Raw genomic sequence first — 129,527 nt, 5'->3', positions numbered from 1 at the left:
TTTTAAACATCCTTTTCAATTCATTATATATCATTTCCCAGTAGGCTTTAACCTTACTACAAGACCACCATATATTATAAAAAGAACCTTGTTTCTCTTTACATTTCCAACACTTATTTGATTTAGATTTATGCATTTTACATATTTTCCCCATGAGGAGAAAGAAGCCCTGATATAAAGTAACAGGGTGGGAGGCTGAAGAAGGAGGTTGAGGAGCAAATTGCTAAAGATAGCATTTACTACTACTACTACTATTACTACTACTACTACTACTACTATAATGCTATCATTAATAGCAGCAGCAAACAGTATTTTTGTGTGCAATAGTATTTGCTGCTGCTATTATTGAGAATTTAGTGAGAATGCCTCAAAAAGGGGCAGAAAATGGCAACTACAGTACAGCAGTGATGCTCTTCTGCCTTCAGAAGGCATGGATGACTGAGCAGCACCTGACCTCAGCCGTTTTAATTTAAGGCAGAAGTGGAATAGCAGGCTGCTTCTGGGATCCAAATAACGTTCTGTAGCTGACTGGACAGTCCCAAATATTGAGGGAGAGGGGTTTTAATTGCCACCGGTGCATATAGGGGGGGGGGAGATGCTCCTCCCACACTTGATCAGGGGATCCCTTGCTGCAATAGATATAAAGTACAGTGGTACCTCTGGTTACGTACTTAATTCGTTCCAGAGGTCCGTTCTTAACCTGAAACTGTCCTTAACCTGAAGCACTACTTTAGCTAATGGGGCCTCCCGCTGCTGCCGCACCGCCATCACACGATTTCTGTTCTCATCCTGAAACAAAGTTCTTAACCCGAGGTATTATTTCTGGGCTAGCGGAGTCTGTAACCTGAAGCGTATGTAACCTGAAGCATATGTAACCCGAGGTACCACTGTACTGTTAAAGCAACTCTACAGTATTTGCAAAGGGAAGGGGTTAAAATGATAGAGCTGATGCCTAGAAAGAGGGGATTATGCTCAAAACCCAGTGAATGTTGCTGCTACCACCGACTTACCATTTCTGAAGGTGATATAGATCTTTCCAGAAATCACAGGTGGACGGGATGCTGCTGCCTAACACAGAATCCATCTAGCTCAGTATTGTCCACCCTGACTGGCAGTGCCTGCTGCCCTCTGCCTGGCAAGGCAGCTGCCCTTCTCCTGTACCCAGCCCAGGGGGCTTCTCAGGAGGGCTGAGGAGGAGGAAGGGAAGAGTCATTCCGTAGTCTGACAAACAGGATTGCCATGGGCACCGCCAGCCCCTTTAACTAGTCTAACACTAGAGTCAGGGGTGGGTCAGTGGTCAATGTGTTGAACTAAAAAACCACAGAGTTCAAAACCCCCATTCAGCCATGAAGCTCATTGGGCAACCTTGGGCCATGCACTGCCTTTCAGCCCAACCTTCCTCACAAGATTGCTTTGGAAGGCGGGAGAACCATGCATGCCACTTTAAGCTCCTTAAAGAAAAAAGGTGGGATTTAAACGCAATAAATAAATAGCTACCCACCCACGCCTGGTTCTGCCTGCACGCCTCGTCCCTTCTGCACATGCGGGGTGGGGGGAAGCCACAGGGCCCCAATTCTATGGGGAGAAACCCCCAAGCAGGAGCAGGAGGGTCTTGGGAGCGGGGCGTCCAGAAGACACCAGGAGGTTCCTTCGCCTCCCCGCGATCTCGCTATTTCGGACTCCGACTCCCAGCAGCCCTCGCCGCCCAGCGGCCGCCTCCTCGTCTCTTTCTCCCTGCCTGAAACGTGATCGCCCGGCCCGCCGACGGCGCCCTTCGCCAGCTTAGAGCGGAGGGAAGAGCCTCTCTATTAATAGAGAACTGTTGGCAGGCTCCGGTCTCCGTCTTGGGACTCGCCGCGGGCTTGTGTGGAAGGAGGCTGGTGGCCTCGGCGGGTGCGGGGACGGCGCGCTCTTGCTGCGCCTCCGCCATGGCCAGCCCTGCGCTGAGAGGCCGGTGGCGGCGTCGGCTGCACGCCGGGGCTGCTCCGAGGCGCCTGCTCTGAACAAGACCTGCCCCGAAGTAAGCCTTCTCCCCACCCCAAGGCCAGCCGCGAGGCGGGGACGGGGCTGCGTGCGGCCCTGGGGACTCCAGCTCGGGAGGCGCAGGGCCGGGAGGGGCCGAGCAGTGCCCGGCGACGATGCGCCTCCAGCTGGCTGGAGCGCTGGCCCTTCCCTCTCTCTCGGAGCGCCCGAGCAACCTGCAGCGCTGCCCGCTCGGGCACAGGCGAGGAAAAGCGGGTCGTGCAGCTCCCGAGCCGCTGTGAGCGCCCCACGCCCGGGCCCGGCTCCGCGGCTCCTCCTCCTTTTCCAGGCCCGGCAGCTGCTAAGAATATCGCGGCCGCTGCGGTCGGCGCTCGCTCGGCCTGCGGGAGCCGCGCCTGCTGCAGGCAGCGCTCGGGCGCCGAGGGAGAGGCCGCGGCTTCCCCTCCAGCGCCAGGCCAGGTGAGTGGGCGCCGGTGCCTTCCCAGCTGGACAGCGCAGGCCTGGCGGCTTCGGCTTCTGGCGCCTCTGGGTTCCCTCCTCGGCTGGTGGGGCAGCGAGCTGAAAGGCCCGGCGGCCCCACCAAGTCCTGCTGTGGAGGAGCAGGGGCTGGGCAATGCCAGGCAGGCTTCTTTGCCTGGGCAAGGCCTCCCCTGGTACAGGGGAGATCTCGGGGGAGATGGGGGTACCCCTTGTCCTGGTGGGGTGGGAGGGGTTTGCGCTGTTGCAAAAGGAAGCCCAAAGGGGTAGTGCCTGGAGAAGGGGCCCCGCCTGGACTGATGCCTACACCTGTGTCCTGTCCTGGCTTGGTTGCAGATGTTCCCTCTGGCACCCCCGGGATGAAGCTGAAGAAGCAGGTGACGGTGTGTGGGGCAGCCATCTTCTGCGTGGCTGTCTTCTCCCTCTATCTGATGCTTGACAGGGTCCAGCATGATCCTGCTCGGCACCAGAATGGGGGCAATTTCCCTAGGGTAAGTGTGTTGCGGGCAAGACCTTCCTCCAGCTGCTGCTTTGCCCTCTTTGTGCCCTTTGCAGAGACACAGGAGCCACTGCCAAGAGCTTCCAAGAGTGACTTGGTGGCTTGGGGTCCCTGACTGTGTCCGCAGCAGTGGCTAAATCTCTGGTCCAAAGTGGCAGGGTCAGAGAAGAGCGGCAGCCTCCCTGCCACACTCTAAAGAGCTCCCCCCCAGTCCTAGTCCCTTGGCTGCACTTGCACAACTGCTGGCAAGGGTGGGAAGGTGGCCGTGCCACGCTGGACATCCCTTTTTGCTCAGCCGAGCAGTGTTTGGCACAGGGAGGCAAGGAAGAAGGTGGGCAGGCTTGAGTGTTGGCAGGCTGCTCACAACTTCCTCCTGCTTGTGCCACCTCTTCTGCTCCTCGTCCTCTCCCCCGCCCCCGCACAGAGCCAGATTTCGGTGTTGCAGAACCGGATTGAACAGCTGGAGCAGCTCCTGGAGGAGAACCACGAAATCATCAGCCACATCAAGGACTCCGTGCTGGAGCTGACGGCCAACGCGGAGGGCCAGCCGGTGGTGCTGCCTTTCCACATGCCCAATGGCTCCTGGGTCCTGCCTCCCGAGAGCCGGCCCAGCTTCTACTCCATCTCCTCTCAGGATTGTCAGTTTGCACTGAAGAGCAACAGCCAGAAGGAAGACCTGCAGGTCAGCTGGGTTGGGGGTTGGTGGACAGGACTGTGTAAACGGTGCTGCCTGAAAGAGTTGGAGGAGGAAAGAGGAAGAGCATGAGAAGCACCTAGTTGCTGCTGGATCAGCCCAAAGGGGGGCCCATCCAGCCAAGCACCCTGTTCTTGCAGTGTCCTCCAGATGCCCCAGTAGGAAAACCCTGGGGCTGAACCTGAGCAAAGAGCACTCTCTCCCCTCCTGCCATTTCCCGCAACTGGTGTTATTTGGTGGAGGGAGAGGGAGAACATAGCACTTGTGATTGGAAGCAGGACCCCTGTGCCTTTGGTGTTCACATGACAGCACAGCGGTTCCCAAAATTATGCTACCCTAAACTCCTTCCCAGTGACACTTCTCCTGTATGAAAAGGATTATTCAGAACAGTTGTTTTCACAACACATTAAGGAAGTCAATGCTTTTTTCTGGGGGGACGCAGGGGTATGCATACCCCTAAACATTTTGTGAATCTAAGTTTGGCCTCATTGAGGGGCTGTATTTCAATATGAGTAGGAAAATAAGAGTACCCCTAAATATTATTTTTTTAGAAAAAAAGCGCTGAAGATAATAATACAAATAAATTCAGGACAGTAACAATTAATTGCACGTTTATTCAAAGTCCAATTAAAACTATTAATTCAACAAAATGGATGAACTTGATCCATTGAGCTTTTCAAAGTATGATAGTCATTTACACCTCCAGTGATCCATCTTGTCCTGCATCTATTTCTCACGGTGGCTACCCAGATGCCCCGGTGGGAAGCCCACAAGCAGGACCCAGGGCCTCCTAAGGCAAGGGGAGTAGCTGGTGCCCTGAGCTGCGAGGCTGCTAAGGGCAGACTGGCTTGGGGTGGGTGGAAAGGAGACTCTTCCATTGCTATGCCTTGGTTTGACTCTCTTGTCCTTTCCCAGATGTTGGCTGTGTCTGCATTGCTCCCCTATGACAACCAGGATGGCGGGGTGTGGAAGCAAGGCTTTGATATCACTTATGAGCCACACGAATGGGACGCTGAACCACTGCAAGTGTTTGTGGTGCCACATTCACACAACGACCCAGGTAAGCAAGCTGGGGGTTGCAGACAGCATTCCCCCATTGCTTGGCGAGAGGCTCATTTGTAGCCAGGAGCATCTGCAGGAAAGGCAGGGAGTTCAGTCGCAACCTCCTCACCCCAGTGAGCCACAATCTCCAGAGTCTCTAGCACTTGTAGAACCCAAGATAGGAAGCAAAATGTGTGTGCAGGCAGAGGTACGTTGACATTCTTCCAATCTGGCGGCCATTGGCTGTGCCGTCAAGGGGTTGATGGGAGTTGTAGTCCAGAGTGCCTGGAGGGCAATTTGTTGAGGAAGGCTGCTGTAAACAGGCCCACAGTGATGTTCCCTTTTCTGCTTCCCCAAGGCTGGATCAAGACATTTGACAAGTATTACTTCGACCAGACGCAGCACATCCTCAACAGCATGGTGGTGAAGCTGCAGGAGGATCCTCGACGACGCTTCATCTGGTCCGAAATCTCCTTCTTCTCTAAATGGTGGGACAACATCAGCACCCAGAAACGGGCTGCTGTCCGCAGGTAATAAGAGGGGAGGAAGGGGTTAACTCTCATCATTTTCCTTCTCTTAGGATGGTTGGTAGGAAGATGTTTAGAACAATATTTCTTTCATTTTTTAAAAAAGGCATTTATATTCCACCTTTCCTCCAAAGAGCTTAAGGTGTGGCGTACACAGTACTTGTATTTTTATCTTGTATTTTTATGTTGTGAACCACCCTGACATCCACGGACGGAGGGTGCTATAGAAATTTAATAAATAATAATAACAACAACATAAATGTTTATGGAAAGAACATACTTCATGCAAATGAGAAGTCTGAAGTACCGTATTTTTCGCCCTATAGGACACACTTTTCCCCCTCCAAAAATGAAGGGGAAATGTGTGTGCATCCTATGGGGCGAATACAGGCTTTCGGTGAAGCCTGGAGAGTGAGCGGGGTCGGTGCACACCGACCCCTCTTGCTCTTCAGGCTTCGCGGACCTCTCCGCAAGCAGCGGGACGCTCCCGCTGCTTGCGGAGAGTGGCCTGCATGCTGAAGCCTGCGTGTGCTGAGCTCAGCGCGTCCAGGCTTCGCGGACCTCTCCACAAGCAGCGGGAGCCAGCACTGGGCTCCCACGGCTTGCAGAGAGCTGCCTGTTTGGGGGCTCGGGTCGGGGGAAGCTCGGGCGGGCCTCCCCCGCCCCAGCCCCGCGCCTGGGGGGGAAATAATTTTTTCCCCGTTATTTCCCCCCAAAAAAACTAGGTGCGCTTTATGGGACGGTGCGTCCTATAGGGCGAAAAATACGGTAAGTTTTTTTTTAAAAGGAAGATAATTTTTATTAAAGATTTTCTCCATTTACAAAAGTACGTGCATTGTCTCTTTTTTCACATTGTAAAGTCTTTTCTACAGATCAGTTACATTTGATATGAGATATAGTGTTGTATTCTGAAGTAGGCTTTATATTCATGTGGCACACTTGATTGATTGCCTCCTCTGTGGGAAGGTCCACTCTTGGGCGGCTGCTGCTGTTGGTGGTGGTTGCCTCTAACCTTGACCTCTCCTTCACAGGCTTGTGGGCAATGGGCAGCTAGAAATGGCAACTGGCGGGTGGGTGATGCCAGATGAAGCCAATTCCCACTACTTTGCCATGATCGACCAACTCATTGAGGGTCACCAGTGGCTGGAGAAGAACATTGGTGAGTGCTGTGCGCAGACTGGGCCAAGTTTGGGGGGCAGGCAGATCAGGGGTGGCGGGGTGGCACCAGCCACATTTATGATGACAGCCAGTGCTTGAGCCGGGCAGAAGCGCTGAGAGTGGTGGGAGGTATAGAAGAAAACACCATGGAGGTCTGCAGACTGGATGGGGATAGTGAACCCCTCTGCTGTGTGTAGTTCTGCAGAGCTTCTGTTGCTTTGCCAGACCCAAAGGATACAAGATACAGTGGTACCTTGGGTTAAGAACTTAATTTGTTCTGGAGGTCCATTCTTAACCTGAAACTGTTTTTAACCTGAGGTACCGCTTTAGCTAATGGGGCCTCCCGCTACTGTTGTGCCGCCACCGCATGATTTCTGTTCTCATCCTTAAGCAAAGTTATTAACCTGAGGTTCAATTTCTGGGTTAGTGGAGTCTGTAACCTGAAGCGTCTGTAACCTGAAATGTCTGTAACCCGAGGTACCACTGTACAAGGCATGCCACATTATAACTCGGGTCTGCATAGGTGCATTCAAGTCTCCTGTTTCACATGGCTCTTCAGAATCTCGAGTGTGTTTGAAGTGGGGCAGGTTACAGCGACTGAAACACAGGCCCTTGCCTTTTCTGCTGCTGACGCCTGCCTTTTCTCCTTGCTCTTCAGGGGTGACACCACGCTCTGGCTGGGCAGTGGACCCCTTTGGCCACAGCTCCACCATGCCTTACCTGCTGCGTCGTGCAAATCTGACCAGCATGCTCATCCAGCGGGTACACTACGCCATCAAGAAGCATTTTGCAGCAACCCAGAATCTGGAGTTCATGTGGCGGCAGAGTTGGGGTGAGGGGTGTGTGAGTGGAGGCCCCTGTATTGTTTATGCCCCAACCTCCCTTTTTGGCTCTGCAGAGTCTTGCCTGCGAAACCCTCACAGCTGGAGCAGCTGGCTGCCAGTGTCCTCCACCCCCTCATTAGAGGCCAATGCGTCCTTTGTCCCTCGTCCCCCACAGTTGGGGCTTCCTCCCACTGCAGTCAGCACTGGCCACTGGGAGTTGTTTGCTCCACACACACCTTCTGTGGGGCTTTGGACTCCTCCCTTGCCTGGTGTGTGCTGTTGCGTGTTGCTGGTGTGTCTGCATTGTGGGTGGCCAGCGAAAGTTCTTCCTGACAGTTCCTGAGTCTCCGTTTGCCCGGGGCCTTTCCTGAGCAGCACAAAGTGACCCTGGCATTGACCCCCTCAGATCCTGACTCCAGCACCGACATCCTGTGCCACATGATGCCCTTCTACAGCTATGACGTGCCCCACACCTGCGGCCCCGACCCCAAGATCTGCTGCCAGTTCGACTTCAAACGTTTGCCGGGGGGGCGCATCAACTGCCCCTGGAAAGTGCCCCCCAAGGCCATCACCAGCGCCAATGTGGCTGAGCGGTGAGTGGCTTCTCATGGTCATCCTTGGTTCCTTGGGGTGGTGGTCCTGCTTGCTTCTTCCATCGACCACCTGCCCTCTGCTCTCCTAGCTGGGTTCTGTGCCTCCAGGGATGATGCAGCCCCCACAGAGCCCAGAGTGCTTGGGGACCGTTTGACCAACTGCCTCCTCCTCCTGATTCCAGCATCTCCTAAGAAGAGCCTGGCTGCTGGAACAGGCCCATCTAGTCCTGCATCCTGTTCCCACAGTGGCCAACCAGGTGCTCTATGGAAGCCTCCAAGCAGGGCCAGAGTGCAACAGCGTTCTCCCCGCTTGTGCTTTCTAGCAGCTGGTATTCGGAGGCAGAACATAGCCATTGTGGCCAGCACTCATTGATAGACCCTTCTCCCCTGTTGAGTTTCTCCGACCCTCTTTTAGAGCCGTCCAAGTTGGTGGCCATCACTGCCCCATGTGGCAGCAAGTGCCATAGTTTAGATGCCTCCTCCTGTGTCTCTGTCTCTGGCCATGAAGATCAGACATTGTCAGCCAGGCCTCCAGGCATGTCCTGGTCCTGCTTGTTGACCCCCCCGTCCTCTCTGCAGGGCACAGCTCCTGCTTGACCAGTACCGCAAGAAGTCCAAGCTGTACCGCAGCAAAGTGCTCCTGGTGCCGCTGGGGGACGACTTCCGCTACGACAAGCCCCAGGAGTGGGATGCCCAGTTCCTCAACTATCAGCGCCTCTTTGACTTCCTCAATGCCCACCCGGATCTCCATGTGCAGGTACAGCCACCTTGGCTTGAGTGGGGCGCTTCCTGGGAAAGGGTGGGGTGGTTTGCCCCCTTGGGAGAAAGAGGTGGCTGCTGCAGAGCGCCCCACTCCAGATCCTTGGGGCGGAGTCTCCTTCTGGGGCTCTGGGGGGCAGTTTCTTCTCCTGTCATGCATGGGGCCTCCCCACCATCCCAAGGTACTGGGTTTCTCCCCCCCCCCCAAGGTTTATGATGCAGTTTCAGCTTATGCCTCCCTCATAGGCACAGTTTGGGACCCTCTCGGATTACTTTGACGCCTTGTACAAGCAAGTGGGCATCGTCCCTGGAATGCGCCCACCCGGCTTCCCTGTGGTCAGCGGGGACTTCTTCTCCTACGCGGACCGAGAGGACCACTACTGGACCGGCTACTACACCTCCCGGCCCTTCTACAAGAGCATGGGCAGGGTGCTGGAGGCTCATCTCCGGTGAGGGGTCTGTGGGGGGGAGGTCAGAGGGGAGGGAGGAGCCTCCCTGCCTGGCATCTTCTCCTGGGAAAACAAGGTTTACTCACAGCCTCTTTCTCCCCCTGCCCCGTCTTTTCCACCAGCGGTGCCGAGATCTTGTACAGCCTGGCTCTCAGCCATGCCCGCCACGCCGGCATGGACAGCAAGTACCCGCTCTCTGACTACGCCATGCTGACGGACGCACGGCGCAACCTGGGCCTCTTCCAGCACCATGATGCCATCACTGGCACTGCCAAGGAGGCAGTGGTAGTGGACTATGGAGTCAGGTGTGTGTAAGACCTGGCCTGCGTTGATAAGGCCTGGCATGGGTTCCCTGCAACCAGGGTGTGGCAGTGGGGCTCTGTGCCCCATGGCCTCATGGTCCTCTTTCTCTCCCCTCCCGCATCCTCTTCTAGGCTGCTCCACTCGCTAATGAACCTCAAGCGGGTCATCATCAACGCTGCCCATTACCTGGTCTTGGCAGATAAGGAGGCCTACCATTATGACCTGGCGGTGCCCTTCCTTGGCGCAGTGAGTCGCAGCCCGCCCCCTGCTCCTCTGTGCCCAGAGGGAGCGATCTAGAAGATATGGGGTTGGGAGGCCTGGCTCTGCTGCCCCCAGGGAGAGGGGACCATGGCAAGGGGGCTGCAGCTCGTGAGCTTGCCCCAGCCAGGTGCTACCCTGTGCTTCTATACCCCATGGTCACTCAGCCTGACCCATTCTCTCTCTTCCAGGATGAGGCCCGCCTCAATCAGGACTCCCTGCCGGAGAAAACCATCATCAAGCTGGATGCAACACCCAGGTGGGTGAGTGGGGCGGGGCCGGGGGGCTGCCCTTGAGAAAAGAGGGTGGGGAGCAGGCAGGAGACACAGCAGGGAAGCGGGTATCCCGGGCCCTGGGCTGGGACATCATGGGGTTACGGACTTGAGCCTGGGAGGGACGGACCAAACTAGCCAATCTTGCAACCTCCCTGTTCTCTGTTGCAGGTTTGTGGTAGTGTTTAACCCCCTGGAACAGGAGCGGTTGAGCATTGTGTCTCTGCTGGTGAACACGCCTCGTATCCGGGTCCTCAACGAGGAGGGGCAGCCCCTAGCGGTGCAGCTCAGCGCCCAGTGGACCTCTGCCACAGACATGGCACCTGATGTCTACCAGGTAGAGCCTGGAGGGAAGGAAGGCGGAAGTGGGGACAACAGTGTTCAGCCACCTGGGGCTTGGGAGCGCCATAGCTTGATAATCTTCTAGATGCCACCAGGCTCTTTGTTGTCGGAGGTGGAAATTGGCTAGAGAAAGTGCCCAGGTGCCCTTCCATGCTGACGGGCTCCCATCTTCCCATTGGGCTGCTCCTGTGAGTTTACCATTGGGGCGCACTAAGTCTTACCGGCATGCCTCTTCCCCAAGGATTTGTACAGGGAATTCTGCTGCTCACCTGGTGGCTGGAGGTTGCTGCTGGGCCCCTTGTAGTGCATTGAATGTGTGTGCTTGCGGGGAGCAATGGGAACTGCTGCTGCCCTTGCCTGTGCTCCGATTGACAGGTGTCCATCAACATGCGCCTGCCGGCCCTGGGCCTCAGCATCCTGCAGCTGAGCAAGTCCTTTGACAGCCACAACACGCTGAAGTCCTCGGTGCGCCTCTTCCTGCACGGGCGCGACCTCCCTGTGCACAAGCATGAGGCCTTCCCGGTGCGGGTCATCCCTACGGCCATGGAGGACTTCTGCCTGGAGAACCAGCACATGCGAGCCTGCTTCTCTGGGGGCAGCGGGTCCCTCAAGGTGAGGACAGGCCCACCAGGTGGACAGGTGCAGCTTAGCTTGACGGCCACGGGGAGGGCCCCTTGTGGGCCCCTGTGCTCACCAGGACTCCACTTGTTCCCTGGCAGAGTGTGCACCGGGCAGGCGACACCCAGGAGCAGAAGCTGAGCAGACAGTTCCTCATCTATGGGACCCGGAGCACCAAAGACAAAAGCGGTGCCTACCTCTTCCTGCCTGACGGAGAAGCCAAGGTCTGGGCAGGGCTAACCCCCATGGGGGCTGGGGTTGGTAGGACATCTCCTGGGTAGGTGGGCTGGTTGGGGGGAAATGATTCCCAGCTTAGACCAGGTGTTGGTGTCTCACTTTCTGTGGTTGGCATTATCGTCCTGGTTGGCACAGGAGACTATAAACACAGTTCAAGACAAGCCAGGCCACACATTTTGAACCACAGTTCCCATCAGCCCCAGCCACACTTCCATATGGTACCCTGTGGCTAGTGAGAGATGTAGTTCAGAACATCTGGAGGGCGCCAGGTTAGGGCAGGCTGGACTCCTGCCTTTAAGGGAGCTGGAGTCCTCCATGCCAGAGATTCCACCCCTGAAAATCTCCCAAGTGGACCAACGTTCCTCTCTGTCCGCTTTATTCTTGGGCTTCCAGGCAACCTGTGCCGTGTTTGGTAAAGGGGTATATTTGTCTCTTCCTGGCAAATTCCCACCTTGGCAGCCCCACCTCCCTTCACCCCAGGCAGTCCAGGCCATGAAGAGCAGGTCCCCACCCCCTGCACTTGTCACACCCTTCTGGGTTACGTAGGGAGGCAAGAAAAATCAGCTTAGAAGTGGTGGGAAATGAAATCCACACTGTCCCCCTGGTAAGAACTCCTGCCTGTTCTGGTTATTTATTTATTTAGAATGTTAGTATGCCACTATTTCATTAAAAAAATCTAAGTCAAAGTGGTTTTCAACAAAAATACATAATGCCATACAGTGAAAGCGGAGCAAAAGCTAAAAAGAGACAATCAGATAATCATTATGGGAGGAATTGCTCTGAATTGCTTGCATAGGCCTGGCAGAATGATTTTTTAAGAAAACCAGCAGGTGTTTAAACAGTTCGCATGGGAGGCATCTGCTGAATCTAGTGGCAGAGAGTTCCTTGACGCTCCTCTCCCTTGCAGCCCTATGTCCCCAAGGACCCCCCTGTGGTGCGGGTGACGGAGGGACCCTTTTTCTCGGAGGTGGCTGTTTACTACCAGCACATCCAGGAGGTGGTCCGGCTGTACAACGTGGCAGGTAAGGGGCTTTGGGGACTGGGAGAGAGCAGCAATGGAGAGCTTGTCCCATCCCTGCCTTAGGGGCGATGCATCCTGTTTTGCCGCCTGAAGCGACAAGGGAAGGTGCCACCCCATCCCACTGTGCTGCCCCTGCCAAAGCCTCCCTTACCAGGGTGGCAGCCATAGAGTAGCAACAACAATGGCAGAAGCCACTGACAGCACCACTTCTCTGCCAGCGACAGTGGCGGTGGGGCAGCTGAGGATCCCATGGGGGCACCTCCTCTTGGACTTCAGTCACCCAAGGCGGCTGCCTCCGCCTGCCTCATGGGCAGGCAAGCCCTACTTCCCATCATTGCTTGATTTGAGCTCCTCCCTGCAGGGGTCGACGGCCTGTCCCTAGAGATCTCCTGCCTGGTGGACATCCGAGACCACATCAACAAGGAGCTGGCCCTGCGATTTAGCACAGATATTGAGAGCAAAGGCACTTTCTTCACTGACCTGAACGGCTTTCAGGTAATGGGCAGGGAGGGAGGCTGAAAACACACACACACACCCTGCTGCCCTTGCGAAGAGGCTGGGGAGGGACTGCCTGCCCCCTTGGCTTCTCAGCACTCTCCTCTCTTGGCAGATCCAGCCCCGCCAGTACCTGAAGAAGCTGCCTCTGCAGGCCAACTTCTACCCCATGCCGGTCATGGCCTACATCCAAGATGCACGGAGCCGCCTGACGCTGCACACGGCCCAAGCCTTGGGCGTCTCCAGCCTCAGCAGTGGTAAGTGGGTTGGGACAGTGGGCAAAGCTGTCTCCTGGGGTAGCTGTAGATGGGAAGCACCAGGCCTGGGACTTCTCCTTCTCCGAAGACACTAGGATGCAGACATCCTGTGAAGCTGAAAACTGGATGATGCAGAACAGAGGAAAGAAAGTCCTTCTTCCTGCAAGGCAGATTCAACTGTGAAACTTGCTCCCACAAGGAGACAGGGATGGCCACCAACCTAGATGTCTTTAAAAGAGAATTGGAGAAATTCATGGAAGAGAGGGCTGTTGATGGCTACTAGTAGACAGTTGGCTGTGCTCTGCCTCCACAATTGGAGGCAGGAATGCTTCTGAATTGCAGTTGCTGGAGACTATAGGAGGGGAGAAAGTCCCCTTGTGCTCAGATCCTGCTTGCAGACTTCCCACAGAGGCATCTGACTGGCCACTGTGAGAACAGCATGCTGGACTAGAAGGGCTGCGGGCCTGATTCAGCAGACTCTTATGTTCTTCTGATTTCTAGGGATAGTAGGATCTCCTGGGACTGAGCCAGAAGCCTGAGTGGGGAGGAGGAGCAGTTTGTGGGATGGGAGGTCAGCCGCAGGGGGTCTGTGTTGGGGCTTCAGCAGCTGCTGCTGTGCTGGCAGGATCCCCCTGTGTGTCAGAAGTGGGCTACCTGTCTAGGTTGGAGCTCCTCTTACTTCCCCCCTTTTCCTTCCTCTCCTTTCCCCGGTTCAACTTCCAGGCCAGCTGGAGGTGATTCTGGACCGGCGCCTCATGCAGGATGACAACCGTGGCCTCGGGCAAGGCCTGAAGGACAACAAGCGGACCTGCAACCGCTTCCGCCTCCTCCTGGAGCGACACAGCGCGGCAAGCAAGGTACAAGGACTGGGTGCTCAGCACCCCTTGCATCTGGCCACTCTGCCCAGGCACCTGTCTCTCCCTTGCTAGTTGGCTTAGGTTTTTCAGAGTGCCAACAAATGTGTGCAGAGTTTGATCCAGACTTCTTTGCCACATTCAGGACACGAAATCTGAGGCTCCTTTGGCGCCCAGGCCAGCCCTACAGCTCAAGAGTGGCACTGGCTGCTTCTGCCTGCCAATCTCCTGGGCACCAGCACCTCTTGCAAGCACCCCTAAGGAAGGATTTTCCTTTGTGTTTGGGAAGCCACAGCAGTTCCTACATGGATGATCCCATAGCTGCGAGTTCATCTTGCATGATAAAAGTCTTACGTTCTACCACCTGATGGAACCTTGAGCTAGCTCAAAATCCCCACATTTGCCCTACTGTATGAATTATTCCTCCGTGCCAGGTTGTTCAGCATATTGCCCTTTCCCTCACTCTTCCTTGGAACTCCTGCCTGCAACACACTGCAGAGCACCCATTTGTTCATTCCACATTTTAGTTAGATCAAACAGGCTAGACACAAAACGTTTCCAATCTTTGTCTGCTATGTTTGGGAAAAGAAAGGAGAAGTGAGTCTCTTCATCCTGGGGACAGGATTCCTTTGTTGTGTTTCAGCCAAAAGGCTCCCGAGAATAAACAGATGCATGCAAGTACAAAATAATGCCTAATGATACAAATTCAAAACATTCCAACAGTGTTTGCAATAGTGATTTTGGCTCTCAGAGGGCAAACCACAGGGTCTCCTTCAGAACAATTGCAGTAGAGATGTAAAGGTGGTTTCACCCGTCAGCCACTGGTGAAAAGGCAGAAGACTGAGTGTGGAGAGAGTGGGGTAGTCAGTCTTTCCTAGGGAGAAGCATGAATGCCCCCAGAGATCAGCCCTGGGGTGGGTGAAATGGAGCAGCCGAAGAAAGTTGCTGAGCAGTGAGAGGAAGAAACACCATGCAGAGTCAGCAGAAGGAAGTCCCTGGCAGGCTGGCTTCAAAACAAGAGAAGTGGGAAGCAGACTGTTGCCTTGAGTAGCATGTAAAAGAGAGGGGTTTTTTGGGGGGTGGAACCTACCCCCACATGCGCCAGGAGCCCCTCCAGCCCAGGCGAGACGGCCTGTTCCTGGCCTCCTTGCTCTGCAAGGGCTGTGCACCTTCGGATCGTGTTGTAACCTGGCTGTTCTCACCGCCCCTCTCCCTGCCCCCATTTCCACCCAGAGCTCCAGCTTCTTTTCCAAACTGGCCTCCATGCTTAGAGACTTGGTCTTTCCCATCCACAAGGCCAACAGCCAAGAGGTAAAGCCCGGCCCTGTCTGGTGTGCTAGCTGGTGGTGACGTAGCTGCTGGGCCCACCTCTGTGCCCGTGTGTGCGTGGTAGCCCGGCTCCTAGCTCAGTGGCCATTATAGCTTAGAAGGCGGGAGGGCGGGCTTCCTGTGGGTGACCTCCTGGCCCCCAGAGCATCTTTGGCGCCTGGGGGTGGGACACACACCTGCCTGTCATTGCTGGGCTTTCCTTCCTTCCCAGGCGGAGGCTGTCCAGGCAACGAGTTTCCCATCTCTGCTCAGCCACTTGACCTCCATGCAGCTGAATGCTGAGGTGCTGGTGATGCCTGTTGCCCAGGAGAAGCCACCACCCCCCACCCTGAGGCCCTTCTTGCCCCTCTCGGGCCTCCTGCCTTGTGACTTCCATCTTCTCAACCTGCGCACCCTGCAAGGAGAGGTGAGTTGCCCCCTGGGTGGGAGGGCACTGGTGGGGATCAATCACAGCTTTCTATAAGCGCAACAACAACAACAACAACAACAACAGCAACAACAACAATAATAATATACCCCACCCATTTGGCTGGGTTGCCCCAGCCACTCTGGGCAGCTTCTATAACATAATAAAACATCAAACATTAAAAAGCTCCCGATGCAGGGCTGCCTTCTTAAAGTTTTCAATATCTTCTAAAAGCTGTATAGTTATTTATCTTCTTGACATCTGATGGGAGGGCATTCCACAGGGCAGGTGCCACTATGAAAAAGGCCCAGGTATACTGGGCTGAGGCAATTTAGGGCATTAAAGGTCAGCACCAACACTTTGAATTGTGCTCAGAAATGTACCAGGAGACAGTTAATATTAGAAGGAACAAAAAGAGTCATTTGCCCAGTGTGGGAATCACAGCTCACCCTGACCGAGCCTCTGCCTGCTTCTCCCCTGCACTGGGCCCTGCTTTCTCTCCCCGCCCCCTTCTATGACCAACACCCATGCCTTTCTCTCCAGGACGATTCACTGCCCTCCACTGAGACGGCTCTGATCCTGCACCGAAAGGGCTTTGACTGTGGCCTGGAGGCCAGGAACTTGGGATTCAACTGCACCACCACCCATGGCACAGTAAGTGGGGAGATGCCATGGGGCCTCTGAGGGAGAGAGGGGCAGGAATGGGCAACCCATGGGAGAGGGAGCAAGAACTATGTGCTCTAGGGAGGGTGGAAGGATGGGTTCCTTGGGCTACTGCAAGTGGCGGCCAACGATGCTGGGTTTTGCTGTCTTGGAGCTTTGCTTTCTTGACTGAATGGTAGGCTGCTTCCCTCTGGCTTGCATGGACTGGAGCTGACCCCCCTCTCTTAACCTCTTGTGTCCCCAACAGCTATCCCTGGGTGGCCTTTTCCAGGGCCTTGAACTGGCCTCCCTGCAGCCCTCCTCCTTGACACTTATGTACCCGCTGGCCACGACCTCCCCCAACAGCACCTCTGTCCACCTGGACCCCATGGAGATTGCCACTTTCCGCCTCCGTCTCGGATAAGACACCTCGCTGGCCCAGACTGGATTTCATTGGCCTGTCAGGCATTGGACTGGACGTTAGCACTTCCCCCACTGGTGTCCAGGCCAGACAGGATGTGGCCCAGCACCAGGAGGCTGCCAGGATCCAGAGACTCATTATTTATTTGTCTGCTCCTAAAAGACAGTATGGCACCAAAGGCCGGGGCAGACCAGGCTGGCCTGGCATGGTGACGCCTCCTGTGCAAAGGCTTCACGACACCCCTTGCAGTTGGGTGCTGGATGCTGGAGGTGCCTGGCTGTGCTGTCAGGATGGGAAGCTGTGGCAACAGGTGCAGTAGCAAAGATCTTGGCTCAGTCCCGCCCTCTCAGCTTTCAGGAAAGGAGATCTCTACGTTCGCACCCAGGAGGCTCCGTTTCACAGCTCCTTCAAGAGGGAGGCAGACTCGATGTAGCAAACACTGGAAGGATGTTACAACTTGTGAGCTTCCTGGAGTTCACAACAAGTTTTTAGAGACAAAAACAAAATAAAATGTTTTTTAAAGTGTTTGGCTCCATCTCAGGAAGGGAACGTGGGGGCGGGGTTAGTTCTGTGTGGGTGTGAAGAATCCTCTAGATCTGCAAAGCCTGAGCTGAAAGGTCATGGAGGACGTGTGACCAGAGGGAGCCACTTGACCCCTCTCAAATCGTTGAGATTTGCCCCTTCTCTATGGGCATAGCCAGGGGGGGGGCAATCAATACAATTCAATAAAAATACATAGGAAAGGTTCTGCCCACCCCCCCAAAAAAAATTCTGGCTACGCCCATGCCCCTTTCCCTGCTTAATTTCCAAAATTAAAAGTGCATGAGTAGCATTGCCTTATCAGGAAGATCTCCTCCTTGAGTGTCAGTGTCTGGATCCAGAGCAACTTTGGCTGGCAATTTCCCTTCCCACCTCCCGATTCAAGTTTGCAGTGGAAGAATTCAGAATGCAAAGGCATGCTGGACACTTGATGCTTTTTCCAGGGCAAAATGCTAGTGTTCAGCCCAGAACAGCCATTTCAAACTGGATGGGGAAGGGGAATCCCCTCTGCTTCTTTTTGCTCCCATTCTCTCTGTCCCAAGAAAATGATGGCCAGGTGGGGGTAGGGATTGGCGGAGTGGGGTGGGAGAACAAGCAAGACAGTGACAGAGCGCGTCTACTGCTGTCTGTACAGCCAGGTGGTTTAACCTTCTCGGCTGGTTTTTAACAATTTGTCAAGCGGGTGCCGGAATTCCCACTTTACAGGTGGAAAAACTTACCGTACTGCAATTTGCCCAAGCCATTCATTCTGCCCAGTGTGGGGGTTCAGCACTGCCACTCCCTTGCCGCCTCTAGCCATTATGGCTCAATATGAGGGAATCCCAAATGACACCCTGTAACCCCAAGCAGTGCATGGGATGTTATTATTAATCAAATTTATATATTGCTCCATACCTGGAGGTCTCAGGGCAGTTCACTTGAGTAACAGGCTAATTACTCCAACAAAGGTTAGGTTTACTTGGGGTTAGGGGAGAGAGGTGTGGGAAGGCTATCTCCCTGGCTGCTTTCCTTCCCCCCAGGTACAGCTGTTAAGGAGGGCCTTGCTCTGGCTGCAGGCACAGAGGGCATCTGCCAGGACTGCAGCCCTTGCTGGGTATTTCAGGCACCAGTTCCCTCCCCTCTTGGCAGCGCCTGCCTCTAGGGCACCTCTGGTTGTCATGGGGACCAGCATCACCAAAGCTCAGGCAACTCCCCAGGAAGGGACAGAGGCAGCGCCCGAGAGCTGCTCTCTCTGTCCGGTGGGCATGCTGGTCACTGCAGAGCCATGTTCCACCTGCAGCACTGATCGGGCACCAGGAAAAGTCTTCCTGGGGATGCTTTGAACAAGCTGGATGGTCTCTAGTGGCTCCTGGGTGGTTGCTTCTTGCTGCACAACGGGACAGTGGATAGAACAGCTGCACTGACACCAGGATAGGAACCAGAAAAGGCGGCTTCCCTTTGTGAGGGGAAGCGATCCGTGTCTCATGGGGCAGGCACCAAGGCGGCCAGAACCAGATTGTACCTGGGTTTGTAGAGACCCTGGCCAGGAGAAGAGCAAACTGATGTGGACATCAGCTGCGGAGAGGCTTGGGCTGTGATAGGTAGGCTGGTTCCATGTGCTGTGGCTGATTTCTGATTATTAAGAGGGGAATGGCAACTCTGAACTCAGGCATTGTGGGGTGGGTGGCAGCCCCTGGAGGATGGGTGAATGAGCAAGCGGTCACACGTGTTGTTTCCCAGGCCCTGTCCTTACCTGTGGTGCAGAGTCTCAAGTGGGGATCAGGAGGGGTGGCAGGGCAAAGGTAGGGCTTCCTAGGTCGACTGGAGCACCTGTCAAGCAGCCAGTCTCTCATTGCAAGGAGCAGTGCCTGGCAAGCTAGCAGCTTCTTGGCCTCAAGCCTGCCTGCCCCTGCCCCACAGTCAGTAGACAGGCAAGAGGACTCATCTCAAAAGGTGAGAGAAACAGCACCCATCCCATGCTTTATTCCCTAAACTCCTAGTATAAACAGAAGGCAGGCGCTCTCTCAGTGAAGGGCCAATCCTGCAGGAAGTGTGGAGGGGCGTCCCTTACAAAAAATCATGCTGAGAGCCCTGAGGGGTTAGGCCACTGGCAGGGAAAGCAGTAAGGGAGTTCTCAGGATGTGCCTCGTGGGGTTTTATGCACCTCCAAAATGAAGGAATGGAAACTGGGGGCAGAGCAACCGCCTTCGCACATTGAAAGGTCCCAGATTCAATCCCTGGGAGCAGCTCAAGCTTAGGGAAAAAACAAAAAGGTCAGGTAACAGACAGTGGAAAGGTAGAACTGCAAAGTCATTTGAATCATTAACTGGAAGTATGACAGGACATAGGCAAGCATGCACAGATCCCACCCTTAAAAGAAATACAGCCAATTAAGAGAAAAAACGAAGCCCTAATTACAAACCATTCTGAAAGGACATGTGCCAGCTTTATGAATGATTAATGCAATCTAATTCTGATTGCGGTCAATGAGAAATGAGGATCTGAGCAGAACTCCTGGAAATGAAGTATGGCGTGGTTATGGCCCAAAACCTTTCGGGGGAGATACCACCAGGGATCGAGCCTGGGACCTTCTGTGTGCAAAGCCTGAGCAGTGGTCCTCCACTGCCTTCCTTCTCAGTCAGCTTATTCAGAGCAGAGGAGGTCCCTCTGCAACCCACATCTGTGATAGACAACAGGTAGATAATTCACACTTAAATGCAGTCTTCAGTTTGGCAGCTCCCTCCACAACTTTCAAATAACATAACCAGGAATGAGTCTAAAGCGATTCTATATCCAGTTACTTCTTCAGTTTGACCCAATGTTTCATGTCCCAAAATTTAACAATAATGGATTTTTTTTTAAATGGACACAATCAATGTTTTGATTCTATAGGGCAGCATCCAGCAAAGTAGGTTCATTAGTGTGAGAATCTCTGGTTGTATCACAGAGCTCCCTCCTCCCTCCCTAAATCTGTTCCAGAATCCCTGCCCCACTCTGAACGGCATTAGGGGACAACACAGGCAGAGGGAGGGGAAGTTCCATTGCACAAACAGAACAATGGAACCACACATAATCTCTCCTGAAAAGTCAAACCGCTGCATTGGTAGCTCTGAAGTGACCTTCCATGGAGCCCAAGCCTGGGCAGTGCATACAATGGTCCTTATCTCCCAGGTGACAAGACCACCCTCTTAGCCTTGCTGATGTGGTCCAAAGGAAAGCAAAACAATACATTTGGCATCAGCTTGGCTGCAAGTGTTGCCAGAAGGAAGTGTACGAGGTGCCATTCATTCTTTGTGGGGTTTACTCCTTGCCCTGAAGATATCCCACAAGACAGTGGAGGTTTAGGATCAGTGTCTTCCTTCTCCTAGGTAGGCTACCTTCCCAGGTTGACGAGTTGCATCTGACCCTCACTCCCTCTACTACAGCATGTGCAGAAACCGCCTCCTGACTGGTGGACCCACTACTGGTCTCGTCTGCTCAATCCGCTGGAGCCTGTCTTCGCATGCAGAGAAAGTCCCTAACTCATGGAGGGTTTGAGACCCATCAGTTACCCTCATCAAAAGGTGTAGATCCAGACAATGACAAAACCCTGAGTGTTACAAATGCAACCAAGAACACCAGTGACACTATTAGGAAGCCAAATGCAAACTTTTGTTGCCTACAGCTTGGGGGTTTCCCACAGGGTTAGGGTTCGGTATCTGGCTGGCCACTGTGAAAACAGGATGCTGGCTAGATCCAGTAGGCTCTTCTTACATTCTTACAGTAGATGAATATTATCTAGCCCAGTAAAACCCATACCCAAGAGAAGTGCTCCTGGATTCTTGGCTGTTTGTTCTGTAGAAGCCTGCCCCCCGCCCCCGCCAATATGGGAGCGCTTGTCTGTCTCTCCTGATGTTGAACACAGCAGGTGCCTGGATTCTGAGGCCTGCCTTGGTGTAAAAAGCCCCCTGGGCCTTTCTCCTGAGCTGAAGACCCCGCTGGGGAGGCTCCTGACCACATCGTTTCCCCCCTACTACTAGGCCAAACTCTGGCCCCTCCCATTAGCCAGGTCGCTTCCCTAATGGATCTTCCCTGCCCCCAGCTTGGCAAGGTCCCTGCAGAGGCAAGCCGTTAAGTGCAGCCTGGCCTAATGGTGCAGGGAGGTGCTTGATGGTACCCGGTAATGGATGCGGGAGCCAGGCAGCTCTGTGTGGTTTCTCTGCTTTCCCTCCCTAGGAGGAAACAGTCAGAGCTGCCTCAGCCTTCAACACTGCTGCCGCTGCCGGGAAGATGCTGCTCTTGCCCTGCCTGCTGCTGCTGGCCTTTCTCAGGACAGGTACCTGCATCTGGTCTCCCTTCTCCACCAGCCCAGTAGCCCCCCAGTAGCCCCAACTTGCCGTGCCAAACCCTCACTTTGAAATTGCAGTCTCTATAGCCTCCCAGGGGCTTCTCAGCCCATGTGCAGATCTGCTTCGAGCAAGACTCTCACTCTTAGGGGCTTCAGGGTCATCCTAGAGCTAAGTAAAAGCCCTGTTTGCAGGGTGCCACTTGATCTGGGGTGTCCCATCAGCTGCAGGAAGGAATCAAGCCAGGATCCAAGCATGTTGACAAGGAATGATGGGCCTGTGTTTGTGTGCATGACAATTGGGAGTGCGTGTGTGAATGTGTTTGAGACAGAGAGTTAAGCTTGTGTTCATAGGCCAGTTTGCCTGCAAGTGCTCTGCTCAGTTTCCCAGTCAGTAGGAGGAAAACCTTTCCCAGCTCCTTGCATCTTCCAACCCAAGGACAACTTCACCAGACAGACTTTTGTGCCTTCCCAATGCAGATCTGTCTGATCAGAACTGGGTACCCTCAAATCCCTTAGCACAGAACCAGTCACCTTCAGTCTTTACTGGGTTTGGCTTTACTGTTTATGGGAAACAAATGTCCCTGGACCCTGGGTGCTGGTTGTTTGATCTGGCTCAGGGCAGGAAGTGGTTCTCCTCTAGCAGAAGTGGCCGCGACTTTGCAGCCTTAATTATTAAGATACTTTCCCTCGCTGTTCAGCCCGCTTCTACAGGACTGCCAACCACTCTATTGCCATGCGACGGAAGAGACGCTGAAACGGCAGTCCCTGGGCTCGCCTGCCCCCTCCCCGGGGTCCTTCTGTGTGGGCTTTCAGCAGGGCTGAAGCGGCAGTATCCTCCCCCCTCCCCGCAATTCTCCCGCGAGCCCCGGCAGGGAGGGCAGCCCACCGAGCACCCAGCTTGTTCCAATCGCTTCCACTTTCCAGCTGGTACCCAAAACGTGCACCTTTGCGAGGGCTACCTGGACCCCGCCGGGCTCCACCACGCCGGCTTCTACTGCCCACGCCTCACCGACCCCCCGACCCACGCCTACTGTTGCCTGCCTGCCGCATCTCGCCGCTTCAAGTCCTGCTGCCCACGGCCCGAATTTGAGAGGCTCCGCGGCAATGCCTCGGCTTCTGCTCCGCCAGCCGCGCCCCGGTGAGATGCCCTTGTGGGGGGACGGACGGAAGGGGCGGCGAGGGGGTTTGGGGGTTCCCCTCTGCCCCTCTTCCTCCCTCCCTTCCGTCTGAGCCCGCTTTCCCTCCACAGGAGCCCGCTGGGGCCGCTGCTGGGCGTGGGGCTCTACGGCTGCCTCGTCCTGGCCCTCATGACCGTCGACTTCCTTCACTTCTACCGCCTCCACCAGCGCAGCTTCCACCGCCTCCTCCACCGACGAATCCTCGGGAGGTGCCCCTGCAAGAAACAGGAAACCGGCAAGAAGGCACGCGGGGCGGGCGGGGCAGGAGGTGGAGCAGCTCCGCTCGCGAGCCGCCGGGTCTCTTCTCCGCTGGGCGCTCCAAGGGAGGCGCTGCCAGCACGTGGGTCGGCTAGGGAGCGGCTGTCGCGCTCGCGTGGCGTCACTAGAGCGCGCCATGGAGGAGACGTCGGTGAGTGGGGTGGGCGGTGGGAGCCCAGCTGACCCCCAAACCGAATCGCTCATCCACCCCGCCCCTCTTATCTCCGCAGGTCCCGGAGCTCCGCCGGGAGGGCAACGAGCTCTTCCAGACAGGCCGCTATGAAGAGGCGCTGGCCGCCTACACCCGGGCCCTCAGCCTCTGCCCTGGGGATGGCGTGGAGCCCGACCCGCACCGCGCTGTCCTCCACCGCAACCGCGCCGCCTGCCACCTCAAGCTGGTGAGTGGGGAAGTGAGGAAAGCGGGAGGGTTGCCCGAGTTATGGGAGCCCCCCAAGGGGCATTGCCAGCCTGCCTACCTGCCGCTAACTTCTGCAGGAGGAGAAAAGCTGGACACTCTTGGGGAAAATTTAAGGGATTATTCCCACGTGTCTTTTCTTCTTAAAATTCTCAAGTGACGTAGCACGCATCAGAAGGTAGCAGGCATTGTGTGTGTGAGAGTTTTCCCCTAAATGGCCACAGAGCTTCCCTGTGCCCCCAGTGTCAACGTTTCTGTGCATCTCTCATTTTAACTGTGCTGAGCCCCTTTAGGTGGACTTCTTTTCACCCTGCTGCTCCTTAGAAGGTGAGGTGCCTTTATGCACAGTCAAGGGGAGCCCTCGGGCATGGCTGTCTGGCTATGAGGTACTGAGAAGACAATGGCCATATAGTGAGAGGCCAGCCTGATGCCTTTTCTCCTCCTGTAACCTGTAGAGAATTTAGGATTTGACAGATGTCCCCCAGAAAGGTGGTTAGGGCTGTCATTTTCAGCCTGAGCTCCTCTTGAGTATTTTCTTCTCCCCTCACTCCCCCCCCCTTACATCTCCTTTCACCAATGCCTCTCTGGCATTCTGCTTCTTTTGCAGGAGGACTATGTCCAGGCAGAACTGGATGCTTCTAAAGGTGAGCTGCAAGGGGTGGGGTGGGGGATTACGCTCCTTCCAGAAGTCTCTTTCTCTGCAGAAGCCTCTTTGCTGCCTCTTAATACTTTCTTGCCTGTTCACAGCCATAGAAGCTGATGGGCACGACGTGAAGAGCCTCTTCCGGCGCAGCCAAGCCCGGCAGAAACTGGGCCGCCTCGACCAGGCCCTCCTGGACCTGCAGAGGTGTGTGAGCCTGGAGCCCAAGAACAAGGCCTTCCAGGAGGCTCTGCGCAACCTTGGCAGCAGCATGCATGAGAAGGTAGGAGAAGCATTGGGGGGAGTAGGGCATTTCCAGGGTAGGCACCTCCCTTGTGGGACAGCCTAGCTCTCCACCCAGGAAGGATTCTGGGCTTCAGGTGTGTACTGGGCTTCTGAAGTATGACTGTGGGTTTTCTCATCAACTGCCTGTTTGCCTCAGATGACAGCCATGTCCCGCACAGACTCCAAAGTGGAGCAGATGTTTAAGTTGCTGCTGGACCCTGAAGAAAAAGATCTGGACAAGAAACAAAAGGTACTCTTCTAACCAGTAAGCGAGTGGGATGTGTGATGTGCTCTGATGAAAAACAACTTTGCGTGTGCTGCAACTGTACATATATGGGATGCAGTTGTAGAATTAGGCAGTCTCCAATTCTGTTTTCTATTTCAAAATGCAAGTTTTGTATTTCCAAAGTTGCCTGTAGGCAAAAGCCAGAGGGGGGGTTTCTGATGCCTAGATCAGGATACCTGAGGGAGGAAGGGAGGAGGACTTTGAGTCATTATACCGTAACTTCCTTTTCTGTGACTGACAAAACCAGAATATATTAGGGTGGTGCTTATTTTAATATGATCAGTCTCAGTCAAGAGTGATTCATTCTGTCTCATGGGATTTGTATACCGCCCTTCATCCAACAATCACAGGGCGGTTCATAGCATAAAGTCATGCTAATGTTGATGGGAGTTACAGTGCAGCAGCACCTGGGGGGACTCTGCAGGCTTCCCAGCTCTGCCCAATGAGGAGATCCCCACCACCATGGCTCTTAGAGAAGCAAGGACAATGGAGTTATTACGGGCCAGAATCTCCAAACCTCTCCAGCTCTAAATTCTGGCTGTGCCCCTCCAACAGCTGTGTGGCCTGATGGGGAGCGGTTAAAGCGAGCCCCTTTGTCCAGCTAACTGGCTCTTCTCCTGTCCAGGCAGCTCAGAATTTGATTGTTTTGGCTCGCGAGGAGCCTGGTGCTGAGAAGATTTTCCAGAACGACGGGGTGCGCCTACTGCTACAGCTGCTGGATACGGGTCGGGCGGACACGGTGCTAGCAGCTGTGCGAACCCTCACTGGCCTTTGCAGTGGGCATCGTTCTCGGGTATGTCCACTTTTTAAGATGAAAGCTTCTTCACTTTTTTTTTTGGGGGGGGTAACAGGTTCAGTCCGTTTGCTGACAGGTTATGCATAAAACACTCTCCAAAACCTGTTGCTTCAAGGGCATGCCACTTCTCCGAGGGTGTGTGTGCCTGGAACTTGTCCCTGACCTTGTATTGCATCTTTGAAATGCCTCAGGAGGTCAGGGGCAAACCAAGTGATCTCTTCTGTCCCCCTACAGTACAGAGCCAGGGAGGGGCTGCAGATGCACTTGGGCTTTCTCTGCCTCTGCACCTGCTTATAGGTTGCCACCCCATTCTCCTGGCAGGCACAGAGTTGAGTTTTCGCCCATGTTTCAGGCTGGGGAAGGGGATGGAATCACCCCTCTCTCTCTGCTCCTCCAGTGTTGAGAGGAAACCTTGGGCTTCCTATTTGCTGGAGTCTGGCTAACCACTAGTGATTCACAAAGAGTGCTCTCCAACAGTTCCTTGTCCAGTGACACGTAGGGTACTGCAGGCTTCTGTCCTGGGCCTGGTGTTGTTCAACCTCTTGGAATGGACACCCTCCAGGTGGTGGACTCTCCTTCATTGGAGGCTTTAAAGCAGAGTTTGGATGGGCACCTGTCAGGAATACTCTAGTTGTGATTCCTGCATTTCAGAGGGTTGAACTGGAAGACCCACTGGGTGCCTTCCAACCCTACAATTCTATGATCACTTACTGTGGCGGACAGAGAGCTAGCAAGACTGTTGAATCCTCAAGTAATACATGCTGCAAGTTAACCTAGCTATATAAACCCCTGAACTCTGTCTCCTTGGGTAAGTTTATGGGTCCCCAGAGTTCCTACTGACAAACCACAGTTACACTTGTGGAGTTGTCTACTAGGCAGGTATCGAGCTCTGCTCTGAGCATTGTGGGGGAGGTAACTGGTTCTTGAGAGACAGGCCTGGATTCCTCCCCAAGTCTCAGTGGATGCTGCCCTTCTTTCAGACTGCAGTGATCCTGGCTGAGCTGGGGCCACAGCGCCTCTTTGTTATCCTAGAGATGGAGGACGAGCAAATCTCGCTGGCAACCTACAGCCTGCTGCAGGTTATGTTTGATGCCCTCAAGGAGGGGCTGCAGAGGGATGTGCGTGGCAAGGAGGAAGCTGTTGTCTTGGGTGAGTCTCTTGGGTGCCTCCCTGATGGGCTGAGCATCCACTTGGTGTCGTGCCAAGCTCATCTCCGTGCTGATACCTTGGGTGGAGCTGGGCTGTGAATGCTGGCCTGGAGCAGAGGAGGCTCAGACCTCCTCCACTCTGATTCTGCTCCTGTAGATACATCCAAAGAGCTGAAATTGCTCCTCAAGCAGCTGCTGGAAGCCCTGACACGGGAGAGCATTTCCTCCTATGGCCGGGACAGCATCCTCAACCTGCTGATCAGTGTGGTGCCCCGGAAGTCGCTGAAGGACCCCAACAACTGCCTGACCCTCTGGGTCATTGACCAGGGTACGTCTAGCCCATTCCCGAGCCCCTCCTCTTCCTGGCCTGGGTCCCTCGCCAGCGCCAGTGAGCATGTCTGTCCTTGCTAGGTCTCAAGCAGATCCTGGAGGTGGGGGGCACAGTGAGCCACAGTCCTGGGGGCCTGCGGGTGACAGAGAACACCCTCATGAGCGCAGCCGTCCTCCTCAGCAAGCTCTATGGGGACCTGAAGTGCGATGGGGAGCGGGAGAATTTCCACCGGCTCTGCGAGGACTATGTCAGGTAGGCCTGTGACTGACTCGGGGGCTGCCCCCTGCTGCTTCTGATAGGGGATGCTGGGAAGGCATGGGGGGGCCAATGAAGTAGTGCAGAAGTGGTGGGGAGTGATGCTCAGCGCCTAGCTGCTGACAGACATCGAAAGCGTCACAACAGCCCACCAGCTTGGCTAGAGACACCCAGTTACTGTAGTTCATGTACTGGTTGCTTCAAGACTGGATTACTGCAGTGCGCTCTATATGGGGCTTCCCTTGCACCTGATCTGGAAGCTGAAGCTAGCGCAGAATGCTGCAGCTTGATTGCTGAAAGGAGCAAAAACTTGTCAGCATATAGCACCCGTGCTCAGAGATCTGTACTGGTTGCTGATTTGCTACCGAGACAAGTTCAAAAGGTTACTATTAGTATGCAAAGCCCTTAATAATTTACCTGTGAGATTGCCTTAACCCAGATATGCTCACTCGACCACTTCCATCTGCAGAATGGAAGTTCTGCATTTATAAGAAATGGATCTTCTAGTGTGGTGATATCAGGCAGGCGCCTTCATTCTACTCTTTTCGGCATCTGCTGAAAACATTTTTGTGTAGTAAGCCTACCCATATATTTAAAACGCTGGTGTGTTTTTAGTTTATTGCTGGTTTTAATTTTTAGAATGTGTTGTTTGTACTAATAATCTTACTGTTTTATTCTTTTTATATACCACTTTGAGGTTTTCTACAATCACGTGATATATAGATGTTATAAAATAAATACATAATAGTGGGTGGGAGGAGGACTTTTGCTGCCAGAAGGTGCCGTTGGTTGATCTCAGATTTGAGACTCCAGCCTTCTTTCCGGTGCAGAGCTTGGGGTTTCAGCTTTGGAATGTCTGTGGCAGCTTCCTGGCTTCTGATGAGCTGCCTTTCTTTCACCTCCCAGGGGCTGGTTCCAGGACCACGGCGTCCCTGGGAAATTGCGGGCCATTCAGACGGCCTCCTGTCTCCTGCAAGGCCCCTCCGAGGCTGGGAACAGGGTGCTGGAGCTGAGTGGCATCATGGAGAGCATTCTGGCCTTGTGCGCCTCGTCGCGGGAGGCCGACCAGCTTGTGGCCGTGGAGGCCCTGATCCATGCTGCCGACAAGGCCAAGCGGGCCACCTTCATCACTGCCAATGGGGTGACACTACTGAAGGAGATCTACAAGCACAGCGAGCGCGACAGCATTCGCATCCGGGCCCTGGTGGTGAGCAAGAGGCAGCAGATCTTGGAGAAGGAGGGAGCCATTTTCTGGCTGTAGTGGGACACCACACTGTTCCTCTTCCATCTTCCCAGATTGAAGGAAGTTCTGGGGTCAGGTGGCAACTGCAGCACATCACGGTTTCTCTTTCCAGGGCCTCTGCAAATTGGGCTCGGCGGGGGGCACAGATTTCAGCATGAAGCAGTTTGCGGAAGGCTCTACCCTGAAGCTGGCCAAGCAGTGCCGGAAGTGAGTGAGCGCTGCTTTCTTCCCCCATGTCCCAGGTGCTTTAGCCTCTTCTGTGCCATGTGACTGCCTTCCCCTTTAGAAGGAGGTCAGTCTGCCTGTCCCTTTCTCAAAATCTTGGGGGCTGGTGGGAGCTGACAGATGACAAGAATGAGTCCCTCTGGCAGCTGCACAACAGACCATGCCCCACTGAAGCCTGGGGTGGTGGGGCTTCCTATGCTCCTTGTCCACTAGGGTATCAGCTAGTAGAGGCACTAGGGATGGATCCTGATTCTCCTTCTCCTGCTTCCAGGTGGCTGTGCAATGAGGCCATTGATGCCGGCACCCGCTACTGGGCAGCTGAGGGACTGGCCTTCCTCTCCTTGGATGCAGACGTTAAGGAGGAGCTCCTGGAGGACAAGGCTGCTCTGCAGGCTCTTTTCTGGCTGGCCAGGGTGAGGCCCTCTTCCAAAAGGGAGGGCAAAGTGGGTGGGTGGGAGGAATGGGCAGCTGGGCATGTCCAGAGGCTCTTATTGCTTCTGCCTTGTTTATGTTCAATTTCCCTTGCTTAGGAATAGCAACCCAGCTGTAGTATATGGTACCCAGTAATTTTTAGAATTGTAGAGTTGGAAGAGGTCCCAAGGGTCATCTAGTCCAATCCCTGCAATGCAGGAATTACAGCTAAAAATCCCTGACAGATGACCATGCAGCCTCTGCTAAAAAAACTTTCAGTGAAGCGAGAGTCCACCACCTTCCAAGAGAGTCTGTTCCATTGTCAAACAACTCTTACCATCAGAAGGTTCTTCCTAATGTTTAGTGGGAATCTTCTTTCTTGTCATTTGAATCCATTGGTTTGGGTTCCTACCACTGGAGCAGCAGAAACCCACCTTGCTTTGTCTTCTATGTGATAGCCCTTAATATATTTGAAGATTTAAGATGTAAAATGCTGTTCTGTAGCAAAATTTCCCGAGTCTCAGTGAAGTGTCTACGCTGTACCACTTCAGATCCATAACTGGAGCTTCACATGATGAAATTCTTCCCCCACTTCAACAGCACCCAAGAAGAAAAGGATTCCTCCACATAGGAAATGAGTGTTTCGAAGAACCCTTTGCCACAACACGCCTCTTCTCTGTGTGCAAATATCTTGTTTGTGCGGAAGCATTTTGATTATATCCCCCGCAGTGGGCTCTGTACAGCCCAGAAACATGCTGGTTGCCTCCAGGAGGACCATCCCAGGGGGGTAGAGTTAGCCCACCCAGCCCCTTTAGGGCTTTCAAATCCAGACCAGGCTCTGGAGCAGGGGTTGGCAACTTCTGGCCTGTGAGCCGAACTTGGTCCAACATTTTGGGGAAGCCATGCCCAACCACCTGATGTTAGGTGAGGGGGGTAAGGGGGGGCTTCAAAGGAAAACCTGAGAGATTAAAGGGGATTGCTCCTTTGCTCAGGCAAGGCTTGTTCCCAGCCTCTCATCAGCTGATCAGCCTTGCTCAAGTTGGTGGGAAAGTGGATTCCATTCAGGAAAAACTGTTCCTCCCAGCATTGCTCTTTCAGCCTCCAGTTTCCAGAGGTTTTAAGAGCAGGGCAGGGCAGCTCCCAAAAAGCCTTTCACACAGCACCATGCTGTGCTTTGAAGTCTAGGCAACTGAGGCTTTAAAGTGCAACATCACCATTATATCTGGTGATTGACAGGTGGGTGGCCCCACCTACCTGCCCAACTCAGTCGGTCAGGGGTGCAGAGATATTAAGAGATCACTTCTGATCAGCTTCTGGTGTTCTGTGGCAGGGCTGTCTTGTTCTGCATCAGCTGACGCTTCTGAATAGTACTCAAGGGCGGGCACACTTTACTTTGCCTGGTAGTAGCCTAGTCTTGAGGTAACAAATGCCCAAGTGGTGGTCCCTGGTCCCAAAGAATCATGAAGATCCCGACTGACCACTTCTACTTCTTTGTCTTTGTTCCTGCCACCCATCTGCTCCCCAGTCAGAGAACCGGAGCGTCCTCTTTGCGGTGGCCTCCACGCTGGTGAATTGCACCAGCAGCTACGACCAAGAGGAGCCTGACCCCCAGATGGTGGAGCTCGCAAAGTACGCCAAGCAACACATCCCTGAGAAGCACCCAAAGGTGAGAGTGGGGAGAGGAGTGCCCTGAGGGGGCCAGTGGAAGCCTTCTAGCAGGCTGGGAGGGGGGTGGCCAGGCCTGGCTCCCCTGTCCTCTGCAGGAATGGTTTTTGGGTAATGGGGAGTTGAGGTTGGAGTGGGAAGCTTTTAGAAGTTTGTGATGCAAAGACCACAATTATTCTGTGAGATGCTGGTGGATGGAGCAAGGAGGGCAAGAGGAGGTGGATAATAGGCATCCCATGGCCTGTTCTCATCCTCTCTCTCCATCTCTTCCTGCCCAGGACAAGCCAGAGTTCGTGCGCCAACGTGTGAGGAAGTTGCTGGCCGCCGGTGTGGTGTCAGCGCTCACCTGCATGGTGAAGAGTGAAAGCCCCTCCCTGAGCCCCGCCTGCCGGGATCTCATCTCCAGGTGAGGCCAGCAGGCCACAGGCCTTGACCCCTGCAGAGCTTTCATGGAAGGGAGGGGACCCAAAGGGTCATCATGCCCAACCCCATGCAATGCAGGCATTGCTGTTCACAGGCAAGTCCTCCAGACCTGCTACACAGAGGAGACATGCTGGCCTTTTTACCTGTGGGTTTCTGCTTAGCCAAAGAGCTCAGAAAATTAAGTCGAGCCAAGATGACGCCTTCCTGTAATCTCAAGTTGCTGTGGGGTGTGTGTGTGTGTGTGTAGACTTCTGGGTCCCACATTCAGTGCATGTTATTGTGTGCTTCAGGGTGTTCCTGGCTGTTGTGGAAGACCCTGAGGACCGAGGGGCTGTGGTGGCTGCTGGAGGCGGGAAGGTGAGCCTCACACATGCATACACACCCTCTCCTGTTTGGCTTTGCCCTGCAGCAGCACTGGGGCATCAAGGCTTTTTCACAGTCAAGCAGAATATGGATTTTATTCCACCACTAGGCACTCATCCCTCTGGCCCTGGAAGGCACTGAAATAGGGCAGACGAAGGCTGCGCAGGCCCTGGCTAAGATCACCATCACCACTGCCCCCGAGATGGCTTTTCCGGGCGAACGGGTCAGTGTGGAGTGAGGGCAGCATCACAGCAAGGCAGTGGATGGGGTCGGGTTCCCCTTTCCTCTCCCCACCGCCCTGAGCCTTTTCTCTCTCCTCCTGCAGATCTACGAGGTGGTCCGGCCCCTGGTGGGCCTCCTGCACTTGAACCGCAGTGCCCTGCAGAATTTCGAAGGGCTGATGGCTCTCACCAACCTGGCGGGGACCAGTGAGCGGCTCCGGTAAGGCTGGAGAGGCAGGCAGGCTGGCCATCTCCCTGGGTCCCAGCCCTGTCCTCTGGGAGGGTTACGTTCCTTGGAAGCAAGGGCCATTACCTTCTTCTGCTGGCTCCTCCTCCTGCAGGCAGAAGATTGTGAAGGAGAAGGCCGTGCCCATGATCGAGGGCTACATGTTTGAGGAGCACGAAATGATCCGCTTGGCAGCCACTGAGTGTATGTGTAACATGGCGCTGAGCCCAGAGGTGAGCAGGGGTACTGGGCCACCTGGCTGTGCTGGGGCCCCGGGAGGTTTATCTCCACTCACATCTCTCTTTTGGGCAGGTTGGGGAGCTGTTCCTGGTGGAGGGCAGTGACCGGCTCAAGCTGCTGGTCCTGTACAGCGGGGAGGACGACGAGAGGCTCCAGCGGGCAGCTTCAGGGACGCTGGCCGTCTTGACCTCGTTGCTGCCCCAGATCTGCTCCCGCATCCCTCAAGTGGTGAGTACCGCCTGGAGGTTGGGCTGAGCCCAGCAGCTGCCCACTGGGCATGGCGGGCCTTTGGAGGGTCTCCAGGAACTGGGTGGATGCCGGGTTTCCCTCCTGCTTGCTAACTGACCTCTCACCCTCTTTCCCCAGACGACTCACTGGCTGGAGATCCTGCAGGCCCTGCTCCTCAGCCCTGGTACCGAGCTCCAGCACCGCGGGGTGGTGGTAGTGAGGAACATGGTGGCTGCTGACAAGGAGGTGGCCGAGAAGCTGATGGAGAGCGAGACCATGGAGATCCTGTCTGTTATGGCCAAGGCCAAGGACAAGCCCCAGATTGCCCAAGTGGCCCAGGAGTGCCTGGCGCAGGCTGTGGCTTATGGCTTGATCAAGCCCAACCCTCCTGCAGCTGCCGAGAAGGAGGAGGACTGAGAGCTGCCCCCTCCCGACCTGCTTGGGCACACTGCGCTGTCGCTGCTGCTGGGCACGGGCACCAGGGCACAAGAGGGAGGGGGCTTGGGGCTGCTGGGACCAGGGGAGTCAGCCACAGCGATTGCCGCTGGCACACTTCAGAGCCACAAGGGCTGGTGCCACCATTTTGTGGCACAGAAGGCAGCTCCAGGGGCTGTTTTGCAGCCTCTTGGTGCTCTTAGCTGTCTCTCACCTGGAGGAGGGTGTCCCTGGGCTGCTGCTGCCACACACCTTGGCAGCGCTGGTGGTGACGGGTGGTGGGCTCCCCAACTACCCCTAGGCTTGGGGGTCACGGAGCTGCTTGTGCTGCATGGCTGCCTTTTTAAAATTTCCTGCTGCTGGAAATCACAGCCTTCCTGTCCCTCTGGAGCTGCTCCTTCATGGTCTGAGGCTGCAGCTCCTGAGGCCTCCTCCCCTCCCTTGGGGTAGGAAGAAACTGCCTTACTGACAATCCATTCCTCTTGCCCTGTGTGGCAAACAGGACCACCGTTTATTGTAAGCAAAGATGATGTGGGAAAGAATGTAAACTGTATGAAAAGATTATGGGAAACTATACAGATGACTTTTTCGGTAAATCTGATTTCGTGTGTTTCTCAATATTGCATTGATCAAATGGGGAGGGAACTGAACAACTAGGCTGTATGTAAATTGAGGGGACGGGACCCATCACCATTTAGGGATATGTCTGAGTTCCAGAGTGACTCAGGCAGAGGGAGATGATGATCAGACCCCTTCCCACTTGGACCAACCTCCCTCCCACAAGGAAGAACAACCAAGCCTGTGTCCTATGGTGTTGCTGGGTCCAGGAACGAAGGCTGAAGCCCCCTCCCTCCTCTTTTACATTAAACTCATGAAAGCAACCACTCACTCGCCATGTACTAATAGATGGCATACTTTTGAGGGTTTTAAACTCTCCCCATTTTACTTTTAAAAACCAAGCGGGGGTGGGACAGGGCCTTTGCAGCACATTCATAATCCAGGCCAGATCCCTTTGCACTTTAAAACTGGGCCTGGAGCTGGTTCTAGGTGTCATGGCATGAACTGTCATTTGCAGGAAAGAGTAAGATACAGTGGGACCTCAGGTTGCAGACATAATCTGTGATGGAGGCACGTCCGCACCCTGCAGCGTTTGCAGCCTGAAGCGCCATGTCTGCACAGGCCCTGGCGTAATTTGGCACTTCTGCGCATGTGCAAAGCATGATTTAGCGCTTTGCATGTGCAAGCGGCAAAACCCGGAAGTAACCCGTTCCGGTACTTCCAGGTTTCCCGTGGCCCGCAACCCAAAAACACGTAACCTGAAGCGTCCGTAACATGAGGTATGACTGTAAAGGCCTCATGTGTTGGGGAAAGAAAAATTGAGATTTTAGTTTTCAACCCTTGAGAGTTTCTCAGGTGATCTGGAGGGTCTGCCATCCCACAGAGGTTTTTGAAACTGCAAAAGAATGAAGAATCCTTCAAACTCCTTTGCAAAGAAAGCCATAGAAGTGTTTGTGGTTCTCTCCACTGGCTGTTTTCTTCACTAGCAATACCATCAGCAGTAGCTGGGCAGAGATACTTCAGCCCCCGCCCCCTCTCCTGCCAAAGCAGCGCCTTTTGCCAACCAGGGAAAGGGGACCTGGTTTCAGGCTTGCCCTGGTTTTCTGTGGTCCAGCTTCAGCAGCTGCTTGGCAGTAGTAGGGGCATTATAATAGTTCCTCTCTGCTCCTGGTTTGAATTATTTAGGATATTCTCTCCACAGCTTCATTCAAGGTAACACATGTAACACAAGCATCGAGCTGTTTCTCTGGTAAGAGGCAGGGAAGAAAAGCCTTGAGTGATTTTAAAAGCAGAGTTAATGTGCACTCTTAGGCTTGCCTACTGAGCAGGAAGCCCAAGGGGACATAACCCAGGTAATTATTGCAAGGACTGTAGCCTTATGTTGAGGAGTTCCTTCTACCACTGTCTCTCTCAGCTTCATTGTACTGGGGTGGGGGTGGGGAGGCAGTTACAGTGCTCCTGTGTCCCTGCTCTTGGGGCAACCTGGGTTGCTTGTAGCTTATGACAGATGTGAAGGAACAACCATTACCTTATAAGAAGCACATTAAGTCCAGTACTGCCCCAGTTCACTGCCTCAGGCACCTACAGCTTTTTTATATTGAAACAAGATAAAAACACCATGATACTTTAGACCACATCTTAGTCTTCAGGCAGAACCAAAAAATTCATGCATACACTGTTTCGTGGCACCGCAATGGCGCAAAAACATGGTTAAAAAACACGGATCCACAAGGATCCTTATGCTTTTTGCACTAGATCAGCCCAAAGTCACCATCAGATCAAATTACCATGGCCATGGGCACAGCATGCACCACAAAAAAACACGGATCCACGGCTTCCTGGCAACACAGGCCCAAAAACGTTTTGAAGCATGGATCCTCATGGATCCTCACGCTTTTTGCATTGGGCCATCCCTAACTCACCATCAAATCACGCATCATAGCCAGGGGCACAGCCTGCACCACAAAAACTCGGATCCACGGCTTCCTGGTGACACTGGCCGAAAAACGTGGTTTCGAAGCACGGATCCTCATGGATCCTCACACTTTTTGCATTGGGCCACCCCTAACTCACTGTTAAATCACACGTCATGGCCAGAGGCACAGCCTGCACCACAAAAATCATGAGTTGCACCACAAAAATCACAAAAAGGCACTGTTAGTGTCACCACAGGAACATTACTATTAGAGCCAAGAGAAGAATGTCCGACTATATATTTTACCAAGATATGGTTCATCTTCGAGAAGAGATCAAAAACATGCCGAAGTATTAAAGAGGAGAAAAAATATGAAACTGCTTACATACTGTCAACTAATATCCAGATTCAGCAAATACTGTATGGCAGACAGTTAAATCAGAGAAAAGACAGAACTTGAGTCCATCATAACAGAGGTCTACCTTTTGGGTAAAATTTATAAACTACTGTATTTTTCGCTCCATAAGACACTTTTTTCCTCCTAAAAAGTAAGGGGAAATGTCTGCGTCTTATGGAGTAAATGTGTGGTCCCTGGAGCCGAATTGCCCATCTTCCAGCGTCATAACTTTTATACGCCTGTTATCTTTGTCCATGGAGTTTTCTTGGTAGGGATACTGGAGTGGCTTGCCGGTTTCTGCTCCAGGTGGATCACGTTTAGTCAAAACTCTCCACTATGACCTGTCCATCTTGGGTGGCCCTGCATGACATAGTTCATAGTTTCTTTGAGTTGTTCAAGCCCCTTTGCCACGACAAGGCAGTGATCCATGAAGGAGAGTGGTGACCTAACTATGGCTTACTGTGAAGGAAACTGCAAGGACTGGTACCACTTGTTTTTGGGCCACGGTATGGCCAGGAAGCCATGGATCCGAGTTTTTTGTGGTGCAGGCTGTGCCCCTGGCTATGATATGTGCTTTGAAGATGAGTTTGAGGTGGCCCAATGCAAAAAGCGTGAGTATCTATGAGGATCCGTGCTTCGAAACCACGTTTTGGAGCCATATTATGGCCAGGAAGCTGTGGATCCGAGTTTTTTGTGGTGCATGCTCTGCCCATGGCCATGATGTTTGATCTGATGGTGGCTTCGGGCTGATCTAGTGCAAAAATAATGAGGATCCGTATTTTTAACCATGTTTTTGCACGATAGTGGCCCCACGAAACAGTGGGTGCGTGATTTTTTTTGGTTCTGCCTACAGACACGGTCCAGTATCATGGTGGTTTTATTTAATTTGAATGAAAAAATCATATGAATTCTGGATCCGCCTTTTATCCAGTCCCGGCACTAGCCATCAACTTTGAGCGGAAAGAGCAAGTTGTTTTCGGGTGGGGGGGGGGGAGGGTAGCGGGACACCGGAGCGGCCCAAGGCCACCAGAGCCAGGGAAAGGGTGGAAACTGCCGACTGAGGCGCCTCTTGTCCCCGACCCGCCGCAAGAGGCGCTCGCTTTCCGGGCGGCGGAGATGGCGGAGGGAGCTCGGGGAAGCTGGTTCCAGTTCGGCTTCTGCTTCGGGAAGGCGACGGAAGCCGGGCTGGAAGTGGCGCCGCTGCTGGTCGGGGGCGAGGCCGGGCCAGTGCGCTGCGTGAGACCGAGCTGGAGCTTCTCCGGGATCGTCCGCGCCGGCGGTGAGAGGCACCCACCAGAGTCCCGGGGCCAGCGGGGTTCATGCTTCCCCACCCCTTTTTCTTAGGCTGAGCAGGAGCGGAGAACCGCGCGCTCCAAGGCATATAGAAGGGACAGACTAAGGGGTCCCGGCCGTGGGGGAGATGCTGCTCTGCACCCCCCATCAGCATCCCCAAACTCCTCCCCTGCTTGCTGGGGCTGCGGGAGATGCAACCCCACGACGCCAGGCAGGTCACAGGAGCCCCATCCCGTCGATAGAGGAGAGCGGGAAGTTTTTCCGTGAGCCTTGATGGTGGCCCCAAGCCGCCTTTCTAGGTTGCTGCCTGATCGTCCCTGGCTGGGGGGTGGTGGTGGTTCCTCCTTTTCTGTGGCCCCGATATTCTTTCTTTGCCTCCTGCTCCGCTTGGACTGAGAGCTCCAATCCGCCCCCCTCGCCCCGTCTTGCCTTCTGCCTCCCGCAGGGTCCCCCCCGGTGCTGTTGCAAGGCGCGGTATGCGCGGCGCTGCCCGAGGACTGCCGGGACGTGCTGCCGTCGGAGACGCACGTGCTGGTGCTGCGGGAGGCGGCGGTGGAGAGCTGGCCGGTGGAGGGTTCGGCCCTGGTCCTGGAAGGAGAGCCGGCGTGGAGGTGCGAGATCCTCCCTGAGGAAACAGCGACCGTAGGTAGGTAGGTAGGTAGGTAGGTAGGTAGGTGCGCGGGCAGAAGCGCCGCCCTGAAAGAAGAGGAAGCTGTTGCTGCACCCCAGGATGAGCCATCCCTTCTGCCCCTAACCCTCTTTCTCTTCTGCCCCAGAGCTGCCCCTGGTGCCTGGCGGGTACGTGGCCCCTCGGCCCCCTTTCTTCACCCCTCTGCCCTCCACCTTGCAGGCTCGCAAGCTGGCCCTGGGCTACGAGCATGCGGTGCTGCTGAACACAGAGGGGGCCCTCTTCTCCTGGGGAGGCGGCAGGTGAGTCTGGCGCAGGTGAGGACCTCCTGCTGGAGGCAGTGATGGCTGGCAGCTTTAAAGGAGGATTGGGCAACTTCATGGAGGAGAAGGCTCACAATGACTGCTATTCATGATGGCTATGCTCTGCCTCCCTAGTTACTGGAAGCCAGTAGAGGAAGGGGAGAGGTGCTCTTCAGCTCAGATCCTGCTTGTGGGTTTCCATAGGCATCTGGTTGGCCAATATGAGAACAGGATGTTGGACTAGAATGGTCATTGGCCAGATCCAGCAGGTCTCTTCTTAGGTTCTTACCTGGTGCCAGATGGGCTTCTGCATGGGGGGGGGAGCATGGTGGCTACTCCTCATCCTGTCTTTTCTTCCCAGGCACGGGCAGTTGGGCCATGGGGAGCTGGAGAGCAGGACAGAGCCCCAGTTGGTGGAAGCCTTGTACGGGGTGCCCATGGTGGATGTGGCGGCAGGAGGATGGCATTCAGCTGGGATTAGTGGTAAGGGGGCAGGAGGGCATGGTCTGTAGTGGCCCATCTTAAGCAATGACTAGCTAGGGATTCCTGCACCCCAAAATAGACTTGTTGTAGTTTGTGTGTTGCTTTTTTACATTGGTAATAACAATAGCAACAAAAATATCAACGGAATTGTTTATGCCAACCTTTAGAGGCTTGTTGATGTAGTGTCAGGGGTTAACTGGGCTCCTGCTCCTTGAACAGAGGCAGGGACCCTGTGGCTGTCCACATATTTTTGTTGGGCCGCCTCCCTCAATGGCCAAGGCTGACTTAAAACCACCAATCAGCCACTGCCACTGCTTAAAAAGTTAATGGGGGTTTGAGAGATGCATCTCTTACAGAAGTGAGGTTCCCTTTTCTTCACAGCTGTTAAAGATACTGCTAACAGTTACCTCCTTTGCCCTTATTTACTTTTTCTGTCTTAATCTTTCTTAAAGTTATAAACCCAAAAATATAAAGATGGGGGCGAGGCTTCTGCTACAACCCTTCCCATCGCTTTCAAATAATAAACTCCCCTCTGCATGGGAAGCCAAATCCCTCATAGGGCCAGAATCAGCTTTCGCTGGAGAATACATTTCGCCAGCCCTATGAGGGTTCTTCCTTGGGAAAAAGGCTACGTTGGTCCTGGACTGAGCTCCTAGCTGTTTTCTTTCTCGCTCTCTGCCAGAAGCAGGTGATTTGTACGTCTGGGGCTGGAACGAGACGGGACAACTTGCCCTACCTTCCAAATCTGTGGCTGAGAGTAGAGCCACCACGGCAGAGGTGAAGAGAGGTGAGGCCACTTCTGGGACAGAGCTAGATGCTATTTTGGCAAACTTTGCCCAGGGCAAACATACACTATACCCCGTGGCTGTTGCTGGGGTACGAGTTGATTTTGGCAGTTTTATTTACCCTATACTGGGTTGTTTCTAGGGGACACCGAGTTGAGCTTGACAGAGCAGGAGGCAGCACAAGGACCCTGCAAGGCTGCATTCATTTCGATCCAAGCCTTCCCTGCTTTGCTGGATATGCCAGATGGGGCAGATGTCTGTAAGATCAGCTGTGGTTCACGACACACCGCTGCTGTGACATGTAAGAGGACGCTGGGTTTGTCTTTCAGTGAGGGGAGCACAGGGACAGCAGGATGAAGGCTTCACTGCCCAGTACCTGAAAAATATCCTGGGGCTGTTGCTGTCCGCCTGAGCCTCATTTGTGGAAGGGGAAACATCCAAGAGTGAAGGACAAACAAGCGTAAAATGTGTGTGACGTCTAACACAGTTTATGTGTAAGGATGTCCAGCAGCCCTCCCAAAAGGTTTTTCCTTTTCCATTGTTTCTTGGATCTGCCCCATTCCCCCAAAGAGGTGCTCAACTGTTATCCTACATTGGCTCCCAGTATGTTTCCGAGCACAATTCAAAGTGTTGGTGCTGACCTTTAAAGCCCTAAACGGCCTCGGTCCAGTATACCTGAAGGAGCATCTCCGCCCCCATCATTCAGCCCAGACAGTGAGGTCCAGCGCCGAGGGCCTTCTGGCGGTTCCCTCATTGCGAGAAGCAAAGCTACAGGGAACCAGGCAGAGGGCCTTCTCGGTAGTGGCGCCCACCCTGTGGAACGCCCTTCCAGCAGATGTCAAAGCGATAAACAACTACCTGACATTCAGAAGACATCTTAAGGCAGCCCTGTTCAGGGAAGTTTTTAACGTGTGATATTTTACTGTATTTTTGGTTTTTATGGAAGCCGCCCAGAGTGGCTGGGGAGGCCCAGCCAGATGGGCGGGGTATAAATAATAAATTATTATTATTATCCTTCAACAACCTCAGTTAAACACAGGTCATCCTTGTATTTCAGGTACAGGAGAGCTCTACACCTGGGGCTGGGGTAAGTAAGCTGGGGGGTGGATTATAGCTGCCCTTAGGGTTAGTACTCCTTATTCTCTTCCTGCTCCAAGGGCAAACTGGTGCCAATAGCTCTTCTTGGTTGCAGGTAAATATGGCCAACTGGGGCATGGGCAGACAGCCAGCTCTGATGAGGCAAAGAGGGTGTCCTGCTTTGTGGACTGGGGTCTACGTGTAGTAGACGTGGTATGTGGACCATGGACTACCTATGTACATGCTGTGGCCCAATAACAGCTGAGATGGAGGGCAAGAATCCAGAAACCTTTGGGAAGACAGCATGAACAGGACCTACTCCTACTGCCACTCCAGTCCAATGCTCTACTGTCTGAGTTGAGGCTCAATCTGACTTTATCCAAGTCCCAGATCAGGGGTAGTGGCTTCATCTAATCCTCTCTCCACCTGCCTTCCAGTAACAGCTACTTCAATGGACAACACAAGGACATCTTTAGATAAAAGAGGGAGCTGTTTTAGCACCTCCAAGAACACCACAGAGACAGAGTTATACAGAGCATATTTTATGTAGCGCTAAATTGCCATGATGGACAAAACAGATATTGGAACAGTCATTTTGTGAATAAAGCTGTTGCTGCTACTGTCATCCTTATTAGCCTGCAACACAGTTATGGTTCTTCGGGCAAGAAGCCAGATGCCAGGTAGCAGGATTGCGGTAGAAGTGGAGTAGAGTTAGACTGCTCTCCTCAGCTAAGAGCCCTTATCAGAACAATACAATTGATTAGTCATTATACAGAACAGCAGATAAACAAGATGTGAACATACTGCCATACAAATAAATAATAAAAGGACACTGTAGTGAAAACAAGGTGCAAATCTAGCCACGATGATGGGGAGGGTGAGGGTGGTTGGCAGAAGCCTCTCCTCCTCCTTCCCCATGAGGAAGCCAGGACTAGCCCAGCTCAAAGGCAGCAGCAAGAAGTCAGCCCCGTCCCATTTGTCATAACTAAAGGTGAGCTGTGCTTCTCTCCAGTGGAACAAGACCTCTGGAGCAAGCATGGGGACACGTCCTAAAAAGCCCCAGGACCTGATCACTTTTTCCTACTGCAAGCAAGCTTAGGGGCTGCCTGCTTTCCCTCCCCACTTCTGTTGCAACTACTCCCCCTCTCCCAAAAGCAACCGCATAAGCACCAAGAAGGGCAGTAAAGATTCTGTCCGCATTAACAGGATGGACGGAGTGCTGCCACTGCGGACTCTCTTGCACCCTTTGCCTAGCAGAGGGCAGGAGCGAACGTTCCAGAGGCTTGCAAGAGGATAGGTTGGGGTGGGCCAGGATCCCTCTTCCCTTGCTGCTGGAACCCTAGACTAGACAGCAAGTTGTGCACTAGAGTAGGCTTACTTATAAGAAACCCTTTGCAACATTTACATTTTATTCTTTTTAATATACAAAAAAAATTGTTTAAAAAAATAATTGTGGTAAAAACAAGGAACAAATAGTTAAAAGTGGCCCTGCCTCCATTGCCACGGGCAACAGAGCCAAGCAGGGAGGCACACGGCTTTGCCTAACCCCAGGAGGGAAGTCCAGTGGTGCCAGTTCCTTTGGCTACCTTCCTTTGCCGCTGTGTACAAGCTCTCCGTCAGCTCTCAGCATTGGAAACCGTGGAGTTAAGGATGCGGGATTTGAAGTCAGATCTGGAAGCCTTTGAAAGTTCTTGCTGTGAAAAGATAAATTCTATGTGATGTGACTGAGCAAGCTGGATCAAAGAGCAGTGGAAACCCTCTTGTGAGTGTGGAAGTCCCAGCCCAGGGCAGAAGGGAAGGGAAGGTGTACCAACACTATACAACCCAAGGAAACCTTCCCCACTGACACCAAGCTTCGTGCAGGTATATTGCAGGCAAACACATGCAAGGGGAATAAAGAGGTGCTTAACCCCTTTCCAAATGTCCCCCTCCCAGTGTCCAGGTACACTCTTTCCCTCCCCACTGCTCTATGCTTGTTCATGCCCCTCCCCGAAGCTGCTTTCCATTCCAGAAAACGCATACATGGGGCCAGGACTTTATTACATAGGCTCACATGCAACCTGAGTTTATCCATAAAGTGCCACCGCAAGCCAGGTGTGGGGCCAGGTGCTGTCCATGTCTGAGACCAACCAAGCAGAGTAGAGTGAACGGCTGGCTTGTTGCATTAGGAGGTTGGCTCAGCTAGGGAGGGGGTGCTCTTGGGAAGGAAAATGTGAAATGATTACCGTTGTACTGCATGCTTCATTACAGTTCAAGGGTGGCTCACAGCATCCTGGGTGGCCTGTGGCTCCCCAAGGGAATGAGTGGGGCAGGCAAGGGCAGTTGGCAGCCCAGTTGCTGAGAGTGGTGGCTGTCAGGTTAGAGGCGTTGAGAGAAGAGGGAAATTACCGCAAACTCTGAATAGGTGCTGGCAACAGAGTTAATGCTGCAGGTGCTCTGGGCAGGGGCTGCAGGGGTGCACCCACCGCTCAGAACTGTTCTGTTGAGCTGAGCGACGTTCTCCTTGTTGTGTTCCATGGGTCCTGGGCGAGGGGACTTGGGGGCCATGCGGCTGGGAGTCCGGACAGGCTGCGGAGGCAGAGGGGAGCAGCACTGGAGGTTAGAGCTTTTGACAACAAGCTTCCGGGAGCCCTGCAGAGAAGCAACACAGAAAAGGTTACTGAGCAACCAGGAACCAGTAAGCCACAGGGGTGGGTGGGGGACAACACATAACAACATTCTACGAGGGCACTGCATTCTTCTGACTGGGCATAAAAGTGGCAACAGAACTTTTGCTGAAGTGTTAGGAAGATGGCCTCTTTTCTACTTCCAGTACCTGCTGCTTAAGAGGATGGTTGGGAGGAATAAATGTATGTTGCCTAAATAATGTTTTACAAAGCTAGTAATAAACATTAACACTTTTTAAAAAATAAGTTTTCTTGCACTTCAGTAAACCATGAGGTTGCCCCCAGCCCTTGCTGATAATTTCCCTGTTGGGTCCATGCGTAGCTATAAAAAAGATTTGCACCCAGGACTGAATGTTGGAAACAAAGAATTTAGATACCAGCAGCTGCTGCTTACTTTTCCTCCAGAGAGTGCTGGGTGGGGTGTTGGGGAGTGGAACAGAGAGCCCCCAAATGCTGAACGGATGGTGCTGTTTGGGGTAGCTGTGGTGTTAAGCTGCAAGAAAAAACCATGAGTTAACACAAGTGCGTTCTCCCTAACTCCAGGTGGCAAAAGCACTCTTTTTCCACCCCAAGCACCTAGCAATAAAACATCTCCTCACAGTGGAGCTGCAGCTCTTCTTTCTTTTTTTTTTTACACCAACTCTATCAAATATTGGAAGGGTGTGTGGATGCATATTAAGAGCAAGCAGAACTGTGCATAATGCTCTGGATGTGGCTGTACCATAGAATTTATTTTTTAAAAAATAAAAGAAAATATTATGCAAAAGGTCAGGTTATAGCTATGCTATTTATTATTACATCATCTCCTGAGGAGTATACCTTGCTAGACTATCAATCAGTAAACATACTGTAGTTCTGCAGAAATTTATTAGGTTTGCCTCCTTTCCTCTTGTGTGAGCTTTGTGATTCACACATCTTTGCTTTTTATCTCAGCTATTCCTGGAATTTGCGTTTCCACCCAGTATTTTGCAAAAACGGGTTCTTGTAACCACTGTGAGGGATTCTCAATTCCCTTTGGCTCCTTAGGCATTTTTTCCTTGAAAATCATTTGATTTTATTGTACTAATGCTTACATTTCCAGCATTTATATTTCAGTGCTAATTTGTACACCACTTTTCTACATTACAGTACAATCGAAATGCTCAACAAAAGCCACACTGCCATCCCATAACTATTTCAAGAATAACCAAAAAAACCACCAAAATTCATAATTCATTGCACATATCGTACTAAGGAACAAACAAACAAACAAATAAAGCGCCCCTTCTGCATGAAGCATCACATGGCAACACGGACCTTCCGCACTTTGCTGGGTGTGATGAAGCCCAAGCCCCGTCTCTTGTTGGGGGTCCGTGGGGTGCTGCCATACATCATCTCCTCCTCAATCTGGCGAGACTTCTTGAGTTGCTGGAAGAAAAAGGAATTGGGGTGGTTGGTATCCACAGAAGCCTCAGAAGGGGATGGCGAGCGAGTTAGATTAGCCACAAAAAGAGAAGGCAGCAAGAAGTCCTTCATGTCTGGCTACAAGACTGGTGGGACTGAAGTCCTCTGCAGACATCTTCTCTTCAGCCTACCTACCCACTGCCAGAGGGGTACTGATGACTCCTGCTCAGGTTGCCCAAGATAGCCCAGCAGCTAATTTTAAGCTTCAAATTACTGGGTGGTTCTCACAGCAGCATGTGTCAGCTTTGGGACCATTGCTCCAAAGTATATCCCCCTCTCCCCTGTACTTCAGACACACAAAGCAAGGCCTCAAAACACCCATTGCGGATGGTTCAGCTCATTCCCATCCTTTGGAGACCCTTGCCAAGGTGATCTCAGTCACCAGCCAGAGAAGAGAGAAAGGAGTACATTTTTCAGACTAAAGCAAGAAGGACAAAGGGGTCCTTGTTAAGTGATGCGGAGATGGAAGCTGCTTGAGGGCTCTTAGCTGGTTCACTCACTCGCTCCTGCTTTTCCTTCTCCTTCTCCATGTGGTGGAGCTGCCATTGCTCTGCCACATACTCCATGAAGCGCTGCCCATTCACCAGGAAGGCCTGCTCCTGCTCCTGCTCCCAGAGCTCCACACGCCCCTTTAGCTCCTCCTCCAGCTGCAACGAGAGACAACTGGCTTCAGCTAAGCTACACAACCAGGGTGCAAAGCAAACAGCAGGCTGGTTGGCCTTCTGCCTCAGTCCCTCCCAAGGGCAGAAAGGGCCACATGCCTTTGGAAGAGTCTTCTGAAGTTTTGCTCGCAGCTTCTCCTCTTTCAGAAGGTTACCCCCTCGGTTGGTAAAGCGGCTGGGGTCCGTCGCCTTCCTCTGAAAAGGGAGAAGTTGGGAAATGGGTCGGCCTCTTGTGCTTGGGAAGCCACCCTAGGCTGGCCCTCAGTGGCTTCCCACCTGGCCCAGCACCAGACATCTGGCCATCTGTGTGGCTTCTGGCTGTACCTCAAGCTCCTGGAAGAGGCGCCAGTTCTTCTCCCACTTGTGGATGGATTCAAACAGCTCTTGATGCCTTTCGTAGCACTGCTTTAACCGGGAAACTTCCTCTTCATGCTGCTGCAGCAGCTCTTCAGTGAAGTCATCTGGGAATGAGGGGGGAAAACAGGATACCCAGTAGGAAGAGGCCACAGCCAATCAATCTATACCCAGCAGCAACAGCTGGGGAGGGGTCTACTTGCTCACCTTCATAGTAGGGGTAGAAGGCTCGCCTCTGCTCCTCCCCATAAAAACACTTGTCCCAGTAGTCTGCCAGCTCAGCCCGGGTGGCCTCCACCACATTTCTGATGTTCTGAAACTTCAGCTCTTGCAAGCGATCCACTTCCAGTTTCAGCTAGACGGGGAAGAGCAAAGGGTCAACACACACCTTGATGGCACTGACCCCCTCTCCCCTCCTGTGTGCAGAACATGAGGGGGGCTCTCTCATGGTGCAACGGGATTCGGAGCAGGCAGAGGAAGGTTTGAAACAGCTCCCCTTTGATCCTGAGCCCAGCACGAAGCACCCCTTCTCCCTGTTGGCTTGGCACAGGAACCACTGCTGCTGGTCCGAGGCCTCAGACCTTTAGTATTCCTTACAGCATCCATGATGGCGGCTTTGGCTCCCACCATGTAGGGGGCAAAGGCTTCCCTTTCCTCCGCAGGCACCTGCAGCCGCTCCCACAGCACCCGAATCCTGGAACGCAGCTCTTGGCACAAGGCTTCCTTCTGAGCTCTCCTGCTCTCGAGCTAGGGACAGAAAGGCCAGTCTGAGCCAAACTAAAGCAGCAGAAGAGATGGGAAGTCACAGGCAAGGCCCCCCAGATCCTTCTCCCAGACCCCACCCTCTGACCTGCTGCAAGAGATCCTTCAGGGCGGCAATGTTGTCCTCCGAGAGACAGAAGGCGTCCTCCTCCTCACACACGACATCTCGCTCAAAGCTGGTGTCTGGGGTGTGCTCCAGCTCCTCCATGCACAGGATGATCTGCCTCTTGGTGTCAAGGAACTCCTTCTGCCGGCGCTCCTGGAGGAGCAGGACAAAGCAGGACATTACCCATTTAGCCCCAACCTCAGCCTCCCCACCTTTGCTCACGCACACACAAAGTGTGCCCACCTTTTCAGTTGCTAGTCCTGCCAAGTGGCGCCGGAAGTGGTCCAGCTCCGCCAGGCTGGGCACAGCCTCACTGTCAATGTCATAGGGAGCTGTGCAAAGCAGGTCGCACATCTCCCGGTCTCGCTCCTGCAGCACCTTCAGCTCCTGCTTCCTCTCCCGCTTTTGCTTCAGCATTACTTCCACACGGGTGCGCAGGTCCTTCTCTAGCTGCAGGATGGTGGTCTCCTCGTCCTCCTGTGAGAAAAACAGTCCTCCTGAGCTCAGCAGGACCACCCTCTAAGAGATGGTGTCTGAGCCACATTCGCCAGCCCACAGCCTCACCTCAAAAGGAGCCAGTTGCAGCTCCTTGCAGAGGATCACCAATTCCTTGCGACACACTGCAATGCTCTTCAGGAGACGCTCTTTGAGGTTCTCCTCCTCTGCAATCATCATGTCCAGCAAGCCCTGGTGGCACAAGAGCAAGCAGCATTGAACCCAGAGCAAGCAAGGACACTACAGCAGCTACAGAGCCCAGTCAGTTTAATCTAGGAAACCCCCTCCCCTGGTGCTTGCAGCTCCATATCAGTAGAGCATGTCAGAGGCCCCCGCTGATCATTCCCAAGAAAGCCCTGCACATGTGGGCTTGCTTTTCGTGATGATCATGCACAAGTCCTTCACCAAAAAGAAACTGTTAGGACAGGGGCCAAAAATAAAATTGCCTATATTGTAACATCTTCATACAAATGTGGTACAGCTGAACTTGGACTGTGAGGTTGTTTTGGTTCCTGCATCTTAGAAAAACTGTAGAGAAAAGGGCAACCAAAATGATCAAGGTGCTGAAGCAACTCCCTTGTGAGGAAAGATTACAGCATTTTGAAAAAGGTGATAACGGGAGGCATGATATTGTTATAAGAATTTTAAGGTCTTAGAGATATAATAAATGTTCATAAATGCACCAAGCAAACACATACATAAATAAATAAATAAACCACATGTGTGAAGCAGCACAGGAGGACAGTCCTTAAACCATTTTGACTCCCAAGCTGACCAAGTGTTTTTCTGCAAGGAGGAAGGTGAAAAAACCTTCCATTGTCTCAGGAATTATGTAATTACCATCTCAAAGGAATGGCCAGACTACCAGGAAAGGCAATCAGATAAGGCATTATCAGATAACCTGGCAGAACAGCATTCAAATTTCTGTTGTAGACCACCTTTTCTGTGATGTAGGTACTATGTATGGAGGGATAGTTTTGAGCTCCAGGGCAGGGAATTTCAAAATGACTATATAAGGCCTTGCACACCATTGTTTGGGGTCCTCCTCCTCTCTCCTGCTTGTGAGGGGAGCACCCTGCTGCAACAGCTTTAATAAAGATCAGGCTTACTAGCTGCTTTGCTTCTCAATATTCTCTGGTTGGCCTCTTATTTTCTCCTACCAATGGAGAACCTACAAAGGGCTCTTGTGTACCCCATAAGGGAATAAGGGCAGATTTTGTTTACAATATAGTAGTAGGAAATTACACATGGTGTGGAGAAAGCAGACAGTGATAACCAAACAGGTCATCCAATGAAGCTGAATGTAGGGAGATTCAAGATAAAGAGAAGGAAAATTGTTCATGCAGCACACAATTAAATTGCGAAATTCGCTCCCACAGGAGGCAGTAAGGCTACTATAGGATGAGAAGGGCCACAGTTCTGGTAGAACACCTGCTTTACATTCAGGTGTTCAATCCTTGGTATCTCCAGGTAGGGCTGGGAAACTGGAAACCTTGAAGAGTTGTTGCCAGTGAATAATACTGAGCTAGATGGACCAAAGTACTAAGGCACTTTCCTGTGTTCTGTTGCATGACAAGATGGGCTTTTGGTCTAATCCAGTCACAGGATCATCTTACAGGTCTTGACCTTGAACCGTGAAGCCAGGTGAGCCTCCTCTATTCTCTGTTCCCCCCCACCCAGACTGCTTAATGATTTTTCCACCTTCTGTAGCAATTGTAATGCTCTATTGTCAGATGCTGTATGATTTTATTCCGCGGTTTATTCTGCTCTGAGATGAAGGGTGGTATACAAACAAACAAACAGATAGATAGCAATACAGCAAAATACAAAGAACACAAACTAATGAAACAAGCAATTAAATTATGGTTAAAAATCGATATGAACAGCTAAAGTAGACATGCCACAGTGACCTGAATGAAGAGCCTCTGACCAGTTTGGGAGCCCCTGCTCCAAAACAGCATTTTTCAATTTTCAGTCTCCAGATATTTTTGGACCTACAGCTGCCACCAGCCTCTCTGACCACTAGCTAAGCTAACTGGGGAGAGTGGAAGTTGTAGCCCAGCAGCCTCTGGTTAAGCAGTGCAATGGGGAACAGGGATGGCGTGTCTCATTTAGTCACTTGAGGCAAAATGGAAAATGCCACCCTGCCCTGCTGCCTCCAGCTGCAGTACCCCGCCCTGCCACTCTGGGGCTATGAGGCAGCCTCACCCTGCCTAATATCTATGCCAGCCCTGGTAGGAAAGGACCATGTCAGCTCAGTGACAGTGCACCTGCTTTTGTCTGCAGAAAGTCCAACCCCCAGGTCAGGCTCCGAGAAGACCCTGTCTGAAACCCTGGACAGCCATTGCTGCCAATGTTGGGGGAGATGGGCCACTGCTCTGAGTCAGCATAAGGCATCCCATGGCCTCGCCCTTGCTCAGCTGGCAGGATCTCTCGGCCCTGCTCACCTTGACGTGCTTCTTCACCACTTCGGTGCGCTGCAGGCGCTGGTCCTCGGGGATGCCGATTTCCTCCCAGATGTCGCGCAGCTGGAACAGCGCCTGGTTCAGGCAGGCCACCGACTCGCTGGCCAAAACCTCGCTGCGAGAGAGGGAAGGTAGTCCGTCAGGGGCGGAAAATGAACCCTCCCCATGACCGACCAGCCACCTGGGAAGAGAGCGACGCTCCGGGGCAGAGGCCGCTCCTGGCTCGCAGCGAGGCGACTGCGGAGTTACACCGGACGGGCAGCCGCCTGCGAACCAGAGCGCGCCCCCTACTTCGTCCTCCAAATGCCCACCTCTTCCTCATGGCCGCGGGTATCCGCCAAGGCCAGCCAGCCCACTTCTCTCCCTCTTGCTCTCTCCCTCGCTGCTGCTGCTGCCACCGCCGCTGCTTATTCGGCTCCGCGTCGCGCAACTCCGCTAGCCGTTGCGCCTCCGCCTAGAATTCAAACTCTACCCCGCCGCCCCCTGATTGGCTTCCGTATAAGGCGCCGCCACGCCCCCAACTGCCAGACGGACGACACCTCCCTGGCGTTTATTCCGTCCGAGCGTTCGTTCTGCCCAATGAGAGGGAAGCGCTGTTTTCACTGTAGCCTATCGAAGGGTAGCGACGTAGAAGGAAGGAACGTAACACTTGCCCAAGTACGGTGCTTGGCGCGAGGCGAATCTCAATGCGTCAAGCATCTCCTCTGACATAGCGCTGCGGAGGAGGAGCCGACCCAGTCCTGCGGAGCATGGATTGGAGTGGGGACCCGCCCACCGGCTTTTCCAGCCCCTGCTTTAAAAGTAGTGTGGGGGCCGGCCGGAGCGGGTCCCCCCTCTGCAAAACTGGGCCGGGGATTCCCCGGAATGCGCACTGATTTTGCTGGAGGGGACGGGGACGGGTGCCACCCACCCATCCCCTCTTCTCTGCCCACGCCAGGGGGAGGGGAAGAAATCGGCAACGGCCAGGCGTTTGCAGCCAGCACGGAGGGAGCAGTTGCCATAACCCCGGGACCCCTTTCGTGGGCCATGGAGGCAAATGGGGCGCTTCCCCACACCCTCAAGCTACCCCCTACCTGTCTGCCTCCTTCCTGACGACCAGAGGGTGGTTCTAGCCCAGGCTTCCTCAACCTCGGCCCTCCAGATGTTTTGAGACAACAATTCCCATCATCCCTGACCACTGGTCCTGATAGCTAGGGATCATGGGAGTTGTAGGCCAAAAACATCTGCAAGGCCGAGGTTAAGCAAGCCTGTTCTAGCCTGTCAGTCCTAGAGCGCCAGTGTGCTTTAGTGGTTGGAGGTTAAGTCTCCGCTCAGCCATGGAGCTCACTGGGTGACCTTGGGCTGCTTCCCCCATTCTATGACTGTTCTCAATCTAACCTACCTCGCAGGGTTGTTCTGAGGGTAAAATGGAGAAGCGGGTAGATATCATTGGAAAAAGAAAGATGGGATAGAAATGTAATCAATAAAAGAAAAATTGGCTCTGGTTCTACCTACTTGGTCTTCCTGCCAGTCCCAGTGGGCACCAACCACCAGAGTTTTGCATTGCCCAGCATTCTTGACAAAGGCACTCTTTCCCCTTCAGGGGGTCTTGAGTGCTTGTCCACAAGGCTGCGCATCTCTTCTGCCAAAGGACCAAAGTCTATGCTGTGCTGTTCCTCCCCAAAATGGTGTGACTTGCACTCCTGTTTGCTTGCACAGCGGATGGCAGGCACTACCACCATTGCCATAGGAAGGGGATGCTGGAGTGCCATTGCTGTGTATGCCAAAGAGGGAAGATAGTCCTGGGGCTGCCACCCTCCATGGGGTGTCATGACTGGCAGCTGATGCTTGGTGGGCACTGCCAGTCTTGCTATCCTTTTTGTTTTTGGTGCATTTCCTTCCGAGGGTTGTGTTTGTTCCACCTGAGCCCCCCTCCCCCATGACTGTAGGATCTGGCTGCCAGCCATTCTCTCCACTCCTTGCTGTAGCTTGTGTATTGGATTACTCACCTTCCTTCCCAAGGGAAAAATATCCACACCTTGTCTGAGTAGGCAGCTTCTCCTGCAGTAAAGAAAGTCGAGAAAGCAAGCAGATAGAGGAAAGTGCTGCTGTGTGTTGCCCAGAAGCAGAAAGCGTTTTTTGACATACTGTCCTAAGGTCTCATTTGGCCAAAGGTCTGAATGGCCTATGACTCTTATCTTCCACAATACACCAGCAGACATGAGCTTTCTTTGCACCATTATGCACAGTTGTTTTGTACGGTGACAGTTTCTCTTATCCCTTCTGCCTCTTCTAAACAGTGGGGGGGGCAGGGTTCCTCTTTTTCCTGCTCTTTTATTATTACCTTTCCTTCACCCTGAGGTCCCAGTGTAGGTTACAGCATTAACAATCTTAAAAAACAATATAAAACAACTTACAACCATAAAATTAAGGTGCACCCTAAAAACACACCACAAATGTCAAAAGCTAGGACAAAGAAGTGCATCTTCACCATTATCCAAAAGCTGTACAATGAAGGCACTGGATGCACCTCTTTAGGGAGTTCTACAGCCTAGAGACTGTTGCAGAGAAGGCCCTCTTCTGGGCTGCCCCCCCTCCACCTTTGACGGCGGAGGAACTACCAAGAGGGCCCCACTGCCCCCAAGACAGTCTGCAGGCAAGGAGGTGGAATTTCAGATATTTGGGAACCTCCCTTCTCTGTTGCTTTTTCACTCTTATGCTTTTATGTCTTGATCTATTTTGTTTGGAGTTTTTATTTTTATATATCCCCTAGCCACAACACTTTTACTAAAAAACAGGATATAAAACCTTAGTAATAAATGTAAATATTTATGTAGAGTTGTCATTTTGGCAACTGCAGCTCAGTTTTCTTTTGGATCTTGCACAGACCCTGAGGCTGAAAGAAGCTCTTTTTTGTTGAGGGGAGAGGGTCTGCAATGGCTTCCTCTTCTCTCCTGTGTGCTGAGGCAGTCTCCCTGGGGGCCAGGGCCCTTCCCAGCTCCCACTTCAAAGCTGGCTTTGTGCCACTCCCCTACAGCTACAGCAGCCTGCCTTCCCTTCCCCTGCTTCTTGGTTGGCTTCACTGATCTGTTGGCAGAAGCTCCAAAGCACCTTAAACCGGGTAGCCAATGACAAAAGAAGCAGTTTCCCTGCTAGCACACTTTCCCCATATTGACATGGAGGGAGAAAGAAGAAAGAGCAGGTGCTCAGACCAGTTACCAGACACATCTTTATTGCACTGCTCGAACTGGCAGGAGTCACATTTGCAGGTGACCACCTCTCCCTGCATACTCCCAGTGCTATGGCAGGCCAGGAGGAGTCGCAGTGGAAGGGGGCAGTGGAAGGCCAAGTGTCTCCAGGGTGGGTGAAGGAAAGGCCCTCTCACTGGACAGGAGGCAGCCCAAAGTTCAAAGCAGTGGAGAGTCAAGCTCCTGAAAGAACAGCCCGTTGCCTGCCATGGGCGGGCTGAGCAAGAAGGAAGAGATGTCCAAGCCCAGATTTCTTGCTGGGTAGAGAAACAACTCGCCAGCTGCCGGCCTACAGGGGAGACTTTCCAGTGGGGAGACTTTCCAGGTAGCATTGCTGCAATATCCGAGGGCTGCCGCAGCTGCTTGAAGTATGCCCATCGCCCATGCCTTGCTGCAAAAGCTCTTATGCCCTTGTCTCTATCATTGATTCCAGCAGTCGGGCACTGTTGGTGATGGCTGTCGTCAGGAAGATGAACCTGATCCCTGCAAAAAGGGGAGCCAGAAAATGAAATTGCAAAAGGCAAACGAGGCTGCCTGGAGTCTGGTGAGAACAAAAGCCTCCACTGGCTTGCTCTAAGAGAGGCAAAAATAGCTAAATTCAAAGCCTTGAAAATATGTTCATTTAGGAAGCTTGCATGTGTTTGCGTATCTGCATAATTTATTAAGCAATATATGACAAGGAGCTATAAGAGAGGCCTCTCCAGCTTCTGATCCCTTTTCCAAACTTCATAAGGGCTAGATTCTTGCTTTCCTCTTACATTTAAAATCGTTTTAAAAATATGTATTATGCCAAACAAACAGCTGTCTGGGATCATAAACCAGGGCAGGCCCACTGCCAGTTCCCAAGCCGCTGCTGCCTCTGGCTCAGGGATTGCTTTTACCTCTTTCTCTGCCAAGGAAGCGAAGAGCTGAGATCTCAGAGAAGGTGCAGCCACCTAAGAAGATGGCCAGAACGATGCGCTGGGAGTCCCAGGCAGGATTCTCCTCCGCAGTGGTATCTGCAAGGAGAAAAGAGGAGGATGCAGCTGGTCTCCCTCAGTTTAATTCCAAGGAAATGCTTAAGCTCCAGACAGGCATGAACACACAACTGAAGCAGGTGTGTTTGTGTGTGTTAGTGTTATATATCAGGGAGGGCTGGGGGAAAAACTCTGCCTCAATCCCCAGAGAGCTGCTGTCAGTCAGTGTCCTAGATGGTATGAAGCACCTTCCTCACTTAAGCTCTGGTGCTTGATAATGTCGTGTTTTACAAAAATGTGTTAACCACCTTGGCTAGTTTTTTCAAAAAGTCAAGAAGGCATGCTGCATTTTTTAAGAGTATAATGTCTATCAACCACTCCAGAGATACAACAGAAGGAATGTACACAACCTCCTGTACTGCTCAGGCTATGGCGAATCCCCACACCACTCCATGCCCAGAGGACGTATGTTATCACATGTGGGTGAAATGATAACGAGAGAATACCCCATGGGGTGAAAGAGCATTGACAGCGCATGTTGGTGCTGCCCACACTTTGCTCCCAGCCACTGACCTGCCACAGAAAATTCATTTCCCCCGAGGAGCCGCACCACCTCTTCCAGGCCCAGCCAGCTCTTGCGCTCCAGCACCTGCATGAGGCAGCCAAGATGGCAGCAGAGTCAGCAGAAGCCACAATAAGGGACATGGAAACTGGGGCCTCTCTTGGGAGGCTGGCCAGGGCCACAAGGGAAGAGCGGGGATCTGGTTTGCACCTGCTCTATCAACTTGCAGCTCAGGGGGATGTAGGCACCGCTGAAGACGTACGCCATGTCCCGGGGCACTTTCAGGTTGTACTCGCCATCCACACGGGGGATCTGGAGAAGGGGGAGAGATTTGTCTTATCAGGATGCCTGTTGCCCCACGCTGACCTTACGGCTCCAAACCGCCCCCCCCCCCCATGACACTCACTAGTCCCAGCTTCTTGCTGATGCCTCGGAAATTGCTCTTCCTGGCCAGTGAGTTGAAGGCATCCGAGAGTTTCCCTGGAAGAGGAGGGCAAAAGGAAGCAGGTCATTGGGGCCAACAAGGTTTCAAGGATCACTGAGCTCTTGTCTGCTCTGCTGAGGAGCTGCTCCTTCCTGGTTCATCAGGATGCCCCTCCACAGGCCACACGGAGGCTCCAAAGGGAAACTGCTGCTGCAGGATGCTGTACCTGCCGCTCTGTCTGTCACCAGCTTGCTGACTTTGTTCTCCACGGCTGTCAGCGTCTCCCCTGGCACCTGCTCTGTCAGGAGCCCCAGGTGCTTCAGGTTATGGAAGGTCAGCAAATGCTCTGGTCCATAGCTCTGGAAGAGAAGGGTGGGGGGAGATGAGCATCAGGGCAGAGGCATTGCTGAGGATGCTCTGTCCCAAAAAGAGGAGGACAGCAGGGGATCATAACAAAGGGGAGCATGAGGCCAGCGGGACCAGCACCAGCCAGGAGGAACCGCACAGCCACAGAGGCTCAGGAAAGCCAAATCCCCTCTCCTCCTGCCGAAAGGAGGGCTGCTCCCTTCCCACCTCACCTGGAGGTACTGGGTTTTCAGGGAGCGATAGTCCTTGGGGGCGAACCCTGGAGCAACCAGAAGAAAGGAGAGGTGAATGCGCTGCAGCACACCCCTGCAAGCTCCCATGGCTCCCCTCCTCCTGCAGCAGAGCACCCACCGTTCTCCGTGATGGACAGCAGGCACAGCATGCGCAGACTCTCAAGGGGGGACACCTGCAAGAAGAGAGAGAAATTTTAACTTTTTGTACAATTATATCTTCTGAAAAGCTAACCATGTACTAGTGGGGACTATGTTACTGAATAACAGTGAACTGAAACCCTTCTTTTTAGGGGAGTGCATTTCTGCTCCTGATTACATGGTCTGGTGAACCCGGACACCAATAGAGGTCAGTGCTTGCATTTTCTCCCCAGCCCGGGCCTCTCCCTTACCTGTCGGTCAATGTGCTCTTCAATGAAGCTGATGCTGTCGCGCAGGTCAAACCCTTCCAGGAGGGCTGCAAAGGCAAGCGGGGCGGGGGGCAGGGAGAGCAGAATCAGCCCATTCTTTCTAACTCTACTAGAGAGTTTCAGTATGCTCCCCCTCCCCTCAAAAAAATCCCTTTGCTTCCCAGCAGCATATCATGCAACAGCCATGCTCAGAGACGCTTGTAAACCTTCTGGGTTAGAAAGCACAAACTGTTCCATAAGAATCCATCAGTTGAGGCTGAGGAACTCTCTTAACTGTACCGGTTTTGAAACAGAAAGGAGCCGTGAGATTGGAAAGCATGGGGGTTCTCCTCCCCCGATCACCCCATTGTGTCTCTCTCTTGTCTTCCAGTCTAACTCCCCAAATTCAGCACCTGACTATTATCATCAAGTTCAACCGCTATAGGTCTTCAACTGCAATAAGTAAATTCTTGAATGTTTAGTGGTCCAAATCTTGGGTGTAGCAAGCATGAAATTTCAGTTGAGGGGAGAGAAATAGCAACAAGAACATCAAAGGCACTGAGGGCTTTTGGTTTTTTTCCAAAACTCAGGAGGCAGTGAGATATTCTAGAAGCCCGAAAAGATGTAAAACCAGCTTCCTGGCTTCTTCAGTGATCCAGATGCCATTTGTCAGAGGCATCAACATCTACTGAGCACCTGTATTTTTACATGCCTGAAAATGTGGCTCTTAGGGCTCAGGAAGCTAGATCGAGTGGGGAAAGGTCAGAATCTTACCATGCTCTGTCTTCAGCAGCTCCTGGAAATCTTGCTTGGTTTTTTTCTTCATGATGGACTCGCATGCACCAATATCTGCAGGCACAAAGAAGACTCGTGAATTAGGGCAGCACTAATCAAGGGCACTGACCCAGAGGAAAAGACAAATCACAAGCTGTTGCTGACAGGGGATGGAGTTTACAGCACTGCAGGGGTGCACAGCACTCTTCCCACCCTCTCTCCTTGTGCCACTTCAACCCCATTGTTCTTCTGCTCTCCATGGGCAAAAGGCAGCATGTGGCTCATGGGCTACAGGTTCCCCACCCCAGAACGATGCCACCGGGCCAGGTCTATAGAAGGAAGTCAGTGATGACACTCTGCTGCTCCTAGCTGATCCTCCACCATTTGATGCTGTTGCCCCAGGAGGGAGAGGATGAGACCTACGGAGACTCAGCAGGCGATGCTCTTGCTTCAAGCCTTTCAGCTCCTGGGAGACAAAGTTCTTCATCTGCTTGATGTCCATCCCTCGCCGTCGCTGCAAAGGGAGAACACTTCTTGCATCCTGAGGCATCCAGGAATCCTACCCGCCCCCCACTGCCCCTCTCCGCTTATCCCACTCACGTCATACTGCGCCTGCAGGTTCCGGGCCTTCTGGCTCAGGAAACCAAAGACACTGGAGAAGTGCTCGTTGCGGATCTGGCTGAAGACCTGCAGGGAGAGGCAAGTAGGGTGGCCAGATAGCACCTAGCTCCCCCCACCTCCATTTAGGCCAACCCTCAGCTCACAGCACCAGTGCTCCCACCACTCGCCCCCACAACAGGGCAGCACCTTCTGCTGCTATCGAGAGGCCTTAAATTCCCTGACCAAGCCTGCCTTCAGGAGAAGGGAAGGCAGACACTCACCTTGTCCTGAGCATTTAGCAGGACCTTGATGCTTCGATCGGAGGAGGTGACATCTGGGCCAAAGTCAACACTCCCTGCAGAAAGTAAATTCACCAGGGTGCTCACTTGACAGGACACCTGGCCTGCGAGCAGCCTCTGCCCCCAAGTGTCAGCTGATCAATGACCATTCTGGGAGGCAGGCAGGCCCTCCTGACCTCTGGAGAGGTAGCAGGTGGGGAAGCAGCCCCACCCCAGGAATGGAAACTTACCACACTTGATGCGGAAGGTATCGTCCACCAGGCCTTCATACACAACCTGGGAACAAAGGGCTGTGACATAATCCACGTCTGAAAAGAGAGCCAGGAGAGGGATGGGATGGGCAGGAGGCAGAAAGGAGTATCAGAACCAAAGGGGACACCTCCTGGGAGGAGAGGGGGTGTACACCCTGGGCTTCTTCCCCACCCACACCCATAAGAGGGAAGGGCCATCCTAGGCAGAGAAACTGCCTTGCATGTAGAGGGTCTCAGGTTCAATGGCATCTCCAGGTAAGAGCTGGGAGAGAGACTCTGCCTGAAATTCTGAATAGCTGCCCCTAGAGGTAGGTGGACCTAAGATCTGAATTCACTGAAGACGGGGTCCCACATCCAGGAGATCTGTTTTGTTTTACAGCATTTCATGCATCTCAGCTTAGCAAAAATAGCTGCGCTTGCTTGAATTACACAGATGAATGCTTAGGCTCTTTCAGAAACTTCTAGTCACGACCTTGGGCCAGGACTCCAGGCATGACACCAGGCCCCATCTGCCCGTCTAACAGAACCTACTTCTCATGCCCTTACCTCTGTCCACGAGGAATACGTGACCAATCTCTGGCTTCCGGCCCACACTGTCAACGTCGCTTTCCTCCACCACTTCGCGCCAGAGTTCATGGACCATCTGGGAGAAGATCAGACCCATCAGCCCAACCAGTGTAGCGGGGAGGGGGTCCCATCAAGGAGGCAGGACCCCAACAGCCTCTGACCCCAACAGCCCTGTTTAAGTGACTTGGAAGAATCCAGCTGCTTGCTTTCCAGCACTAACTTTGCTATGATATGATATGATTCTAAGGTCTCACCAATGTGGAGGAAAGCTCTTGGAAACATCTGTATTCAGAGCTCTTTCTGCTATATAGTCAATACATGCCCACCCCATCTTACCCAGATACTTTCTACTCTCTGGACCAGACCTCTCTCACATTCTTTCAGCTGATCCTCCTGTACCAACAAGGCCCCACCTTAGCACACCGGCCAATTCCATAGGTCCTGCTGAATGGTCCATAGAGAGAGTTCATCAGTTGCAAGGCCTGGGCCACGGTGCTGATCCAGCGCTGGTCTCCTTCCTACTGGGGCACAAGAGAAGGAAGCTGTGATTGACACAAGAGGGTGGAAATGGAAGTTGTGCCTAAAATTATTGAGCTGGTACTTGCTGTGTGACACTGAGGCAAACGAGGGGGAGGAGGGCTGTGTGAATAGATAGGGACATTGCAGGAGTCAATACTGACCAGGAAATAGTCACGGAAGAATTCCGGGAGCTCCATGCTGATGATGTCATCATCCAAAGGGAGTAAGTAGAAGGACCACTCGTCCCAGGTCACGTCTGCCGAGAGACCAGGACAACACAAGGGGGATTTTGCCTTTGACCAATGATACAACCTCTCCACTGCCTTAAATTAGATGCTTAGAGTAACTCAGGTGAGGTGTTTCTTTAATTTTATTTTAAATGTAGCAATATTACTTATTCATTCATTCTTCTTATACCCAACCCTTCCTCCTGGGGTTGCCCCAGCATAGTGAACAATCATCTTAAAACATGATCAAAATACCTTAAAAGATGAAAAACTAACCACAAATTAATACAATACAGATCAATCCCATACACGGAACAATGAATATTCCATTTGGCATATTCAGACTGCAATCTTATGCCATTTAACTGGAAGTTAGCCTTATGAAACACAGTGCGTCTTACTTTTGAGTAAGCATGATCAGGACAGCATTGCTCAAAGTTTCTGAGCTTGGGGAAGGGGATGCCAGGGAGCCAATCACCAGCTGAACTGCTGCTTGCCTCAAGTACAGCCCCCTCCCCACCCGCTGACTTTGATCCTGATGTCCTGCCAAGCAAAATCTCTGTTCTCCGTCTCTGAAACTCACCCCCATAGATCCCCTCTTCTTCCAGCACCATCTCACACGTGTAGAACTGGAAAGGGTTGGAGAAGACAATCAGCTCCAGGCAGCTTTGGGAACAAGCAGTCTAAGTATCCCTAGAACCCTCTTCTACTGAGAAAATCTGAAGAGACTCCTCCAAGGGCAGAGGAGGGTGTTTTACAGGCACAACTAATTTTAGCTTCTAAACTGTTGCAGAGAGTGAAATTGGTGGTGGCTAAATTGAAACATGTTAAGCTCAACCAAACGTCTGGAGGCTTGGGATATAAAAGAGACCCCCCTAATTCTACACCCACATACCACCCACTGCCCAGACTACACAGGAAGCTGCTTTATAACAAATCAGAACATTGGTTCATCTAGCTCAGTATTGCCCACAAATAAATGCATCTTAGAGCTGGGCAGCCCAGGCAGCAGTCACAGCCCAGACTGGGAAATGCCACCCAGCCAGAGGGACCAGCCAGCCAGCAGCACTTCAGAAGGTCCACACATCACATCATTGCTGAGCTACCCCTGGACTACTTGGAAGGTAAGTCCCAAGAAACCCGACCCCACAACTCCTGGCTACAAGAGACTCGCCTTCTGAGGACTGAAGATAATCTTGTACTTGCGGGTCCGGCCAGCTGCCTTATCGGCGTTTACTATGTCTAGAAAAAAAAATGAGTCAAGGAGCAGGCGAGGCTGGCCAAGCCCTTTCTAGGCAATCCAGCTGTCTGCTTTTTTATATAGAATATTTTTAATTTAATCTCAAAGCAGCTTTGCAACAGGTTGTAATAATACAGAACACCCCATGAACTTGCACAAAGACCCCTTAGTCCTATACTCTTGCAGCTTGGGGTGTGTGGTAGAAATACCTGTTGAGATAGATGCAGGTAGGCAGACTGCCAAGAACCAGGAGAAGAGACAGGCTGAAACCCACTCCCCAATTACCCAGCATGCCCCTGAATTCTGGTAGCAGCCTGAAACATTACCATAGGCAGGGTAGATAAGACTTCTGCTCTGACCTAGTCATGATACCCTTCTTCCATAATTCCTCAGGGCACTGCTACAATCAGACCACTACACAGTTCATATCCCTTTCAGAGGTGCTCAGCACAGACTGTCCATACTGGGACCTCCTGCTAAGCCTGGGAGCTAGTAAGCAACTTTGGTCCATTTAGTTCAGTATTTTCTACACTGACTGGCAGCCGTTCTCCAAGGTTTGAGGCAGGGAGACATTCCCAGCCCTACATGGAGATTGAACCTGGAACTTACGGCATGCAAAGCAGATCTACCACTGACAACTGCCATTACTGCTCCTCCCTCAGGCCAGCACATGCAAACCACCAACTTACCTGCCACGTACTTCATGTTCCTGATCCGTGGCCGCACCAAAAAGCACAATCTTGGGAGAAAGAAACAAAACAGACAACGTGAAAGGAGTAGTCTTGGAAACAGCTCTGCTCTGTCTGCTTTTGTCCCATGGCTCAGGGATGGAGAAGCATCGCCTTTCCCTGGCAAGCAGAAAAGAGGCAGGCAGGCAACCCCATGCAGCAGACTCAGTCAGCCCAAACAGGGCAGACCTCCTGCCACACACTTACTGATCACTGGTACTGTGGGCTGGTTTATTCTCCACTTTGTAAAGTTTGTCCACTTCATGTTGCTGCAAAGAGAGATGGAAGCAGAGAGTGATCAGCTCAACCTCCTGCACAGCACCCCTGCTTCTTGAGGGTGGTGGTGGGGATGACTCCCTTTTCCTCTTTCCCCATTTCCTCTGATTTATGCAGCAACGAAATTGGACAGAAGTTGCCAGTAGGCACAGCTCAAGTGGGATCCTCCAAGTTCAATTCCTCATCCCAGCATCCTCACGTCAGTCTCCCCGCCCCTTGCCCTTTTCTCCTAGGTGAGCTTTTGTGCCTTCAGCAGCTGCTTTAAAGCCCGGGCAGTCACAACACGGGAAGCCTTCCCACCGCTGGCCGTACTACACCCCTAACGGGGGCGGGAGGAGAAGCTGCACCTGCCGAATTTCTGCCTGCCTGAAGGAGCAGGAAGAGGGAGCAAGCGGGGAGCTCCTCGCGCACCTTGAGGATGGAGACGTTGGCGATGCGGTCGAGAGGGCTCATCAGGTCGGCCTCGATGAACAGATCTTTCTTGCCGGGGAGCTACAGGGTGAGGGAGAAAGAGGCGAAGCGTCATTGCCAGGCAAGGGCCGAGGGGAGCAGCTTTCGCCCCAGTACCCGCCCATCCCACCTGCTCCAGCAAGTAGACCAGCTGGTCCCGCGCGAGGCGCTTCAGAAGACTGAAGTCCGGCAGCTCCGGGGCGTCGCGGTGGCCGGGGGATGCCATGGCTGGTAGGGTAGGACGTCGCCCTTCCTTCCCGGAACCCTCCCCAGCGAACGCTGTTGCTGCCGGGACAGCCCGGAAGTGGACCTGCTGCCATGAGAACGCGGCCCAGCCGGCTTCCGTTCGCGCCCTCGTCCGTTCTTGTTATTGTTCCGACTCCCCATTTCCTCGTTGAGGTGGTGGAGAAACTTCTCATTGGCTGCCCGATGATGCTGGGAGGGCAGAGCCAGCCGCGGCCGCATTTGTTTCCCTGCTAAGAGGGAACCCTACTTGCCTCCCTCGCAGCAGGCTGCTTCGGTGCATACTGCCCCATCCCCGGGAGAGGGAGGCTGGCCCCCAAAACCCTGCCAACTCCCTTCCTAGGCGAACGTTCACCTCCCGGAGATCTCTCCCCGCCTTGGTTCCAAAGCAAACTGTGACCACACTTGGGGCAGTTTCCGTTTTCAACATTGTCAGGGCAGCCACTTCATTGCTGCATTAATGCCTGGTCAGCTCCATGAGCCCAAGGAGAAAAGCATTATCATCCGAGAAACTTTGTTTTGGTGATTTATACCAGGGGCAGCACTCCCACCCACCCCATCCTTGAAGCTGGAAACCCTCCCTCTACCCCTCAGATAGCCAGGGAACCAACCCACCTCCTTGCAAGTTTTATAGACTGATGCCAATGCGGAGGCACAAATTGCTCAAGGCTTTTATTGAGAACCACTCTCAACATACATGCTTTTGCTATCCAGCCAAGCAAGGTGGGTGGGTGAAATAATAAGATCCTGGGAACAGAGACACTCCATTATGCTCCAGGAACCATAGTGCAATGTGATCTTCTGTAGATGCCCATAATGAGCTGAGAGAAGAAGGATGCTGTGCTTGAACTGCAGGTGTGAGAGTGTTCTTTGTAGTCCTGCCCTCCAAAGGTGCTGCAATAGCCAGGCCATGTGGGGAAAGGAGTAGGCCAAGTGGTACCCTTAGGTTGCCTTCTTCTTTATTTGCAGAGACTGGGGCTGGGGTGGGGCAGAGAAGGAAGTGAGCTACTGTCATCCTCTCCCCTTGTATGCCGTAACATCTACACTTGTTCCAGAGGATGGATAAGGCATCTGGCGAGGTTGCCTTGTTTCCAGCATACTTTCAGAGTATTACAAATATATGTAGAGGGCATCACTTTACACTGAGAGTACCTAGTGAGGCAGGATAAGAGTAAGTGGGACCGCAAACAAATTGGCGAAATTCTTCTCCATTTTTTACCTAGTAGCTCAGCAAGGTTTGTGGCCTCCTTTCCCTTCCAGTGGATTTGGCTACAGCTTAGCCATGTCACTCAGGTAGCCCTCTGGCTTTAAACAGCAGCCACAATTTTTCCTCCAACACCGGGTTTGTCCCACGCAAGCCCGTCACTACCTTCGAAGCCCAGTGGAAGTACTCCTGGACTCGGTTCTCGGACCAGCCTGGCCAAAGAGAAACAAACCCACAAGTCAGAAATTCACACTTGCATCCATACACAAGCCTGACTACTGCTTTGCCACACACTGTGACAGCTGGACTTGCTTTGCTACTTTAAGGAGGGGATCAGAGCCGCTGAAGAAGTGGGGTGGAGACTGTGTGATCTGCCTGACCTGTTCCAAAACAGCACTGATGTCTGCTAGCTAAACCTGTTCTCATAGGTGCTTGACTCTTCAGCTGACAGCAGTGCTCACCAGAGACTAATTTGGGAAAAGCTACATGACTTTGATATTTGAACTCATTTTTGTGTGTGGCCAGACTGTGTGAAGCATAGGAAGGTTTTGTATCATGTTTTGTCCAAGCTCAATATTTTAAAATGCTGTACTGTATCCTGCCCCCACCAGATTATAGATATAGAGCAGAAGTCTTAACAAATTAGTTATTGAGCTCCTGTTCTGTAACACAGAAAAGGACAGCAAGGACCCTGCCATCCCATGCCAGCTACTCCTCCTCCTTTCAGAAGGGCTACTCAGGGTGGCTGGCCAGAGACGGACCTTGGGGTGTGCAGCGGTTGAGATCTCGCAGGTTGTACAGCTTGTCTGCCAGTTTCACCAGCTTGGCTTCTCGGCTACTCTGAGCAGCTTGTTCAATCTGCAGCCGCTTGCGCTCCTTCTTGACCAAAGTCTTGTCATCCGTCACTTCCTCCACAATTCGCCGCACTTCCTCCCCAAAGTGCTCCTCGATCTCTGAGAAGGTGGTGTCTGTGTCTTCAACAGTGTCATGGAGGAGAGCAGCCTGGAAATAGGAGGTTCTTGATGCTCAGTTTCTAAAAGACTTTGATCCCCAACACCCTGCCCTCTTCTTTGAAGTACTTCTCTGCAGGAATGCAAGGCCATTCACACATGCTTAATGGCACACTTAAATTATGAGTTTTCCAGGCTAAGCCTTGCCACGCTGTGCTTGGGAGCTTTAAACTAGGACAGGGAAAATATCAGCGAGGGAGAGGGGGTGCCCTTACCTGCAGTATTGCAATTTCCGTTATTCCAGCTTCCTGTGCCAGTATCTGGGCTACACCTGTGGGGGGTGTTAGACAGAGGGGCAGTACTTAGCTTCTAAAAGAAATAATAGAATTGTAGAAATGCAAGGGATCCCGAGGGCCATCTAGTCCAACCCCCTGCAATGCAGGAATGTCAACTAATGCACCCACGACAGATGACGAACGGGAAGTGAAGCCCCCGTCGCCACTGCATTGCGGAAGAAAGCACACACTGCACATGCTCAGGAGACTGCTCACCGATGGGGTGGTTGATGTACGGCGTGCCTTCTGGGTCTTTGCGCCGCTGCGCCGCGTGCTTCCGGGCCGCGAAGTCCGCGGCGTCCAGTAGGCGCACCGCGTCCGGGGCACTCATGGCCACCGCCGGGGAAACGGTTGCTCTCCCCGGATGCAAAGCGCAGGCGGCCTAATGCCTAAGAGCACGCGGGGCGGGCAGTTGCTCCGGTAGCCCGTTTGCAAAGGCGATGGAGGGAGGGCGGTGGGCTGGTTTGGCGGGGAAGGGCTGCTAACGGGATGGAAAGGTTCCTTCCGGGTTCTTTTACCGCCGCCCCCTCCGCAGGGGTGGAAATGAGACGCAGAGGAAACTGTGGCATTAGCTGGACAATTGATCTCCCCCACCGCTCTCAACCAAATGGTAGCAGCCAGGAAAGGACTATTAAATCCAATACGTACTTCGACCTAGGCAGGGAAATCCCAGTTTAGTTGTTTGAAAAGGGACGTGCAGATTGAAGGGGGTTTGTCCAAACTTGACTGCAGCAGCACGCGGCCGTTTTCGCAATTAAGATCATCCCCAACTGCTCCCCTATCTTTAAGCAGCTCTGTTTCTCTATGCACCTGGGAAATGAGCTGGGGAGGGTAGCATTGAGGATAAATCATCCTACTCTCCGTGTTGCTATCAAGTACACAACCTAGATTAAACCAGAATTTCCATTAAAAAACACAATCACCATCATGTATACTTGGAGCCTCAGGGTTGTTAAATGTGGCTTTAAAATGCTGTGGTGGACCATAACCACTGCTCCACATTCCCTTTCAGCTGAGGGTGTTTTGAATGCCCTGCAAAAGGCCTGGACCCCAAAGGCCAGTCTTCCCCAAACCTTTGTCTTGGTACCTACAGTAATGGGTCTTTGATTGACTCAGCCTGCAGCCACACTGTTCTTTTGTTCTGTGCAAAGTGTAAAACGAACAAAGGCATCACAGAAACAGGGCAATATGTGCAACTTTAGCCTTGGTTGTATGTTTGGGTCATGCTATTCAACGGATGGACATAAGGCTGACTGATACTGACAAGACTAGTTGAAACAAAATTTTAAAATATCCATGCACATGAAAGCAATAACTAACTTAGTTGGTCTCTAAGGTGCTACTGGAAGGATTTTTTAATTTTGTTTCGACTACGGCAGACCAACACAGCTACCTACCTGTGACAAGACTAGGTTCATTAGCAGGTAGCATCTCCAACAGGCAGCCACTTTTCCAGATCTCTGGCAAAACGTATTTCCCCTTTAGAGATACAGGAGACTGCATGCAAAGCAACCGCTGCTGTTCTGCTACCAACTGGTGGCCCTTCCCATCTTGAAAGTAATGAGGGTACCTGGAGGTTCTGCAGCACAAGTTCACTGAAATGAATAAAAGGGCAGAGCCCTTTCACAGACCGACTGCAATAAAGCCTCAGAGGTAAAGGTAAAGGGACCCCTGACCGTTAAGTCCAGTCACAGATGACTCTGGAATTGCGGCGCTCATCTCGATTTACTGGCCGAGGAGCTTCTGATCATGTGGCCAGCACGCCAAGCCGCTTCTGATGAACCAGAGCAGCGCACGGAAACACCGTTTACTTTCCCGCCGGAAAGGTACCTATTTATCTACTTGCACTTTGACGTGCTTTCGAACTGCTAGGTTGGCAGGAGCAGAGACCGAGCAACGGGAGCTCACCCCTAGACTCTGGTTTAGGCCACAGCACCACCCGCGTTCCTTACAATAAAACCTCAACCCCCACCCAATTAAAGGGAAAATAACCCCTCCTTGCTGCTTTATATAAGAATGCAGTTAACTGCATATTTGTAGAATAAAACAGAAGCATTAACTTGAAATATTTAAGTATTTTATTAAATAAGGATTTGAGGGTAGAAAAAGCTGTAAGAAATGCTTGGATAACAGAAAAAACTTTTGAGCTGAGACTGTATCATATCTTTATTGCTTATAATTCACTCATGAACTTGGAAAGTGTAAATTTATTTTCCTGCTTCCACTTCCATGCCACAGAAGTAGTAAAGACTTTTTATGTAGCATATTGGTATCCCATTCTTTCCAGTCCCATGAAGTCTTCCTAAGAGCAATGCCAATTCCACAAAGGTGAGCCTTGCCCAGTATAGCTTACTTTCTTTTCCTGGGTTTTTCAGCCTCACTCATCTTCTTCTCTGCTCTGAGGGCAGAGGGAAGCAAAGACCATCATGTGCTTCCCATTCACCAGACACATGAAGTGGATCACCCCCCCAGCTTGGCTTCAGCTCCTATTGATTAGAATGGGAACTCTGAAACCTCAACTTTAGAAACCCATAAGAGTATTCCACCAAGCCGGCAAAACGGGAGACCCCTCTGCCTGTAGCACAATCTTTTACATTCTGTAAAAAAACAACAGAAAATTGAGGTTTTGAAGGGTAGAGCACACTCACATCTTCTTCACTCCTCTTACCCTACAGATATTGCCCTTTTTTATCATGCCAAATCACTGATAAGAGGATCACAAAGTCATTTCCCTCTGACAGCAGGCACTTCATGTTCCTCACACAGGAATTCCCTCATGCTCAGGATGAATTGGTTTGGGCTTGTTTGACATGACATACATGGGTAGGAACACAGAATATGGATCCCTCCTATTAAGCTGAGAAGAATTTTATCCATCAAAATCCTTTTAATTCCTTGTGCTGTGTCCTGCCACCAATCCTGCCCAGGCAACATTATTTTCATGATCTGAAGGGCCAAACTGTCACCAAGGAGCAGGGCAGGAGCGTTCTGCATCCAAATGAGGCCCCAAGGCAAGAGCACAGCTTTCACCCAGCTCCATATAATCGGAGGGAGAGGGCAGGCAAGGCACTTCCAAGCACTGGGCCTATGGGCTACCCTTTCACGCACCAGCCACGAGACAGACATTCAAGAAGGGTCTAAGCTAGCCCAGCCTGGTACCCTCCAGATATTTTGGACTATAGCTCCCATCAGCTGTGCTGGCTGGGGCCAATGGGAATTATAGTCCTGAACACCAGGAGGGTAGCAGGTTAGGAGGAGCTGAGTGCCCAGATTAGCTGGGCAGTTTGCTAGGAATTACTTCTCTGTCGCCTGCAAAAAAACCAAACAACAACCTACCAACTTCTACACTAAAAGAGTAAGTGAGCTTCCCCAACCTGCTTTTCATAGCAGGTGGCTGGGGCTTCCTCTCAAGAAGGGGTAACAGGCATCTGAGGAACTTTAAGAAACCCAAGCTATTAATCCCTTCCAAAATGCTTTCAGAAAGGCATGGAGGCTTATCATCATGCACTTGCTTTCATAGGCCTGGGAGACCTTGCTGCTGTTGCTGCAGTCACAACTGCTGAGTCCTTGCTCTTTCTGAGTCTCTCATCTGCATGTGTCCAATGGAAATTCTAACCACCTGCATCACAGCACTTTGTAAAGGCAAAACTCACCAGGACCCTTTGTATAGCCTGGTGTCCACCTCTCAATGCTTGATGATTCTGCTCTGAGCAGACAGAAAAATCCTAGGCAAGGATGGCCCCTTGTACTGCAGGAAGCAGACTTCTCCTAGCTGCCTGGGAGCAGAATCTGAGCAGGAAGTCCCCTGAAGGGCCAGCTTTTGACTCTAGTGAGGAGGGGCCCCACAACACTTTCCACCACCCCCTTTTTAGGAGCTGGATGTGGCCATTTTAGCTACAGGGACAATCCAGACAAGGTATTGCCCTTGACATGCAAAAAGAGGCGAGCCTGCCTTCCAGCACTGCCAGATGCTCAGGCCTGCTGGGTTTGGGGAAGCCTGTAGAGGAAGTTCCCATCGCTGTCAAAGAACTCTAGGCCCTTCTGCACGACTTTCAGCTGGGACTCCCAGGTGCCCTCAGCTACCATTGCTTCCAGCTCCGCTGGGCTCGGCCCCCGCCAACCCCGACCTTCCTCCTCCTCCTCTTCTTCCCCCTGCTGCTGCTGCCGCTGCTTCGCCGGCGCAGAGGGGCCCGCACGTGCCGCCTTGGGGGCGACTGGCCGGGAGAGTGCCGCTGCAGCGCCGGGGGCGGGAAGTAGACGGCCGGCAGCCTCGGTGGCCACGACGATCCTGGGGCGGGCGCTGCTTTCGGAGGTCGAGGCCACAGCGGCGGCGGCCTTGGCGTCCTGCTTGGCTCTCCGCTCCGGTGAAGGGGAGAAGCGGCTCCGGAGGACTCGAAGGACGACGCCGGGTTCCACCTGGAAGCTCCGCGCCAGGCGGGAGACGGGCCACTCCTCCGGCAGCTCCTGGCTCAGGTACCTGGCGCAAAAAGGAGAAAGAGAAGTTGCAGGGGCGCGTTGGAGAAGCGTCGCCCGCGCCCCGCTTGGGGCGGAGAGAGAGACGCGGCTCGTCGTGAGCTGCCGTCGGGGCTCCCCTTCCTCCTCCTCCGCCGCCGCTGCCACCTTCCCCGCGGTCGACCTCCCTGGCCTCCGCTCTTACCGGATCTGCTCCATGGCCTGGCGGGTCAAGGTGCGCTCAGGGGGCCCGCGCGGTTCCATCAGCCTCTGCATTTTTCGCAGGCGGATCGCCTTCTCCTGGCGCTTCAGCAACCTGTTGGGGGGGGGGGGAGAGATGAGCGTCTCGGGGAGGGGAGCTCCTGGGCCAGGCAGGGTAGCTGCCGAGGGATCGGGCCCTACCTCTCCACCTCCTGCTCCACCTCCGGTTGCTCCTCGGGCAGTTTGCCTTCTGCCTCTCTCGCCGCCAGCCGAGCAGCCACCCGCCGCAGACCCACCAAGCGTCCAGACCCGGCCATCGTCGCTCAGAGGAAAGACTGGCGAGGCCGCGCCGCCCAGGAGCACGTGGGGGCGGGGCGGGCTCTTCCGGAAGGAGGGCGCAATCCGGAACGGGCGCCACAGAGGCCGAGTTTATCCCATCTGAGTTTTAGTAGGAAAAGCGCGCCTCGGAGGTAATGGCCTGATGAGGAATCCCTGTAGCTCAGTGTTGTCTACACAGACTGGCAGCGGCTCTTCAGGAGAGTCTTTCGCTGAATATAGCTTGGACTTGCTGCATGCAAACTGGATACACTACCCCGTTTCCCCCCTGTAAACCTTGTGGGCCCGGAGGCTTATGCTTTCCACCCCACCCAGGAGGCCAGCCCTGGGTGGGGTAGGGTCTGCCACAGTTTGCCTAGCAGTAAATAGTAGAGCCCCCATCCATGGGCATAGCCAGGATTTAGGGGGGGGGGCAGAACTGAGCTATCTGTGATACAATTGGTCAGTTAGTTAAGTATTTTTATTTATTTACTTGATTTAGGGGGCAGCTGCTCCGTTGCCTACACCCATGGCCCCCTTTGCATCCCTTTCACTGAAATTCAAGTATGGTGACGGGCAAAGAACAATGGAACTCTTTGTATTCCTCTGCCTCTTTGAAGAGCTTGCTGGATCTACCCACCATCCTGTTCCCACAGTGGCCAAACAGATGCCTTCATGGTAAACCTGCAAGATGGATCTGAGCTCAAGAGCCCTCGCCCCTCCTGTGGCTTCAGCAGTTGGTACTCAGAAGCACTGCTGCCTCCAACTATGGCTGCAGAGCATAGGCACTGTGGCTAGTAGCCATCAATAGTCCTCTCCTCCATGAATTTGTCTAATCCTCTTTTAAAGCCATCAAATTCAGTGGCCATCAGTGCTTCCTGCGGGAGGGAGTTCCATAGTTTTAACTCTGCACTGTGTGCTGGACATCCTTTTATCTTCCAACATTCAGCTTCATTGGATGTCTGCAAGCTCTAGTGCTATGAGAGAGGGATAAAAACTTTTTTTGGGGGGGAGTAAGGAAGTCCCTGTTCCTGCTCCCAGCAAAGAGGGTAGCTGCTGGGAGAACAAGATGCTGTGCTTTGTGAGTCAAAGGAGAGAGAGAGACCCCAGATTGTATAACCGTATAAAACTTTAATACAAAGTCGGTTACAAAAGAAACTCCGTTCCCAGCCCATAGTGCTCTTCAGGATTGGGACCTGGCCTTTGGCAGGCTGACTGGCATTGGCGGCAGGGGAGTTGGCATGGAGGAAGTGGGGGCACGACCAAAGATGTCTAATACTGTTATTAGAATTTGTTGCTGCTGCTTTGGAGTGGGGAAAGGGGGAAATAAATTTGACATGGAGGAGTAGGTTGGCAAGGGGCTCCTGGACAACTGCCTGGCTGGGGTGGATGTGTTGTGCCCAGGGCCATGGCACCAGGCCACTGCTGCTGCTGCCACTGCCTCCACAGGGCAGGGGCTTCACCTCCTCTACTGCCCCTCTTGGCACAGGCCGCAGCAGCAAAGTCCCCCAGCTCTTCTGGCTCCTGGATTGCTGTTCCGCCAAGAGGTCAAGTCAAGTGCCTTTCCTGGGTGAGGAGAAAGACAAGGAGATCATGAGGAAGTTTGGCTGGAGGACCTTCCTAGCAGGGTCCATCCTGCTGCTGCCTGAGAGGACCTAGGATGAGGAGGCTACCTGGGCTGGTTGAGATGCAGAGTGGCCATGTTGCTGGAGCGGTGTGGGCTGGTGCGTCGGATGAGCGGAGCAGACGCAGAATTGATGGCCAGTCCGTGCAGATCAGTGCGGTTTAGCGGAGCTGCCGCAGAGGGGAAGGGAAAGCTGCTGTACATGTGGCTGGTAGCTTTGCCACTGTGCGACAGGCAGTTCAGGGAACCGGAGCTCATGTACAGGGGCCGCTTGCTTGCAGGGCTGCCTGAAAGAGGAGGAGGAGAGAAGGATGGCTGGCCGGGCTCCATGCCTGTAGGGAAAGCAACATGCTGGGGGAGGGAGGAGGAGGTGGTGGTGCTGAAGAAGACCGCCTGTGCTCCCTGCTCCTCAGTGGTCTGGCTGCCCCTTGGCACCACTGCTGGACACACCTGCCAAGATACTTGCTTGCCCTGTCTCCACTGCAGGCTGTGGCCCTCATGTTGCCCCTGTTCCTGAGTCTTGGGGTTCCTGAGCACGCAGACAGGGAAAGGTTACATTTCCTGGTGTCTCAACCCTCCTGCTGCTGCTGGCAGTGGTCGTGGAGCAACTGGGGCAGCACCAGAGGACCACAAGGCTCTCACCCACAATACTCACCGACTTCCAGCTTGTTCTTGGCGCTGCCAAACCGGCGCCCTCCTGCCTTCAGCATCCGGGCCAGAGAACCCGGCTCGCCCACCATGGCCGCACCCAACCAGCTCATGTTCTTGGGGGGCTGGATGTGGAGCTGCGGCTTGAAGTGTGTGGAATAGGATTCATGGGAAGACGAGCCCAAGCCCGACAGGGCACCCAAAATGGTTGGGATGAAGCCTTGGTTTCCCAGTAGTTGGACACGGGCTGTGGGCTGTTGCTGCATGATCTGCTGGCCCAGCTCCTGGACGGAGCCCCCTAGGAGGGAGAGGGGGACGAGGGTCATCAGATTCTGTGGCTCTCGGTTATTAAACATATCCTGGAGAAAGTGAGGCTGGAAGAAAAAAGCAGCAGGGTGAGGCTTGGAAAGGGGACCCTACAGGAGTCACCTGTGGCTGCTGTCAGGTTTTGAGGTGTCCCCCTCCCACACTGACCGCTTCTTTACAAAGACCCACATAGCACATCCAAAGGGAATGGTAGACATCCACTCCCCATTGGTCATGTTCCCCCAAACCAGGCATTAAACATTTCCATAGCCTTGGTAAGGCACAACAGTTGGCCCTTTGAGACTAGTCAGAAGGATTTCTGCTTTGCAGGCAGAGAACAAAGCCAGAGAGCAAGGCAGGCTGATTGCAAGGCAGGAGCAGGAACCCAGCTGCCTCCAGAGCCAGGGAACAATGTTTGTTCCAACGCTCCTCCTTTGCTGGAGAGAGATCTCCTCCAAGACTTTCCACCCAGTGTGCGTTTTGGGATCTGGAAACAGCACCTGCATACCTGGCTTTCTGAGATGTTAATGTGTGGCCTCTGGATCTCCACAGGCTTGGGTTCCGTGTTGCGGAGCAGGCGTGTCAGCTGGTCGACGATGCCCAGCCCTCGGATGAGGTTCTCCCTCCTTAGGAGGGCTTTGACCCTCTCCACTTCCTCTTCCTCCACAATGGCCTGGGGGGTCATGCTGTCATATGGTATGGAGGATATCTAGGGAAAAAGGCAGCCTGGGTCAGACTTGAGAAGAGGAGCTGGGCTCATTTTAGATATTTAGATCCTCAACAGCTCACCAAGCAGCTTACAGAAAACAAAACAACACACCTGCTCCTCCACATAAGAAGCAAAACCAGATCTAATTCGGCTGAGGACACTGTGTTCCAGCTTTAGCCCCCAGATCTTGTTTTGCCCTGCAGCTTGTATCCAACAGAGCCCTCTGGCCAGCTCCTCTGCAGCCATGCCAGACAAAGCACAAGGCCCGCCCTTATCGCCAGGTCTGGCGGGACTCAGGCTCTTTCAAGCTCCAGGTTGCCCAAAGGCAAACAATGACTCTTCTGCAATTGCACTGCATGTGGAAAGCCACTGGCTCCCTCAGAACTGCAAACTCAGTTCCAGCAAAAAGAGGCCGCTTGCATTTATGGCTGAATATATGAGGGCAATAGCTATGGAAAGGAGCAGGGAGGCTGGGGTGGGACTATGGGATCTCTCACTTCTCCCTGGGGCAGGCAGAAGATTTAAACCATGCAAGTTTTTTAAAAAGAAACATTCACCAGGCTCCTAAAGTAGAATAGTTCCATCTCTAGGTGCAGCAGCTGGTCTTGAAAGTCCTTCCTCCTCGCTGGTATTAGAAGAGGGAGGGACTCAAGAGCTGCTCCTCACTCCCCCATGAGGTACCTTTGGGTTCCAGGTCTTGCTGTGGCTGTAGGCTATGCGAGTTAGGGCTGGCTTGCCCTTGCCCTTCTCCCCTGCTGACTCCCCCTGCAAGTTCTCCTTCACGTCCCTCTTCTTCTTTGCAGCTGTGCTCTCCCTCTGCTCCTGCTTCTGGCGAATCTCCTCCAGCTGTTGCCTGACAGAAGACACAAGACACTGTATGTGGGTGTGTCATCCTTTTGCATGTCCATGTGTGTGTACATGCAAGGACTAGGCCTGGCTCAGCCTGCCCTGTGAGGAATGGCTTCCCCTTGCCCTACCTGGCACACTCTTCCCTGGCCTTGGAGGCCACAGTCTCTTGGAAGAGGGATCCACTGTGCTTGAAGAAGGGGTTGTACTTCTCTGTGCCCCGCGATGGGAAGATCTTTCGGTAGCCACCCAGGTGGCTGCTCTCGTACTTCTCGGCCTGGGCCAACCAGGCAGCCTGACTGCTCTCCAACTGCTCCCGCCTGCAGATTGAGAGAGTTCAGGCTGGGGCCCTGGCAGCAGAGAAATCCTAGGTTCTGCCGGGGAGGGAGAGACTAATGGGCACTGCTGTCCTCTGAGTCCCCCTTGGCCTCCCCTGTCACTGGTACCCAAGCCACTTTCCTCCCTCTCTTCCCGCTGCTCCCCCACCTTGTCTGCATGGGGTGTTGCACAGCTTCTGCCAAGGCAACCAATGACCCACATGCCAGGATCCAGGACTCCTGCACTGCCACATGGCCCATTACAGGACCATAGAAATAAAGGCAAACCCATCTGATTGGCTCCTTGCTCCATTTTCTCCCCTCCCTCGTGGTGGTTGGAGGCCGACGTGCAACCTGACAAGGCTGCAGGAACTGGGTGTTGGGCGTCTCTGAAGGCAAAGCCAGCAAAAGTTGCTTCTAGGGGAGAAGGAGGCAGCATGGCCAGGGCAAGGGAGGCACTTAGTACAGCCACAGTCAGGCTGGGCCCCTCTCAGGGTTACCTGGCTTCTCGGGGCGGCTGGTGGGCTTGGAGGAGGCGCTCCTTCACCCGCCGCTTGTCCTCTTCTAGCACCTTCTTTTTGTCACAAGCACGCAGGTTGATAAGATTGATGGCATCGCAGAGCAGGGCATCTTTCACTTCACGGTCCAGGCGGGAGTCAGTGGTGAAGCTGGGGGAGTGGTTGACCTGGAGGGGAAAGAGCAAAGGGTAAGGGCCTGGGTTTTACAGGCAGCTTCCTTACAAGATGGCCACTCTGGGATCTGGTTTGGCCTATGAGACTTCAGGACTTCCACTCCTCCTAGGACAGAGGCATCTATTCTGATGCTTACTTTTTTCCCAAGAAATAGTTTGCAGTTTTTTGTATACAATTGCAGCTACAGTGGTGCCTCGCAAGACGAAATTAATCCGCTCCGTGAGGCTCTTCGTATAGCGGTATTTTCGTCTTGCGAAGCAAGCCCATTGACAGCTTAGCGGATTAGTGCTACAGCTGTCAAGTGGCTTCCAGCGATCAGCTGTTAAGCGGCTTAGCGGCTTAAGAAAAGGGCGAAAAAAGCGAAAAAAACCCGCGGGGGGATGCAAGATTTTTTTCGCAACCCCATAGGGGAATTCGTTTTGCGAAGCGCCTCCAAAACGGAAAACCCTTTCGTCTAGCGGGTTTTTCGTCTTGCGAGGCGTTCGTCTTGCAGGGCACCACTGTAGTTAGGTAAGGGGTAGTAAGACACTGGAGCAGTCAGGATCACAGTGGGTGCTTCAGGGAGAGGGAACATATTCCCCAAGGGCCTGAAGTGGCTGGACTGAGAATGAACGACAGGCTGGCACACCTTGGAGGGTGTCGGGAGAAGTTTGACATTTGCAGCCAATCAGGATTGACAATTTTAAATCAGATCTGGAAGCATCCCGACTCAGTCTCATGTGCCTGTTTGTGTTACTATTGTCTGAAGATAACCACCCCACCTCACCTCTGCCTTCCAAGGTATTTGTAGACATCTTTTCTGCTTCTTTCAAGATACAAAAGAGTAGACCCTTGGTCCATCTAACTCAATATTGTCTACACTGACTGGCAGCAGCTCTCCAGGGTTTCAGGCAGGAGTCTCTCTCTCAACCCTACTTGGATTGAACCTGGGACCTGCTTGCATCTACCATCTACCACTGAGTGATGGAGACTAGCTGGATCAGGGAGAAGTAACTATCAAGGAAGAGGCTGAGACTCTTCCCAGACTTCGTTGGGATCAAGAACAAAAGAGTGTTCAAAATCATAGAATTGCAGAGATGGAAGGGTCTTGCTGCAGAGAAGCAGTGCAGGCTCCCATTGTGAATTCTGCTTCAGAAGGACAACAGCACCCCACGTACCTCCAGGAGCCAAGGCTTGAGCTTCCTGTCCAGGAGGATGTCGAAGCCCAGGATCTCGAAGCAAGCGCAGCCCGATATGTGGTTGGGGAAGCAGGTGCGGTAATTGTGCTTCAGCACTGGGTGGGCAGCAATGAGGGTCTTGATGATGATGTCCTCAATGTCCCGCCACAGCTCGGCCGTGTCATAGCTGTGCTCCCGCATCCAGCTGTTCAGCGTGGACAGCTTCCTATGGGGATGAAAATGGGCTGCAGGGATGTCAAGGCCAGACTCTGCTCCTGAGGATGGCCAAACCCCAAACCCTGATCCCCACATCCACAAAGAAAGGGGCTCAGCAGGACAACCAGGACAGTCCCCTTTCGGCAGGGCATATTTCCAAACAAGCATTAAGACCCTTCCCGCCTTCAGTCATGTTTTTTAGTTGAAGATGCTACCAGAGATTGAACATGGGATCTTCTCCATATAAAATGTGGCCCCTCTACCCCTCCTCCATAATACGGATGGCCTGAGTGACCTTGGATAAGTTTCTGGCTAAGAGGAAACCTGAACCCGTGCATTGTCCCCCACCCTGCACTGTCCTTCTAGCTTGCATTGCTTCCAGCTGCCTCTGCCCATCTAAGCAGTCACTTTAGCAGAAGGCAGCTTCCCCCAAGCAGAAAGCCCAGCTCTGCTCCTGCAGGGGGCTTGGCAAGGAAAATACCTCTTGCTGCCTGTGTTGTCATCACGCACAAAGTTCTCGTTATGCTTGTTGATGGCGTAGTTGGTCAGGTGCATACATATGTCTTCCTGCAAGAGAGACAGTGGAAGGGTTTACTGTCCACACCTGGAGGCCCGTTCCCCTCCTGCCTAGGTTCCCTGGACCAACAGCATTCATCAGTCCTGCCTGAGCAGCGCCAGAACCCTCTTGCCCCCATGCCTCAGTGCTGCCTGTCATGGGATGCAAGGAGGGCAGTTCATTTTCCTGACAGCATCTCTCAAGCAAGACTCCATTGAATGGATCTGGGTTGATCTTTCACTTGCAAAGTGCCACAGGGACACTACATCCATCCACCCCCTCTTGGAGAGCTCCCAGAAATCACATCAGGCACCACAACAGCTTATTATTCTACAAAGCAAATGCCAGTTCCTGGGAAACATCCCTTCTTTACCAGGTTGCTGCTGCTGGGCTCGATGTACCTCATGGTGGCAAAGCGGGCCAGCCCCTCCTCATAGACAAAGATCTTCAGTGGGTCGCAGGAGGTGACCAGGACATAGATGCGCATGTCAAACTTGAAGCCATCAATGAGGAAGGGCTGCAGAGAGAGGGGTGGGTCTGTGATTGGCGGTCAGGGGCAGACAGCCAGTAAGCTCAGGAGTCTTGCACCAAATATCCCCAGGTGAGGCCAGCTAGGCTAAGAGGGCAGGAGCTGTGCATTTAGGCAAAGGGAGGCCATTCTCTCTTGGTGTCCACCAGGCCCACCTTGGCAATGTACTGCTGGCAGATCATGTGCTCGCCGTGCTTGATCTCTTTGGGATTGCGTGTGATGAAGATGCCCCGTCCTTGGCAGCCGCTATCTGGCTTGCAGATGTAAGTCCTGTTCTTTCTCATGCGCCCATAGGCTTGGAAGTCCCCATAGCTATAAAGGGACAACACAGAAGCTGGCATATGGAAGATTCCACAAAGGGTGCCCTCTCTCAAGCCAGTGGCAGGAATTGTTCATCTGAATGAGGGTACGTGTGTGTGCTCCAGAACTGGCATAGGATGACTAAGTGATAGAAGCCCCTCCCCAACAGTGGCCCACTGCTTGCCCTTCCCCCAGCATCACCACTTGGATCAGAGTCCCTTCACTCACTCAGCTGGCAGGCACCAGGTGCGTGGGAAGATGCTGTACTCCTTGGGAAAGAGCTTAAGCATGCGGTTGAGGTTGCGGGCAAGCAGGTCCTTGCGGCAGATCTCTGCCATGCCTGGGAAGTGGTTGATTTTCTGAAAATAGAGCAGGGACAGGGGAAGAGAATCACCAGCATCTGGAAAGGAGTGTTGCTGTTTATTTAGGGTATTTTTTATGCCACCTTCCAATATCCATTTTAATGTAGAAACTGCCTGGGGAATTTCCTTGTGGGATTCTCTAGAAAGCTTCCATATTAAAACTGAGTACAACCAATCATAAAAACCAACACCTTGAATTGAACTAAGAAATAAACAGGAACCAGTGCAGCAGATGCAGATGGCAGGATATTTTGCAAGTGGTTGGTTTATTTTTATGTATTTATTAAATCTATATGCTACCTTCCATCTGAAAATCACAGGGCAGTTCACAACATAAATGTTGACAATCTAGCTGCTGTATTCTGCACCAAGCAAAGGTTCCAAGTAAAGGGAGCCCGTCTAACAATGCTTTGCCATTGGCAGTCTAATTTGTGGCTAAGCAGTGTCTGTCTAGGAGGGGTTGCAGCCAGACCTTGCCCACCACCCTCCCCTTGTGATAATTTGGATCAGAGCACGGCAGTGGAGTGCACACAGGAATGCCCTCCTGATAGTGGCAAAGCCATGGAAGAGGCAAGGCTTAATCAGACAGATACATGGGCAGCTGCCCCCCCCCCAAATCAATAAAAATCAATAGCCAACTGAAGTTCTGCTCCCACTAATGAACATCCTGGCTATGCCCATGGACAAATGTGTTGATTGACACCAGGGGCTTCCCTCAGCAGAGGGGCACAAGCCACTCAAGTCCCAGAACTGCCTGAGGCAGCATAAGAGATCAAAAGTGCTGTAACATGTCAGAGACTAACTACCTCCCTTCCTGACTCCAACCTGCCTGCCTGCCACAGCTCCCTCCCCTCTGGCTCTGCTCCAGCTACCTGAAACCTCTTCATTTCCATGACACGCTCCAGGGAGACCGAGCAATCAGTCCAGCAAACGGTCCACTCCTCGTCCTCCCCCACTTCTTTCAAACCACAGCGTCGAGCAGCACGCCTAACTGCAGCAAAAGAAAGAGGGCCGTATGGATCCAAGAGGCACTGGAACCCCTCTGGTTCTTGCTGGTGGCAGCGGGAGTGCAGCAAACATCTGAGCAGCAGGAGTCACCCCTTTGGCAGGTGGTGGGGGGAAGCAACCCTCCAAAACAAAAGTGACCCTGGGAACTTCTATCCTAATGCAGGTACCTCACAGGTCCCCATGCCTAACCAATTCAGAAGCTGCCTGGAGTCACCCTGCTTGCTGTTGGTTCCTTCCCCTGTGAATGGCATAAAGCCAGTCCAAGAGACCAAGCAATAACCAGGGCCCATGTGATGATGCTCTCAGGGTACAGGAGAAAGCCATCAAGAAGCAACCCTAACTTACCACTCTCATATTTGCAGCTGGCGAGGTTGATGGACAGCAGCCTGGAATTGAGATGGAACAGTGATTCAGCGGCTGGAGAGAGCAAACTTTGAGCTGACAAGCAGCGGCTGCTGGGAGGGGAAATGCCTATGGAAACATGGGGCCAACCCACCAGGCCTTGACCCCTGAGGCCTTGGGGAACAGAACACAATGACTTGGGGGGGGGGACGAAGTAGAGAACTGGGATTCCAACAGCGGCGGTGTCTGCACTCCTAAGTGCGAATGGAAATTGCATAGCTTGCCCCGAAGAGATTCACAAGGGGGAAACCCGGAAGTGGCCCACCTGTGTTTCTTCTTCTTCCTCCTCCTTGCCTCTTCCAGCTCACATTCTTCTGCCAGTTGCTCCTCCAAATCGATCAGGGAGACCCCCGGCTGGTCACTCTTCTGCCCTGGTAGCTTAGTGCCTTTGTGCCCTTGGCCCTGGGTTCGCTGCTTATCCTTGTTTTCTGCATCCAGCCTCTTAAGGCATTCATTGGCAGACTCATCTGACAGGCCCCCTTCATCATCCTCATCTTCATCTTCATCAGTTTCGTTCTCAGACTCACTGCTTTCGTCTGTATTGATCTTCATTCTCTCAGGCACTCTTGCAAAAGAGCACAGGGAAGAAGGGTTGTCAGCAGAGCCGGCCACTCTGACATTTCTTACTAGCTACTGATAATCCAAAGCAAACTTGTCTTCTTTATAATGCTCCTTTGTATTGTGGTATTTTAATACTTTTGTTTTACTGGAATGTTAATTATTTGTAAGCTGCCCAGGGATGTTCCTGAATGTGGGATATAGGTAAATTTTAAAATGGTAGCACTATCTTTATGGATTTCTTCCAAGCCTCTTCAGCCACCTAGGACATCCTCCCTTCCTCTAAAACTTCCAGCCAAAATGCCTCATAATGAATCAGAATGGCAGGTCCACTTTCATATTAATACCTGCTCTGACTCTCCAGATTCTAAAACTGAAGCATTTCTAAATCCACATTTTACTTGCAGTTGATTCAGTTTACCAGCAGAGCACATTACCCACAAATTACTGGAGAGGCTTGGATTATGCAGTTTAGCAGCCAAAGACAGAGGAGGTGCCCTGCCTGAAGACTGGGACATCAAGAGACACTGAACAAGAAGGGGACATGGAGAGGGCAGCTTGGAGAGGTTGGATAGCCAGACCCTACAGCAAGGAGTGGCAGGGAGCAGGGAGTGGCACAAACTTGTGCTGGCCTTAGCAGTATTAATCATGGATTGAGCAGTACTGTACTAGTATATTATTCATTGTTTATTTACTATACATTGTTTATTTACTATATCCAGGCTGTCAGGATCATAGGGTTGTTTACAATATTCATCTTAAACAAAAGTAAATGATAGTAACTAAATCAAAAGAATACAACCAAATAATTAAAATATCATTTCTGTAGTCAACTCTGCACTTCCAATTTCAGCACTCCTTGCTCTCCTTGCAAAGGCAGGGGGGGGGGGGGAGAGAAGGAAGGCATTAAGGCAGTCTTCCCCAACTGTCCTCCCTCCAAAATGTATTGGATGACAACTCCCATCAGCCCCAACCAGTATGGTCAATGGTCAGGGATTATGGAAGTCATAAAACAATCTGTAGGGCACCAGATAGGGGAAGACAGCCTCCAGGAGAGGAACCCATACTTAAGTGACCTGCATGTCTGCAAAAGGGGAAGAGCGTGTGCCACAGAGAGAAGCTCTGGGGAAGCGGATCTTGGGGAGAGGAGGGGCAGGGGACCTTCTGTAGTCCTCTAGATGTTGCTCGACAAATACCAGCAGGCGGCATGTAAGCCAAGAATGGGTGGGAGCTGTTCCCAGCTACACCTGCAGGGTACCAGCGACCCCATCTTTGGCAGCCTTAGCCAGCCTGGCGCCGCCCTCCAGGTGTTTGGGCCTGCGAGGACCTCTAGTGGTTCCGGCTGCGGTTCTGGGCTCCGAGGCGCCAGGCTGGCCGGGGTTGCTTTGGTGTCTGCCCGGTTCACATCCACACACTGACTCGGCGTGTAGGACAGCACAAAAGCGGCCTCAGGTTCACCCTGCGAGGAGGAGGGTCCTCGACGGCCCCCTTCCGCAGGGACGAGAGGAGTCACCGTGGGCGGGAGAGGGGTCGGCGGGGCACCTTCGAGGCTTCCCGGGCCGGAGAGACCCCAGGGCTGCGCCGCCACCGGCAGGCCTGTGGGCTCTTTCGCCCCACCGCCACTCATTCCTCCTGGCGACTCCTTACCGGCCCCGCGGCTTCCCCCGGGGCGGCGGCGGCGCCTGGGCCTCGGGCTGCCTCGGGCCCTGACGCGGTCACCATGCCGACAGCGGGCCCCGCCCCCTCGGGCGGACGCGGACGAAGGGGCGGGGCCGAAGCGCACGACCATAAAGGGCGGTTCGAAGGATGGAGCGCCGCTTCCTTCTACTGCGCTTCCGCATTTCGTCATCGCCTGTCGACCTCCTCTTTGTGACGTGAGGCGGGATCTCGCTCGCTGTTGGCCTGCGTTGTGATTCGATTTACATGGACCATCAAGCCGCGCTTCTCGGATTTGCTCATTCCTATTGGACGTCTCTTCCCTGACATGGCGGTGGGGAGAGAGAGAGAGAGAGAGAGAGAGAGAGAGAGTGTGGAAGCGGATATCCGGTCTCGGAGATTCCTGTTTACAGTCCTCGCTGCCTGTGACAGCATTAGAAAGCCAATGAGCAGCCTCTCTCCTCTCTTCTTCCTTTGTGTATATCTGGACATTATTTGACCTTGTTTTTAAAAAGCGTCATTAAATAAATACATAGATGTAAAATAAAAAGGTGGCCCTGAAAGAAACCGAAATCACCTCTATCATGCCAAAGTGTGCAAGTTTTAGAGTTATCCAAAACTCTTCTTCACGGAAAGGACCATTAATGGCTACTAGCCACGATGGCTTTTCCCTGCCTTCACAGGCGAAGGAAGCAATGCTTCTGACTACTAGTTTCTGAAAGCAACAAGAAGGGATAGTGCTGTTCTTGTGCCTAAATCCTACTTGATGGTTCAGCTAGGATGTTAGACTAGATGGGCCATTGGCCTGATCCAGTAGGTTCTTATGTTCTTAATAGGAGGTGTCCTGAGCAAATAAATACCACCAGAGCTGCAGGACTTGTTATTCAGGGGTGGCTCAGGCAATACTAGGGCATTTTTGTAAAGACAAGATCTCTACAACCAGTGCCCAAGGCTCATGCTTATCCCACGCTGGCTTTCAGTAGCATGGCATTGTATACAACCCTACTTTTTTTGCAACAGTTTGTTTATATATGAAGATGTCAAATTAAGGATGTGCCCAATTAGATCCTTGGTCCATCTGGCTCAGTATTGTCTACACTGACAGGGGCTCTAACTGGGAATGCTTAGGGCAGTGTTTCCCAACCTTGGGTCTCCAGCTGTTTTTGGACTACAGTTCCCATCATCCCTGACCACTGGTCTTGCTAGCTAGGGATGATGGGAGTTGTAGTCCAAAAACAGCTGGAGACCCAAGGTTGGGAAACACTGGCTTAGGGATCACACATACTCAGTTTAGCACTCAAACAATGCAGAGCAGGATTCCTAGTCCAAGCCCAGGCAGCATCTCCCAGTGGGGCCGGCAAAGATTCCTACCTGATACCTTAGAGATCTCACACCTGACATTGTAGACCAGAGGTAACAAGCGTGGTGCCCACCTAGATGTGGACTTTGATTCCCTTAATTGGCTATGTTGGCAACTCCTGGGGTGCACAATACTGAGCTAAATGGTCTGATTCCGTGTAAGCACTTTAAGGAAAGCAAATATTGTGTTACAGCTTGTGAGTCAAAAGAACAAAGGCGGGAATTCAGTTGAATTTATGCTTTATTGACCAGCAATTTTGCATGTCCTCCTACCATGGCATTTGTGGGTAAACAAGGTCTCTCTCCCCTCCTTACTGAACCGGCACACATTAGCAGAATTTCCAGAAGCACAACCATCCCTGTGACATCACTCTTTGAGGAGGGCCACCAGCTCACACTGGAGCTGGGAAAACAGAGAGTCTGGGAGGAGACATTTCTGAAGGGTGTGAATGGCCAGTGCTTCTGTGAGACTCTCAAAATCTTGGGCAGTTTTGATGGGCAGGTGCCCTGCCAACTCGCAGAGAGCCACATTGAATGCAGACTCTTCTTTGGTACCAAAACAGGATTTCCTGGCCCAGACTATGATCCGGATTCCAGGTCGGGCTCCTGAGTGGACGGGCCCCTCTGGTTTAGCACCCCTGGTTATGAACAGGTTGTGAGCGATCTCCTTCTTTACCAGATGGTTGGTGACCTGGCAAACACGCTCTGCCAGCTCCTCTAACTGCTGCCCCTCACTATAGAAGACGAAGCAGGGAACTGGGACCTCCTGCAGCAGATAGAAGTTTGCTTCCGGCAGGAGAGGCTCACAGGGGGCTGATTCAACCAGCAGCTCCCAGTTCAAGTAAAAGCCATGCAGGTGCAAGTGGTTGACCGAGGCAAAGGCCCCAAGGCTGTTGAAACCCACACGGAAGCCAGGGTGGCCACTGAGGAGGACAGCATCCAGGCCAAAGCAGACGACCTGTGGGGTAAGGATCTGTGGCAATGAGAGTGTGGGATCAGGGATGAGAAGGATGTGCCCAAACTCCAAAGGGCTGACATTGATCACTACAAGGACAAAGGCAGAGCCAGGCGGGATCTGAGCACCCGCCAAGCAGGGCCTGGAGGAAGTCTGGCCCCTAGACATGCCAAAGAGAATCTCCTCAGGCCGGATCTTGCTAAAGTTGAACTGCTGGGGATCAAATCTCTGCAGGATGCTTTGGATCTCCTGGGGTCTCCTTCTCTCTGACCCCCTTTGGATGTTCAGCTGGGCCACAAATCCTACCATCCCTGGCAGGATCCGAGTCTGCAGCTCCTCCAAGTAGTAGCGGAAGAGTCCCCGGTTCTGTCTGTCCTTCCAGCCTGACTGAAGAACTCTGTCAAAGCGGGACATGGTGTGGCCTGGGGGTCCACGATTCCCTCTGTTTTCCTGCCACTCTACTCCACTCAGCACAAAGTCCCTCTCATCATAGGCAAAAACCTCTGCAGGGGAGAGATCGGAGCCCTTCTGAGATTGGGGTCTCGGAGGTTCATGGCTGCTGGGGCCAAGCTCCATGGTTAGGGTGGAGGCAACCAGAGGCTCCTCTGCTGCTCTGAAATAGAACTAAGAAAGACAGAAGAGCCGTCATTAGAGAGAGCCACAATGAAGCCCCAGAGAGATGTTCTTGGTTGCTTTCAGTGCCTGCAGTTCGGCTGGGTAACTCAGCTCTGGACTGGGAGGCTAAACATATGTGAAGGAGGAGGAGTCTGAGGCTGGCACCACCAGCCCTTCCTTTGCAAACGCCAACCTGGTGCCCTCCAGATGTTTGGGGGCTGATGGGAGTTGTAGTCAAAAACAAATGGAGGCACCAGGATGGCAAAGGCAGACTTACTGGGCATAGCTGTCAACGTTTTCCTATTCTTAAGGGAAATTCCCTTATTCCAAATAGGATTCCTTGCAAGAAAAGGGAAAAGTTGACAGTTATGCTTACTGGGTCAGTGTGAAGGATGAAACTCCCCACCCCATTCCTGCTCTGTGGCCCTGCTGGGCTGTACCTTTCCTGAAAGCACAAGAAATAGGGGGGAGTCCAGGCAGCGCCAGTGGGTGCCCTCCACTCCTCGACCATGGTGTCCCCCTCGGGCTTCTTAACGCACAGGGGGCTCGCCAGCCCCAGCCTCGGTTGGCGAAAAAGCTCGGCGTGCTCCGGGTCGCGTCCAGAGGGTCGCCGCCTGGGAGATCCGCAGCAGCATCGCCAGGAGGGGAGGCCGCCCAGGGCTCAGACTGCAGCCTCCCCGCTGCCCCACAAGCAACACAGCCCGGCCCGCTCCTAGCCTCCTACCTCTCCTGGGCGCCGCAGACGAAGTCCGGTCGTATTCCTCTCTCTTCTTCCTCACCTGCCGCCGCTGTGCTGCTCACGTCGGACTGCTGGTAGGCCACGTGGCCGCGTCCCGGGCGGCGCTTCCTTAGTCGCTGTTGTCGGGCGGGACTGGCAGCAGCGTCGACTCATCTGGGGAAGGAAGCCCATCACCGGCTTGGCCACAGCGCGGGATGCCATCGCTGCTGATTCCCCCTCGACGGCTCCGACCGCCGGAGCTTACCTGGTGCGGGGAACGGTGGGAGAGGGGGCCTCCATCCATCCTGTCCTAACTGGCCGGCCGGCGAGCGGAGGAGCGGATGCCTCGGAGTCTCCCAGCAGCGACGCATCCCGGGACACCCCACCCCCCGCAACGGGCCATGCCGGGCTCCGCCTGCCTCCTTTCGGAATGGGCGGGGCTACGGGGTAGTTGCCTGGCGACAGTGACGTCCCGTCGAGGGGAGTGGGGAGGAGGAGGAGGAGACAAGGAAGTTCCCGGAGTTTGCCTCAAGTTGTACCGTCGTCGCCATGGGGGCCTCCGGCAGCCGCCTACCCCGAGACCTCCTGGGGGAATACCAGGTACCCTCTCCCGCCTCGTCCCTTCGCTGTGCAACTTGCTGGGCCGCCTTTGTCCGAGGACGGGGCGGGGGGAAACCTATGGACGCCTTCGCTGGGCTCTCGCTTGGCGTGGTGGGGGTGGAGCTGAGGGGCAGAAGTTGTGTGTGGGCGTCAGCTCACCCCCCCCCCCCAGGGCTTCCCTCCAGATGTGGCGGGACTCCAGCTCATCCCTGTTGCCCATAGATGGTGCAGGCTTCTGGGAGGAGGAGTCCAGCCACGTCTGGAGGGCAGCCCCAGGGCGCGGGGCAGACTGGTGAGGGGGGCATGATGGGACCCCTCCACCCCTCCCTCTTCAGCAGACTAACCTTCTCTCCCTCCTTTCTGCCCCCTTCCGCTTTCCTAGGAGCTGACCTTCTTGACCAAGCAAGAGATCCTGCTGTGAGTATATATCCTACTCCTTCGTGAGGCTCTTTCTAGGGCACCTGGGTGTGAGCAGTGGGGAGACAGGCTTCCCAATGACCCTGCCATTGCTGAGCAAGCTTGCCTGACTCTCCAGAGCATTGCAGGGGGTTGGAGTAGATGACTCTTGGTGTCCCTTCCCGCTCTGCAGTTCTATGATTTTAAGGTAGCCAAGCCATTTCTACTGGCACAGGGAGGGGCTGGAGATACCAGCAGGGGTCGAACTGGGTGTCCCATCACTGAGCTGCCGTGGCCCTCCCTTTCCCCTGGGAATGCCAAGGTCCAGTCCCCTCACCCTGGCCTCAGCCCTGGGTTGACAGACGGACTTTGCTCAAGGGTTCAGAGGCACCTGCAGCTTCACCTGGAGGGATGTGGCGATGACAGTGGGAATTCCCCAAGCTGAGTGTGGGTAGATAAGTGGGATAAGGAGGAGGGCACTGCCAGGCATAGGGCAGCACAGGAAAAACACCCTCCCCCCCACCAAAGAGAGGAGCTGGTGCTGCAGGACTGATGGAAAGCTGGCGCCAGCTGGGCAGGGCATCCGCCCAGGGAGGAAGGAACTTGGCTGGCATTGCCCGCTATCTTCTCTTCCAGGGCCCACAAGCGATTCAGTGAACTGCTGCCCAAGGAGGACCGGGATCAGGCTTTCACCACAAGGATTCCCAAGAGCAAGATCTTGATGCTGCCTGAACTGCGGGTATGCTGGGAGGGGAGGGGAACACTGTTTGCCTCTCAGAAAAGGTCTGTACAGGATAAATGTTTATTGTTCTGTGACCCATACAAAAGACTGCAGCTGGGTGCATCCAAGAGCTGTGGCTGGGCTGCACATCCCATATATTTGCTAGTGAGCCCAATTCATTGTTTTGTTTTTGATATGTAGAGCCCTAAAGGCAGTCTTCTCCCTCCTTGTATTGTCCAGCCTGTGATTTGAGATCTGCCAGGATGGCCATCTTGGGGGTACCATCACCAAACAAGGTCCTGGGTGCTAGGACTCAGGTTAGGGCTTTCTTGGTGGTGACACCCTGGTTGTGGAACAATCACATCCTCCAGTAAGCTGGTGCCTTCCTCTAGGTCTTTTGAATTTAGGCCTGTATAGTGAAGAGGGAGCATGAGGGATCTTTGTACTATACTGTAAGCTGCAGATTTTTGTCCGAATTTTTGACTGGATTTATGTAGTTTTTACTGTTGGGACCTGTCCTGAAATCATTTATAAAGAAAGTAGGGATATAAGTATTGCAAATAAATCTAATCTCTGATAATTGGTTGTGTAGGCTGGGGGCAGGGGGCATCCAGCATCACTTGGAGGGTCCAACACATTTCTCCATCCCTGCCACGGGTAGATCTGTAGGGCCAGTTTGCTGGTATGGGTTTAGCCTTCTGTTCCTTCGTACCTGCACTGGCTTTGGATAACACACTGGAGGAAGCTCCTTACAGTTCCCCCCATCCCTCTTTGTGCTTCCAGGCAAACCCCTTCCGGCACCGCATTTGCCACGTCTTCTCTACCACGGATGACAGGGAAGGCGGCCTGTCCTTTGAGGACTTTCTGGACATGCTGAGCGTCTTCAGCGACTCTGCAACGCCAGAGATCAAATCGCATTACGCCTTCCGCATCTTTGGTGAGTTCCAGCCTGCTTGGGGCTTAGTCTGCGAGAGAGAAAGCGGAAGCACTTTGTTGGGAGACTTTCTGTGAGTCGAGAGTGCAGCTGCACTCTCTTTGAAAAAGCTGAAATGCAAGAGCCGCGTGGGGATACGGATTAGCACACAGTGTGCAAAAGGAACTTATGGGATTCATAGCCTCAAGACAGGATGGTGCTGGCTTCCCAGCAGCTTGGTCAAAGGATTAGAAAAATTCAAGGATTGATGGCTACCAGCAGGTGGCATATCTCCTTGCTTACCCCATGTTAGGAAGGGATCAGTTGGGAAGTGGCTTTTTTCTCCCTTGCCTGGGCACTGCTGGACTTGATGAGCAATGGGAAATCCTTCTGATCAGTCTACTGCAATTATTAAGTTTGCGGACACCACCATAATGGGTTTAATAACAGGTGGAGACGAATCAGGTTATAGAGGGGAGGTCCAAAAAATATCTACATGGTGCCTAGGGAACAACTTTCACCTTAATATCAGCAAGACAAAGGAGATGGTGTTGGACTTTCAGAGGAAGGGAGGAGAACTAGCCCCGCTGTATATTGGGGAGGGCTGTGTGGAGAGAGTCTCTTCCTTTAAATCCCTAGGAGTTTATCTCAGTGAAGACCTTACTTGGAAAAGAAATACAACCCAGGTGGTTAAGAAAGCCCAACAGAGACTCAATCTCCTCAGAGTCTTGCAGAAAAACTATGTCAATCAACATCTGATGATCTCCTTCTACTGGTCAACAATAGAAAGTGTCCTTTCATACTGCATCACGGTGTGGTATGCTGGTTTGACATCATCTGATAGGAAGTGCCTTACAGAGGGTGCTGGATACAGCACAAGATATTATGGGCTGTCCTATGAATCCACTGGATGAAATAGCGGAGTAACATTGCCTCAGGAGATTGAGGAAAATTCTCAGGGATGATTCACACCCTGGCCAGCACTTTCTTGATCTCCTGCCCTCAGGCAGAAGATATAGAAGCATGATTAGTCGCACCAACAGGGTAAAGAACAGCTTCTATCCATGGGCTGTTAGGCTGCTGAATGAAAAGATAACAACAGGGCAACTGACTTTCGGGTTAGGTGTGTGTCAGTAAACGGGGGAATTAAGAATAAGAGAGCTGAGGGGGGCATCCTCGTGTAATCTCACAGTATACAAGTTGTACAAGTAACAATAAAGTATTTCAATTTCAATTCAATTTTCAAATTCAATTTGAAGTAGCCTGGGCTGGCCTTTGAGTCCCCAAGGAGCACTACTAAGGCTATTATGGTATGTTATGTCTCCATGGTCAGGCAGAGTAATGCTTCTGAATGCCGGTATCTGGAAGCCACAAGAGGGGAGAGGGCTCTTGTGCTTGGGTCCTGCTTGTGAGCTTCCATTTGGGGCACCGGGTTGGCCACTGTGAGAACAGGATGCTGCAGGATGCTAGCCTGATGCAGCAGGTTGTTCTTAGGCTCCTGCCTGGGGATGCCTAGGTGGTCATTTCCATGGAGGCAGGAAGGTGGTCTCTGCCTCTTTGACCCCCACACCAGGGATATATGAGAATCCATGTTCCTTCAGACTTGGTTGAAATCCCAGTACGGCCAGTGGGTGAGGGATTACCCAGAAACATATTGAGGGCCACAGGTTTGATTTTGAGTTTGATTTTGCAAACTTGGTTCTCCAGGACTGCCCTACACGGCAGGGCTGCTTCTCCCCCCCCCCCTTGCTATCCCTTACAGTATCCATTTGTCCCTTCTCAAAAGCAGAGCAGTGGAGAAATCTAAAATACCCCTCAGAGCTTTGCTGAACGTGGCCTGCTTCTTTCTTAGAAGCAAAGCAGGCCTCCCCCCTCAAAATAAAAGGACCCCCGGGAGCAGGCAAGTTTGGTAGGCTCAGCAAGTGCCAACTAATGGTCTGTTCTCCTCCTGCACCCCCAGATTTTGATGATGATGGAACTCTTGACAAGAAGGATTTGGAGAACCTGGTGAATTGCCTGACGGGGGAAGGCGAGGACAGCAGGCTGAGTGCCATGGAGATGGACCAGCTCATCCAGAACGTGAGTACCAGACAAGGTGGGGCTACTGCTGCTGGGGAGCTGGGTTCGAGTTCTCACCTCTCCCCCTGGGTGGGGTGAAGAGGAAGGTTGGCCCAATCTGGGAAGTGCTGCTGCTCTTGCCCCACGAGGCTCCTTTGTTTCCAACAGATCTTGGAGGAGTCCGATATCGACAAAGACGGGACCATCAATCTTTCCGAGTTCCAGCACATAATTTCCCGCTCCCCAGACTTCACCAGGTACCTTCTGCCCTTCCCTTGCTTCACTTGGGGTTAGGCTTGCTCCCTGGTTGACCAGCTAGCTCACCGCCAGGGGTGTGTGCATGTGTGAATGCTTCAGGAGCCTGCTCTAGGAGTATTCTGCCTACGAGCTCCTGCAGTCCCAAGTTTGCAAAATCAAACTCATTATTCCTCCTCTTCCCTTTTCTCTCCTAGTTCCTTCAAAATTGTGCTCTGATTCCTCCTACTTCTCCCTCCCGCTGGAAGATGCCTCCACCTGTCTACAGAGGGAACAAACCACCTCTTTCTAGCCACCCGAGGACAGCTGTGCCAAGGGGAAGATCCTGCCTTGCAACCCCACCCAAGCTCTAGGTCCAGACAGCAACCAGGATCTTGACAGGGTGGGGTGTCTTTGAGCCTCACCCCCCACACTACTGTTCTTGAGGAGATGGGTGTGGAGCAAGGCATGCTGGGAGCCATGGTCTGTACTCTTGACTTCTTGCTTCACTGCAGCCTGGGACAGGGAAGATCCCGGCTGAGTGCTGAGCACTGGACTCTTCTTGGTTGCATCAGAGAAGTCACACTCCAAGGAGGTTTCTATCCTGGGCGACAACGATCATTATTCCCTGGCGCTGCTGTACCTACACTGACATTCCCACCGACTCCGTGCCTTTGCTACAGCAGGGACTGCCTCCAACTCTGCCTGTCTCTTTGTGGGCCCTGGACTGGCTTGCGCACCCTGGGAAACGGACAGCAGCTCCTAACGATTGCCCACTCCTTTGCAAACTCTTTCCAGCTTCTCACCTTCCCCACTTGGAGGTCAGCTGTTGGGAGAGCAGTTGGTGCAAAGACAAGTACAGTCAACACTGCTGGCCCACTTGTGATATTGGCAGGTTGGGGTGTTGGATCTGAATTTTCTGGCCAGTTATTTGAGCTGGCGGGAGGTTGGGGGGCGCACTTGCAATCCCGAGGCTGGTGGCTGTTTCCGAAAGCCTTAAATCTCCACCCTCTTTTTACAAAACCTGTTGCGATCTTGTTTCTACACTGCTACTAATAAAACTCAGGACCTGGCACCTATAAGTCCCCTGGCCTGCTTTTGTTTACCCCCTCAGTGGAGAGAGGACTAAGCCCAGGTTGGCAGAGTGCAAGGAGAAGTGACTGCATCTGCCCCTCGTGACAAGAGTGGGAAAGGCTGCTGGAGCAAGTTCCTCTACTGCCTCCTCCAACAAGGCTTGTCCCCTGCTCCTTCCGCCTCTTGTTTCCTTCTACCCTTTGATCTTTGCCCCATTCGGAACCACTTCTAGTCATGCAGCCAGAAAGAGACGGGCGGTGGGGGTAGGGAGGATTCCTGCGTTGCCCACAGGGGCAGCAGCAGCAGCAGCAGCCATTCTGCCCAGATAGTAGAGGCTGAGGCTTTGCCCATAGGTATGTGCCATAGCTCCCAGCGCTCAAGGGGCACACAGGGATGCTGGTGGGACCTGGAGGCTCCAAAGCCCACACCCTGCTACCGGAGCTGCCAGGGAGGGTCGAGAGGCAGGGATCAGGGAGCCTTGGCTGCTGTGAGAAGGCTGGGCAGCGTCGAGAGAGGTCAGGTCCAAGCCGTTGTCAAAGGAGACGTCAACTTTTATGTAAAAATAAACACAACCAACACACAAGGCTTGTGCAAGTGCACTTGTGGGAAGCGTGGGGGTGCGCTGGGGCTGCTGTTGCGAGTGGCCAAGCCAGGGCCTGCCCTTCCACATACCTGGCCCGGGCAGGAGGCAGCTCTGTGCTGGAGCCCAGGCAGAATTCACAGTGGCAGACGGCCAAACCTAGAGTGCGCAGGAGTCAGAAGGGCAGGCCTAGTATCTGTGTTCGGTGGGCGTTGTGTCCCTGTCCCCTCGCAACATGGCACCTGAGCCCCACTCTCACACTTCCACACACCAAGCAAACACCCTAAACATTCAACAGGTTCTCCCCCTAACCCCACAGAGTTCACGAAAAGCCAGACTGCACCCCATGCACACAACACAACACACCCACCCATTGAGAGAGCTTGCAGGTGCCACTCCTTGGCCCAGAGGGTGCTCTCTTTGGAAGGAAGTGCAGGAACTGGGCAGGCCAAGGACAGGGCCTCCTTGCAGTCTCTCGTCCTGCCCCAGCCCAGTGGGGCTTGGGTCTGGCTCCTCTGACCTACGACGACAGCCCGGGCCAAAGTGTCTCCCCTTCTGCCCAGCTGAGCATCCTGGCAGCAGCCGGGGAACAGGCCACCCCTGCTCCTCAAGGCTTAGGAGTACCCGCTCTGCTCTCTGCAGGTTCCGGCCACTGTTTGCAAGGAGTCCAGGGCAGCGCAGAGACACACAGGTGCCCCAGCACAGGGCGAGGGGACACGGCCCAAGTGCCCAACACTGCAGGGCCTCTTCTGTCCGTTCACAGTCTGTAGGGCAGTTCTGGTTTGGGCGGGGGCACCAGGAGCTCCTGGTTCCTCGGAAGGCTCAGCACAGCAGGGTCTGTGGATGCAACAATGCGGCTCATACGACCGAGTCCCGGATCTCGGAGCCAAGGCGCACACGCGGCCGCTGGGTGGGAGTCAACACCTCCACAACGCTTTCATGGACACTGAGCGGGCGTCGGTCGGACTCCGAGAAGGCCACGCTGGGCTGCGTCGCCGGAGCGGCATGCAGAGGCGTGTTGGCCGCGTGGCTGTCGTGGAGGGCCTGGTAGCCCTTGTGGTCTAGGATGGCACTGGGCGTATGGGCCCCGTTGAGGGGCAAGTTCTCTGCAGGAAGCCCCATCTTGTGGGGTTTCTTGGGATGGGCGCTGGTGCACTTGCCCTGCTTGAGGAAGGTCTTCACGGCGTTGCGGTGCCGGTGCAGCACAAAGAGGGTCAGGAGCGTCACGGTGATGGCAAAGGCCACACACATCACCAGGAACTCCATCCAGTAGGTCTTGCCCTCCAGCAGAGCTGACATGCTGCTCCCCGCGGCCGCCACTGAGACGCTCCTGGAGGTGCTGATGGTCTCCAGGGGGTTCTGGAGGGGCACGATCCGGGCTCCCAGAGTGGGCTCGACCCGCACGCAGTAACTGGCCATCAGCTGCCAAAATCCGCCCTCCTGCGACCAGCAGTCATAGCGTCCCGCCTGGGCCGGGCTGCCCATCAGCACCAGCTCCCCTTCGGGAAGCACTAGGACAGCCGAGGTGTTGATGGCAACCCCATTGTGCAGCCAGTGCCGAGAAGCCAGGTTGGAGAGCTGCGGGCAAGGGAGCGTCTGCACAGCGCTGGAGCCCAAGATCACCACCGCCTGGCACGGGGGCTCTTCTGCAGAGGGGAGAGAAGGGACACCCACCAGTCAGGCCCTGGGTGCCACAGGGAGGCTGCCAGGCAGCCAAGCCCAGTGCGGTGTCGGACTGGGGCCTGGGAGACCAGCGTTCAAATCCCCTCACCCCCATCAAATTCACTGGCCAGTCACTGTATCTCAGCCTAGTCTACCTCACAGAGTTGTTGTCCTGAGGATAAAATTGCGGGGAACACAAGAATGTATGCCACCTTGAGCTGCTTGAGGGAAAGGTGGAATATAAATGTGATAAATAAATAAGTTGCCAGAGAGACTCTAGGTCAGCAGGCAGGACAGAGCCAGAAACAGAGTGCCTGTAACCCCTCATCTCATTTTCTCTCTTTTGTTCCCAGAGTTCTCAAAGTCCCCACCCCAGCTTTGGTCTTTACCTGTGGCTGAGTGGCTGGGCTGTCCATTGCCCGTCTGGCAAAGCTGGGTGGCATCAGCCCCTTCGATGTCCTGAAGCCAGCTGGGCCTGGTGAGAGATGGAGGCAGCAACAGTGAAGGGAGAGGCAAGGAGGGAGGGGGCAGAGGCCACCCATGGGTTGAGGGGGAGGGGGAGGAAGGAGGTGGGCATCCCCACTTAGGCCTGGTGGAAGAAGCACTCACCCTGTATGGGGCCATGAGCGGTCTGGGAGAAGTGGAATGCAGGCCCCTCCGCTCCAGATGCAGAAGGGGTCCCGAGACAGGATGCATTCGGCACAGGTCCGGTACATGCTGCAGTTGGAGAGTGGCACTTGGACGAGCGCAGTGTAGGAGGCAGCGTAAAGGAGGCCCTGCGGGGAGGAGCTAAGTCAGGCTCGTTCCACAGAGCAGACCCACCGTGCCCCCTGTAGGTCACCTGTCAGAGGGTCTCCAGCGGCCACAAGCCAGGCATGCAGCACCTGACCCCTGTGGGCAGAGCAGCTGGCCACCAGGCAACAGAAGCTCTCCAAACCAGCCCTTGTCCTGCCCACTGTGCCTAGCTAAGGGGTCCCTGCTGGTTCAGAAGTATCTGCCTGAGCCCAGGCTAGCACAGAGCAACGTTTCTGACAAGGAGTGGAGGCAAGATATGGCACAGCTTTCCCTCCAGAGACCCCAGGTGCCCACGCAGATCAAGGCAAGGGTGGATCTACAGCAGCCACTGAGGAGGGCACCCTCGCTTTGAAGCTCAGGGCTGAGTCCTCTTGGAAGGCACACAATCCCCAAACTGGCCACTTCTCTCTCTCGTGTAGACGACTTCCCTCTTCTGATGAGGATGCTGGTGGGAGTTTCCCAGGATGCCCCTCTGTCTTACCTGGGCAGGGTCCAGAAGCAGCTTGAGGACAGGCTGCCCAGCAGGGAAGAGCTGGATCTCTTCAATGATCTGGACCTGCTGCTCCATCACCACGGCCTTGTGCAGCCAGCCGTCATCTGAAAGCAGAAAGGGGAGCCCAGCGATGAGGGCCAGGGCAAACAGCTGTCTCCCACCTGCCGGCCAGTCCCCCACAGAAGAGCTCCATCCCTTCCCTCCTCACCTGTCCAGGGCCAGCCACAGAGAACCAAAATCTGCATGTTTGAAGTCTGGAGGTCCCAACCGAGAGCGACCAACAGCCTTCCCAGACACCCGACGGCCTGGTCTCTCTCTCTCCTGTTGTTGGGCATCTTTCCTGCCTGCTATTCTGAGTAAGTGGAAATGGCACAGACTTCCCTTTGTGGCCAGGATGACCTTAGGTTGGGCTAGACCAAGGTTTCCCAAACTTGGGTCTCCAGCTGCTTTTGGACTACAATTCCCATCACCCCTGACCGCTGGTCCTGTTAGCTAGGGATGATGGGAGTTGTAGTCCAAAAAACAGCTGGAGACCAAAGTTTGGGAAACCCTGGGCTATCCTGTCAACAGCCTTTAAGATAAGATGTGCCTCACTCTGCAACACTCTCCCACTGACCTCTCCCACTTTTAAATTCAGCATAGTCTCTAATTCCTCCCCCACCTTTTTGGGCCTGATCCAGACCCTTCACTAGGTGTCTTAAAGAATCGCAACACACAGGACAAATTGAAACAGGGAAAATCCTGAAGGCAGCAAAAGAACAAAGAAGCCAGCTATAGAATGAGAGACTTGGAGTGTAATAATAATAATAATAATAATAATAATAATAATAATAATAATAATAATAATGTATACCCCGCCCATCTGGGCAGCTTCCAACAAAATATTAAAAATACTATAAAACATCAAACATTAAAAACTTCCCTAAGCAGGTCTCTCCCACCCACCACAGGGCAGCCACAGCAGCGCAGGCAATGGAGAAGGTGGAGGAGGTCACTACCACCACCTTGCTGAAGATAAGCAGGCCCAAGCCTGGTCAGGTCAGGTGGGGGACCTCCTGAAAGCCAGGTGCCTGCTCCCTTGGGTTCCATGATAGGCAAGATAGAACTGAATGTCAAGAAAGAGGGCAGCCTGGGGCTCCTCCAAAGAGTACTCAGGATGCAGCCGTGCTCTCTGCAGGATGCCTGCTCTCTAGGGACGCTTGGAGCAAGATTCCAAGAGAAGATCTAAGCCAGTTGAGAGGAGGAACATAAGGAGAGACCTGCAGAATCAAGCCAATGGCCCATCCAGTCCGGCCTGCTGTGTTCACAGCAGCCAACCAGATGCCCATTGTGGGAAACCCACAAGCAGGACCTGAGCACAAGAGCCCTCTCCCCTCCTACGGTTTCCAGCCACTGGCGTGCAGAAGCATTGCTGCCTCTGACCGTGGAAGCAGCACATACCCATTGTGGCTGGTAGCCATGGAAGGCAGAGGACTTTCTCGGTAGTGGCACCCGCCCTGCGGAACACCCTCCCATCAGATGCCAAGGAAATAAACAACTATCTGACTTCTAGAAGACATCTGAAGGCAGCCTTGTATCGGGAAATGTTAATGTCTGGTGTTTTACAATTTTTATGTGCTGCAAGCCACCCAGAGTGGCTGGGGAAACCCAGCCAGATGGGCAGGGTGTGTGTGTAAAATACGGATATATTATATCCAGGAAGTGCAGGTAAGAGGCAGCCAGCACCTTGGGGAGGTCCATCTTTCCCCTTGCCCAGCTATGAACCATCTCTTCCTCCTCCTGACATTCCAGCCATTGCCAGAGGGCCTCCCCCTGCCTCCCTCCTCCCAGCCGCCGCTGCCACCACTGCCACCACCCACCTGTGCCCAAGAACAAGACATCGTAGGCCCGGTGCAGGCCTTGGACACGCTGGACGCTGATCTGCTGGTAGCGGGCATGACCCTGCAATAGGAAGAGTGGCTGGCTCCGAATGGGGCTGCTCATCAGGAAGTGGTCCTTGAGGTAGTTGAGCACCCGGTCAGGCATCTGGAGTGAGGAGGTGATCTTCATCCGCCGGGCCTGGCTGTTAATGCACTGTAGGCAGGGGGATTAAAAGGAAAGAGCCATCTTGAAGCGAAGGGGTGCATGGCAGCAGCAGCAGCTTAAGTTGTCCAGCACTGGACTGTGGCAGCCCCTACCCTATGCAGGATCTCAGGCAAAAGCCAAAGGCAGCCTGGTAGCCTTCAAGGTGGAGGGCAGGCAGACCCACCAGCATCAGTCCCAAGGCCTTCCCGCCCCCAAGCCCATGGAGCTGGTTGCTGGGTGATGGACATACCGCTCCAGGCCGGGGCTCCGGCACAGGGTGGGTGTCCGTGTACCACTGTTGGGTCTCCCGGTTGACTTCCTTGTACAGCCCACTGAAGGCTTCCTCCACATCCGCCATGGAGAAGGCACAGACTGCAGCGCCCCCAGCGCCCTTCCTGTCCCTGGGAGAGAGGAGGAAGGAGAAGGAGGGACAGTCGAGAAAGAAGAATAACAGATTTAACCTCACTTGTCATTTGATATAATTTTGTTTGATCTATATGTAGGAGCTGGCAAATGCACAGCTGAGGGATGAGGAATTTGCTAAAGAAAAATGGGTGTTAATTAGAGATAAATCTGTAAAATAAGCAGCATGTAAAAGGGTAAGAAGTGGAAATATCTGAGAGAGTGCAAAGCCAGGTTTTTTTGGGGGAAAATGTATTAGTTTTAGTTTGGCATTGATGTGTTACACATTTGAAAAATGAATAAAAATTAATTGACAATAAATATATAAATTTGGCAGTCAAACACCCACAGGCATGCAGAAGTAATGGGGCATGCACCAAGCGCCCTCCCTCTACCAAGGGAACCTGGCAGCCCAGAGAGGCAGCCTCCTCTCACCGCTCACCACTGAGAGGTGAAGACCCCGTAGAAGACAGTCTCTGCCAAGCTCTCGCCTGGAGTGAGCACAAACATGTCCTGCAGCACGTTGAAGGGGAAGCCGTCCTCGGGATGTGAGCACAGCAGCTGGGCCTTCAGGAAGGTCGTCCACCGCCTCTGGAGAACCCGCTCACCCCCAACGTCGCCCTGGCAAGGAGAGAAAGGAAGGGAGGGAACGGTGAGGGGTAGTGCTGTCATGCCAAGTTGCAAGAGCTGGGCCTAGAAAAGCCACAGTGTGGCAGGAAGGACATCTAATGGGCTTTTAATTTTGGGCTTGAGACAGGCTTGGTGGAAGACGGTTAGACCTGGGGCCAAAGGAGATGTAGCTAGATGCAAATTGTACTTTCCTCCCCACCCACCCACCCAATGGGAGGAGGCAAGATCCTGCATCCCAGATGCTCACATCCACTTTGGTCCCAAGTTGTATCACGTTACAGAGCAGGGGCCCAGGATGCCCAGAAGAATTTCCCCTGGCAGCCTATTTGGAAACACCTGCCTTGTTTTGAGTCCTTTGAGGGTGTAACTGAATTCACTTTTATTTGCAAGACAGTCTGGGATTACACTTGCAGTAAAGGATGGTGTAGTGGTTAGAACATGGGTAGGCAAACTAAGGCCCAGGGGCCAGATTCGGCCCAATCGTCTTCTAAATCCGGCCTGCAGACACTCTGGGAATCAGCGTGGTTTTACATGAGTAGAATGTGTGCTTTTATTTAAAATGCATCTCTGGGTTATTTGTGGGGCACAGGAATTCGTTAATTTTAAAAAAATATATATAGTCCGGCCCTCCCACATGGTCTGAGGGACAGTGGACTGGCCGCCTGCTAAAAAAGTTTGTTGACTCCTGGGTTAGAGTATTGGGAGACCAGGGTTCAAAATCCCCACTTGGCCACAAAGCTTACTGGGTAACCTTGGGCCCATCACCATCTCTCAGCCTAGCCTACCTTACAGGGTGGTTGTGGGGATTAAATGAAGAGGAGAAGAAGCATGTAAGACACCTTGAGCTCCAGGGAGAAAGAGGTGGGATTTAAATCCAATAAATAAAAAATGCTTCAATAAAACTTTGAGAGGAACTGGTCGAAACCTGTTGTACATAAAAATCGAGTTCTCCACATGGGACAGAAAGGTGGCTTTTAAATTTTTTTAAGCTCTCTTTCCACGCTGAACTCAGCTGGGAGCTCCTCCCAGCTGCCCCTTGCTGTTCCTGCTGGTGCCAAGAGAAGGCATGAGAGAGCAAAAGATGGGCACCAGGGGACGTTGCAGGCCCAGAGAACCATCAAGGGCAGCAGCATATTGCTAGTTTATTAGTTTATGACCATTCTTTTCCCAGGGAGACGCGCTTGTAGAATCTCTTGCCTCAGGCGCCAAAATAACTTGGCCAGCCTTGGGCACAATGAACCTTGACTTAAGCAGGCGGGGAGGACCATTTACTGCTCTGGCTCAGGCAGCAAAATGTCTTGGGCTGGCCCTGGCTCAGCAGAAAGGGAGGTTTCCACCTTCTCCAAACTTTTGCAAAAAACAAAAAGGGAAAGGGGGGGGGGGAAACATCCTGGTCCCCAAACAGACGAAGCCCTCCTCACCTTGCACACGCGGGCGATGCGTGACACAACAGTGTCTTCAAAGAAGTCAAACTCCTTGCCACTTTCGCTGAAGAAGAAGTAGATCTTGTCGTCGTCCCCCTGGGGGCTGCTGGGCGGGTGGCTCTCTTGCAGGTAGGCCGAGCCCACAAAGAAGGGATCTGTGGCACATAGGAACATAGGAAGCTGCCTTATCCAGAGACAAACCATTGGTCCATCTTGCTCAGCATTACCTACACTGGCTGACAGCAGCTCTCCAGGGTTTCAGGCAGGAGTCTCTCTGACCCCTACCTGGGGACTGAACCTGGGACTTTCCGCATGCAAGGCAGGTGCTCTGCTGCTGAGCTGCAGCCCTCCTGATGGCAGAGGCAGCCCTTTCTGCAGTTGCTCCCTCATCCCATGGATCTGGATCCAAGGAAGAGGCTTGGAGCCCCCCCGTCCCAATGGCGAGTCCAAACCAGAGCTGCAGAGGGTCTAGCCGGTGGAAGAACACCTTGGCTTGAAGAAGGCTCTTGTGAATTCACTCCTGTCCCCAAGACCATGGGAAGGGTCAGTGAAGGTCTTGATGTCCGAGCCATTTGAGGCAACAAACATGCTCCCCAGTCATCTCACTGAGCAGCAGAGCTTCCCTGCTCACCCATCTCCACGAAGGAGAGGACTATGGATGCCTACTAGCCAAAAGGCTCGGCTCTGCATCCACAGTCAGAGGCAGCCATGCTTCTGAATACCAGCTGCTGGAAACCGCAGCAGGGGAGAGGGCTATTCTGCTCTGATCCTGCTTGCAGGGTTTCCCTTTGGGGCCTCTGGTTGGATGATTGACTAGATGGGCCTGATCTAGAAGGCTCTTCTCATGTTCTTTTGCTACCCCACACACCTTGCAGCCAGTTGAGCGAGTTCTCGGTCTTGATGGCCGGGCGACTGCCGTGACTCCGCAGGATGGTTGGCTCGTTGCCTTGGAAGTTGCTCACAGTCCCCGCATACAGTTCTCCATCTGCCAGAAAGCATCCCCATCAGGGAGACCATCAGAGCCCTTTACCAGACGCCCAGGGACAGTCTCCTCTTCTTCAATGCTCTAGAAAGACTTGGCTGGCTCCCCTCTCCCTGTTGCATTGCAGGGGACCAGACTAGTTGACCCTTTGGGTCCTCCCCGTCTATGATTCTATGACTCTTCCATTCCTGGGGGTGTCCCAGCCCCTTCCCTCCTTGGTTCCAAGGAATGGAGGGAGGCAGCCACTGGCTATAACCCAGGATCTCCTTACCAACCATGATGGCCGTGGACCTGTATGCAGGATCAAAGGGGCAACGTCCTTTCCCGTCCTCCAGCAACAGCTTCCCAGAGGCCTCTCGCTTCAGACTGAATTCTGGAATGTTCTAAAGGGGAGGATGGTGCAATGAGGAAGATGCCAGGAATTACGTATTTGGGGGTGGTGTTGAGGCAAAAACTTTTGATTTCTTCTTTTTTAAAAAGGTGTGGGGGCTCAAATAGGCCAGAAGACAAGACCTAGCCTAACCCTTCCCACTAATGCCAAATAGTAGGGGCTGGGGCTCCCCGAACATGTAGATTCCAATTCTAGGACCTTCAAGAAGACTCTTGCACAGCCTCCAGGTGCAAATCCTGCCAGGGTCCTGGCCTGTGAGAGCACTGAGCTGTGTTTTCAACACTACAGCAGTAAGCAGCAGTGGCTCCTTCCCAGAAAACAGGACTCCAGCCAGGGTCTGCCCACAACTGGCAGCTGGAGGCTTCTTCATGCATGGGGCTTGATCCAGTGCAAGAAGGTCCATACAGGACTGGGCCAGGCTGCCCAGGGAGGTGGTGGAAACTCCTGGCAGGACAAACATCTCCAAAGGGCATTTGCTTGATCCTAATGAAGGGTGCATGGGAGAATCTCTTGAGATAGATCAGCTTCTGCCAACCTGGTGCCCTCCATGTGCTCTGGACTACCACCCTCATCAGCCCCAGCTTGCATGTGACACAGGGGTTGATGGGGGAACTGCCGCACTGGCTGGGCTGCTGGGAGTTGTAGTCTGAAATACCTAGAGAGCAGCAGGCTGGTGAAAGCTGAGCTGGTCGGCCCAACCTGATAGTTCTGATTCTCCAAGGTGAGGGGTCCCATACTGGCAGCAAGGTGTACCTCCCCCCCCCACAAGCTTACTCACAATGTAGGTGCAGGTGGGGCTGAAGGCGCTGGTCCCACAGGTGTACAGGTGGGTACTGTTCAGCTGCAGCAAGATCTTGATGTAATTGTGACAGTCTCTCTGCAAGGGACAGAAGAGGAAAGCTTTGAGCTCCGCCTAACTCAGAATGCCCCCCAGCAAAGGAGGGGATGCCTTGAGCAGGTCACAGCCCAATCCAAGGGCCAGAAAGAGCCCCCCTGGCATAGGAATGGCAGACCCACGTCTGGTAGGGCACTCACCTGGGGGTCTTTGCCCTTGAAGACACACTGACGCTTCTTCTCCTCCTCAGCCCCCCACAGCAACTGCAAGACAGGAAGAGAGGCGGTGACCAGGAGGCTCAGTCCAGGCACTCCCCTTGCCCCCCTCTAGGGCGGTTTCTAGAATGGCATTTCAGAGCCATCCTTCGCAGGCTGTGAGCCCCAGCAGTGCCCCTCTTGCCCCATTCCCAATGGACCCTTGATTTCCCAATCTTCCTTGATTTCCCCACTGGTACTTTCTGGGGCCTCTCAGTGAACCTCAGCTGCGGCAGTCTCCTGCCCCAAAAGACAGCTCACCCGTTGCAAGGGGGGCCAGCCCAGTGATGTCCAGTGCCAGGGCTGCAGATGCATTAAATGGAAACCCCCAGCATTCCCCTAAAGTGGCCCAATTATTATGTCAAGAGCAGGGCCCTGGCATCTAGAGTAACTGGCATGGGGCAGGGCCAAGGGAAGGAGGAGCAGCAGCAGCAGCAGCTGCCCAGACCTCCTTTGGCACCTGGAAGGCCATTGGGTGCTGACCAGCATTTCCAAACTGTCCTCCTCAATAAAGGCTGAAACAGCTTGCTTTTAGAAAGACCACAGGTCCAAGATCCTCAGGTTGCCAGTTTCTGTGTCTGAACCCAAAGAGTGAAGTTGTGTGTGGCAATGGTTTGGAACCCTCCCAGGCTAGGAACCCTCAGAGGGGGAAGGAGAGGCAGCCTCTGCTGCCAGTGTTGAGGACTGGCTCCTTGACTGAGGCCCAAACTGCTTCCAGGATGAGTAGGGGCTTGCTGGTCCCATCAGACTGAGAGGTACAACAGAAACAACCAGCCAGTCCGTCAGCCAGTGATGTCCTTCCTGTATATTTCCACTGCACATCTGAACTGGGGGGCTCTAAAGTGGCCAGTGGGCACCCTGCACTTACTTTTTGGTGCTGTGGCCCAGGAGAGAAGGAGGTGGTGTTGAGGGCAAGGAGCCTCTCACGGGCACCTGCGTACAAGGTGCCCCCATCTGGGCTCAGCATCATCGTGGTGTAGTTGGTGATTCCAGGCTCTTCAAAGCGGGTCAAGAGCCGGAGGGGGGAGCCTGGGGGGGAAGGAGATAAGAAAAGAGAGATGGCCTATGAGTGGCAGGTTGAACCCCAATGTGCCAAGCAGTCCTGCCCCCTCAGCAAGCAGAGAACAAAAGCGCTGCCACATTTCAACAACTTATCAAACATGTATCTACTACAACTTCATTTGTCAAAACAAAGCTCAAGGCTATCCTGGTCTGTGACCGTAATAAAGTTCATTCAACAAAGCTCAAGGTAGACATAACAGGTCAGAACACTCTAAAAAGGCATTTGAGTGTTGCAAACAACATTCAGTATTGCAGAATGCCCAAGAGCAGCATTTTGCTCAGGGAATTGGCCACACACAAATACAGAAAAGGTGAATGAGTTTCAATAATCCACCCGAGCAGTAAGGCAGAATACAGGAGTCCAGCCTTTTCAGATCATCAAAAGGAGTTATTTGCTCCCAGTCTTTTCTACCCACTACAGGTTTTGCAGTTACTTTTCTCTCATGTCCATCTCTGTGCTAATACAGTAATGGCAAGGTTGCAGGTTTGATCCCCATATGGGACAGCTGCATATTCCTGCACTGCAGAGGATTGAAATAGATGATGCTCAGAGTCCCTTCCAACTCGACAGTTCTATGGTTCCTGGTGGCGCTCGTGGTGTCGTCGTCTCCACAACAGCCTTGGGCAAGGCAACATTCCCAGAGGCTGTTGTGTGGCACATGCCAAAATCTCCACAACTGGCTTACTGGTTCCCTCTTGCATGTATGATAGAGTTTTATATGGGGGGGGGGGTGAGGGACAGAAGAGGAATGACTCCCTAAGGCAGAGATGGCTGCTGCTCGAAATTCCCCTCCACCTCCACACCTGGGATGACTCTGTCTGTGCTCCTTTCCCCTTCCGCTTCAGAGCAAAGAGGTGGTACCTGACTCTGGGGGAAAGACCCTCCTGCAGGTGGCTTCCAGTCAGGGCTCTTGCTAACAGGAAATGACTCACCTCTGCCTGAGGGTACCTGAAACTGCTGGATGATTCAGCTGCAGTGCAGGATAGGACCCTATTGAGTTGGGGGACGGACGGACCTGTGAGTCACCCATTGCCATTCTTGGCCCAACTCCTTGTGGGGCACTGGCACTCAACTCCATTTGAACTGGCACACAGCTGAGGCCTCCAGGGCACAGCTTTCAGCCCCAGGACCTCTCATTTTGGAGCGTAAGCCAGAGTTACCATGCTCTGGACGCCTAGAGGAAGGGCTGGAGAGGCTGGCAGGGTCTGTGTAGCTTCAGCAGAAGGGAGGGAAGGGCAGAGCACCTGGGTGTGGCACCCATCACAGGGACTCTCCCTGGGAGCTTGCCTGCAGAGTCTGGGAAACAGCCTCGGTGCTGGATTGCGAAGCCCAACCCAGCTGACCTTGGGTGACCTTCCCTGTTGCACGACTCCAGCTCTGCAGCACAGCCTGTTCTGTGTGTTTCAAGCAAGCCTGTGCCTGATTGTTTGCCACTGGACAAGTTCCAGCCCGTTCCTGCTCCTGCTTCACTAAAAGGCTGAAAAGTTCTCCCAGCCCTGCTCTGCCTCCTGGGTGGCAACACAGGCCTGGCGTAGGTGAGGGCGGCTGGTGCTCCGGCACTGCCAAGGGAACCTGGAGCAGCCCACACGTGGCTCAAAGAGCCACACAGTTTGTTCCCAGCCAGCCATGGGCAACAGCCATCTCCCTGCAGCTCTGTGGACTGTGGCTGAGAAAGGAGGAGCCTCTGCTGCTCCTTTGATAGCTGAGAGGCTATGGGAGTTTGGAACTTCATAGAATCATGGAACTGTAGAGTTGGAAGGGACCACAATGCAGAATCATAGCACTGTAGAGTTGGAAGGGACCCTGAGGATCATCTAGTCCAACCCCCTGCAAAGCAGGAATATGCAGCTGGTCCATACAGGAATGTAAATTCCTCTTTAATAAACTAGAGCAGTGATTTCCAAACCTTTTCAGGCTGCTGCCCTTGGTTGCACAAACTCATCCCCAGTGCCCCCTACCTTACCCTATAAAAAGCAGTATTAAGAAAAGCTGTTTGCATGATCCACAAGGGAAGGTAATAACACAGTGACTTTCAGAACAGTAACAATTGCACACTTATTCAAAATCTAATTAAACTGCTGGTTTAATTAAGTCAACAAAATTGATGAACTTGATCCGGTGATACCAGCTTTCCAAAGTCTGATAGACAGGGGGCCCCTGTCATCCCGTTGCCTCTTGATGTCCCCCTAGGCAGTGGCGTAGCGTGGGTTGTCAGCACCCGAGGCAAGGCAAGTAATTTGCGCCCCCTAACCCTAACCCCCAGATGTTGCGCCCGGTGCGGTCGGCCCCCCCTGCATCCCCCACGCTACGCCACTGCCCCTAGGTAATCTCAGTGCCCCTCAGGGAGTGGTATTGCTCACTTTGGAAACCACTGAATTAAAGGATAACAGAGGGGTGGTCCACTTATGGGTCACCAAAACAGACAGGAAAGTAAATGCATTACCCCAAAGAAAGAGGACACACATCTGCATAAAATGTGCATACGCTAGTTTAAATGTACAGATGCAAATTTAGAAACAATTGCTGGCATTTAAACAAAACTACATCTCAGCATAACGGGGAAGTCTGTGGCCACGTGAGCACCCTCAGTCTGCTGCCCAGGTGGCATGTCCCCCCCCCCCAAAGCTTCTCCATCTTTAAACTTGACTCTCTGGTGCTCTTCAAATAGAGAACACAGCCACCTTCAGATTACACTGTTTCCCCCCCCCCCCCACTGCATTCAAGTTTGGAAGCTGCCTACTGAAACAGGCAGTGCTACACAAACACCCCATGCTTCAATCACCTGAGTGCCTGCACACCTCCATCAATTCGCCTTGTGACACTCTTCCCATTCCACCTGGCTCTCCCACAATACAAGCCTCATCTCAAACCTGCCAGCCAGCCCTAGCCAGGAGAAAATACTTCAATCTGGTTGAGAACCTGAAAGGTGACACTTTGAGCACTGGTGTTCCTATGAACTGAGCAAGGAAAACATTCCCACACAGGTGAGTGTGAGAAAGATTTGACGATAATTGGTCTCACTGGTGAGGCTGTGTGGGTGAGCATCTCACAGGTACAGTGAGGGATCAAAAGAACACCTGGGAGGACATTCAGACACTGAAGCCTCTTCCCAAAGACTTCCCAGCTGAGAGCTTTGGCAGGAGCCCGTCCCCCAAGGATGACTAATGGCCTTGAGCCCCACAGGTGACATAGGTGTGATACAAAAGGGGCAAAGGGACAGCAAGAGTCTGTCTTGCCTTGTCTCCACCACTAATTACTCATCATAGTCAAATGAGAGGAAACAGAAGGAGGCCAAAGGAGCTCCCAATATCCCCTCAGGTGACCTGCTCTCTTGCAACTGAGTCACCCCTTGAATGTGTGACAAAAGGTGAAGAGGACTGGAAGAGGGACTGTCCCTGGATAACCGGCCATGCTAAGAAGCAGCTGGCCAGAGTATCAGGGCACTCTGCCTGTGGGGATACCACTGGGCCTTTATAGATCTTATGGGCAGGAGAAGTAAGAACACATTCAGAGAAACTCTGGAATTAAAAGTGTGGCTCATCAGTGAAGACCTGGAGGGACGGTGAGGATCTCTCTCTGAGACAGAGGCTGGGCAGCCATTTGAGCAGGGGGCAGATCCTGCTGGCTCTGTCCAACCCCAGGGAGCTACAACATCAATCTCTTAATGGAGTTATTCATCACTTTTCACAAAAGATGCCTCACAGCAACATGCAATTCATAAAATACGAATAGTGTAAGAAACACTCAAGCCAAATACACAAATACCAAAAAGTGCCCATCCATCAATATGTATGAAAAGGTCAGAAATCTAATTTCAAGATAATAAAAATCAAGATAATAAACTTTTCATAAAGGAATGGAAATTGTTTGTTGTATATTTACAAGCAAACTGTAAACAGATAAAGACATTGGCAGGATTATTGTAATAACTGGCAGTTTCAAAAAATGTATATCAAAGTAGATGAATAAAATAATAAATTAAGATAAAATATGCAGGGAATGATGAAAATAAATTTAAGGAATCACAGAAAGAGGAGGAAGTAAGTCGAGGTTTGAAATGTTAGAATTACTGTTAAGCTATTGTTGAATTGTATACAACTGAAAATCATAAATAAAAACTATAATAGAAATTAAATTTCAAAACAGTCCAATGTTATGAGCCAGAACCTGGGGACAAAAGTATCTAAATTTAGGGACTATAAACTGAGCATGACAGAGTCAGGTGGGCCTCCCTGGGTAGAGCATCCCACCAAGCGGGGGCGGGAGAAGACACCAACCAGGCTGCGTCCAGCTCCTCTCTTCTCTTTTTCCAGTCGCATCACCCTCTGTCCTTCAAGCTGTTCTTCTTTATCCCCAAGAAGCAGGAATCTGCCACCTGCCTGGACCTAAAGCAGGCCTGTCCAAAGTCAGTTTTGGGGGCCTAATGTGGCCTGTCGGTAGGTTTAATCCAGCCCCTGTGGCAGTTTATTTCCTGGGGTAAAATTGTAAAAAAAAAGCTCAACAACTTCAATCCTAAAAAAAGGTCAACAGCTTTGGTCGGCCCTCAAACATGTTCATTTCATCAAATCTGGCCCTCTTTTAAAAAAGTTGGGGCACCCCTAAGGCAAACAAAGAAGTCCTGGGGCTCTGTCAGCAGGAAGGTCAGGCTGGGCTGAGAAGGAACAGCTGGCTCAGCCTCTTCTGTGCAGCACAGAGAGGCCCTGGCCCACAACTAGGTGCCAGCATTCCCAGGGGCTCCGAGGCACAAAGAATACCTAGTTTGTCAGCTGGTTCTCACAGGCAAGATGTCATGTCCTCCCCACCCCCCCCCCTCTCTCTGGCAGCCTTCACCAACCCATAGCCTTCCATATGTTTAGGACTACAACTCCTAAGTTGTAGCCTCAGCCCCCATGGCCAGAAGACGGGAGTTTTATTCCAAAGGATCCAGCTTGGCAAAGGTTATGCAACTGTGGAAGCCAGGAACTGAGGTGCAAGACACAGGCCAGGCTTCTCTGCCCCTCTCTCTCTCTCTCTCTCTCTCTCTCTCTCTCTCTCTCTCACACACACACACACACACTTTGCCTCTCGCCACTGTGCCCTGAAGTGTTGACTAAGCTTGAAGCAGGCTTACAGATAGCGCTAGACAGAATCTCCCTCCAGCTCAGCAGTTGCTTCTCCTATGGGATTCTCTCTAAGATTCAAAGACTGGGCCAACAAGCTGCGCCTGGCAAGAGATCTGTGAGCCGGTTGGGTTTTGCTGAGGGCAGCACAACGCTTTTTGGCAGGCTGGATGAGTGGGTGGGATTCAGCAAAGCCCCTTCTATCCCAGGAGAACAAGTTTAGCTGGGCTGAGGGAAGGAGAGGATGAACACAGTAAAAGAGCTATGAAATCACAGAGGGGCTAGCTAGAGTTCTCTGCTGCATTGTTTTCTAGAGACCATGGATGCCTTCTAGGTGACAGACAGCAGCATTCTGGGAAGGGTGGAGAGGTCCCAATTCTGACAATTTCCACCAACAATTCAAAGTTAGGCTTCCCTGCCAATGCCCTCCTCCACGGCACCAAACCTGAATAAAGTGGGGCAGAGATTTCCCCCCTGCTGCATTTCTCCATGCAAACTTGACCTTTAGAAATGCCTTGCTTCATAAAGTTAACCAGCAAGAGAATGAATTGGCTGAGTGCAGCAGCACAGTGGCAGGCCGCAGCTTAAAGTCAAAGTTGCAACTAACTTTTTCAGGTGACTCTCCATAGGAAGGGCAGATATTATTCCACTCAGTTCTTCAAGCAGGCTAAAATTCCCTTCAAATCCAAATTTAATATAAAAGGGAAGTTCAAACTGTTGAGCTGACATCTCTTGAGACATTTACAAGTAAGTATTCCCATAAAATCAGTTTCCAAGAATTGCTCTTACTTCATTTGAACATAAACCACACTGTGCCCTTTATTGATCTCCCCACCACAATCAAATGTTTCAGCTTAACTACTTTTGGCTATTGAAAACACATTTGAAGTGTTTGTCCTTCTATTGACAAATGTAAAATTAAATTACAAGTTTTGTTTACTAAATGTAAGTCAAATCAACATCCTAAAGAAGAGCTCAATCAGGGCAGGGTTCCCCCCACCCCTAAAATAAAACCTCAATTCAGAATATTCTGAAAGTCCCAAATCAGTGCTATGGAAAAGAGGGACAAATTCACAGAGGAAGAGGAGAAGTCTTATCATTCGTCAGTAGTCATCTGTCATAATGGCTATATGCAACTGTGCCTAAATACCAGTTGCTGGGGAGAAGCACTCCGCCTCCCTGCCCTGCACAAGGAGAGAAGTTGTTGCTTTCATGTCCTGCTTGTGGGCTGAAGGCATCTCTTTGGCTACTGCAGGAAACAGGATGCTAGCCTAGATGGGCAGGGCAAAGTATGAGGCGGCCACTTCAGCTTGGGGTGTCAGGAAGACCCAGGCCAAAGACCTAGAGCAGGTGTGGAGTGTATCTGTGGTCCTCAATCAGCTGCAGTCAGGGTGGCCAAGGGTCAGGGAGGATGGAAGTTGTAGTCCAACATCTGGAAGGCCCATAGATTAGTCAGACCTGATCGAGGGCACTTAAAAATCTCAACCCTGAAAGTATGGGGAAGGAAATTTACCAATACCCCCAAAGCCCATATCTATGCGATCCTCTCAGGATGCTTTCCTGGTCATCTCATGACCAGCTGATGGTGACAACATGGAAGCAGGTCTGTTAAGCCAATGCCCTCCCCTTGGATAATTTGTGAGAAGCAGACAGGAATGACCTTTAAACAACTCTTTTAAAACTTTATGTTTACTCAAGCTGTCTTGAACTCTGACTCAAAGCTCTCTGTTTTGCAGATTGCTCAGTTTTAGTTTTCTCTAGTTTTGGGACATTTTTCTGAGTGGTGGTATTTGTATAGTTTAGAAACATTTATTAAATTAAGCAATGCAATTTTGTAATAAATAGAAATAAAATTATATGGGTGTCCAGCAGGGATAGGGAACAACTGAAGCCCCCCAGGTGCTGGACTTCAAATCCCAGCAGCTAGCATGGCTTGTGAATGATGGGAATTGTAGTACAACCATTTCTGGGGAGGTGGCACATGTTCCTCATCCCTGAGAAAAACAGCTGACTGTTGAAATCCCTGCTTTTCTGCAAGTGTTCATAGAGCAGGATAACAGCAAGTTTGAGTGGCAGTGCAACAGAACGGCTGAGAGGCGCAAGCACAGTGTAGCTAGCGGGAAGGTCAGACATGAAGAGGTGAAGGAGAATTACCAGAATTTGCCTGCTGGAGCTGGGCAGCCCCATGACTTCCTGCCCCTTGAAAGGCCACAGCAGCAGCTGGACAAATCAACGCCTCCCAAACCCACTGATAACACAGCCAGCTTGTGTTTACACAGAAAACAGCCAACATCTCAGAGGGCCACTGCAGGCAATGCGAAAAATGTTAACAAGGGACACAGAGGGAGTGTCTCAGACTGCCCATTCAGGTGGTCCGTGGGGACCACCATGGGGCAGAGAAAGGCAGAGTCCATCATATTTTAATGTGTAATGTTTTATTATGTTTTTATATATGTTAGAAGCCAGCCAAAGTGACTGGGGCAACCCAGTCAGATGGGTAGGAAGAAGAAGAAGAAGAAGAAGAAGAAGAAGAAGAAGAAGAAGAAGAAGAAGAAGAAGAAGAACCACCTGAACCTGTTCAGGGAGGACCAGGAAACCTCCTCCAACCTACCTTCCAATGGGGACTGGACACAAAGTGTGATGTTCTGTGGAGAGAGGAGATTTGCACTCCCCCCTACAAATACTTGTGCAGTTCTGAAATTCAAGTATCATGCAGAAGTTGTATTATGTTACTGCTGTAAAAAGTGAGGGCATCTAGTGAGCAGTCTGGGGTCTTCTAGAACCCTAGAGCCTGATCAGGCCACCCATCTCTCTTCCCCTCCTCAAACACAGTCACTGCAGTCTCCACACTACTCTAGTCCTCAAGAGGTTCCCCAATGTTTCAAAGTTGAAGGGATCCCTTCCAGTATAGAGTCATGAACTGTCAAGTGTTTTTATGAGGGTGGTGGTGCCAGGATTATAGCAAAATAAAATAATAATAATAATAATAATAATAATAATAATAATAATAATATCCTGGTGCCTTCCAGATGTTTTTCGTACTCCAAAACTTCTGGACAGCTCCAAGCTAGGGAAGACTGAAAACAGAGCAGTCTTAGCAGGGACCTTATTGAAGGAAAGCAACGTGAAACATTTGTGTCTTAAAGTGGTTCGTATTCACTGTGAACCTGACCAACTTGGATGCTGCTCCTATGAAGGTGTCTAGCCTCTTTATGGGATCAGTTTCAACTGTAGCAGCCTGAGGATGTGGATAAAGAATCTGGCAAAGGTGTGGCTGACCACACCCTTGATCCTGTCTTGGCTATTGACCGCTAGCCAGGGGATGAGTGGCATTGGCTAAATCCGGCCCGCGGACTGTCTGGGAATCAGTGTGTTTTTACATGAGTAGAATGTGTCCTTTTATTTAAAATGCATCTCTGGGTTATTTGTGGGGCATAGGAATTCGTTCATTCCCCCCCCCCCCAAATATAGTCCGCTCCCCCCACAAGGTCTGAGGGACTGGCCCCCTGCTGAAATTTTTTTGCTGATCCTTGGGCCAGATGGTCTGAGAGATGAGCAACACCTCTTTCAGAGAGTGGGTAGTCCTAGCTGCCTTGAAAGAGGTGGCTGAGCAGCCACATCTTAAGAAATCCACTTTGGACCCAAGACAAATGGCCATTTACTGTCCAGATACTCCCTTGGGGCAGGGACTTGGAGAAACTCAGCTGCAGGCTGAGGATCTAGATCCATTTCAAGCTGGGTGTAAGCTCAGTTTGGGTACTGAAAACACCTTGGTTGCCCTGATAAATGACCTCTGTGACTCTCTTGACCCTCCTAAAACTCTTGATCTCTTTTGATATCACTGACCACAGTGTATTGCTGGACCAAACCTGTAATTGGGAATAGGGGACTCACGAGACATGGAGGTTCTGCTCCTATCTGCAGAGGCAGTTTCAGAAGATAACGTGGTAGTTTCCCACTTAACTCAGTTGCATTTGTGCTTTGAGGGTCCCACAGTATCCCCCCCCCCAGCTTTTTATTATCTTTACAAAGCTGCTTGATACCATCAACAGGGGATTTGCAGTGAGGTGCTATTGATATGCTGATGACACTCAACTCCACTTCTCCTTGTCACCTGAAATCACTCTTGTGCAAGACCTCAGTATTATTTTTTAAAAACTAAAATGGAAATGGATACTGCTCCCCGACAAAAGCACAGCCCTCCATTTGGCCTGTTGTGAAATGTGATAATTAACAGCTGCTGACATTTGCTTGTGTGCTTCTGGTGGTTATTTTTGTTTTTTAAAAAACCTGCATGTGCTCAAGTACAGAAAAACCTGTGTGCATGTCCAGTATAGCACAAATATATTCCATCAATCTCTGCCCACCAGAATGTGCAGCAACAAATACCCAAACAGTGTATGGAAGAGAATGTACCAAGAAACTGGATCTGAATGGCTCATTTGCAACATGACACCCTCATCTGGAAGGGCCCCAAGATTCCTCCAAATACTACAAGACGATAAACATTCAGGAACAACACTGTTCAACTTACAGAAATCTGCTGCCTAGATTTGTCCCTGCAATGAGAAGCCAGCCACATCCTGACTTCAAGGAGGCCCCAGGGAAGGATGTTCTAAGCTCTTGAAGTCACCCTCTTCACACATGATCTCTGTCTCCTGACATATAACAAGAGTGAACCATGCCCGACCCTTCCCACTCCAACACAGAGCGACAGCAAAGTCTTCCAATCAAGAGAGCAGCTCACACAGGCCACCTCTGTAAACACTGGGAGCGCCTGCAACTGCCCTAGAAGGCGATTGTGTCTCTCAAGAGAGAAGAGCTTTCCTCCAGCCTGTCTCAGTTGCCCCACTTCTCCAGCCCTGTGGCCTCCCAGAAGCAGGAAGAAACTAGCTAACAAATCTGACCACGTGCCTGGGAAGTTACTAACACTTTCGTCTCTGAGTGATGAATGGGATCTGTGATACCAAAGATTACTATTTCTCTAAGAACCGACTTCCTGGTTCCAATATAGTCTGTGTACTGGGAAGTGGGACAGCTGAGCTCCGTTGTACTGATGTTCGTGCATCCCTTGACTTTTTAAAAATCTCTTATTCCAAACATAGTTTTGTTTGAGTTCATGACATCTCTTGTGTGAAGCTGAATACTGCAGCATAATACTGACAGTGAGACTGGGCCAGCATATAACAGATGTGCTCAGAGACCTGTTTGTCGATTTGCTACCAGGCCAGGTTCAATGTGTTACAATTACTATACAAATGAAGCCCTTAATAACTTGGTACCAGTCTACCTGCAAGGTTGCCTTACCCCATATGTGACCTCTTGACCACTTTGATCTGACGAAATGGCACTGTTACAGGCGGCACATAATATCTGTTCCACATTTATAGTAACTTGATCCTTTAGGGTGGCAGCACCTACAACTTTGGAACTCCTTGTGTATTGACATTAGGCAGACACCTTCCCTGTACTCTTTTCAGCGCCTGCTAAAAACATTTTTGTTCAGACAAGCATACCCAGACATGTTTGTTAGTTCATTGTTGCTTTCTAATTTTTTGAATGTTTTAATTGCTTTGTTAATGACCTTGCTGTTTCATTCTTTCTGTCAACCACTTCTACAATCAAGGTTTTCTACAATCAAGCGCTATATAAATTTAATGAACTAAATAAATAAGCCTGAATATAAAACGTCTCTGCATTAGCGCTGCCAGATTTCCCACTTCTGAGGATTCTCTGCTACTCTTGTGTTGTCCTCCAAATGCCATTGGAATAGGACTCCAAGCAACAGTGTGTGTGGACACACAGAGAAAATGCAGAGGTGTGTGTTGCAAACTACAATCACGTAGAACTTGCACAGTTCTGAATATCCCTTAGAAAAGCCCCAGCTCACATTCACCAGCAGAGGATGGATAGTCCAACTATGGGAAAGGCAAGAGGGAAACAGCTGAGCAGGGAACAGGAGGCTTGCCTCTCGCTGGGGAACAGGCACCTACCTGCCAGTCTGGATGAGCCAGCTTCCACAGGATGGTGATCCGTGGGCACCAGCAGAGCACACATCTGTGACTCCATACCTCGTCACAGGGTTGGGCAATCTCTCGCCCTCGCTTGTGACCCAGAAGGGGCAGAGGCTGGCAGAGGGCCACTCCCACCAGTCTATCCAATCCAGGAATTTCCTGGTCTGGACTCCAAAGTATTACACAGAGAACTTTGTTGCTGCAGCAGCTCTCTAGGAAATGAGTGAATATGAGGGGAAGAACTGGGCTGCCAAGTTCCTACACCAGCAAAAGAGAGTCCAAAGGCACAACCAAAAGACAACAGTGTCCATGAAAAGGACTGGCTGTGATGCATAGTCCTTTAGGGACACACACCTATGATCAAGCAAGAGGAATTCAGGACATGGTGCTGTAGGGTTCAACATCTCCATAGACACTGAATACAAGGTCCTAAGAAGAATGTGGCTGCTGGATCAGGCCAAAGGGCGTCCATGTAGCTCAGCATCCAGTTCCCCCAATGGCCAACCAGACGCCCCAACCAGACATGAGCGCAACGGTAGCAACTCTCCCCAACCTAGCATTTAGCAACATTCTGTTGCCAACAGTGGAGGGAAAGCATAGCCATTGTGGCTGGTAGCCACTGGCACCATGAATTTGGTATCCTCCTCCATGAATTTGTCTAATCATCTCTTAAAGCCTCCATAAGAATGTAAAATCAGGCCAATGGCCCATCTAGTCCAGCATCCCCTTCTCACAGTGACCAACCAGGTGCCTGTGGGATTTGGGAACCAGCAGGATTTGAGCACAAGAGTACCCCCCCCCCCCGCAGTTTCCAGCAACTGGCATTCAGAAGCATTGCTGTCTCTAACTGTGGTGGCAGAGCACAGCTATCATGGCTAGTAGCCATTGACAAGCCACCTCCATTAAAAACTGAAAAAGTTGTTGGCTATCACTGCCTCCTGTGGGAGCGAGTTCCACAGTTTAACTATGCACCTGCTCTGAAGCTCAAACTGTGAAGCTTCACTAGAAAAAAAACTGCCCCCTCTTTCCCTTGCAAGCTGTGGGAAGGGAGGGAAGGAGATGCAACAGCTTGTCTGAACTGACTGCAGATGCTTCCAGCTTGGGTCCTCCAGGACATGACAGGTCTTCCTTACTGCTGGAGTGGCCAACTGGCTTCTGTGAGGGGAGTAACAGCAAGAGGGAGCAGAGTCTTCCGAACTACCTGGTCAGCAAGAGGCGTTTCCAGGTAGAGGCACCCAGGTGAGTCTATCTCATTTCCCAGTGGCTTATTCCTAAACAAAGTCCTGTGAAGCATCCTTATCAGAAGGGATTGTTTTTGAGGTCACATGGGCTGTGTCCTGTGATGAGCGCTTCCTATGGGCAAGTTGTCACTTGATGTGGCAGCTGTCGGAGGGACAGGTGCTTCTTCCTCAAACCCACTCAACCTGCACACCTGGCCTTGTGTTGGAAGAAGCAAGCTGCAAGCTGAGACAGCACTTTGTTGCCTCTTGCACGCACACACCCAGCCAACCAAGGCCGGAGGAAATAGCAGCCACCCCAAAATCTGCCCACTAGATGGGTGTTTTTCTTATACCCAATTTTGCTAAGCAGTTCTTTGCTACTAATCCCCTCCATAAACCATCTCCCCATATGATAATTAATGGTCTTCACAAAAGAAAGTATTTCAGGGAGGCCACAGGTGAGTCTGTTGGGACCATTCGGGTCACCCACTGCAGCTGGCACCTGGCTGGCACATGCACAGGAGAAGGCCCCAATCCTTCCCCGGATCTCTGGAAGTCCCCAGTAGCTACCCAGCCTCTATTTCATCAGCTCCACTGAAGCAAAATGCAGTTGCCAGAAGAGCTTGTTGGGGCAGGTCCCACCACATTCAAACAAACCTGAGAGAGGGAGGGTGCTCAGGTCCCTCCTCTTCCTCCTTCCCCCTGCTGGTCTGGGGAGCAACAAAAACACAGCCCAAGGAGAGTGGGGACTGCAGGGGACTGCTGTGGATGTGGGGTAGCAGCAGAGGCCTTGACTGACCCCAAAAGTGGTTGCAGTGACCTCCCAGGGGAGGAAGGACCTCCTTCACTGCCCAGGCCCTACGGAGCAAGAGATGTCAGGGCAGTCACTGTAGGACCCCCTGGAAAGTGAGAGGCTGGCAGCTACTCTTGCTCTGGCAATGAATGGCAGTGCCCAGGGGACAGGGAGCCCCCTTCTCAGGCTCAGCCCAGGACTGCCGCAGGGTCAGCTGGACTCCCCTCCCCCTCCCCCTGGAGCTCCAAAAGACCCCATCCACACAGACATCAGCTGTCCAAAGCCCTGGGGACATGCTCAGGAGCCCCTGGCCAAAGCCCCCCAATGGATAAAAGGGGGATGGCACTAGATGGGCTGGAAAACAAGGGTAACAAAGCCCTGGCCAGGATGCTTTTGATGCCACCCACCCACCAGGGTGCAAGACATGTGTAGTTTTCATATGGATGCTGACCACTCAGTCCGGCCATGGGCCAAATCAGGCCCAGCTCCTGATTTCATGGAGCGGCACTGCTCTCCAGTCAAGGAACCCTTTCCTAAGGTGAGAGGTTGGGTTCTCAACCTTGGGTCCCCAGATGTTTTTAGCCTACAACTCCCATGATACCTAGCTCACAGGACCAGTGGTCAGGGATGATGGGAGTTGTAGGCCAAAAACATCTGGGTGCCCAAGGTTGAGAAAGGCTGGATGGTCTTGGTGGCCCCCTTTCAAGGCTTCCGACACCAATGGGGAGACCAAAAGTGCCATGGCAGTCCTCGCGGCATCGAGGAAGAAGCTCAAAGGGGAAACCTCTTCACGGAGCCTCTCGGGGTGTGTGTGTCAGTATTCGAGGTGCTTTACAAAGATCAGAAGCAAAAGACCCTGGGCTCCGCGCCCTCGAGCCCCCGTAAGATACTAAAACACCCCATCAGCCTGCGGAGATCTCCTTCTCCCCACCAGCAGCGTGAAATATCAGCGCCCCCCATCAACCAGACCCCGAAGGGGCAGGCCGAGACAGCAGCGTCGGTCCGGTCCCCCGCCGTTTCCCCGTCCAGGAGCATCCCTCGACGGGGCCTCCGCTGTGGCTGGGCCGCCCCCGACCTCTTAGGCTTACCGAGGCGCAGACTCAGGCGCGGCACCGGCTCCTCTTCGGCAGCGGCAGCCAGGAGCGCTCCCAACAGCAGCAGCGCCGACTTCCGGAGCCCCATGGCGCAGTGGGTCCGAGGGGAGCGGGGCCTGGGCAGCAGCAGCGGCAGGCTGCGGAGCGTCGGAGGCTTTGCTCGCTCGACCAGGCAGGCAGGCGGATCAAGTTGCAAAACTTCGGAGCTGCTCGGACTGCTGCTCTTTCTGGTTCCTCCTCCCCCGTCGGGGCGGGAGTGGCCGCGCCTCCGCCCCCTCCCTCGGGAAGAGACAGGTCCGGACCTGAGGGAGAGGGAGAGGGAGAGGGAGGAGGAGGAGATGTGGGTGAAGCTCCGAGGGCCGGCCCCGCCCGAACATCTTTCCCCGGCCGTTGAAAGCAGCCCTGAACGTCCCTTTGCTAACCTCTCCCAGAACCGCACCACCCCCATGCGGTTCCTCCTTCTCCTCCTCTCTCCCGCCCTCCAAAACTGAAGCCCCAATCCCGAGCTAGGCAGCTACCCTCGTTGGGGATTCGCCTGGCGGTGCCGTCGAACCAAAGCACGCGACAGCTTTAGCACCCATGGGTGCCCCCCCCCCGCCAACCCCAAAACTGCAGCCCAAAACAAAAGAGCCTCTTGGGCCCAAGGCAACCTCCCTCCCTCCGGGGCACTATGACAAAGACAGCCCCACCTCCACCCCCCTCTCCTTCCAACTCTTCCTTGGGCTCCATGCCTGCTTCTCCCAGGAGCTAAGCTGAATGGGGGCATCTCAAGAACACCCCACGGGGGAGAAGCAAGGGGTGGAAGTGTCCGCATGCCCCCCGCACTGGGCCAGACCTCCCTGGCAGCTCCTCTGCCCTGTGGGCATTGTTGAACTCTGGGCTAATCTCCATGCTCTCCTGGGCACCGTGCCCACCCCGCCCTGGCAGAGCGCCCAGGCAGGGCTGGCAAACAGAGAGGGAGAGACACACAGGCTGTGGGGCCAACCAGCAGGGCAGCCTCAGAGAGGCAGGCCTGCAACAGGCTCCTGCCTGTTCCCCTGGCAACTGGCCCGCTGCTCTGAGCCTGCCCTGAGCACCTGGCTCTGCCCAGTCTGACCTCCTTCTCCTCCTGGGTTGCAACTCCCTCTGGTGCATCAGCAGTGAATGGCTGAGAGTCCAGCCTAACAGCTGCCTGGGTCAGGGACCACTGAACGCCTCTCTCTCCACCAGCAGGGTGGAAGTAAAACATGAAATATCAACACCATCATTGCAACACTCCCGAGCAGGGATCACACCCCTTTCCTTGATTTTGTTTATGTAAAATCTTATCCTGAATGAGCTGAATCTCTTAACACAGACTGCATCTGCCTTGGAGGGTGGAGCCTTGAAGAATATCATGTCCCAGTGGCAGTGCCAGATTTATGTATAGGCTGAAGCCTACTTAGGGGGCCTCACCAGCCTGCCCTCTCCCCAGTGCCTCAGTCTCCTCTCTCCCAAAATTGCAAACCCAAGACTTCATGCGAGGGCAGGCCTCTAAGTCTAGGGGGCCTCGCCAGCCTGCCTGCTCCCCAGTGCTGCAGTCTCCCCTCTCCCAAAATAGTAAACCCTCTTACCGCAGTCTGGGTGCAATTTCTGTAGTTTGACTAAGCACTGCATGAAGAAGTGCTTTTTCTTATCTGTCTTCAGTCTCCCAACATTCAGATCCATTGATGCCCACTAGTCTTTCTTGCCCCTCCAGTTTCCCCAGTAACTATTTATTGAGGAACTCTCCCATGCTGATCCTGATGCCAAGACCCATGGTTTGGGGCGGGGCAGAGGTGGGGGACCACTTGATTGAGCATCCTATATATCTATATTTGTTAAACAAACAACAGACAATATATTAAAATGGCGACTATAATATTAGCTGAATGCGCTTCCTGTCTTCTGTCTGTTGCTGAATTGTCTGGTTTAATATTTTAAAGGGGTTTTTTTGTATATAAGTTGTTTCACCTAAGAATAAACGGATTAATTCCTTGTCTATGGCTGTACAAAAGTTGTAACAAACAATAGAAAGTTCTATGGGCCTTGACTTGCAAATGGCAACCCCTGTACTGAGCTGAGTTTCCTAGTCAGCTTGTTTGGACATGTTTATTTTTAATTCTTAATGCTTTAATTGTGTGACAGTTTTTTTCTTCTTCTTTAATATGCTATTGACTAGATGGTTTCTGAAGGTTCTTCTGCCTCTGCCCTGGGCGCACTTTTAGGCTGAGCCCTCTGCCTTTCAGAAGGTGACCTGGGAAGCCTAATCCTGCATCACATAAGCTTTAAGATGCCAGTGTGCAGCTCTGCTCTGCTTCCAAACGGAATGTGCTGCCCAGTGCAAAGGGCTCAGGGCCTGCTTGCTTATGAGTTCCGCATTGGTTTGGAACAAGACAGAGAACTAGGTGAACCTGTGGTGTGACCCAGCTGCTGCAGGCAGGCTCTTCTGATGTTCTTCAGACTAGAACTCAACCCCTCCATCAAGAATAATTAGAGAGCTGAAGCTTCCTAGCTTAAACCACAGCTGCAATCTGCGGTGCACATGGGCCTGCTTGCCTGCCTTGGAAGGTTCCCCAGAAATGTCAGGACAAAATGCAGCTGTTGGGCTGGGACTGGCTCTAGAGAGGACCCCTGGCCACCAGGCTGCTGCCCATCCATTTCTGGGCACAATTCAAAGTGCTGCCCATTAAAGGCCTGATGTAATCTCAGTGCCAGGCAAAGGACTTCTGCATTTCCTTACAGCTTTAAGCTGTAAACTGGCTATGGGTTTTTGTTTTGTTTTGCTGCTTTCTTTTTTATTACTGCTGGTTTTATATTTATTGCTACGTGTGTGTTTTCAATTATACTGTTGGAAGCCACCCTGGGGGCTTTTATGTAATAGCAGCTTTGCAATAGCAGGCAAGCACAGCTGTGGATCTTTCCTCCTCCTCACAGATAAGCCCACCTGGACTTTATGATTGTCACCTGAGCCGTCCAGTAGAAGCCCTCTGAAGTCTGGTGGGTGGGAATTGTGGAGAGAGAGAGAGGACCCAGTGCAGTGCCCACCTCAGCATCTGCAACCAAGACTCTCATCTAGTGCTGATGTCCTTTGGGTGGCAGGCAAAGATGCTCTTATTGCTCACCCAACATATTTTGGAGCTGGTTTTAACTGAAGTCCTCTTCAGGCACTACAGTGGTACCTCGGGTTACATATCCTTCAGGTTACAGACACTTCAGGTTACAGACTCCGCTAACCCAGAAATAGTACCTCGGGTTAAGAACTTTGCTTCAGGATGAGAACAGAAATCGTGCTCCAGCAGCGCGGCAGCAGCGGGAGGCCCCATTAGCTAAAGTGGTGCTTCAGATTAAGAATAGTTTCAGGTTAAGAACGGACCTCAGGAACGAATTAAGTACGTAACCAGAGGTACCACTGTATTTAGTCCCTTCCTTCTGATGCAGGAGGAGCATATGTGGGGAGCCTCCATGAGCACAGGAAGCTCCTTGCTTCAGGAATAGCAGTCAAACGACGGAGAAGCTAGAAGGAGCCGAGCAATGATTTGGCAGTGCTGTTCCATTATGTGTGTGCTTCTTCTTCAGGGCAGTAATGCCTAAAGACGGTATGTGTTGCATTGTTGTGCTGTACTTTGAGTTTTTATTTATTCAAATATTTATAACCCACCTTCTAAAAGTTGTTCACATGCTGTTTTAAGCTCATAAAGACAGCAGCAATTTCAATAGAACCACTAATTTTAAAAGGAATTCAAGCACAGCATATGAAATAATCAAACACAGGCTGGAACAGAAACATCTTCAGAGCTTCCTTAAAAGTTATCAGTGCCCAAGATGTACATCTCTCCCTGGAGAGAGGCTTCCAGAGATGTGGGATCTCCACTCAAAAGGCCCTGTCCCGGCTGCCCACCAATCTAACCTCTCCTTCTGGCAGGCCGGACCTCAGGACTTCAGGCGCTGATCTCAACCTTCAGGTGGGCAAACAGCCCTACAGGTAACCTGGTCCTAAACGGTTTAAGACCTTGAAGACCAAAACCAGCACCTTGAACTGGGCACAGGAAGGAACAGCAGTCACTTTAACCAGTACAGTATAGGTGTGATATAACCTCAGCTGCCACTTTCTATAACCATTACAGGTTCAAAACCACCTTCAAAGACAGTCCCACCCAGAGCACCTTGGAACAAGGATGAGCAATTTTATCAGCAAAATGCAAAGCCAACTGGTCATGGCAGACCCTGCAAGGCTCCAGATGCTGACCCAGCAGGGCCTGAGATGTGTGTATCCCCAACCACAGCAAAAAAAAGTACCAGTACTCCATTAGCTTTCATTTCACAAGTCAGTTGCCCTGAGAGGTTTTAGAGCTGAAGCAAAGGGTGGGATACCATCACTTTGAACAAATAGAGGCTGTACTTCAGGAAATGAGAATCCCCAAGTCACCTATGCACAGAACTCTATCCCCCCCCCCTCTTTCTGCTTCCCTTCCACTTCCAGGAACCTTGTGGGTGGTTCTAAGAATTAAGAAGCCCCCTGAGCTCTGGGAAGCCCTGTCTGAAGGAGAAATCTTTTGGCATTGCCTGCATTTAAGTCCCCCACCCCTTCCAGTGGGTAGTGGCAGCTCTGCCAAGGATGGTGGCGAAGGAATCATTTGCTCATGCCCAGCACTCGGCCTCTGCATCTTAAAGGGAGAAGCAGAGAGGGCGAGACATGCTCGTGGCAGAGAACATGGCTCCTGTGGCCTTCCAGTTCACATATAATGCAGTTCCTGAGCATCATGGCAGGAACCGCCACGTGACTTTCAGAAAGGAAGATCTCCCACTCTTGCCTTGAACTCAGTGCAGATATTTGCTCTCTCAACTCTTCCAGGGAAATTATGACTCTGGGAGCCCTGGCAGGGGCCCATCTGCACCCTGTCTTTGCACAAAAAGGGAGTACACAGAACCATCACCTCTCCCCTCACTTTAGAAAAAGAAACTGTGCAGCAAGAGGATAAAGCACTCGAGGAGATGGGGGGGGGGGTTCAATGCACAGGCTTGGCCCTAAACAAAAAGGATTCCGCCTGATTCCCCTTCTTTGGGGTGCTGGGACAGTTGAGCAGGCTTCTTTCCTCCCAAACACAGCTGTCAGGAGGGAGAGGAGGATGAAGAGGGTCCAGGTGGGACTCTGCTCAGGAGCCCCCTCGAGGACCTCCTCGCTGCATCCGTCCAGCAGTAACCACGGCAACCCGTGATGAATGCCTGCCACTTGGTTTGCCATGGCAACGGAGGAGCATGAGAGAATGGCCCCGGGAACTAGCAAGGGTCGAGGTGGTGGGTCAATGAGCATTGGCATCAGCACGGGGAGGATCAGGGGCCCAGCGGAGCGAAGTGGGGGGGGGGAGAGAGAGGCGGGGGAGGAAGTGGGAGAGGAGGAAAGGCAGTGGCTGTTTTCATCTTCCCAGAGGGAGGGTGGCCAAGATGTGGCTCTGGATTGGTCCCAAGTAAACGGTGGCGGCAGCAGCAGCACCCATTGCAAAAGGAGGGAGGCAAAGCCCTGGCAGCCAGGACAAAAGCAGCTTGGGAGAGAGGCCAACTTCACCCCAGGCCTCCCCTTTCCTGGGCCGAGAGATGGAAAGAGGGAGCAAAGCTCTCCAAGGGCAGCCAGTGGCTGAGAGAGAGGAGGGGGCTAGAGGGCTTGAAGCCAAACAGCCCAGCGCTTCTGCCCTTCCCTTTGCAATCCTGTAATTTGCCTGCAGAGATGCTCAGGTATCTCCAGCGGCAGGTGGGTTTCTAATACCGTTATCGTTACACAACCCCACCACTGATACAAATGCATCACTTCAACTGGGCAGAGGCAATGGATACATGGGGGCGGGGAGAGGCGCTGGCAGCCCATGCCTGGAGTAAGGAGGCGCCCTTGTGGGCTTGGGTCCCTTTCTTCCATCTACAGACCTCACAGCCACACCCCCGTGCTGGGGCTCCTTGCTTGTGGTGGACTAGCACCTTGGGGAGCCTCCTGTTGGGAACGATGGGCTCCCTCACAAGGTGGCCGAGAGGGCAAATGTCAAAGTGTGCATGCACTCCTTCCCTATCAAAAAGGCAGTTAGTCCCCTGCTGAGCCTTCTCTTGGACTCTCCTCCACTTCCGGACATTAGGAAAGGAAGCCTGGAGGCTGAGATTCCAGGTGGCTGCCCAGGTGGCTAGCTAGCTGGCTGGCTGCCCACCCACAGGACACTTCTAGGCCTGAGAAAAATGCAGCCAGCCAGCTTTGCTTGGCCCAGGTCTATTGTCGTGCCCTGGGATTTGGGAGGAAGGGATCCTGAAGCACACAATCAATGGTGTCATTTGATCTCCTAGCTCAGGGCAGGGCCCAGATCTGGTTGCAGGCAGGGGCAGGCAGCTGGGAGGCCAGCCTGTAGAGGCTGGGTAGGAGCTCAGCACTGGCCCTTTCAGCCTTCAGACAAGGGAAGGCCAACCCCATGCCCTGTTGCCTATATAGAATCCAGGTGCTGTGTTGGGGGTGGGGGAGAGGGAGCCCCTGCAAAGTATTGGGAGACAGACCACCATGTGCCATATGACCTGCTGCACCCCCTCCACCACTGCCTGCCCTCAGGGACTCTCCCACATTGAAAGTGCATGACTCTCCCCAAAGAATCCTACAGCTTAAGGGTGCTGAAAATTGTAGCTCTCTGAGGATAAACTGCAGGATTCTTTGGGGGAAACCATGCACTTTCAATGTGTATGGGGTGGGTGTGACCCACTGCAGTGCTGGGTGCTAATGCTGAAGCAAGAACCAGCCACTGGTCCAGTCGGATGACCCAATGTAGACCTTCAGATGCCCCCTCTCCTCCCTGGGAGAAAAAACTCTCCCCAGTCACTGCCAACCAGGCTGGTTGGGACACACAGGAGCGAGTGCCTTCTTGGGTTGCCTCTTCCTTGCCCAGTACTGTCAGCATGCATGTGGGGAGCAGCTCAGAGGAGCCATGTCCTAAGCCATGCTGACTCAATCAAGATGCCCTGTGCCCTCCTTCCATGGCAGAGAGACCCAGCAAGGGCCACTGATAATGCCAAACAGTGCAAGCAGGCTTCCAGGGAGGCTGTTCCTCTTTGCAACTGCAACTGATGTTAGAATCCGCCCCCCTAAGGTCACAGCATTCCCACAGAGGGTTGTGCAGTCATGGTTGCTGCCAGTTCCTGGAGGGCACCAAGGGTGGCAGAAACAGAGGCAGGTGGAGGGAGAGATTCAGCCACATAAAACAAAACAGCAATTCTGTAAGGCAGCTCCCATGGGCAAATGCCAGGCTGTCAGCACCACAGCAGGGCCCACAATCTCATGATTATCGGCTTGTGGTAACAGAGAGGTTGGGTTTTATTTAATTTTTTTGCTGGTGGCACCAGTGTTGTGGAATGCCTTCCCTGATGAAATTTGAGATACCCCATTACTGTTGGCATTCTGCCACCACCTGGTTACACACCTGCTTAGGTAAGCCTTTCCCTGAACTTGTGGTTTTATTGTTTTCACTGCTTTTTTCAAACTGTCTTTCATTGTCATGCTTTCTAAATTGTTTGTTTTATTGTAAATTCAAATTAAGGGTGTTTTGCTGTATACTCTGCATATTGGTTTTGTCCTTGTAAACTGCTTAGAAACCATTTTGGCATCTACGCGGTACATAAATTAATAAATCATCACCCCTCCTCCCTGCTTCTAGGTAAAGGTAAAGGGACCCCTGACCATTAGGTCCAGTCGTGGCTGACTCTGGGGATGCGGTGCTCATCTTGCTTTATTGGCTGAGGGAGCCAGCGTACAGCTTCCAGGTCATGTGGCCAGCATGACTAAGCCGCTTCTGGCGAACCAGAACAGCGCACGGAAACGCCGTTTTACCTTCCCGCCAGAGCGATACCTATTTTTTTTCCCTACTTGCACTTTGACGTGCTTTCGAATTGCTAGGTTGACAGGAGCAGGGACCGAGCTCACCCCGTCGGGAGGATTCGAACCGCTGACCTGATCAGCAAGTCCTAGGCTCTGTGGTTTAACCCACAGCGCCACCTGCGTCCCTCCTTCTAGCTTTCCAATAAAGCCAAGGGGGAAATACTCTGACCTGACTGTTCCAGGCAACTTCCTTTATTTCCGTTGATGCCCTGGTGGAAGTTGAGTTGTTCTCAAACATTTTGGTGGGGAGGTTGGAGAGAAGGAAGGAAATATCTGCCACCCTAAAAACATGGTGACTCCCAATCCCTCTCCCTTCCCCTTCCCAAGACACACACTACCCTTAAATAGCTCGGAATATTGTCAGAAAGAAAGATATGTGTCCGTGAGCTGCCTCCCACCACATGACACCAGGGGAAGCCCTCTCCAATAACCCTGATGGGTCCCACTATTGTAGGCTGGGGTTCATAGAATGGCACTTGGCCAAGGAAGGCCCCAAATTCATTGGAGGGGGGGGACCTTTTTTGCAGGCAGGTTCCCTCATTGATTGCCCAGCCTTTCCCAGAAGATGCCAAATACCCTCTTGGCTGGCAGCTGTTTCGACTTCTTTGCCCATTTGTCGAGGCTTCATCTCATAAAGGAAGCACATGAGCTGATAGGCGGAGGGTCCTCACACTCACCTCCTTCAGCTCTGAGCAGCTGGCATGGGTGCAAAGATGCAAGGAACTAGTTTCACCTGGCCGGGAGGCCAGGAATGCTGAGGTCAGCTGAGGCTTTCAGAATGGACCTAGGAGAGGGGGAGAAGGAAATAAGGTTTTAAATATGAAAATTCCCAACCAAGTTGGAATAGTTGAAAGATGTAGTCTATCTCAGCCTTCCCCAGCCTGAAGCTCTCAAGATGCCATGGTCCACTGACAGGAAGTGCAAAGTTCTCTGCAACATGGGCAGCTGGTACAGCAGGAAAGAGGTTTTGGGGATGATTGTTGTTTGTTTATTGCATTTCTATGCCAGCTTTTCCTCCAAGGAGCTCAAGGTGGTGTGCATGTGGATCCCCGATTCACAACAACCAGGTGTTGAGAGACAGTACCTGGCCCAATGAGCTTCATGGGGATTTGAACCCTGGTTTCCTGGGTCCTAGTCTGACACACTAATCCGGTGTTTCTCAAACCTGGGTCCCCATCTGTTGCTGGACTACAACTTCCATCATCCCCGACCACAGGTGCTCTAGCTACGAATGATGGGAGTTGTAGTCCAACAACAGACAGGGCCTCAAGTTTGAGAGAATCAATTGAGGAGGAGTGAACCATATACACTACCTTGAACTCACTGGAGAACAAGATTGAATATAAAAGCAATAAAAAACCATGTTCCTATAAAGCAAGTGCTCTCCTAGGGTTCTGGGGGGACAGTCTCTCTCTTTCCCTCCCTCCCTTTCTCTTTCTCTCTCCACCGCCCCCCTGTGGCAGACAGTCCTTCGGAAATGCACTTTTGTTCACAGCTTCTGTGGCAAAATCTGAGTTGGCAAGCATGCTCTATCCAAGACAGATACAAATATTTGTTAATGGGTGCCCAGATTGGCAGCACAGCCTGGTGTGGGGGAACAGCAGATGAAGGGTTTTGCAAATGCAGGCAATATAGTGTGTGTGGGGGGGCATTAGAACCCCACTTGTGATGCCTTCCTCTCTTGCCTCAGGGTGGCCCTTGAGGGCTGGCTGTGTGGTGACAGGGTCTGGTCCAGCGCCTTGCTGAGATGGGTGGGGCACGTGGGCATCAGCTTGTTTTGCTTGCCAAGGGCCACGGCTGAACCCCAGAGTTCAGGAGGGTTCAGTCCCAGCTCCGTTACAAGCTCTGTTGGTTGTCACATCCCCAGCCTATGGCTAAACTTGGGGGGGGGGTGCGCCAGAGGGGCCATCACTTGCACCCCTCCAATGTTGAAAAGAGCCATTCAGACGGCCATACACACACCCCAAATCTCGGAAGCCCTTTAGCTATATAGAATGCTTCTGCCGCTCCCACGCTAAATTTCGATAATAACTGCAGGGGCTTTCTCTTGGGGGGCCCCCGCAAAATTCCTGGCGCGCTATTGTGCCAGGGAAGAGGGGCTTCCCTCCGCCTGCCCTGCCTCTGCCGGGAAGAAAGACTCTCGGCACATGGGCAGAGGCACTGTCTGTCTTGGCTGCTAACAGGTCTCGGGGCTGAGTCCCGTCACAGAGCCAGCCTTTGAAGGCAGAGACATCCCCGGCCCGCCCGCCTCTCTCTCTCTCACCTCCTGCACAGACGCGACCCCTTCTCCCCGGCCCCAGCCTCTCCTGCCGTGGCCCGCCGTCGCCTTTCTTTGTGGTGCGTCCCTCCCTGTCTGTGCCGGAATCGCGGGGCGCCGTCGGGGTGGGGGGAGGGATCTGGGCGGTGCTTCCAGACCAACTGGTGACATCAAGAAAGGGAGGAGATGGGGGGGTTGAATACGGGGAGGGGTCCACACAATGCAGAGGCGGGGGTGTGGCGGGCTGCTCGGAGGCTGGGGAGGGGGCGGGACCCCGAAATGTCACCCAGCCCCCCTGGACAGAATCGCCTCCTACCCCTATGCCAGGTAAGAACGACCCTCACCCCGGTCAGCCGAAGATGCTGCAAAAGAAGGTCCCTTTCAAACAGCAAGAGAGACCCCCCTGCGTCCCCCGTTGTCGGTTCCTGGCCAAATCAGTGGAGGAAACGGACAAGGCGCGCGTTAATCTCTGTCAGTGGAAGTGGTAGAGGGAGATGTGTGGGGCTGATTCTTGGCAGGGGGAGCGGGATTCCCTTCTGACCACCGCTCGGAGCAGCGGCAACCCCCCAGGGCTGCATTGAGGACAGCAGCAGGAGCGCCGCCCCCCGATTTTGGCTTCCTCCCCGCTCCCAGGTTGGGTCGAGTTCAAATCCTTCCCCTCCCCCGCCCATAGCATTCCCTGCTGCCTATTAAGATGATTGTAAGCCGCTTGCGGGCAGAGACCGCTCCTTCCATTTCCTTATGCAACTCGATCAATGCCCTCAAGGCGGCGCTCCTGCAGGGAGGATTTTCCAGAATGCGGAATTAAGCGAAGGGATTCCCGAAGGTGAAAGCAAGTGGCGCCGCCACGGAGCGAGGGAGCAGCGCCCTCTCCTGGACAATGGCGGGATGCGCATGGAGACCTACAAGGCGGTTGATTCCTGGAGGGGCGCCTTTGTTCATCCAGGGAAGCCCCTACAACAGGGGTCAACAAACATTTTCAGCAGGGGGCCGGTCCACTGTCCCTCAGACCTTGTAGGGGGCAGGACTATATGTTGCCTTGATTATGACCCACATTTTTGGCAAAAACCCTTATTGGGACCAACCCCAACGTTGCTCAAATGTGATTTTTTTTTGAGGGGGTGTTCCTTCATACACCCACGCTGCTTCCTTTGCGTTTTACACGTTGACAGCTATTATTTCTCTCGTAAGGCAGGGTGGGGGGCTGAGGTAAGCGCACCATTTCTGTCAGCCCTGGAGAGTATTTGTGCATGTGTGGGTGAAGGAATAGCCGTTGGCCACGCTAAGTCAGGCCAGTGCCGCTCAAGCAAAAACGTTCTTCTCCCCACGTGAGGGAAGACGAGGCGGCGGCAGCTATTTACCTTTCCCTGGATCACACCGTGTAGCTAACGAGCGGCCTCCCCAGCAGAGCGCAGAACTGCTTTGGAGTGCAGCTGCCCACGTGCTCCCTGCTTCCTTTGGCGGGGAGCACTGCCGCCACAGACACCAGCGGGCGTCGCTCCCGAGGCGCCTCCAAGCCCCTGCCGCCGCAACTGCCAGTTGCCGGCAGCTCCATGGTGGAAATCCCCACCCCCACCCTGGAAGAAAAGACTGGTGCGTGTGCATGACAGATGAAGAAGGGGCTTGTCTTGAGCAGCCACTCACCTCACTTTTGACCCCCCCAACCCTGGCTGCGTCGCAAAAACCATCATGTGCACACACGCGCTATGCCGGCTGTCTGGATTCCCGGACCGTCCACAGGCCGGATCTAGAAGGCAATGGGGCCTGATCTGGCCCACGGACCTTAGTTTGTCCACCCATGCCCTACAAGGACAGGTGTCTGTTTCAGTGATATTCCTCGGCAAAATGCCAGCAGCGGAAGAAAGGAAAGCGACATTGACTGTCTTTGGCTTCCAGCTCAAACCCACTACGAAGTATGCCAAGAAAACCAGCCAAATAAAACGAAGGTTAAAGAGCAAAATGTGTCCTGAGCTGTATTGGTTCATGCAAGGAAATCACAAGAGAGCAACCCCTTCACTAGGAGAAAGGGCAGGAAGGAGGGAGATTCCAGGTTCTCCAGGCCGGTTGTAAAGCAAAAGATGGAAAAGGGAGAGAGAAAGTAACAGAGACACAGGAAATGTCCTTCCCGGAGCCAGACTATTGTTCCATCTAGCTCAGCACTGTCTACACGGACTAGCAGAAGCTCTCCAGGGTTTCAGACAAGGTTATCTCCCATCCTTACCTGGAAATGCCACCAGAGATTGAGCCTAGGACATTCTGAATGCAAAGTGGATAATGACGACGATGATGATAAACTGTTTCCTTAAATATTGTGCTTATCTTTCTTTTTCTTGATGTATAAAACACTATAAAGGAAGTGAGATTACCTGAAGGAAAGCCTTCTCCTGTATGTACTAACCCAGTGCAAGGATCCTTGGATGAGCTTGTCTTGGGTATGTGCTGAGATCCTTCCTGCAACAACCCAAATAAGGGACTTTTCTGTTGTGGCACCCAGCTTCTGGAACGGCCTCTCCTTTGAAATAAGGCACCAGCGTTGATGGGCTTTTCCTGCTTGCTGAAGTCACCCCATAGGGCATTTTTGGGTGGCATCTGGCTGGCCTGTGATGTTTTTTATTACTGTATATATTTTAATGTACCAGTTTTTAATATAATTGCATTGTTTTGAACCACCATGGTATTATTAATGAAGGGTGGTATAAAAATATTTTTTCAGGAATAAAAAGTTTGTAGAATCAATTCTTTGAGTGAGCATCTTTTTTTCTGGCTTTAGCTAATATTGTCTCCTTTGTTTTATTGTGCATAAATCTTGCACGTCCCCTCCACTGGGATATTTGCTTCTCCATGAGAAGATGGTGTATGCTTTATTGTGGAGGCCGCAGTCATGTTAGGGCTCAGGGGCACCAGCTTCCAAGCCTGCTTAGGACTTGCCTTCAGTGCATGGGGGCCTTGCCCATTTCTTCCAGGTCCAGGAGCTGGCCAAGTCAACTTCCAAGGGAGATTTCTGTGCCTACTGCTTTAGCAAAGTCGGAAAATGAAATGAAGCTTTTGGGGGCCATCTTTTTCAAGGTCTTCTTGTTTGAGATACTCTTCATTTATATTTTTACAACTCATCGTGTACTTTGTTCTGCAGCTCAGCTGTGCTATCTCCTATGTTTGTAGTTTGTTTAAGAGTTGCCTGGACCTCATTTAACTGCTGTCTGAGTGGTCAAGCTTAGAAGCTTATCATGTGTTTTAAGTTCAAGAGAAGTCAGGGGTTAGCTTTGTTTGCTTGTTTCCTGGGCTGTTCTTTCCTGCTCTGC

At 52.7% G+C, this 129,527-nt stretch overlaps 11 protein-coding genes and 2 long non-coding RNA genes across 26 annotated transcripts; 6 read left to right on the top strand and 7 right to left on the bottom strand.

Annotated features, from left to right (window-relative positions):
* The first annotated feature begins 1,474 nt into the window (after positions 1-1,474).
* MAN2A2 (mannosidase alpha class 2A member 2) lies at positions 1,475-16,984 on the top strand. 4 transcript variants are annotated; one of them, XM_083710759.1, is made up of 24 exons: positions 1,727-2,020; positions 2,797-2,951; positions 3,384-3,641; positions 4,569-4,713; positions 5,053-5,224; positions 6,253-6,380; positions 7,038-7,211; positions 7,610-7,796; positions 8,376-8,553; positions 8,802-9,004; positions 9,127-9,309; positions 9,439-9,553; positions 9,757-9,824; positions 10,009-10,174; positions 10,555-10,791; positions 10,899-11,021; positions 11,942-12,056; positions 12,417-12,550; positions 12,666-12,807; positions 13,531-13,664; positions 14,895-14,972; positions 15,202-15,396; positions 15,940-16,050; positions 16,307-16,984. In XM_083710759.1, the coding sequence occupies exons 2-24, from the start codon at positions 2,820-2,822 to the stop codon at positions 16,460-16,462; spliced, it is 3,534 nt and encodes a 1,177-aa protein (XP_083566885.1). In that variant the 5' UTR covers positions 1,727-2,020; positions 2,797-2,819; the 3' UTR covers positions 16,463-16,984. The 4 variants fall into 4 exon arrangements, with proteins under 4 accessions (XP_083566882.1, XP_083566883.1, XP_083566885.1 ...); XM_083710758.1 differs by lacking the exon at positions 14,895-14,972 and adding an exon at positions 2,151-2,442 and having other exon boundaries at positions 1,737-2,091; XM_083710756.1 differs by lacking the exon at positions 14,895-14,972 and having other exon boundaries at positions 1,475-2,020.
* A 4,835-nt stretch (positions 16,985-21,819) lies between these two features.
* Positions 21,820-33,173, top strand: UNC45A (unc-45 myosin chaperone A). 2 transcript variants are annotated; one of them, XM_083713316.1, is made up of 21 exons: positions 21,820-22,443; positions 22,555-22,726; positions 22,972-23,139; positions 23,764-23,800; positions 23,904-24,079; positions 24,239-24,331; positions 24,993-25,160; positions 26,144-26,312; positions 26,469-26,639; positions 26,723-26,894; positions 27,804-28,104; positions 28,253-28,347; positions 28,637-28,778; positions 30,302-30,442; positions 30,720-30,847; positions 31,155-31,221; positions 31,337-31,450; positions 31,553-31,668; positions 31,790-31,907; positions 31,987-32,142; positions 32,281-33,173. In XM_083713316.1, exons 1-21 carry the CDS (start codon positions 21,881-21,883, stop codon positions 32,557-32,559), a joined length of 3,546 nt encoding a protein of 1,181 aa, XP_083569442.1. In that variant the 5' UTR covers positions 21,820-21,880; the 3' UTR covers positions 32,560-33,173. The 2 variants fall into 2 exon arrangements, with proteins under 2 accessions (XP_083569442.1, XP_083569441.1); XM_083713315.1 differs by lacking the exon at positions 21,820-22,443 and having other exon boundaries at positions 22,716-22,892.
* Positions 33,174-36,546: 3,373 nt separating this feature from the next.
* On the top strand, positions 36,547-40,640 carry RCCD1 (RCC1 domain containing 1). 2 transcript variants are annotated; one of them, XM_083711999.1, is made up of 8 exons: positions 36,547-36,726; positions 37,186-37,386; positions 37,517-37,670; positions 38,032-38,153; positions 38,836-38,940; positions 39,081-39,239; positions 39,996-40,025; positions 40,131-40,640. In XM_083711999.1, exons 1-8 carry the CDS (start codon positions 36,564-36,566, stop codon positions 40,271-40,273), a joined length of 1,077 nt encoding a protein of 358 aa, XP_083568125.1. In that variant the 5' UTR covers positions 36,547-36,563; the 3' UTR covers positions 40,274-40,640. The 2 variants fall into 2 exon arrangements, with proteins under 2 accessions (XP_083568125.1, XP_083568126.1); XM_083712000.1 differs by lacking the exon at positions 39,081-39,239.
* On the bottom strand, positions 40,542-49,540 carry PRC1 (protein regulator of cytokinesis 1). 4 transcript variants are annotated; one of them, XM_083711997.1, is made up of 14 exons: positions 49,280-49,540; positions 48,951-49,083; positions 46,573-46,695; positions 46,252-46,485; positions 45,991-46,161; positions 45,738-45,887; positions 45,348-45,495; positions 45,111-45,247; positions 44,886-44,981; positions 44,625-44,771; positions 43,978-44,088; positions 43,076-43,174; positions 42,481-42,646; positions 40,542-41,709 (listed from the first exon to the last, which is right to left on the bottom strand). In XM_083711997.1, the coding sequence occupies exons 1-14, from the start codon at positions 49,288-49,290 to the stop codon at positions 41,681-41,683; spliced, it is 1,755 nt and encodes a 584-aa protein (XP_083568123.1). In that variant the 5' UTR covers positions 49,291-49,540; the 3' UTR covers positions 40,542-41,680. The 4 variants fall into 4 exon arrangements, with proteins under 4 accessions (XP_083568123.1, XP_083568121.1, XP_083568122.1 ...); XM_083711995.1 differs by having other exon boundaries at positions 42,404-42,646; positions 49,280-49,520; XM_083711996.1 differs by having other exon boundaries at positions 41,407-41,709; positions 42,404-42,583; positions 49,280-49,494.
* Positions 42,638-42,927, top strand: LOC310831454. The gene is made up of 2 exons (XR_014557876.1): positions 42,638-42,771; positions 42,806-42,927. It is a non-coding gene; the product is annotated as an uncharacterized lncRNA (long non-coding RNA).
* A 2,622-nt stretch (positions 49,541-52,162) lies between the features above and the next one.
* VPS33B (VPS33B late endosome and lysosome associated) lies at positions 52,163-61,360 on the bottom strand. The gene is made up of 23 exons (XM_083711984.1): positions 61,184-61,360; positions 61,015-61,095; positions 60,535-60,596; positions 60,289-60,338; positions 59,534-59,601; positions 58,943-58,988; positions 58,294-58,388; positions 58,027-58,131; positions 57,593-57,689; positions 57,026-57,103; positions 56,778-56,851; positions 56,497-56,583; positions 56,320-56,410; positions 55,897-55,971; positions 55,126-55,190; positions 54,855-54,909; positions 54,716-54,762; positions 54,364-54,496; positions 54,120-54,193; positions 53,924-54,025; positions 53,725-53,800; positions 53,077-53,193; positions 52,163-52,678 (listed from the first exon to the last, which is right to left on the bottom strand). The coding sequence occupies exons 1-23, from the start codon at positions 61,277-61,279 to the stop codon at positions 52,599-52,601; spliced, it is 1,854 nt and encodes a 617-aa protein (XP_083568110.1). The 5' UTR covers positions 61,280-61,360; the 3' UTR covers positions 52,163-52,598.
* A 583-nt stretch (positions 61,361-61,943) lies between these two features.
* Positions 61,944-64,301, bottom strand: HDDC3 (HD domain containing 3). Its single transcript, XM_083711985.1, has 4 exons — positions 64,002-64,301; positions 63,726-63,781; positions 63,262-63,502; positions 61,944-62,712 (listed from the first exon to the last, which is right to left on the bottom strand). The coding sequence occupies exons 1-4, from the start codon at positions 64,114-64,116 to the stop codon at positions 62,582-62,584; spliced, it is 543 nt and encodes a 180-aa protein (XP_083568111.1). The 5' UTR covers positions 64,117-64,301; the 3' UTR covers positions 61,944-62,581.
* A 1,544-nt stretch (positions 64,302-65,845) lies between these two features.
* NGRN (neugrin, neurite outgrowth associated) lies at positions 65,846-69,259 on the bottom strand. The gene is made up of 3 exons (XM_083711940.1): positions 68,640-69,259; positions 68,443-68,553; positions 65,846-68,262 (listed from the first exon to the last, which is right to left on the bottom strand). Exons 1-3 carry the CDS (start codon positions 68,753-68,755, stop codon positions 67,758-67,760), a joined length of 732 nt encoding a protein of 243 aa, XP_083568066.1. The 5' UTR covers positions 68,756-69,259; the 3' UTR covers positions 65,846-67,757.
* LOC310831421 lies at positions 68,832-69,911 on the top strand. The gene is made up of 2 exons (XR_014557869.1): positions 68,832-68,908; positions 69,256-69,911. It is a non-coding gene; the product is annotated as an uncharacterized lncRNA (long non-coding RNA).
* TTLL13 (tubulin tyrosine ligase like 13) lies at positions 69,865-80,808 on the bottom strand. Of its 2 annotated transcripts, XR_014557868.1 has the most exons (17): positions 80,631-80,806; positions 78,691-78,990; positions 78,369-78,409; positions 77,888-78,006; positions 76,882-77,012; positions 76,509-76,665; positions 76,198-76,341; positions 75,750-75,835; positions 75,053-75,278; positions 73,704-73,888; positions 73,018-73,206; positions 72,722-72,893; positions 71,840-72,040; positions 71,033-71,399; positions 70,828-70,906; positions 70,427-70,664; positions 69,865-70,319 (listed from the first exon to the last, which is right to left on the bottom strand). XR_014557868.1 is itself a non-coding variant. In XM_083711939.1 (16 exons), the coding sequence occupies exons 2-16, from the start codon at positions 78,975-78,977 to the stop codon at positions 70,307-70,309; spliced, it is 2,556 nt and encodes an 851-aa protein (XP_083568065.1). In that variant the 5' UTR covers positions 78,978-78,990; positions 80,631-80,808; the 3' UTR covers positions 69,865-70,306. The 2 variants fall into 2 exon arrangements, 1 of the variants encoding a protein (XP_083568065.1); XM_083711939.1 differs by lacking the exon at positions 70,828-70,906 and having other exon boundaries at positions 80,631-80,808.
* Positions 80,809-82,221: 1,413 nt separating this feature from the next.
* Positions 82,222-84,203, bottom strand: GDPGP1 (GDP-D-glucose phosphorylase 1; the record flags this gene model as incomplete). Its single annotated transcript, XM_083713308.1, is given in 3 exon segments — positions 82,222-83,577; positions 83,945-84,187; positions 84,189-84,203. Coding segments are annotated over 3 exon segments (1,470 nt in total). The 3' UTR covers positions 82,222-82,365.
* A 92-nt stretch (positions 84,204-84,295) lies between these two features.
* On the top strand, positions 84,296-90,283 carry CIB1 (calcium and integrin binding 1). Its single transcript, XM_083713300.1, has 7 exons — positions 84,296-84,886; positions 85,269-85,303; positions 85,919-86,021; positions 86,787-86,940; positions 88,877-88,995; positions 89,143-89,231; positions 89,427-90,283. Exons 1-7 carry the CDS (start codon positions 84,836-84,838, stop codon positions 89,446-89,448), a joined length of 573 nt encoding a protein of 190 aa, XP_083569426.1. The 5' UTR covers positions 84,296-84,835; the 3' UTR covers positions 89,449-90,283.
* A 529-nt stretch (positions 90,284-90,812) lies between these two features.
* SEMA4B (semaphorin 4B) lies at positions 90,813-126,354 on the bottom strand. 5 transcript variants are annotated; one of them, XM_083713111.1, is made up of 16 exons: positions 126,235-126,354; positions 124,649-124,755; positions 116,072-116,379; positions 101,663-101,823; positions 100,741-100,803; positions 100,484-100,582; positions 99,586-99,697; positions 99,201-99,317; positions 98,330-98,487; positions 96,721-96,899; positions 96,127-96,277; positions 95,672-95,885; positions 93,801-93,916; positions 93,134-93,300; positions 92,914-92,999; positions 90,813-92,508 (listed from the first exon to the last, which is right to left on the bottom strand). In XM_083713111.1, the coding sequence occupies exons 3-16, from the start codon at positions 116,163-116,165 to the stop codon at positions 91,721-91,723; spliced, it is 2,505 nt and encodes an 834-aa protein (XP_083569237.1). In that variant the 5' UTR covers positions 116,166-116,379; positions 124,649-124,755; positions 126,235-126,354; the 3' UTR covers positions 90,813-91,720. The 5 variants fall into 5 exon arrangements, with proteins under 5 accessions (XP_083569237.1, XP_083569236.1, XP_083569235.1 ...); XM_083713110.1 differs by lacking the exons at positions 124,649-124,755; positions 126,235-126,354 and adding an exon at positions 116,913-116,983; XM_083713109.1 differs by lacking the exons at positions 124,649-124,755; positions 126,235-126,354 and having other exon boundaries at positions 116,072-116,540.
* Positions 126,355-129,527: the final 3,173 nt, after the last annotated feature.

The sequence above is a fragment of the Podarcis gaigeae genome, assembly GCF_964106915.1.
Source record: "Podarcis gaigeae genome assembly, chromosome: 14".
NCBI classification, from domain to species: Eukaryota; Metazoa; Chordata; class Lepidosauria; order Squamata; family Lacertidae; genus Podarcis; species Podarcis gaigeae.
The sequence above is the reverse complement of the archived record's forward strand: the minus strand, read 5'-3'. Positions and strand labels throughout refer to the sequence as shown.

Excerpts from the sequence above, each read along its gene's own strand:
- MAN2A2 (XM_083710759.1), top strand. The coding sequence starts at position 2,820 with ATGAAGCTGAAGAAGCAGGTGACGGTGTGTGGGGCAGCCATCTTCTGC. Across the intron at positions 4,714-5,052 it reads ACATTCACACAACGACCCAG|GCTGGATCAAGACATTTGAC; the intron begins GTAAGCAAGCTG and ends TGCTTCCCCAAG. Across the intron at positions 9,825-10,008 it reads AAGCTGGATGCAACACCCAG|GTTTGTGGTAGTGTTTAACC; the intron begins GTGGGTGAGTGG and ends TCTCTGTTGCAG.
- UNC45A (XM_083713316.1), top strand. The coding sequence starts at position 21,881 with ATGTCCCTGGACCCTGGGTGCTGGTTGTTTGATCTGGCTCAGGGCAGG. Across the intron at positions 24,332-24,992 it reads ATCTGGACAAGAAACAAAAG|GCAGCTCAGAATTTGATTGT; the intron begins GTACTCTTCTAA and ends TCTCCTGTCCAG. Across the intron at positions 30,848-31,154 it reads TGCCGGGATCTCATCTCCAG|GGTGTTCCTGGCTGTTGTGG; the intron begins GTGAGGCCAGCA and ends TGTGTGCTTCAG.
- RCCD1 (XM_083711999.1), top strand. The coding sequence starts at position 36,564 with ATGGCGGAGGGAGCTCGGGGAAGCTGGTTCCAGTTCGGCTTCTGCTTC. Across the intron at positions 36,727-37,185 it reads CGGGATCGTCCGCGCCGGCG|GGTCCCCCCCGGTGCTGTTG; the intron begins GTGAGAGGCACC and ends TGCCTCCCGCAG. Across the intron at positions 39,240-39,995 it reads ACACACCGCTGCTGTGACAT|GTACAGGAGAGCTCTACACC; the intron begins GTAAGAGGACGC and ends CTTGTATTTCAG.
- PRC1 (XM_083711995.1), bottom strand. Across the intron at positions 46,486-46,572 it reads TGCAACTGGCTCCTTTTGAG|GAGGACGAGGAGACCACCAT; the intron begins GTGAGGCTGTGG and ends TTTTTCTCACAG. Across the intron at positions 44,982-45,110 it reads GCCTCTTCCAGGAGCTTGAG|AGGAAGGCGACGGACCCCAG; the intron begins GTACAGCCAGAA and ends CTCCCTTTTCAG.
- VPS33B (XM_083711984.1), bottom strand. The coding sequence starts at position 61,279 with ATGGCATCCCCCGGCCACCGCGACGCCCCGGAGCTGCCGGACTTCAGT. Across the intron at positions 60,339-60,534 it reads GCCCACAGTACCAGTGATCA|ATTGTGCTTTTTGGTGCGGC; the intron begins GTAAGTGTGTGG and ends CTTTCTCCCAAG. Across the intron at positions 52,679-53,076 it reads CTTCCTTGGCAGAGAAAGAG|GGATCAGGTTCATCTTCCTG; the intron begins GTAAAAGCAATC and ends CCCTTTTTGCAG.
- HDDC3 (XM_083711985.1), bottom strand. The coding sequence starts at position 64,116 with ATGAGTGCCCCGGACGCGGTGCGCCTACTGGACGCCGCGGACTTCGCG. Across the intron at positions 63,782-64,001 it reads GTACATCAACCACCCCATCG|GTGTAGCCCAGATACTGGCA; the intron begins GTGAGCAGTCTC and ends CACCCCCCACAG. Across the intron at positions 62,713-63,261 it reads CAACCGCTGCACACCCCAAG|GCTGGTCCGAGAACCGAGTC; the intron begins GTCCGTCTCTGG and ends CTCTTTGGCCAG.
- NGRN (XM_083711940.1), bottom strand. The coding sequence starts at position 68,755 with ATGGCCGGGTCTGGACGCTTGGTGGGTCTGCGGCGGGTGGCTGCTCGG. Across the intron at positions 68,554-68,639 it reads GTGGAGCAGGAGGTGGAGAG|GTTGCTGAAGCGCCAGGAGA; the intron begins GTAGGGCCCGAT and ends CCCCCCCAACAG. Across the intron at positions 68,263-68,442 it reads CAGGCCATGGAGCAGATCCG|GTACCTGAGCCAGGAGCTGC; the intron begins GTAAGAGCGGAG and ends TTTTTGCGCCAG.
- TTLL13 (XM_083711939.1), bottom strand. The coding sequence starts at position 78,977 with ATGAAGATCAATACAGACGAAAGCAGTGAGTCTGAGAACGAAACTGAT. Across the intron at positions 78,007-78,368 it reads CAGCTGCAAATATGAGAGTG|TTAGGCGTGCTGCTCGACGC; the intron begins GTAAGTTAGGGT and ends CTTTTGCTGCAG. Across the intron at positions 70,665-71,032 it reads CAAGAACAAGCTGGAAGTCG|GCAGCCCTGCAAGCAAGCGG; the intron begins GTGAGTATTGTG and ends CTCCTCTTTCAG.
- CIB1 (XM_083713300.1), top strand. The coding sequence starts at position 84,836 with ATGGGGGCCTCCGGCAGCCGCCTACCCCGAGACCTCCTGGGGGAATAC. Across the intron at positions 84,887-85,268 it reads ACCTCCTGGGGGAATACCAG|GAGCTGACCTTCTTGACCAA; the intron begins GTACCCTCTCCC and ends CCGCTTTCCTAG. Across the intron at positions 85,304-85,918 it reads ACCAAGCAAGAGATCCTGCT|GGCCCACAAGCGATTCAGTG; the intron begins GTGAGTATATAT and ends CTTCTCTTCCAG.
- SEMA4B (XM_083713109.1), bottom strand. The coding sequence starts at position 116,525 with ATGGGGGTGGTGCGGTTCTGGGAGAGGTTAGCAAAGGGACGTTCAGGG. Across the intron at positions 96,278-96,720 it reads GGGGTCTTCACCTCTCAGTG|GGACAGGAAGGGCGCTGGGG; the intron begins GTGAGCGGTGAG and ends CCTCTCTCCCAG. Across the intron at positions 93,301-93,800 it reads TGCTTCTGGACCCTGCCCAG|GGCCTCCTTTACGCTGCCTC; the intron begins GTAAGACAGAGG and ends TCCTCCCCGCAG.